General features: G+C 38.8%; 5 protein-coding genes across 6 annotated transcripts in view; 2 read left to right on the forward strand and 3 right to left on the reverse strand.

Moving 5' to 3' along the window:
• The window catches only part of abhd15a (abhydrolase domain containing 15a), an 8724-nt gene extending 8069 nt beyond the window's left edge, over window positions 1–655 (reverse strand). Inside the window, exon 1 of the mRNA XM_053508014.1 lies at window positions 1–655. This exon is cut by the window's left edge and continues 265 nt beyond it. Within this exon, the coding sequence (XP_053363989.1) occupies window positions 1–236 (236 nt within the window). The 5' untranslated portion in view covers window positions 237–655.
• Window positions 656–38114: 37459 nt separating this feature from the next.
• exo5 (exonuclease 5) lies at window positions 38115–44216 on the reverse strand. 2 transcript variants are annotated; one of them, XM_053507103.1, is made up of 6 exons: window positions 43883–44216; window positions 41925–42012; window positions 41438–41676; window positions 41237–41341; window positions 40973–41145; window positions 38115–38970 (listed from the first exon to the last, which is right to left on the reverse strand). In XM_053507103.1, exons 1-6 carry the CDS (start codon window positions 43950–43952, stop codon window positions 38497–38499), a joined length of 1149 nt encoding a protein of 382 aa, XP_053363078.1. In that variant the 5' UTR covers window positions 43953–44216; the 3' UTR covers window positions 38115–38496. The 2 variants fall into 2 exon arrangements, with proteins under 2 accessions (XP_053363078.1, XP_053363079.1); XM_053507104.1 differs by having other exon boundaries at window positions 43870–44215.
• A 5446-nt stretch (window positions 44217–49662) lies between these two features.
• On the forward strand, window positions 49663–62206 carry slc1a5 (solute carrier family 1 member 5). The gene is made up of 8 exons (XM_053507102.1): window positions 49663–50295; window positions 56933–56975; window positions 58319–58375; window positions 58460–58626; window positions 58753–58986; window positions 60395–60589; window positions 60695–60829; window positions 61951–62206. The coding sequence occupies exons 1-8, from the start codon at window positions 49775–49777 to the stop codon at window positions 62174–62176; spliced, it is 1578 nt and encodes a 525-aa protein (XP_053363077.1). The 5' UTR covers window positions 49663–49774; the 3' UTR covers window positions 62177–62206.
• Window positions 62207–68188: 5982 nt separating this feature from the next.
• On the reverse strand, window positions 68189–77071 carry fkrp (fukutin related protein). The gene is made up of 2 exons (XM_053506853.1): window positions 76564–77071; window positions 68189–70508 (listed from the first exon to the last, which is right to left on the reverse strand). The coding sequence occupies exon 2, from the start codon at window positions 70090–70092 to the stop codon at window positions 68524–68526; it is 1569 nt and encodes a 522-aa protein (XP_053362828.1). The 5' UTR covers window positions 70093–70508; window positions 76564–77071; the 3' UTR covers window positions 68189–68523.
• A 455-nt stretch (window positions 77072–77526) lies between these two features.
• On the forward strand, window positions 77527–99405 carry strn4 (striatin, calmodulin binding protein 4). Its single transcript, XM_053508027.1, has 16 exons — window positions 77527–77910; window positions 81256–81359; window positions 82089–82162; window positions 87250–87328; window positions 87412–87597; window positions 87836–88007; window positions 88177–88333; window positions 89277–89389; window positions 89633–89808; window positions 92511–92558; window positions 92680–92801; window positions 93610–93777; window positions 94089–94229; window positions 94505–94603; window positions 96153–96239; window positions 98534–99405. Exons 1-16 carry the CDS (start codon window positions 77644–77646, stop codon window positions 98701–98703), a joined length of 2163 nt encoding a protein of 720 aa, XP_053364002.1. The 5' UTR covers window positions 77527–77643; the 3' UTR covers window positions 98704–99405.
• Window positions 99406–103164: the final 3759 nt, after the last annotated feature.

The raw sequence follows: 103164 nt of genomic DNA on the forward strand, positions 1-103164 counted from the left end.
GTGCAGTGTCTCAGCAGGTATTTGGCGAGCGCCGAGGGCTTGCAGATGAACGCGACGGCGGCTGGGGATTCACCTGCAGGCTTCGCGGGCTCCGTCCCGGTCCCACACTCCGACGCGCTCCTCTCTCCCGGTGCGGGTTCAGGCCCCGGTAAACCCTTTGCCGCTGAATATTTGAGCGCTGGCCAGACCACGGCCACCAAGAGGAGGACACAAAGAGCGCCGATCCATTCCAGCATTTGAACGGCTTCTCAGAACGAAAAAAAATAAAATAATAACAATAATAAATCCAGCGGCAGTGAAAGAACAACAGCAGGGGTTCATTAAACGCGACCCTGATTCACCAGATGCGTAAAAGCCCACGCGGCGAAATAATCCCCCTGACGAACGCGCGCTCCATGCGCACCAAGCCGCGAGCGAGCGAGCGCGCGCTCTCTCTCTCTCTCTCTGATCCTGCAAGTTCAAACAACTTTTACTAACCGATGTCCTTGACTCTCATCCATGTCTCTAAGACTGATTCATTTCCGGAGCCAGAATGACTCTAATCTGGTATCCATGCGCGTTTTAAATCAAACCAGTGTCCACGGTTGGCGCCATCAGGTTTTAAAATGCACTCTGTGTGTGAGTGTGTCTGTGCGTGGTGTGTGGAGCTCAGTGCAGGAGCTCTTCTCACGCTGTCAGCGTTTTTAAAGCCAGCAGCAGGCGCCTTTCTCTCCAACACCACATGCAGTATGTAGGATACATCTGTATCACTCAATACACCCTGCTATTACTCAATCCAGGGTCCTAGTCCTCATTTCTGCCTGTTGCAAAGTGAAGAACTACACAGTCATTTTATCTTTTATATCATAAGTCTTTACAAAATAATAATAATAATAATAATAATAGTAGTAGTAGTGGTAGTAGTAGTGGTAAAATCCAGAATTAGGACATTTGAACACACACACACACCATCTACTGTATACTGCTTTATAGGGTCGCTGGGGCCTGGAGCCTATCCCAGAAGACTTAAGGTATGGGGCGGGGTACACCCTAGACAGGGTGCCAATCCATCACAAGACGCGCACACACACACGCTTATTCACACACTACAGACAATTTTGTAAATACCAATTAACCTAATCTGCAAATCTTTGGACTGTGGGAGAAAGCCAGAGTACCCGGAAGAAACCGACCAAGCATGGAGAGACCTTGCAAACTCCATACACATACCCTGAAGTGGGAATCGAACCCAGACCCTGACGGTGCAAGTCTCAGTGGTTAACGTGTTGGGCTGCTGAACAGGAGATTTCAGTTCGAATCCTGGGGGTGTACCCCCTTCACCCCATGTGCTCAGATACAACCAGCTGGCACTCCGACCCTGTAAATAACTGTCACAGAAGCAACAGATATCCATTATAATTCAATGCCGATGTGCAAGGCAGCACGTAGACAGACCACAACAATATTTCCGATGAATTTTTTATAGTGGTGATTTTTAGTATGGGTTCAAATCCCGCCTTGGGTCTGTGTGCATGGAGTTTGTATGTTCTCCCCGTGCTTGGTGGGTTTCTGCTTCGGTTTCCTACCACAGTCCAAAGACATGCAGCTTAGGCTAATTGGCGTTCCCAAATTGTAGGAATGTATATGTGTGTGCCCTGCAATGGATTGGCACAACCTTTTAAAGTATACATCACCTCATGCACCAAGTCTCCTGGGATAGGCTTCCCATAAACCTTTATACAGGATAAAGTGGTGTAGACAATGAGACAATGACGATTTTTAGTTTGGTGATGGTAAGGTTGATTTATTCAGTGACGTCAAGTGCGTCATGGGAAACGTGAGTCCGGGTCAGGAATGATTAGTGGCTTTGTCTGAAATGAGATACTTGTTTGTGTATCTACTGTACAATGCATCTCTGAGTTAGCAGGGCGAAGTCTCACATTTCTTTCAAAGTAAAAAAAACAAAAACAGCAAAATGCTCACAACGCATGTTACTGGATCATGGAGGAATGGGAGTATGTGGTGGAAACCCATATGATATGGGGGAAACATATAAGCACTGCATATTCAGAGTGGAGGCAAGATTCCAGCCCAAACCCTGGAGACACCAGGCAACAGTACTAATCTGCACTGGTGATGGGTCGTTCATCTTTAACGTGACTCAGAAAAACGAGTAGGCTATATATTATATTATATAAAATTATATAAATTTTATTTATATAGCGATTTTAACAATGGTCATTGTCTCAAAACAGCTTCCCAAAAATGAAAGAAATTCATTCAAAAAAATAATAATAATAAATTCTGTATGTGTGAGAAAAATGTGTCTAGATAATAATGAGATGAATGAATGAAATGTCTCTGATGAGCACGCCAAGGGTGACGGCGACAGTGGCAAGAAAAAACTCCCTGAGATGGCAATAGGAAGAAACCTTGAGAGGAACCAGACTCAACAGGGAACCCATCCTCATTTGGGTGATAACAGATAGAGATGATATAACATCATGTGTGTTATGCAACTGAAAGTACAATATAAAATAAATTCTTTAAATTAACATGAAGTCCAGTTCAGCATAGGGAGTCAGTAGGTGCAGAGGGCAGATGGGGTCTAGATCACTGGGAGCACAGGAGCAGGATGTGTAGCTCCAACCATCATGAAGCAGAATCCAGCTGGAGCTGGTCCTTGTCTGGATGCCTTAGGATCCTCGCAGGGTTGGCCTTTGTCTACTGAAGCTAGTACAATCTCCAGATGCCTCGGGATGGGTAGAAAAGTACAGAACAGATGGAGAGAATTAGCGTAGTTGCCATTCAGGATAGATGCACTGGAGTATGAAGTTATTGGATGAGTTACGCGTATGCCAGATTAAAGAGATGCATCTTGAGTCTACTTTTAAACTGGGGAACTGAGCTCCGAAAACTGTCTGGAAGGCTATTCCAAAGCTTTGGAGCTAAATATGAAAAAGCCCTACCCCCTTTTGTAGATTTTGAAATTCTGGGAATTACAAGAGGTCCAGAGTTTCGTGATCTTAAGGGACGTGGTGGATTATAGCGTGTCATAAGACTGGTTAGGTATGTGGGAGCTAAACCATTTAAAGCCTTGTATGTAAGTAATACTATTTTGTAATTAATTCTAAACTGAACAGGTAGCCAGTGCAGCAATGATAATATTGGGGTTATATGATCATATTTTCTGGATCTAGTGAGAACCCTGGCGGCTGCATTTTGGACTAACTGAAGCTTGTTTATTGAGGATGCAGGACAACCACCTAGTAATGCATTACAATAGTCCAGTCTGGAGGTCATGAATGCATGAACTAGCTTTTCTGCATCAGATACGGATAAGATGCTTAAGTTTGGCAATATTTCTAAGATGGAAAAAGGCTGTTTTTGTGATATTGGAAATATGATTTTCAAAGGACAAGTTACTGTCTAATATCACGCCCAGGTTTTTTACTGTTGAGCTGGTAGTAACAGTACATCCTTCTAAACGCAGGCTGAATTGTGGAAGCTATTGTGTACTGGTTTTTGGGCCGATGTAATATCTCTGTCTTGTCTGAGTTTAGTAAAAGAAAGTTATTGGTCATCCAATCTTTTATGTCCTGGACACACTCGGTTAATCTAGACAACTTGGGTATTTCGTCTGGTTTTGTTGAGATATATAATTGGGTATCATCAGCATAACAATGGAAACTAATCCCATGTCTTCTAATGATGTTACCCAAAGGAAGCATGTATATTGAGAACAGCAGAGGTCCTAAAACCGACCCTTGTGGGACCCCATATTTCACTGGCATTACACCAGACAGTTCTCCATTTAGATCTACGAAATGGTATCGATCAGACAGGTATGATCTAAACCATTTTAATGCCTGTCCCTGAATACCTATGTGATTTTGTAAGCGATCTATGAGAATATTATGATCTATACTGTCGAATGCAGCACTAAGATCAAGCAAGACTAGCATTGAGATGTAGCCTTGGTCCGAAGCTATAAACAAGTCTTAACTAGAGCAGTTTCTGTACTATGATGGGGCCTGAAACCTGACTGAAATTCTTCAAGGATGTTGTTTTCCTGTAAGAATGTGCATATTTGAGCTGATACTACTTTTTTAAAAATATTTTTTTATATAAAGGGAAGGTTTGAAATCAGTCTATAATTTATTTCATTCGCGTCCAAATTATGCAGTGCAATAGGTTCAAAAGAACGAACATCTCAGACTAGAAAATAAGAGAGATGAGCTACTCATTCTGTTTATTATAATATGTCCTTAGCTGCATTATAATATTTTCATTACTGGAACTAAAGCCAAAATTTGTGTTTGTAGACGTGTTAGGGGTCTTTTTTATTGAAAACGCAACATTTTATTTCATTTCTGATCAAAAGAATGAAATGAACTAAATGACTCAAAAACAAGATCTGTTTATTTTGATGAATGAGATTCAAAGAAACAAGTCACTAAAATGAATCAAACTTCCCGTCACTACCGCTGCCCTCCGCTTAACAGCTGGTGCCCGCATGCCAGCGGGGCACTGCCCACCAGACCTGCACGTGCACATGCATCCCTTCCCTTTCTTTCCATCTTCCATCCTTTAACCCTTTCCTTCCCCATTTTTCTAAATAAAAAATTACCCTTTTTACTGTAAACCCCCCGCCTGATGTCCATGGAAAAAGGGTTGAACCCGTTACAAACACCAAATACACAATAATACACCTTGTGCATAAAAAATACATAAAAAGCAAAAGTGTCCTTCAGGAGGCAGGTCCTCAAGACTTCATTACAAAATACAAGACCTGCAGTTATCAACCTTTTATGTAAGACACTCTCATCATTGTCTAGACTGCTTTATCCTGTATACAGGGTGATTCAAAATTCAAGATTCAAATAACTTTATTAATCCCAGAGGGAAATTGCTTAAATTGCTTGATGGAGCCTTTAACCTATCCCAGGAGACTTAGGGTACACCTTGGACAGTGTGCCAAGCCATTGCATGGCACACATACATACTGTACACACACTCACACGCTTATTCACACACTACAGGCAATTTAAGAACATCAATTAGTACAGGAAGAACAGGCAGGAATCAAACCCAGAACCACTCTGCCACCTTTTATATTACCTTTTACCTTTTATTTTGCATGAAAATAAACATTGTAGGATCTCAATGTATATTTTTACAAACATGCATTAAACAGCAATAGTGCCAATGCTGAAAGCCTCGTGTTCTCCTTTGGACAATTCACTGAGAAGGCTTTTTATTTTTTAGTGTTCAGGTATGTACTGAAACAATGTTTTGTCCACGAACCAACCATTTTCTTATCCATGTAAAATTCTGTATCTTAGGAATTATAAATGTGGGTTTTTCCTCTGAAAGAAACTTGGCTGCAATTTTGCCTGAAGTTTTCTGGATCATATACACGGGTCTGCTCTGAACTTCTCTGGCCTGAGCTGTCAGGATGTTGCATGCTCTCTGAATTATAAAATGAGTTACGCAACCCTGATATTACAGTACATGCTGTACAAAATTCTTCTGCTGCCATTTAGCTTGATTTTTTAAATATGATTTGCTGCTGATAAATGTAATGCAAGAAATGCTGCAGGGTTAGTATCACTATGAAGTGCCTTTGGTATCGACCAACAGAATGGGGGAAATTGTCATCTCAGTCATTTTGAGCATGGCATGATTGTTCGTGACAGGCAGGCTGGTTTAACTGTTTCTATAACTTTTGGGATTTCCATGCACGGCAGTCTCTAGAGTTTACTCAGCCTGGTGCACTCACTGTCACTCACTCATTGTCTATACCGCTGTATCCTGTATTCAGGGTCGCGGGGGCCTGGAGCCTATCCCAGGAAGCATAGGGCACGAGGCAGGGTACACCCTGAATAGGGTGCCAATCCATTGCAGGGCACACACATACACACTTACTCCCACACTATGGTCAATTTGGGAAAGCCAATAAGCCTAACCTGCATATCTTTGGATTGTGGGAGGAAACGCACCAAGCACAGGGAGAACATGCAAACTCCATGCACTCAGAGACAGGAATTGAGCCTGGGCGGGAATTGAACCTGGACCCTGGGGGTGCAAGGCGACAGTGCTAACCACTACACCACCATGCCGCCCTATACAGTTGTTTTCATTTAAAAAAAAATGATCACACAAAAACTTAGTCTGATGAATCTTGATTCCTGCTGTGAGGCACACTGAGGGTCAGAATTTTATGGCTTTGAAACAGCAGCTGATGCTGGTGGAAATTGTGTAATGGTGTGAAGAATGTTTTCTTGGAACCCTCTGGTGTTTTAAGACAATCAATCATCACTTGAATGCCCTTAAGTCTTTTTTTCTTGTTGACCATTTGTATACCCTCTTGGGTACAATTTACCCAATTTATACTTCCTGCATGATAATGCATCAGACCACAAAGCAAATGTCATCCTAAAATGTTTTCATGAGTGTAACAATTAGTTCAGTGTTCTTCAGTGGCTTTCACAGTCACCGGATCTAAATTCAGTAGAAAAATTAACAGGAATTGCATGATGCAGTCAGGTCAACATGGAACAGACTCTTCATCTTTTGGCTCCCGTTAAATGCACTATGCCCATGTCCACCCTGTTATGGAAGGATCGATGACAGATTGGACCATGACAGGGGGGACATTTTTTGCTAAAGTGCTAAAGTTAGCATTTACTGAGCACACTGTGGACCTTCAGTTTGCAAAATGTTTCACTCTTGAAGGTGACTGTGTATTGTTTATCATATATTAATGTTGCACTATGACACAGTGGACAGCCAGTTTCTCAAAGGCAAGAGACCCCACATCAATTTCAGGGACAAGTACACAAATGTTTATTATTATTATTATGAAAAAAGAATATGAAAAAAATATTTTTTTGTTAAATAATTAGTTGAAAGCAATGAGAATATTAAAAGTATTTTACTATTTCGTGTCATATAGTCACTTATATCACTCACTAAGAAATATGTGGGACATGACGAAATCTTATACACCCAATCAAAGAAAATGGTATAAAATCAGGAAAACACACTGCAAGACCCTTAAGTAGATGTAGAGGTGTTCTTAATGTCATGATAAGTTAGTGCATGTATAAGTGGCTCACAATATCACAAAATTTATGACATTGTGATACAAAAAGTGCATTTCTAGCGACCGTAAAGTGCCTCTGGCTGGTTTTGGAATGTAACACAAGTAGCCTATAGATGCCATTGGGACATTTGGGCGTATTGCAGTCAGAGAAAGCTGGCAGCCTCACTGCTATTGTTCTCCATGTATTATTATCACTTTGAGAATAGACACCAAAATATCTTTTATTCAATTACAAATACAGGGCGGTCCAGGCAGCAGAGTTAGTGAAAAAAAACACACAATTCACATTTGAACTCTTTTTGTTCAAAGGTCCCCTTACACGTTCAGCATCATCCCGTAAACATAATGGATGCTTTTATGTGGGAAAGAGCGGATATGAACTAGATTTTAGACATGACAATGTGTTTATGGCCTATATAACATTTAAGTGTGTGTGTGTGTGTGAGGTTGTGTGTGCGTGTATGTGTGAGAGACTTTTGTAAAAGGGAGGGAGAGAGCTTTTGAGTTATTGCTGCCATCTTTAACCTTCATGAAATAGTCCCTTAAGGGACTGGCGCAGGAAATCTAAAATCAAACATGACTCACTGCTGTATTTTTGTTTGATTCAGTGACAATTAGCACTGCTATGCTGAACAGGAAGGGATTAAGAATGGTCTTTGAGTGAGGCCGGATCACCAACAAAGTCCTTCAGAAGACAGTGAGAATAAACAAAGACAAAGAAGATTGTTTGTCAAGAGGCTCCAACCCGGAGGGCTCAAATCCAGTTCTTGATTCTCATCTTGTCTGGTGGACTTCCCTCCACATAAAGTGATGACCTTGTATTGTCCCCTTGTTGGTAATGGTGATGTCAACAGGTCATTGTAATCGTGATTTGGTACAAAAGAAGTATCCAGGAATGGGCTAGTTCTGTAGGAGCAAAGATGGGCCAAGAATCGCCAATTTGCAAACAAAAGCATGAGAAAATTATGTTAATTATGTTGAACCTGTTCATTAATGAATTCTGTAAAGACATGATTTGATGAGTTCAGTGGGGAAGAACTTGACTGGCCCAAACACAGAGCCCTGACCTCAACCCCATCGAGCACCATTGGGATGAACTGGAACAAATATTCTGAGCCAGGCCTTTTAGTCCACCATCACTGCCTGACCTCATAAATGCTCTACAGAATGAATGGACACGAATTCCAAAAACGGAAACACTACTACTTGTGGACAGCCTTCCAAGAAGAGTGAGAGCTGCTATAGCTGCAAAAGGGGGAACAACTTCATACTGAAGTATACAGTATGTACTTAAATAATAGGAAGGGGTTTATATATTTTACTTACTATAGTGCATTACATAATTTCATAATACGGTAAGCTAGTGCATGAGGCAGGGTACACCCTCTCCATTGCAGAGAACACACACACTATGAGCAATTTGGAAACGCCAGTTAGCCCAACCTGCATATCTTTGGGTTGTTATCCGGAGGAAACCCACCAAGCAAGGGGAGAACATGCAAACTCCATGCACACAGAGACGGGAATCGAGCCTAGCCAGGAATTGAACCCGGACCCTGGAGGTGCAAGGCGACAGTGCAAACCACTTTACTTTGTTGGCGTGCTCTGGTTATTGCCTATAAAGTCCGTTTTGTTCGAAGTACATTAACATATAAGCATGTTGTAATATACTGTAATATAAAAAAAGAATATATGTATAATTTATATTTAATTCAATTCAATATATTATTAAGTATATTGTTGAATATAAAATTACATACATTAAGATATATATTTGAATAAATATATGAAAAGTGGCAATTCCTTATGTAGTTGGAATATGTATATCTTTTTTTCTGTTAATTATTAGTTAGAATAAGGTATTGTAGCAATGAGGAATATTACCATTATAAAATCTTTTCAATTTACCAGTAGATCAGAACACTAAATCATTTTATATATTTACAGTTATTATACAGTGAAATATAGTTTCTTTGCGTATGGGATTGGTACTACAGTTCAGTCATGTTGCTCTGCTGTCAACCTTCCTGTGAAGGTTTGGCCCGGCTTGAGTGCTGACTCCGAGGAAAATCCTAAAATGAACTTAAGCCTGCATAATTACTTGAATGATAGCATATGTACCATCACATCATGTATTATAAATGAAAGATCTCCGGCTCAGGCACGCTGATGATTTCCTGCACGTACTGCAGCTTTACTGTAATACATCTTGCTTTGCCTTCTTATAATTACAACACTGTTGATGGTGTATGAAGAGATCCGACAGAATATATTAGAATATCATTTTCTCTTTTTAAGGAAAAAGGAAGTGCACAGGGGTTTCAGCTGTGACTTACTGTACTTCAGTCTGCACATTTGGTGTGCTAAATTCCTGAATTTGATAGGTCTCATTGCCGGTTTTTAATGGAAACCAGCTGTGGCTGTGCTGAATGCATTGAGTGAGTTCCTGGTTTTGGATTCGCACTAACTCAATAAGACTCCCGCTCACGCTCTCAGTCTCACTCTCAGCTGAGAAATCATTCTCATTACTATTTACCGAATGCCTAAGACAGAGCATTCTCCTTTCTTTGCCCTGTCTGGGTTAAGCATGATCACTGTAGCAAACATTATCTGATCTTTCAGTCCCATAGTGTCCAGTACAGTCAGGATTTCTCATGCTGTTTAATTCCTGAATGTTTTAGCTCTGTGAACACCATTTAACGAGACTATACAAATACAAAGAGCCTCATAAAGAGGGGGAGGTAAAGAGACAGATCTCTGCTCAGGCAGGCGCTCTGACGTCAAGCACCAGACACACTTCAATTCCACCGAGACATGATCTTGAACCCTGCGCTGTGCACTTCTAAATAAACACTACCGAAAAAAAAAGATGGACTTGTTTTGCCCCAAGGACTTATCGCTGCAGCCTTTATAGAAGGTCTGCTGAAATTGTGCGACATGTAGAATACATACTGTACTGTATGTGTGCACAGATTATCCCAACTGATACAGTATGTCATGCATAGACATGAGCTGGCTTTCATAGTGATTGTGTCTATGTAAATACATGGTGCACATTATTCAGCTTTGTGTAGTAACGCCACAGTGACTCACTATGAAATTTGAAGCAGTAACGCATTCAACCACATCCTTTGTGGCACTCTTCCTGCCCTTCTTACACTTCCTGCCTTGCAATGCAAAATACAGGAGACCTGCAACTGACTCCTGTCACAGTTTAACCTGCTGAGGATTTACACACAAGCATGTAATGACTCTGAGTAAAGGGGTGTAAGTATTTTGTTTTCTAGCCTTATTAGCCTACAGTAATCTGCATGTCTCTGGATTGTGGGAGGAAACCAGAGTACCCAGAGGAAACCCACCAAGAACATTCCAACGTCTATGCACACAAACCCTGATGTGGCAATCGAACCCAGATCCTAGAGGTGCAGGATGACAGTGCTAACCATTAAGCCACCATGCCACCTGGGGCCTGGAGTCTATCCCAGGAGACTTAGGGCACGAAGCGGGGTACACCCTGGAGAGGGTGCCAATCCATTGCAGGAAACTCACATTCATTCACGCGTTACAGGCGTTTTGGGAATGACAATTAGCTTAATCTGCATGTCTTTGGACTGTAGGAGGAAACCGGAGTCCCCGGAGGGAACCCCCCAAGCACAGGGAGAACATGCAACCTCCATGTACACAGACCCCAATGTGGGAATCGACCCCAGACGTGCAAAGCCACCGTGCCACCTTTTTTCCCCAAGTTATTCATTAATAATAGTTTACAGCTCTATTATTGCTTTGTGATTTATTAGCAAATTCGAAGCAGTCATTTAAATTATGATTAATGTTCATATGTTAAACTTTTTTCCCCCAATAAAGATTTTCTCTCAATGCTCCTGATAAGGCGTTTCTTTCCGTATTCTTTATGTCTCAATAAAGAATTGCGCACGAAAGTAGGTCAAGGCTAAAATGAGCTAAAAATGAACGCATAAGTTATCTCTTTAATTTCGACTTTGCGATTTATAGGTCAAGGTAACAATAATCCTCATTAGGTTCCGTAAAGGCTTGTAGATGTCTATGAGAAAGCGCAGTAAAAAGCTCCTTCCTCCCAACTGCCATTCACAGCCAGTAAACCTGTCACTATAACTCTGCTCTGCAGGACAGGTTGCTTTTAAATGCTGCGCTGAATTATCCCTCCTACAGGAGTTCCCCTTAGCTCCACTCACGCTGCACAGTCTGGCTGTCAAGACCAATGTAGCAAAGTAAAAAAGATTAATGACGATATGTTTTTCAACACTTGCTATTCTTTATAGACTATGATGTGGTGCAACAGTATGCTGCAGCTCATTAAGTATGGATTAAGTGTAATCCAGAGCAAGCTTTCTTCCCTCTCTGTAACATTGTCAATGAGAACACTGACCTGTGGTTTTATGGGGCGTACAAATATCTACAATCTTTTTAATGCAGCAACAATTTCGAAAAACAGCACTTGCAGTTGCATAACTCACGGGTCGTTAACTTGCTCTGGATCTGGACCTAGGAAGCCCATATTTACGAGGACCAAACCGAGTACTGACTACTATATCAGATGCGATAAACATATGAAAAAAAAAAGGCAAAGATCAGTGTTTTTTTTTTAAAAGCATCAGCCAGGGCGGCATCTTGCACCTTCAGGGTCTGGGTTTAATACCCGGATTAAGACTGTGTGCATGGAGGGTGCATTAGTGATGGAAAGTTTGAATCATTTTAGTGACTCAATCAGCGATTCTATAAATCTCGTTTATTAAAATAAACAAATCTATTTTTTACTCATTTAGTTCATATTGTTCTTTTTAATCAGAAATAAAATTAAATGTTACATTTTCAATAAAAAGACTCCTAGTACGTCTACATACACAAATTTTGGCTATAGTTCCAGTAATGAAAATATTATAATGCAGCTAAGGACATATTATAATAAACAGAATGAGTAGCTCCCCTCTCATATCTTCCAATCTGAGTCGTTCGTTCTTTTGAATCTATTGCACCGCTTAGAGTCTAAGGGAGTCACGTGACAGAAGAATGAGCGACTAGGACTTAAAGACTTGAGAGGAACTGTTTAATTCTGTTCCCTGTGTACTCCACTCAATAGCGTCCATGGGAGTCACATGACAAAAGAAGGAACGATTGGGACTCGACGACTCTTTAAGAATCGTTTAATTCTGTTTCCTGTGTACTGCACCGCATAGTGCTATGGGAGTCACGTGACAAAAGAACGAACAACTCGGACAAAAAGACTCAAAGGTAACTACTCATTTCTGTTTCCAGTATATGACCTATGGAGGATTTGCGATGCTTTGTTGCTTTGTGCACGTGCACCCAGTGGAAGATGAACGAATCACTCTCTGAGACTACTTGTTCTTCTGAGTCACGTCAAAGACTCTTTCAAAAAGGACGAATCGTTCATGAACGACCCATCACTAGTGTACATGTTCTCTTTGTGCTTACTGGGTTTCCTCCGGGTTCTCTGGTTTTCTCCCACAATCCAAAGACATGCAGATTTGACTAATTGGTGTTCCCAAATTGCCCATAGTGTCTGAGCATGTATATGTTTCTGTGCCCTGCGATGGATTGGCATACTGTCCAAGGTGTACCATGCCTCCATGAGCTGTACAGGAAAAAGCAGTATAGACTTCATGAGAATGTCTTTCATAAAAGGTTGATCGCTGCAGGTCTGGCTCAAAAAATCCAGACTTATTTGTATTTTCTATTCCTTGTGCTTAGTGGGTTTTCCTCTGTGCCCTCTGTACTTTGGTTTACTTCAACTATCTAAAGACATGCAGAATAGTCTAATTGCATTCCCAAATTGCCTGTAGTGTGTGAATGAGTGTCTGTGTGTGATCTTTGTTGGGTTGGCAACCCCTCCAGGAAGTACCCTGCCTCATGTCCTCCTCAAGTCTCCTGAGATAGACTCCAGTCCCCCATGACCCTGTAAACAGGATGAAGAGGTATTGATGATGGGTGAGTGAATGATCCAGCCAGACATTATTTGTTTGGGATATTTATAATGAAAAAATTCACTTGATCACTTTTGGATATTAACATGGGTCTCCAGTGTGAGAACACAGCAATCAGATTTTTCTCTTTTTATGAGATCAAAAAAGGGGAAAAAGGTCATTTGCATAGACACCCCCGCCCTCCCCCCCGGTCCTGCTCGACGCTCAGCTCCAGCCAGGAGAACCTTACAATGTACTTCACTCAGAGCAAGGTACAGTCAGTGCTCTGTCGCTGGCTGTACCAAGGAACATACAAGTCTGTTTTTACTCCCATCCTCTGCGGAAGTGAAGAGACTTTGGTTGTGGTTAATTTATGGCGGACATTATTAGATAGAAATCTCCAAAGACTCGTAAGAGTGCTTTCTCAATGAGGACAGAACGCTGGATTGCTGTAGAGTGGACTGATTCCAGATATCCATGGCTCAACTTCAGATCCTGATTAATGGACTGCTGCGGTAAAATATTTCATTAAAATATCATTTAAAAATAATTATAAAGGGAATTTAAATTTACTGAAACATACTGTAACACAAAGACTAGGAGAGCCCATTATGAAACAAAACATACACTGTAAGTACGTTATCACTCCATTTTTTAAAATATTTTATATACTTATATCATAATTAAATAAAAATTGATAGTATGTCATCTCATCATCTGTGTACAGGGTCATGGGGAGACTGGAGCCTATACCAGGAGACAGAGGTGGAAAGTATTGAATTACATTTACTCCCATTACTGTAATTGAGTAGATACTTTTTACTTTTACTTGAGTAGATCTTATAAGGGTAACTTTACTTGTACTTCAGTAAAAGTTCACTAAAGTAACAGTATTTTTACTTAAGTACAAAATTTTATTACTCTTTCCACCTCTGCCAGGAGACAGGCGGAGTACACCCTGGATGGGGTGCCAATCCATCGCAGTAACACACACATGCACACACTCGCACACTCAATCATATACTACAGGCAATTTGGCGAAAGCATAATCTGCATGTCTTTGGACTGTGGGAGAAAACCAGAGTACCCAGAGGAAACTCGCCAAGCAAGGAGGAAACTCCATGCACGCAGAGATGGGAATGGAACCCCGACCATGGAGGTGCAAGATGACCATGCTGAACACAAAGCCCACATGCTGCTTTATTGCTATTATACGTCGTTTTAATTTTTTTTTCTACTGGTGTGTTTGCTGTTACACCAGTGTTTTGTTGAACCAGTCAGTCTTGCTAGCAACATCCCCAGGTGCCAATAATTGTAGCTGGTACTAAACCCAACAGGAACTCAATTCAATTGAATTCAGTTTTACTTACACTTCTTATCCATGGAACATCTCTACAACTGCACATTCATGCAGTTATCTATTTAGCCAATCATGTGACAGCAGCACAATGCAAGAAATCAGATGTAGATAAGAGCTTTAGTTAATAGTCAAACACATCAAAGACGCAGATGAAACAAAACCTCCTCTCTGTGACTTTGATCAAGACATAGATCAAAGAATTTCATATACTGCTGATCTGGACTTTTTACTCAGAGCTGTCTCCAGAGTTCACACAGAATGGTGCGAAAATGAAAACACAGCGAGTGAGCGACAGTTCTGTTGGTGGAAATGGCTTGTTGATAAGGAAGGTCAGAGGAAAATGGCCAGATTGGTTAAACTGCCAGGAAGGATATAGTAACTCATATAATCACTCTCAGTTAGCAAAAACCATAACTCAGATTGTATAAAACAATGAAACTCGAAAGCTGGAATGGCTGCAACTGCAGAAGCCGACTATAGGATCCACCTGCTTCAGCCAAGAACAGGAATCCGAGGATATCATCCGCATAGACTCGCTAAAACCAGACAGCCTAAGATTAGGAAAAAAATAACCTGGTCATTTTCCAGTCCGGATTGGTCGAGCCTGACGTCTTCGGCTGATTAAGTGGATCCTGATGTGGTCCTCAAGGTTCGATGTGTTCTGTGTCCTGAGATGCTTGCCTGTAGTCACTGTAGTCTTTCTGTCAGCTCGAATTATCCAAGTCATTCTTCTTTGATCTTCCCCATCAGGTTGTTTTAGCCTGCAGACCCTCAGTGGAAAGTTTCTTTTTATTCTTTTTTTTTGTTATATTTCACATCATCCTGTCTATACACATCTGGTACCAATAATCATGCCACAGTTATTGTGAAAAACTAGTATTGTTGAAGCTGCTGCCATAAGAACTGGTACAAAAGAAAAGTTTTATTAGTTTGATCAGAAACTGTACAGGACTGCTTTGTCTTCTTCTTCAGAATAATAGTAATTATAATAATGGCAGCAGTGATTGCACCTTCGGGGTTCCGGGTTCAAATTCTGACGCAGGGTCTGTGTCCATGGAGTTTGCATGTTCTCCCTGTGCTTGGTGGGTTTCCTCCAATGTTGTTGTGTGTGAATGTTGACTGGAGGTCCTACCACGGTTGTAAAATTGGGAATGAGTACAATGGTCAACATTGTCCTCCACAGTCCGTAATTGGACTACAGCGGTTCCTAGATGGAAGGATGGATGGCTGGAATATTCAATTAATGCCAAAAATATTTGAACAGCTAAGACACAGGGTTAGTGTTTGATTTGTTTCTCTAGTTCTGCTCCAATACTAACAAGTAGCAAAGTCAATGTCCCAGGAATTTTTCATAATGATTACATTCTCCATGATCAATAGTTGGACTACAGAGGTTCCTAGATGGATGGATGTATTAATAATAATAATAATAATAATAATAATAATAATAATAATAACAACAATAACAACAATAACAACAACAATACAAACTTTTTTTCATTGGTTTATAAGACTTAAGTTTACAGAAACACTTAGAAGAAAAGTTCATTTAGTTCATCTTCAAGACCATGTCTTTTCACATAGGAATCACTAATCACTTATTTCTAAATGACAGCTGATATGTATAATAATTATTAGGCTAAACTGGTTAAGTTGCCGTATCTAACTTACTGTAATTAAACTAATTTAATCTCAAATTCAATACTGATTACTGTATTCTGTAGCATCATAGCCGAATACACACTACGCAAAGTAAAGCATCAGCTAAAAAAAACAAAAAAACAGGAAGTATGACTCTCTGCTTGGTCTAAAAATAAGGTCAACAGTTTAACCTGCTCACCTGCAGAAATGCACTAATAGTCTATGTAGTGTGACTGTGGTGTTGGTTTCCATAGAGATGTGAGAAGATGTTTCCACACAGGGGCATTGAGGGCACAGTTTGGCTGTAAAACAACCCAGTAAAGTGCATCAGTCACCCATTTTTATGTCTAGGCCCTAAATTCAAGTTAACCTTAATTTAACCTTTGGTAAAAGTGTGAGCTTGTTAGCAGCTGGCCAGCGGAATAAGGTACCATAGAGTCATGCGACGGAGTATATCCCAAAAGCAAGACAGCAGAAAATGTCTGGTGAGCGGGTTGAACCTTTTGCAATAGGTCATCATCTTCATGCATGATTGGCTTTCACACAGGATCCATGAAAAGTGTCTGATGTTCACTTAAGTGGTACACCTTACACCAGCTGTTTGGGGCATTGAGTTAATGTGCACAGAGCAGCGTGAAAGCACAGCTGTTCTTAAGGAGTAGCTTAATCGGAGAAAGGAAGCACGACATGTACAGATGGAGAATGAAAAGGGAACATGTGAGAGAGTGAGTTAGCACAGCCGCTGTAAAGGTCTCCAGCTTGTTACTTTCACTCTGGTGCCTTCATGAAGAAATGGAGTTATTAAGCTGGAGTGCACTGGGTATATCTGTTCCTCTTCTCAGTTCCTTTTTTTTTCTCGTGCTATTAGTGCATAGTAAACAGAACATAGTCTTGAAATACTGTCAATGAACAGCCAAAATGGGGGGTTGTGCTGATAACGAGGGGATAAGGCATCTCAGGGGAACAAAAGCTGCTGAGACAAAGCAGAAACATTGCTGCTAAAACATACCTTTCAATATTCGCAGAATTAATGATTGTGCTTTCAGCAACATACTGTAAATATGCTCAGATTATTAAAATGAGAAAAAAAATCATCAATATTCTCAACATATTTATTTGTGGCCGTAGTTACCAAATAAGCGCATAAAGGTCAGAAATATGAAGGGCTTTTCATAATGAAATGACATTTGAATTGCACATTGGAGCAAAAATCTGCACTTATGCAAGACCTTGACTGGCCCACCAACATTTTATGAGACCACCAATTGAGCATTGTTGCCTTATGTAATGCTGACAGTAATGTGCTGCACCCTATGATGAACCCAAGCCAAACCACACTGACTCGCGCTGCCAGCTCGCTTTCAACAGATGTAATAGGCAGACTGCTGCTATAATGCATTTTTTTTCTCAATTAATCTGCAAATCTGAAGTGCATTAAAAGACTTCAACGAGCTAAACTTTGTTTTTAGACATTGACACACTCTTTGCAATTCAAATCGTACAGTGTTAATGCATGTTTAAATCCATTTACAGTTACAAAAACAAGCAAAGCCAAAACGAGCCAATAATTCACTACAATCCATAAAGCTGCAAGCGTTTTAAAAGTTCAGCGGCATGTCCCTATAGTTTCTGACGTCTCTCCACCGTGCCTTTTACCTCCCATTTTCCTACTTCCACGAAACGTCTGGAAGCTTTTAGAAATGTACTTTTCACAGGTCATGTAAAAGCCCTGCCACATCATCATCTGAATACAAAGACCTTTTTGATTCAAAAGAAAACCTGGCTCAGGATCTGTGTATGTCTAAATCGGCTTAGTCTCATACTGATACTGTATCTTGAATCGCTTTAGATAAACTCAGTTAAACCTAGAGTGGGATTTGTTGTTAAAATAATAAAAATAATAATAATAATGAAGAGGTGTCAAGGGAGAAAAAAATGCCATGAGTCACCCTGCAAAGCTGTCCACTGTTGGAGGGTTGGATTTTCTGGGAATTTTCTAATTAGTTTGTCATATGACTTCTTTACGGAATCCCTAAAGAAACATGAAAAAAAAAAATGTATTTTGTAACTTGGTTTCTGGTGCTCACTAGATAGTTTCTTACACATGTCCTTTTAAGGGCTCTTTATTTTTCAGATCAATCTATTATAATTTCACTTCAGCTTTAATCAATATAGCTATTGTGGCAATACAGTAATGGGGCCACGGCACTGTCGCTTAGTTGGTTAAAGCCACTGTCTAGTAAACTGGTGATCCTGGGGGCAGTTCATTTAAGTTAAGTACTTAATAAGGGACTGTTCAACGGTTGACGCTGTGCTCTGACTCCAGCCTACTAACAACGCTGGGATATGCGAAGAATAAACAATTTCACTGCCCAGTAATGTATTTGTCATGAATAAAGCCTGAACGTAACTAACAGTAGGCAGACTATGTAATTAATAGCAATAAATCTGGGAGAAAGAAAGAGGTAGAGAGACAGTCCAGTCTATCATTGCAATAAAATAAAAAGAAAAGTGAAAAGGTTTAGCTCAATAGTATAATAAAAGCAGATTGAGAATCTGGAACTTGATTTATGACTATTGATCTGGTTAAGCTAATGAGTTGACATACTCCCTAACAGTTATTTTGATGTGGGTTTCTAAAATGTCTAAATAAAAAGCATTTAGGAAAAAGCATAAAATAATATCCATAAACTTGTTTGACGATTAGGTTATAGGATATATCTCTTATAGAGACCGACACTTTTTAAGGCACTATTTAAATCCACTTAGCTACATTAACCTGTGTGTCTTATAGCGTTTTGAAGGGACACAATTCTGACAGACTTCATAATGTTTATAAAGGGTGTAGCCGATTTGGTATTGATTGGTCATTCTTTTGCCCGCTGACATTAAGGGGTCAGCACAGCAGACTATCGGATCTGCACACAACTTGGCACAGGTTGGACACCAGATGCTTGTTTAACTTTTCTAAGCAGGCTTGGGACTGGCACTACCTGCAGCGGCTGGGTAGCATGGGGTATGGCAACCCACCAACAGCAGGGCTCGAACCTGGATCCTCAGATCCCCAAATCAACACCCTAGAACCTTAGCCGCCATTATAGTAAATATGTAACTGATTCATCAAAGCACTTTTTGGAATTTATTTATATTCAACTCAGTTCTGCTTGCTTCATCATGTGTATTTTATTATCTTTGATTTGTATTCCCTGATTTATCTTACATCGCACCTAACAAAGATCAGCTAGTGGCTAACAAGAATGGATGTTTTTGCCCTATTATTATGTTGCTAGGTATATCATGGCAGTGTGTAGTACTGTATATGGCTTATCTTTAATGTGTGTGTGTGTGTGTGTGTGTGTGTGTGTTTCATCCATACTGTATATCTGTCGTTTTATTTTCTCCTATGCTTCAACTCGCATGCTAGCATTTTCCAGCTATGACTCAATGGATCATCTTTTGAGTTTCTCTATAATTTACTGTGACAGGAAGGACAATGTTCATTATTTTGCTCATAGACACAAATATCCATGTAGGGGATGCTGCGAGTGGCTTCACTCTCTTGAGCGGCTTGCTCAATCTTTTATCACTCCCCTAGCTCACTGCAAATATACAAACACTAATTAGACACATCACATCAGATGTGCATTTATTTCCAATCACCTCCTTCAACCATGCCCTCGCCACATTTATCTATTTCAGACTCAGCTGGATAGATAAGATAACAGCATCAGATAGTTACACAGGATGTAATACATTTGCACATATACCTATTGCACATATACCTATTGCACATATAACGGATGCGATATCTTTCCTTTTTTTTCTTACATGTTCGATATCTGTATATAGAATTATAGAATTATGTTCAGTGTGTGACTAAAGGAATATCTGTATATAGAATTATGTTTAGTGTGCAGCTTAGATATTTTTTTTTTACTTCTTTTCCTTTCCTCCTGTAAATGACTCTAAGCAACTATAACTAAATATAAGCAATTTCTCTCTTGGACTAATAAAGTTCTTTAATTCTTGAATCTTGAATACTGTACATCAGGGAGTCATTTTGCATTCAGACTCCAGCCTGAATCGTTAATGAATTCGCCTTATTTGGCACGCGCAGCTTTGAGATAAATCCAAACCATGAAACACACATTAGGAAATGTTCCATCATGAGTAGCGTAGAATGGCATTCGTTTACTAAAGATGTTCTAATCTGACATTTAGCAGATATAAGACTAATTTAATTTACGTCTTGGCTTTCTGACTCAACACAAATACAGTACTACAAGCTACAGTAGAAATGGGACTTGCTTTCATGATTGCCATGTCTGATTATTTAATCATTCTTCATTCCCTCAAGCCCAAGGCACAACTGCTTCATTAAACAGCCAGAGCAGCTTGGGTCATTATTCATTGTTCATCATTTATTCATGCTCTAATCTGCATCTCCTGTCATTTTTTCTTGTTCCTTTGCCTTTATGTCTCTATACCCATGGAGAGAGAAAAAAATCTCCAGATATTATATTATGTATAAAGAATATGGACTCTTGTGGATGTCTCACCACACCTCATGCCCCAAGTCTCCTTTGATAGGCTCCCGGATAAAGTGGTATAGATGATGAGTGAGTGAGTGATAACCTCTGTTGGAAAGATGCCTCTTTCCAAAACAGTGATTGACAAGTAGAACTATTTATTTCTGACACAGTGATTTATATTGAAGTAACACAGTATTGATGGAAAAGCAACGATAATAGGAAAAAAAAATCATAAATTCCATAAATTCTACGTTCTCACACTGACAAAACCCCCATTAAATGTCATCGCTGGATACAATGAGTCCAGAATAGTTTCAATAGTGCTTTATATTGTTAAATTGTTCAAGTCTGTGTAACCTTACTGAGGGATGAACTCTGTTCTTCCAAAACATATTTGATTAATTGGAATTTGGATGACGGTAGTGGAGAGTACTGTTTAACACATCACTCTGCAATCTCCCATGGGCGTTGTGTTGGGTTGAGATCTGGCAACTGCGAACAGCAAAGGATTTACATCATTTTCATACTGATCAAACTGTTCACTGAGATTTTGTTCCCTGTAGATAAAAACATTTTCATCCTGGAAGGAACCCCTCCCATCAGGATAGAAACATGATCAGGCAGAGAAGCCTACAACTGCAGTGACAGTTCCATCTACAGCAGAAGTATTCAAATTGTGCGGCACATACATACGTTATGTGTGTATTTTTCTTTTTAGAAATTTACATACACGAATGCATAGTTAACTTCGGTTAACCTGGGGCAGAAATAATTTGAGTAAATAACAAAATACATCTGCTTTAAAGGTAAAAGTGGATCAAAATGATGGCAGTGACGTTAATATGAGATATAATACATATTATGTACAGAACATTACAGAACATGTGTGTACTTACCCGCTGTAGGAAATTAAAAATGTAATTCCTGTAATTGTGAATTAAAAACATTATTGGCCAAAAGGAAAGCTTTAGTGGTTCCCAATTATAAAGTCAGTACGTTGACAATCAATTAGAAGTTTATCTTTTGTTTAATGCTAGTTAGCTGCATAACATTAGCTACTATAGCATTACCATGTGTGACTTTAATATTAAGTACGGCTGTCAATATTAACACGTTAATGCACGTAATTAATCTAGAAACTTTAACACATTACTTTATTTTTTACCCTGATGGCTTCCCATAATCGCAGTGCAATTACCCTAGCGTGTATGATAATGGCACGTTTAACACAGATAATATCACAAGAAAACTGAACAAGTTTCATAATTAAATGGCTTCCAGATGGAAGTTTGGATAAAAGCAAAGTTGTGTGATCGAGCTACCTTCAAGGGGAACTATTTTTTTTATGAGAATACATTAAATGCAAGTCGTGAGAGTGGTGGCTCAGACGGCTAAGTCTTTACGTTGTTGATTTTTGGATCTGACGATCCGGGTTCGAGTCGGGTTTCAGCATGCAGTGTTGGTCCCATGTGAGATCATTTTATTTTATCGTTTGTTAAATCTTGATGTTTGAGATGTTATAAAACTGTATAATATTTTTTCTCTAATCAGTTGGTCATGCATTTCTTTATTCCAACACTGCACCTTTATTATATATATAGATTAACATTTTTAACTGATTGACAGCACTAATATTAAAAGACACTTTGTTAGTAAAAATAGTTCAATATAACATTGTTGTTAACTGTGTTTGCATAAATTACAGGTAAAATCACTTTTAATGTGCGTAATTGGAATTCTGCCTCCATATTATCTCCATGCTTTTGCTTAACAAGATTTTTAACACAACATTACAGATCCCACATTAATCTATCTGTTTTTTAATAGCTCTTTAACTGAGAAACATTCAGAACGGATTGAGAGAAGCGTCTCTCTGTCTCTCTCTCTCTGTTTGCCTGAAAGCACATATTATCACTATCACGAGAAAACCTTTCATGTGTGAAACAGTGACCTTTAAAAAAACTATTTTTATCTTTTCAATGTACAGTTACATTCATGCACCTAAGCTGTTTAGACATCTGCGTACTATCAATTGTCGCCTTCTGATTAATAAAACTAATGAAAATGCATTACTCTATCAATAATGTATGAACTACTAGGCTTAATTATGTGCTTTTTATGTCTCCTCTCTTCTCTGATTTCGTTTTTACTTGTCTTGAAAATTTTTCTTACGGATTTGTGGCACGTACAGTACAAGACATTACTACAAACATGCGTCAGTGGATTTTCCCCTGTAACTGAGATGTATTCCAGCTGACCCAGTCTCTTCTGAGATGCTGGCTGCGGGCCATGAGCAACACAGCTCTGTGTTCCCCTTGCTCCCTTCTGAAAACTCGCACTCATCCGTTTATGCCAGAAAACACCTGTGCCAGCAGAACATCATGCAAATGAGACAAGTCGACTTCAGTGCTCACGCTGACCATTAGCTGACCTTTACTTCACCGCAGTTCACTGCTGAAGAGTGTATTGTGTACCAGAAACATCGCAAGAAACCTGATTTATTGGCCTTCATTGTGGAAATAGACGCTTTAGGGTATTTGGCTCCATTCCGAACCAGTGTTATTATAGTAAACTCAATCTAGATCCAAACTATTATATTTCTGTCATATCATATGGGCAATTATCCAACTCTACCTTAGAATTCCAAGACTGCCTAGACTCATGCAAATGTGTCCTCTACTTCAGAGTGGACTACTTCACATTTCAAACTAGACCATCATTAAACACTTCTTACACTATATGTGCTAAATGTTAATAGAGCACATAGACCGTATAAGGTCGTTATTAAAAAATACATCAATCAGATTGCAAAATAAAGTATGCTTTTCATCACAAAACACCGCTAATATTAAATGAGGTGGAATAAACATCTAAAGCCAACACTCACAAAATGCCAGCAGGGATTCACGTAGATTAACAGCAAGCATAGACTGACTCACTCACTTATTCACGTCTGCACTACTTGGTCCTAGTATATACAGAGTCATGGGGGACCTGGAGCCTATCCCTGGAGACTTAGACCCCAGGAGACCCCATGCCAATCCATCGCAAGGCACAGACACATACTGTATACACACAATCCCATGCTTTTTCACACACTACGGGCAATTTGGGAACACCAGCTAGTCTAAAGTGCATGTCTTTGGACTGTGGAATGAAACCCGATTCTACCCGTGGAGGAAACCCTCCAAACACGGGTAGAACATGCAAACAGGCCCTGAGGCAGGAATCGAACCCAGACTCTGGAGGTGCAAGGCGACAGTGTTAACCACTATGCCATAGACTTATATTTCGGATAAAAGCGGCAGGGGTGTCTCAGTGGTTAAAGTATTGGGCTGCAGACCAGGAGGTCCCCGGTTCGATCCCTGGAGAGATCGCCAGGTTGTCACTGTTTGATCCCTGAGCAAGGTCCTTCAGCCCTAAGTGCTCATGTACAATTGGTCGTCGAGCTGGCACACAGATCCTGAGGCAGGAATCGAACCCGGACCCTGGAGGTGCAAGGCGACAGTGCTAGTGTTGACCCTTCTTTTCATTGACCATGCTGTCAATCAACTTCTGGGTCCTCAATCCTGACTGATGGCAGCCTGTTCTTGCATAATCAATGCTTGTATTTTGTCAGAATTTGTTTGTTCACTCGCCTCTTCAGAATTGACCAAAAGTTCTCAATGGGATTAAGGCCTGGGGAGTTTTCATGGGCCCAAAAGTTTTAATTTTCATTCCAAAATTTCTATGTTTTGTTTCCCAAACTACTTTCGCCTTATAACAAGGTGCTCCATCATGCTGGAAAAGACATGTTCATCACCAAACTGTTGTTGGATGGTTGGGGGAAGTTGCTCTCAGAGGATGTTTTTGTACCATTTTTTATTCATGGCTGTGTTCTTAGGCAAAATTGTGAGTCAGCCCACTCCCTTGGCTGAGAAGCAACGCTACACATGAATGGTCTCAGGATGCTTTACTGTTAACATGAGACAGAACAGATGGTTTTATGCTGTATTCACGCTGCATTACATTGCTAAATCAATCCAGGGCAAAGAGATCAGTGTAGCTATGGAAAAGTTCACGGCCGCAAATGTGTGAGTCTGTAATGAACACAAGACTCTGTTCATTTGTTCAACACATCCCGGCCCACATCCCTATTCCCACAGTAGAATAAAGAAATTAAAAAACCCTTAGGACACAGCCTGACAACAGGAGATGAATTAAACTAATTGCACATTGCATGTTTAGTACTGTATTGTCTGTGCTGCATTATAAGAGCAGTCCAAAAGAAAATGTGGCAGACAGACTATAAAGCTCCTCAGACAGACTGGAGAAAAGGCTTTCTGTTTATTCGTTTCTGATGTCTGCAACCTGGATGAGACTAGAAAAAGATAAATATCATGAGCTACGTTTCTGTACGAAATTCATTGTTAACCCAGACAGGACCTTTTAACATTTAGATCAGAATGGGAGTTTCCTCCCTACGCGTTCTTCTCCAATAACTCCACAATAGACTCAATTTATCGTGATTCGCTTTAGGTTAATTATGCAAATGTGTTTATTATAGTAACATCACACACACAAGGGATTATTGATGCAGCTGTGTTTTTTCAAATATGGAAAAAAATATATATAAATTCTATAAAAAGTTCATGAAATCTTTCACCAAAATATTGATTAATTACTAGCTATAACTCATATAATTCATCATTTTAATTATTTTTTTTTTGTGGAAAAATTTCTTAGGCGATCAACACAAAAACAAGAATCAAATAAACATAGTAGTGTTTCTAATTTAGTCTGATCGCACATGGATACCAGAAACTCTTGCTTCTGAGCAAAACACAGAGCACAAAAGAAAAAAAAGCAATATTTTGCTCATTTATAGCAATACATTTTATATTATATATATATATATATATATATATATATATATATATATATATATATATATATAAACGAAAAGATAAATATCAAATGCTATATATATATATATATATATATATATATATATATATATATATAAGTATTTAATATACATATATATTATTATTATTATATATATATATATATATATATATATATATATATATATATATATATATACATACATATACTACCGTTCAAAAGTTTGGGTTACTTTTCTTTGTTTTTGTTTAGTGATTTATTTTCCACATTCTACAACAATACTGGGAATTTTAAAACTATAAAATAACACATATGGAATTATGTAATTACGTAACAACAACAAAAACAACAGTTGTTATTTTAGGAATATCCAGTCCACACTACAACTTGGCACAGGTTTTACGCCGGATGCCCTTTCTGACGCAACCCTTCCATTTTACCCGGGCACTGCATCCAGTGGCTGCAGTTTGGGCACTGGCTGGAAATTGAACCCGGGCCTTCCGCATGGAAGGCGAAACACCCATCATTGAGCCATATATATACATATATATAAAATAAAAAATAACATACAATATTATTAATATTATATTGGTGGAATATACATTATGCTATTTTTGTTCCTGAAGTGTGTTGTGGTTTGGTGTTGGACTTTGTCGGGATGCCAACCCTGGCCTTCCACATAGCAGGCAAGAAGTTCACCACTGAGCTTTAAATTGAATTCATGACATACTACCAATATTGCACTTTAATTCTTTTTCATCTATGGACCATTAGCATGCCACACACACACACACATCAGGTGGAAACTAGATCCTGCACCTGGATGGTGTAAAAAGGCTTAACAAGGATTAACATGACATCACTGGTTTAGACCCTGAAGCACATTGTTTTTTTAAGATAGCCTTATGCATGATAAATGAACCATTGTGCCTTAGGCCACTAATCTTCCATCACATACACATATGGTACATGAGCACACAAGCGCATTATGTATTCCCCACCACACACGTTCACCACTTCCTGTTTTGGACTATAAATGTCAACCTGTTGTCTTCACCTGCAGCCCCTGCACACTGCAAAAATACCAAAAACAAACATCTCATAAAGGCCACATCAAACTATCGTGACACACCATGTGCATGCAACAGCTTGAGGAACACCATCATGTATAGAGTGAAGAAAAAAAACGACGGTGCCTTTGTGTTAGAATCTTTATTACAAAAGAACATTGAGTGTATTCAACCACACAAGGCTTTTCCCATAATTCCAGCTGGGTGATGACGCTGCTCCTGACTTGTTTTGTTCACTTCACAGGTACTATCTGACCGAAGGATAACGCACACAATCATGGTAGTAATTGTTCGAGGCCTGCAGTCATTAAAGGAAATAGCTCTTAGAATAGAAAAGCCTGCTTGAGCTCTGTAGGAGTCCTTCATAGCAAATGACCTCTGTTCTATCTAGAGACACTCATGTTTACACGAAGAGGGCGATTCAGGGACACATTCATGAGCGCCGTTATAAATAAGGAAAGACTTCAGACACCGTAGCTCAAACGTCTTGCATGGTTAAAAAAAAAAGGACGGGGCGGCATTTTTATTATTAAACAGTTTCAACATTTAATTCGTATTTAGTATTATTGTTAAGCCTTTCATATGTTTCTGAGAAAACATTACGGGTTGTATTTCTGCCAGTACAAATACGTCAGAAGGAAGGCGTCTTCCGGGAGGGAAGAAGAATAAGACCAAGCAGGATGACTCTCAGGATTGTGTTCTTGCTTTTTTTTTTTTTTTTTTTCATTTGATTACATTTCCTTAATGGCCAGGTTGCCTTTCACGAGGAGAGCAGACTTAACAGTACATTATGCTAAAAATAACTAATGAATCCCTATCTCTGCAGGAGGAAATAGTCTTTCTAAATGTGCATTTGTGTTTCTGTTTGTGTTTGAGAGAGAGAGAGAGAGAGAATGCAATGTTGGTTTTCTTTCTATGTACGTCACACAGCAGCGGTCACATTGTGAGATTATAATCTTCACACCAAAACTGCAGGGTTATTATTTTCAACTGTAATTAGTCGAATCAATGCACTTTCAATGACGCGATTCTTCTCTCTCTTTACTGATCACTTCTGAAGCCGTCAGTGACACACAACAAGCCAGAGACATAGAAATGAAATGGAAGTGTAGCTGTTGCTTTAGTGTATCGTGAGCAGTGCTGCATCCCCTGCTGCATGATTTCCTCTTTAATTACTGTTGCTTTTAATTAGCACTAAATAAGACTTCTTAATATAAGATTTCTTGCAGAAGCGCCATACGGGTCCAATGCTAAAATTAGAAACACAGTTCTCTGCTTTCCAAGACAAAAGGAAATGTCCTTATTTCAGCACGGCGTGTACTGCGAAGCTTTTGGGAACCTGGAACAAACGTCTCAGAAAGCCTGGTATAATCTTTAAATAGTCTCTTTATTGCTTTACCTGTTTTGTTCTATCTCTGTCAATTTCTAAAAAATTAAATAGCGAGAGACAGAGAGAGAGAGAATAATTAACTGCTATATTCATTTGGATATATAAATAAAAGAAAGGTTTTGTCTGATGCGGCACAGTGGTGTCGTGGTTACCTCCAGGGTCCGGGTTCGATTCCCGGCCAGGCTCGATTCCCGCCTCTGTGTGCATGGAGTTTGCATGTTCTCCCCGTGCTTGGTGGGTTTCCTCCGGGTACTCCGGTTTCCTCCCAAAATATATGCAGGTTAGGCTAATTGGCATCCCAAATTGCCTGTAGTGTTTGAATGGGTGTGTGAGTGTGTGTATGTGTGTGTGCCCTGCGATGAATTGACACCCTGCTCCAGGTCCTAGCGACCCTGAATACAGAATAAAGCGGTATAGAAGATGAGTGAATGAGTGAGGTTTTGTCTGTACGTTGGTCAGAACTTGCACTTTCTATAATATCTTTACGTTTTATACATTGGAGAACCCGAAACCAGTCTCTGTATGTAATTTTCTGTATGTCTGTCTGTCTGTCTGTCTGTCTGTATGTCTGTCCAGCCAGATTTTGTCTCAAATTTAAAAAAATCTTCATGGCATCGCCAGTTACTTACTTACTCACTCATCGTCTGTAGCACTTTGTCCTGTATACAGGGTCGCGGGGTGCCTGGACCCTATCCCAGGAGACTTAGGGCATGAGGCAGGGTGCCAATCCATCACAGGGCACACACACAGTCACACTCCATTTTGGGAATGCCAATTATCCTAATCTGCATGTTTTCGGACTGGGGAGGAAGCCGGAGAACCTCGGAAGAAACATGCAACCTCCATGCACACAGACCCAAGGCGGGAATCAAACCTGGAACCTGTACAGTAGGTGCATGCTGACAGTGCTAACCACTAAGCCACTGTGCTGTACAGTATATTTGTATACAACATATATGTCTGAAATTAAAATAAGCCTTTTGTTTTCTCCCGCCACTGACACATCCTCATTTACACAGCCAAATACATTTATGAATCCAGTCTGTCACCTGAGAGATGTGATAAGAGATGTAACCAAATTTTATGGTCACATATTTTCATGGGCTTACTACAGCTTAATCTTAAACCTACTGTCTCCTGCATAAATATTCACCAGTGTGAACTTTTCCACAACTTGCAGTTTTACAACCAAGAACCAATGTATTTAATTGGGAATTAGTTTTTTTACTTGGCTATTTAATCCATTATTTACCTGGATTTCCTGGTCTTCCTTCCATGTTTTAATCATGTATGTAATGGCATTTAGATGGCACGGTGACTTAGTGGTACACAATGTTTCTTTGCTCCTCCAGGATTCGGGTTTGATTCCCGCCTCATGGTCTGTGTGCATGTTCTCCCCGTGCTTGGTGGATTTCTTCGGAGTACTCCGGTTCCCTCCAAGTTTGTGTGTGTGACCTGCGATGGATTGGCACCCTGTCTAGTGTCCCCGACCTCATGCCCTAAGTCTCCTGGAATAGGCTCTAAGCCACCCACGACCCTGTGTGCAGGATAAATCAATACAAATTATGAGTGAGTGAATGAATAATGGAAATCAATAAGATGTTTAATCTTTAGAATTCTGTTTATTACTAAACAATAATTTTGCATACTATTTACATACTATTTAGGCCTGTATTCTATCCCAAGGGACTCGGGACACTAGGCGGGATTCACACCGTGAATGTGGTGTTAGTCTGTTTAAACCATGCACACACTCATACAATTACTCATACATTACAGGAAATTTGGAAACACCATTTACTCAGCTCTGCTTGCCTTTGGACTGTGGGAAGCATGGGGACAACTTATAAAAACTCCACACCCAGACCCGAGCTCACATTGATAACAATTATACCACTGTATTACCCATGCATGCTATAAATATATTTCATGTTTTTTACCATGTATTGGTCAAGGAGGTTGAGGCATGAGTGGTGTAGTGGCTAGCACTGTCGCCTAGCACCTCTAGGACCCAGGTTTGATTCCCGACCAGGTTGGATTCCCATCTCTGAGTTTGCATGTTCTCCCTGTGCTTGGTGGGTTTCCTCCCAGAGTCCAAGGATCTGCAAATTAGGCTAATTGGCATTCCCAAATTGCCCGTAGTGTGTGTATGTGTGTGTGCCCTTCGTTGGCTTGGCACCCTGTACCCCGTCTTGTCCCCTAAGTCTCCTGGGATAGGCTCCAGACCCCCCCTGGCCCTGAATACAGGATAAGCCCATAAAGACGATGAGTAAGTGAGTCAGTGAAATTGAGGCATGGTGGCATTTTAAATGATTTCCAAATTTGACACAAAGTTGTTAATGCTGAAACACTAGCCCTTGCACGGTTACATATAGCAATGTTTGTTGGCATATCAGAAAATATCTTAACATGAGTCCCCTAGATTTCCACCATCACACTGATGCTGGCACTGAAATGATGTTAAGACTATGGCTCCCTGGCAGACCCCCAGTAAGAGTATTTTCAGTTCTTCAGGCTTGGCAGCTTCTTGGACTCAGTTTTCCCATGTCTGGTTGATGTAGGGGTCTCACACATACCAGGGTGAAGGTCTAATATTACCTTATTCATAATCATCCAGCGCTCGGTTAAACAGCTCGGTGACATATCGCTCGTTTCTATTTCCCCTTTAGGTCATGCAGGTTTAAACCCTAGATATTTATTCCATTGCGTTCGTTGCATTTTGCCAAAAGACTAAAGAAAATATTGCTGTTGTGAACCAAGTGAATGATTCACCAACTGGGATTAATATAACAAATAAGTGCTCAAAACGACGTCATCCAAATTCAACAAATCTCCCACGAGGGAGGCAACAGTTCAAATTTCCTCCGATTTTATATACTTCATTCATAATGACATTAAGTATTGTTGTTGCTGTTCCCTCTGCTCATGTTCTTACTTTTGCCACACATTCCTTTTCCCTGTAGATAAATATGAGGGAGACACATTTCCTCGTCTCAGCAGCTTTATGGGGCAGTAAGTGAGCTTAATGGCCTCAGCGAGGAGGACATTGTGGGAATCAGTGGAGGAAATTACAGATGGCCAGGTTCTCCATGTGCCAGGTGAGCAAGTGTTTGTGTAGAGCTTAGTGGTGAGCACGAGAGCTTTTATGGAGCCTGGATGAACGGATCATTAGCCTCCGAGTGACTTCATTAGTAAGCCTGGATTGCATGACCCTGTATTTGCGTAGGCATTTTCTTTAACTTCAAGGAAGGTACAAATTGTGCAGTGCTCTTAACTTATCAAGCAGATTATAACCTAACAACGGCAATGTCCTTCATCCTCTGCTGGAGAGAGAGGGGACACAAGGTCCAGCAGGTCAAGAGGTAGGTAAAAGGATCTACAGTAGCTGTTACTTTTAAATATTGATTATAAAAAAGAAACTTGTACACTGTACTTTTAAATTTGTATTATTTTACATTATTTAGTGGTCACCCTTATCCAGAGTGACTTAAATATAACCTTATTATACATTTGAGCAGGTGAGGGGTTAGGGGCCTCATTCAAGGGCCCCACAGTAGCAACTTGGTGGCGCTGGGGTTAATCTTCACTGACATTCTATTTCTCTTTTTTCACTCCCTCATTCTTGATACTATTTATCCTTTACATAGTCACAGGAGGCCTGAAGCTTTTCCTATCCTGGGTACACCCTGGACAGAGTGCCAACCCCAGGGGGCAGGGATCCAGCATGCACACACTCACACCCTGCAGGCGATTTAAACACACCAAAGGGCCTACTCTGCATATCTTTGGATTGTAAGAGGAAACCAGAGCACCCGGGGAAACCCAGAAAGCATGGGGAGAACATGCAAACTCCACAAGCACAGACCCGTGGTGAGAATCAAACGCTGGAGGTGCAAGGCCACAAGGCTAACCACTCCACCACCATGCTGCCTTGTTGACATTCTATAGTTATGCTAATTGGGAGTCGTTAAGACCTAAAGACTTAAAATAGTTAACTGTATACCAGTAAGATTTAGTTTAATTAAACTAATAAGCAATTTGTTGTAGAGTAAGTAGAGTAAGTAGAGTAAGTTTCCAACATACTGTACATACAATTTCCATTTCAAGAGCTTGTTCATAAGTCCAATTTGTTTATAAGTCCAACAAACATTGTCAAGGTACTAGGATACTAACACAACTGACTATACACAGTATAAAACCAACATGTTCGATGATCTTATCCTTGTTCTTTAGAATCGTGGTGATGGTTGAACGATTCTGGTTAAAACAACATGCAATGTCTGCCAATTTTATACCTCGCTGTTGTTCCATGTCATTCCGTTTTCTCAATAGTTTTCACTTTTGTCTTCGTCGTTATTGCTTGCCACTTCTTCGTAGTACTAGCTTAACTGTCGCTGTTTTTACGCTTGCTGGATGCACATGAGAATGTACAGACATGTGATCTACAGTAACTTCTGCGACTGAACATGTGCTATTGCATTTTCATGTATTCGGAAGTTCATAACTCGAATGTTTGTATGTAGGGGACTTACAGTGTTCGAGTTAAGAGTTGATTTGATCTGAAAACGAGGACACGATCTCATGAGGTCATAAAAGGAAAATGCTGTCTCTTCACCCAGCAGGATAAACAAAGAAATGTCATCATTAAAACAAAAAGACAATACCTAAATATGATATAATAAGACTCAAAAAGTGACTAAAGTCCTGAAAAAAAAGTCATTAAAGATGACTGGAATGCAAGTCCACATTAATTATATTTAGGAATTCTTGCTCTTCTTGGTTTCATTATTTCTAAGAAAAGGTTATGCAAACACTGCATGTAACTGGACAGCTAAGAAGTAAAAATATTCATACAGTATAATTCTTTTTTATTAAAAGCAATCTATGTTTTTAGTTCGCAGCCCTGACTGATTTGGCTGAGGGGCATGTGGATGGGAGCTGAACCTTTCTATCACATGACAGAATCTCTGAGGCTCTTAAAACAACAAAGCAGCACCTGGCTACTATCACTGAGGAACACACCAGTTCAAACACACACACACACACACACACACACACATACACACACCTCATGATTTATTTTGACCTATTTCTACTTATTCAGAGAGTACATCATGAGTTTTTATGTGAGTGTGTGTGTGTCCATGTGTCTGTGCATGTACAGTATGTATACGTGTGTAAGTGTGTGTGTGTGTGTGTGTGTGTGTGTGTGTGTGTGATACGTGTCCTACAGGGAGTCTATTAGGCCTATTGCCAGCTTTCTGATGTGTTCAGCTCCTCTGTGTCCTGGTAATAATGAGGATAAGACCTGCAATATAAAACATCCCTGCCCTGACTGCAGACTCAGTGACAAGTGCGAATAAACACACACAGCTTTTTCATGCCCACATTGACAACAGTCAGTGTCACAGATGAATTTAACGTCAGCACTAAATGTCACACCGAATTTAATACAGACGAGCTCTTTAAAAAGCACAGACAGAATTATTTGTCCTTATTTGGTTATTACACAACGCAGGAACGGCCTTTGTCTTACCACGTTATCTTAATTGTGTTTTCTTTGTTTAGTTTATATTGTAAAAGACCAATACCCCCACCTAATGGATGACATTTTCCACAAAATTTCAAAGTTACATTATACTGATTTATTGTGAAATTAGTTCATTAGAAAAGATAAAGCAACTGATATAGGGACTGTGCAAAAAAAAAGTTAAATTAAAATAAAAAATACAATAGTGGAAAATATCAGAATTTCTAACTAATCTCCTAGTAAGTCTTATAGGAACGGTAGTGTCAAAAGTATTCCCATTCATTACTTAAGTAGAAGTATAGATACTAGGGGTTAAAAAGACTTCTTTAGAAGTTGAAGTATGAACTTAAGCTTTTAACTCAAGTAAAAGTGTAAAAGTACTGGTTTCAAAACTACTTAAAGTATAAAAGTAAAAGTAACGAGAGGGGGAAAAAAGCGTTAAGGATAAAAGCTTAGGCTGTACCGCGGGCCTATATACTGCACTAACACCTCATCATCAGGATAATGGGAATGGTTGGGGATATTAACTTTTCAAGATGGGTGGTGACCATGGTGGCCGGTTTTTAAAGTCGGCCATTTTGGATCCAACTTTTGTTTTTTCAATAGGAAGAGGATCATGTGACACATCAAACTTATTGGAAATTTCACAAGAAAAACAATGGTGTGCTTTGTTTTAACATTTGCATGTTTTCCCCATGCTTGGTGGGTTTCCTCCATGTACTCCGGTTTCCTCCCACAGTCCAAAGACATGCAGATTAGGCTGATTGCCTGTCCAGGGTGTACCCTGTTTCATGCCTTGGTTAGACGTGACCCCGTACAGAATGAAGCGCTATAGATCATGTGTGAGCGTCCTTTAGTAAACTCTTTGCCTAACATGTTTCAAGCAGATAGAGATACCTGTGGAGGATTTTGCTATGGTTCTGGCAGTTGCTAAAAGATTTTAGGTCTTGGCTCTGATCTTTAATAGACGTACACTCAAAGTGGGAGAAGTGCTCAGTGGTGCTTGGTTTCTTCCATTTGATCAAATATCTTACTAACTCTAGAACGAACAAGTCCTTAAAAAAAACTTGTACAGTAATCCCCCCCAGGTTCTTTAGAATGCTGTCTGAAATATCTTTGAATCAGGATAAGCTGGAGAGGGTCCAAATATAATTTTGCTACCAGTGGTAATATTTAAATAACTTATTTAAAGCCACAGTGTGTAATGTGTGAAAAAACATAAATAAGTTAGAGGAGAAAAAAACCTAATATAATGTTTATGATCATATATAAGAACATAAACTATGACAGACAAAAAAAGCCAATTGGGGAGAGAGAATGAACAGCAAAGTGAATGCGATGATAATCAAATTGGATTATGAGCATAATTCGTTGCAGAAGTGGGCTCGTATTTCAAAACACATTAATCAAAGCAAATTTTCCCATAAGAAATAATGGAAACTCAAATTATTTGTTCCATTTGTTTATTTTTTTATTTAAAGTAAAAATAAAACAAATTAACCTGTACTTTACCTTAAAAATAACAAAAAAAAGTCTCACCTGGGTGAAAAAGTAAATTTTCAGATAGGATCATATAACATTTTTCATAATACTTAATGCTTCTTATCTCCCGATTCATGCTTAGTTTTTCTTGTAAATAAGTATACACATTTACATTTTTATCAGATACAAAGAAACACATTTGCTAAATACAATTTCATGCCTTTTTATGAAGTGTCAGTAACTTTTTTTTATTTAAATCTTTCAATTAACAATTTTCATGAACAAAATTCAGATCAAACTTGGCCAATTTAGATTTTACATGAAAGACATAAACCTGAAAAAGTGTATTATTCTATAATGCAAAATTGAAAAAAATATTGCAAGATGAAATTGATATGGTTAAGGCACTACAGATTTTTTTGCTTTTTAAGCTTTTACCAAAAAACTATTTAATCAACAATTTTTATGGGTCATATAAGTTTACACCAATTTTAGTATCAATACTCATAAAGAAATTTTTTTTTTTTTTTTTCATTTTTAATTATTATAGTTTGAAGCAAGACAGTATAACCCTGAATGGCTATATATTTTGGGGGCAAATAGTCCTAGAGTTAACCTAGTTCTGAATTACATTTATATTTATGCATTTGGCAGACAGGTTTATCTAGAGCAACTTACTGTACATAAGCGCTTTGAAGTTTCCATCAATAAATATATCCCATTCCATATTCACTGGTTCAGTACGTTACCAACTAACAAACCTTACAAGTTAGTTTTAGTTTTTTCTTTTAAACTTAAATTCCTAAAGTAACATTAGAGCTACTCTAGCCTAGGCTTAAATTGATGTTTAAAGTAACTCTTTCAGCAGGCAGGTTTAAGTCCAATGTTATTTGTCAAAGCAGAAACATGGATTACCTTGACAAGTTCAACCAGCTCGATAAGTTCCTGCTGACAGAAGTGATCTATCATAACATTTTGATGTCATTAGTCGTAGAGATCCTTTTTCTAACGCATAAAGTGAATGCTGTGGATATTCTTTTACTTTTGGAGCCCAGGCTTTCATCTGTGACCCAGAGAGAACGACCTGTACTAGTTTGTCTCCAGGTGCTCATAACTGTAAGGTTTTTGGCATGCGTTACCTTTCACAGAGAAACTCAATCCCTCAAACCTCACAAATAAAATAGGGGATTGGGGTGTTAGTTATTCAGCCATGTGTTGATGGCTAATAAGCCTGGTAGGTGTAAAAAAAAAAAAAAACATTGGTTCAGAGCAACTGTTGGAAGCAATTACAAGGGAGACAATGTGTTAGTAAGGTGACAGGGGATCGGATTTCTTGCAAAAAGTGCTTTCTTGAATGCTGCTATTTTCAGTACTGACAGTTAGGGAATTATTATTAGAACACCTGTGATGCAGAGTGATACATATTCAGTGGAACCTGGACATAAGAACTGAAATTTTGCAATTAATTTGCCTCGGCATGCAAAGCCTCTTTGGCAAACGAGTGACCGAACCGAGCCGAATGGTGGCTAAGTCGTGCGTACCCGGGAGCCGTTCAAAACTTGTTTGTGCCAGTGGAAAGATAAGCTGGTTTCTTTGTATCTGTTGTATTTTGTGCAAGATATAGTAAAGACAAACAGTAGCACCATCCCATGAATGTTAGCAAGGATGGTAGCAAGAAGAAAACGATGTCACTTTCAGTTTAGTTTTTTTTTTTAAAGCAGCCAGTGCCAAAAGGAATTATAAATTAAGGTTAAGTGAGGTTTAATGTTTACTTATTTAATATTTAACTTTTTTCCATGTCTTTTCTAAATGTTTTGATTGTTTTTATATGCAAAAATATGACTATAATGTAGAAAATTGGTAATATTAGTAATATTCCTGTGTGGCTGGAACGGATGCATTTCCCAATACAAAATTTCAACTCGTATAAATACGGATGCCGAGGTACCACTTAGTTAAATCTCCCAGTGGTGTTCCTGTCTATTATTACCACTCATGGGACGCATCTCGTTCAATCAGATTGCTCGGTTGGATCTGTTGTACGGTATGATCAGAATTAGCGCCTACTCCTGGCTAGGTTTAAGCCCTGTCCAGGACCCACACCCTAGCGATGTCTAGATGATTTGAGTTATGTGACGATTCCAAAGATTGAGTACTTACTGGTAAAGAAAGCTTTTGTTGTCACTAGAAGTTTTGTTATTTTACCCAGATATGAGTTACACTACACTATTTTGGTAGTGGTACTTTTATATTGTAGTACCACCACACTACAATAATCCCATCATTAGACATGGTAAAGCATAGTGACAGCATCACGCCCTGGGGGTGCTTCTCTTCAGCTGGGACTGTGGCTCTAGTCAAGATAAAGGGAATAATGGATCGCTCAAAATATCAATCTATTTTTGCTCAAAACCTGCAAGCCTCTATCAGACGTGGGGAAGATAAATAAAAAATTTTCCTCGCAGCACAATAACGATCAAAAGCACGAATCCATGTCAACAGAAGAACGGCTTCAGAAGATGACTTTCATGGTTCTGAAGTGAGCCAGACAGAGTCAAGATCTAAATCCTATCAAAACCCAGTGAGATGACTTGAAGAAGGCTGTGCACAGGAGATCATCCTTGCAATGTAATAAACCTTGGGAGTGGAACAAATCAGGATGTGTTACAGGTAAAGAGACTTACCAAAAAGACGAAGTGATGTATTACAGGGAAAAAAAGTGCAAAAATAGGTGTTAAGAGGTGCACACACATACACAACCATGTTATTACTTTTTATTTTCCCTTATGTATTGACACAGATACAATGCATTGTATAAACGTTGAAACAATTGAACACAGAAAAGGCTGATCCTATGTACACGCCCATCTTTGCCAGATGCTAATGAATATTAATAGGTATGCAAATGAAACAGTCACATGAAACATGTGAGGAGTCTGTAAAAAGCTTGCGTTTCTTTTCTTTTTGTGCATTGGCTGTTTCTGACATGATGGTTATTTTGAAGAAAATCATAATGAGGTCTCAGGTCACATGATCTTAGTGCCATGGAAGGGAGGTTGGGCCTAATTAGCAGACTAAAAGTACAGGCTGCACAAAACCATTTTTCATAAATAGATGTGCAAGGCCAAGACAATAACGACATCACTCAATTTTTGTAAAAATTCTTCTTATTTATTCTGAAATTTTGTTTTTCACTTGAAATTACATCCGAGGGATGTTGTGTCACAAAATAGATGTGATTTATCTCAGTTTCACATTAATACATTAATTAAACAGTAATTAACATTATTATCCATTAATTAAAACATTTAAATAGACTTTTTTTCTCTTATTAATCTTTTTAAAAAATCTTTGTAAAAAATCTTTAGTATGTGATCAATTTAACATTAAAACAATCATTAAAATGTTTACATATGTAAAATTAATAGTGTATCCTTACTAAAAAAAAATCTGAAATTCATAATTAAAGTCAAAAAGAGGTAGTTACAGTATAATGATTTAGTCACAGACAGAGGTTAATGCCATTAGCATAGCTGGTTGAAACAAATAACTGCAAGTCAGTTCATGTTGTCTCTCTTCGTGGTGTGAAGACTCTCAGGGATGTGAGATCTATTTTTTTTCCAGTCACAGATCTCCTCAAAGGAACATGATGTGCATTTCCAAACCTCTTCTATATCCACCCCCTTCGGCTCTCTCTGTCCTCTCCAGTATTCCACGTACCCTCGGAGCTCCGCCCTCAGCTGGGACTCGTCAAACTGCACCACCTCTGTGCCGATCAAGCTGCCCGAGCCCTGGTGACAATACTCCAGCTGGAGCACGTCGACACATGGCAGGTCGGAACAGCTCAAAGTGAGGAGGAAAGCTTCCAGGAGTTCACCAAAGGTGACTACGTTTATTCCGACATAAGAGGCATGAGTTATGATCTCGGTTCCAAGAACCGAGCAGGCTTTGACTTTGAGGTGCTCCAAAATGTGTGCTTTCTTCATTTCCCCCCTGACCAATGCATCAAACAGAAGCTTGTACAAGCCCACCTAACACACATAGAGGGAAAAGATGGTCAGTAAAGCAAACACGGGAAGGAAGGACAAGCTTGAAAAAGATAGCAGATATCTGTAATGGTTCTCAATAATCCAACCTATAAATGTATCCTATATCCTTATCCTTCATGCTACAAGGGGGGTTCAGGTCAAACTGGCACTTATGATGACATTTTGAAAACCGGCAAAAGACTTCATGCACTGGGCGGTGATGAGACTCTTACCAGCAGTAAAATACTTGAATGGCGCAAACATTTTAAATAAATCCGTATGTCTGTAAATGACGATCCTGGCTGAGGTGGCTCGAAGCCCACTGCTGTCTTTCCCATAAATCTGATTTTTAAAAATTGACGGAAAACCTGTCACCAAGTTATATATGAGACGCATATGTCTGTGGGAACTGACTCCCTTCGTACAGTCCTGACCTCACAACAAGCTATTTTCACATGTTTGGGCCATTAAAGGAGTCTTTGGGAGGTCAGCGTTTCAGACATAAAGAACTGGCTCTAAATAAAGGGGGGGTTAAGTCTCATAACTGTGTCCTGTTATTCTGTACAATCAAAAGTCCCAGTTTGACTGTGCATGTGGAGGTCCTGCTATGAATCAGACAACAGGATTTTAAAAGGGATTGAAATCTCAACATTGGTTTTGTGTCCTTGTCTTTACTGATTTAGAAATACGATGGTTATCATTATACCGCTAAAATATCCATCTATACCCACGTCTAAAGCTCCTGCCAGGGACAATAACCAAGGCCACTGGCTAAACTATCTTTGTATATAAAAGAAATTATGATCATGAATCAGTTCTTAACAACAACCACTCAACCACAACCCAGATAATAAAGCCTCAAACCTTCAGATCACCATCAGATCGGTTTATATTTTTGTGGTGCTTTTTCTTGTGTATAGTCTTCTTTATTAAAAGAAAACAAGCCGATGGTGGGCTAGTTTTAATTTTGGTCTCACCCGACCACAACACATGATTCTAGCCATAGAAAATCAGGCTGCTCTCCATGAATGGCTTCTTTCATGCAACACTTCCAAACAGCATATTCTAAAAAAAGGCATTGTGTAAAAACAGTTTTTTTCATAATTCAGAAACTGTAATGTGTGGATTTTTTTTTTTGGCAACCTACTTTTTCATGTTAGTATTGGGACATTTACCAATATGCATCACTCCGCATCACAGGTGATCTACAGTCGCTAATTACACTAACTGTTGCTCGCAGCCTGGGTGAAAAATACACTATAAGGACACAAGTATTTGGCCAAACCAGCTAATTATTGAGTTCAGTCTCAATCAATCAATCAGGTCCCTTAGCCCCAGTGAAGAGCACTGAATAATGCTATACTTCCAACTTTGTGGCAACAGTTTGTGGAAGGGCCTTTTTCTGTTCCAACATGCCTGCGCCCCAGTGCACAAAGCCAGGACTATAAACAGATGGTTTGATGAGTTTAGTGTAGAAAAACTTGATCGGCCCAAACATAGAGCCCTGACCTCAACTCCATCGAGCGCCTTTGGGATGAACTGGAATGGAGATTGCGAGCCAGGCCTTTTAGTCCAACACCAGCCTCATAAATGCTTTACAGAACAAATGGGCACGAATTCCAAAAACAGAAACACTCGAAAGTAGAAGCTGTTAAACCTGCAAAAGGGGGACCAACTCTATATTGAATTTTACGTATTTGGATACAATGTCATTGCAGGTTTGGCCAAATACTTTTGTCCATATAGGGTAGATTGGTACAGTCCGCCATATATTTTCTCTACTTAATGATTGCTTAAGGCCTAAGGCAAGCTACAAAGCCAACTAGCTTCTAACACGACTTCTAACTCATTCCCAAATTCTTCTGTGACCTCTAATCAAGGGCACTACTTAGCGGGTTGAATAAGTGCTTCTACACCCTACAAATGATCACACGGCATCATACGATATTGCTTACTTAATCAGAGAAACAAAGAAATTTTATGGGAAAGAAAGTGTTTTTCACACCTGAAAGCGATGGCCGTGAGCCTGGGCAGCACCAGGCAGGGAGTCGTGCTTGCGGGTCTTCAGCTCCTTCAACACCAGCTCCCCCTTCTGGTTATAACTCAGCTCATCGATGATGCCCTTAAGATACACACCCTCAACTATACCAAACACTGGAAATTCGCGCACACACTGTCCTAAAGACACAAAAAAACCAGATGTGAGAACATAGAAGATAATAACGCAAACTACATTCCATGTTTAATACCATCTCATCTTTTCACGTACCCGTCTCTAAACTCGGAATCATGTGTAACATGTTGATCAGACTAAGAGCCGCTGAATCCTCACGCGATTTAATATTAATGGGAACTACATCGTGGACCTCCAACTCTGTGTGCAGAAATATAAACATTAAGGAACATGAGAATAAAAAAAAAAAAAAAAAAACAGTAATTATCCACGGAACTTCACACTGCAAATTCTCACCTCTTGCTAGATGAATGCTTGTTCCAGCCTGCACCTCGGGTCGCTGTTTGTCTTTCTTTCTGATTTGGGGTTTCAGGAAGCCATACACAAGTTTCTTCTCACACCACGTCTGCTCGGACAGCAAGCTGACATTCAGGTGAAGCTTCCCGAAACGCAGAGGGAGGACAGAGCTGTCCTCAGCATCTCGCTTCCTCTTCACACCCATCTGCTCGCTTCCTTTAACAGGACTCTCTGCAGTGCTGTGTGTCATCACATCAGGTTTGTTTATTAGCTCACTGCATTTAAATACTTGAATGTGCATTTGCAATTAGGGTTAGATTACAACCTTTACAACCATAAAGATGTTCAATTTGAAATCAATTTAAAAAGTGTTTTTTTAAATAAATACATTTTATATGAACTAAATATGAAAATGTTTGGGAGACATTGTGCTAAAAGTGTTCATGTCCCCTATGCACAGAAACTGTTGTAAATGCTGAAGACTTACGAGTGAGATGATGCTGTGGAAGTGATGGTTATGTCATTTCGGACGTCTCCACTTGTTGCACTAGAACTGCCTGGCTGAGAGGATTCTTCTGAAATTTTGCAAACATAATCACATGAACAGAACTGAAGCAGGTTAACTGTATTAGTAATAACAAGATCAATGTATTAAGATTTGCATTTGATATGATTTAAAACACTGGAATACTGTGTACCACTTATTAAGGTATGTGAGAATGAGTATGTTGTGCAGATAGTATGTCGTGGCCATGACTTACTAAGGCGTCGGAATGAGTTACTACTGTATATTGTTTCCAGGAGTTACTAAGGTGTGGGAATGAGATACTATATTGTGGCCATGACTTACTAAGGTGTGGGAATGAGATACTATGTTGTGGCCATGACTTACTAAGGTGTGGGAATGAGATACTATGTTGTGGCCATGACTTACTAAGGTGTGGGAATGAGATACTATGTTGTGGCCATGACTTACTAAGGTGTGGGAATGAGATACTATGTTGTGGCCATGACTTACTAAGGTGTGGGAATGAGATACTATGTTGTGGCCATGACTTACTAAGATGTGGGAATGAGATACTATGTTGTGGCCATGACTTACTAAGATGTGGGAATGAGATACTATGTTGTGGCCATGACTTACTAAGGTGTGGGAATGAGATACTATGTAGTGGCCATGACTTACTAAGGTGTGGGAATGAGATACTATGTTGTGGCCATGACTTACTAAGGTGTGGGAATGAGATACTATATTGTGGCCATGACTTACTAAGATGTGGGAATGAGATACTATGTTGTGGCCATGACTTACTAAGGTGTGGGAATGAGATACTATGTAGTGGCCATGACTTACTAAGGTGTGGGAATGAGATACTATGTTGTGGCCATGACTTACTAAGGTGTGGGAATGAGATACTATATTGTGGCCATGACTTACTAAGGTGTGGGAATGAGATACTATGTAGTGGCCATGACTTACTAAGGTGTGGGAATGAGATAGTATGTTGTGGCCATGACTTACTAAGGCGTCGGAATGAGTTACTACTGTATATTGTTTCCAGGAGTTACTAAGGTGTGGGAATGAGATAGTATGAGATGGCCATGACTTACTAACCCGTTGGAATGAGATACTGTACTATGCTTTGGCCATGACTTACTAAAGTGTGGGTACTAGATAGTATGTCGTGCCCATGACTTACTAAAGCGTGGAAATTAAATAATGTAACGCGCGGTTGCAAGATACTTGTTTCGGCCATGAGATAAGAACATGTGGTAATGAGATCATTTATATCCCAGATGTGACAGGATGATTGTTGTTTTGGAGTTATGTTGTGTGTCAGCAAGGAAATACTCATCCATTTATACTAACAGTTAGAAAACAAAATCAATTCCAATTTGTTTGTAGTTTACATGTTAAGTGTAATGAGATTATTAAGTTGTGGCCACAGCATAGTATCTTGTGACTTTTTTAAGTAGTTTGTTTTTACACCTTAGTAAATTGTGGCCACAGATTCTTTTTTCCTTCCAATGTCAATAGAGGGGCTCCATAGAACACAACTTTTTCAGTTTTATATCATGATAATAAATATTTTTATACAAATATAATATTTATATAATATTTCTGAAGTAAAATAACAAAAAATTTGATTCACTGTCATATTTAAAAAAGATGTTTCATGTGATCAGTCTTACAAAAATGGTAAACCAGCGCCATCTTGCGTTTAAACATATGAATTACACTTTACTCATGACGCAGCTCAATAATATCCTCAGAAATTGTGCGTCTTGTTTGCGATCAGTAAAAACAAAGACAGAATGGCAGATATGTACATTATTATTGATAATAATGATAATAATAATAAGCACTTGTATCCATGTTAACGAAGGCTTTAAACAGGCTGTAAACAATTTGTAACTCATGGCGCGCGCACAGCTATTGTTTACCGCTGCAGAAATGCTCGGACTGAATCTCCAGGAGCTCCGAGTCGCTGATGGAGTCCCACTCTCCGTCCATCAGCGCGGTCACGTGACACAACAACGCAGGAACACGGAAACAAACGATGCACCGCTTCTGTGTCTTCGGCGTTGAAACGAGGTCCTAATCCGACATCACGGTGATGTTGGAAATGAAACGTTTAGTTATAATCGCTATTAAATCTCTCCCAACTCGTCATTCAGTGTTTTTACTCGACTGTCCGCGCGGGTCATGTCCGGACGTATCCGTGTTTTAAGACACGCCCACATAGTATAAAACACGCCCATATACTACACGATACGCCCATATACTATATGACACGCCCATGTGGTTTTTCAGCAGCGCTTACAGTAGCGTGTGGGTTTTAATCATGATATAAAGCATTTTTTTGTTTTATTTTACTAGAGTATACTAGAATAAACCTCTCAGTTTGACATAACAGTTGATGATATCGTTAAAGACACACCCGTGACTGAACTACCCGCGCAAACAGAATTTCTGAGTTAGATAGATAGATAGATAGATAGATAGATAGATAGATTAAATGAGCTATTTAGTTGATGTAGCATATAGTGTAGTACATCCATCCATTCATCCATCTAGAAACCTCTAAAGACCATGAAGGCTAATGATGATCATTGTATTTATTCCCATTTTTATAACCGTGGTAGGACCTCCGGGCAACATTCACATGCACATTCACACACTACAGCCAATTTAGGAACGGCGATAAGCCTAATCTGCATGTCTTTGGACTGTGGGACTGGATCAAATCCAGGCCATGGAGGTATGAGGTGACAGTGCTAACCACTAAGCCACCATAAAGCCTATTACCTCACAGAATGGCATAAAAGTTGATGATGATGATGTAAAAGACGAATCTGTGACACATCTGCCTGCGAATACTGTTGGGCTGGTGTTTGCACAGGTAGTTCAGTCACAGGCGTGTCTTTTACATCAGACTTTCTGTAATGTTGCTGTAAAATAGCGAGGTCTGCTTGAAAGGTCATAGACAGTGTTTGTGTGTTAAAATGAGACCAGGGCTGGATAGTTTTGTTCTGCAGAAAAGATGTCTGAAGTCACAGAGAGATCCTGCTCTGTAGAAGCTGCCTCAGCCTATTTGTGCAATTACTCCATTCTGCCCTTGTGAGTAATAGTATAGTAATGATGTCACTGTTGATTATCTGCTCTTGTGCTTGAAAAATAATTGTTTTTTCTATGAACATTTAGTAGGATGTTGTTTATTGCATATATATATATATATATATATATATATATATATATATATATATATATATATATATATATATATATATACACACACACACATACATACATACATATGGTTTTTTTTTTTTTTTTTTAATAGACCAGTACATCAAAGTAATTTAACTGTTTAATAGACATGGGTATTTTTTTTTTTTACAGATTCACTGTAAAACATTAAAATAATAATACATATTTGTGAGGTAGGATTAACCCAATATTCCAGTTAAAATGAACCAACATCTGGGTAAAACATTTGACCACTTTATGTGGTAGAATTAACCCAGCATTATAGTTAAATATGGCGTAGCATTTGGGTTGAATATTTAACCCATCTTGCTGGGTTAAACAAATAACCCATTTTGCTGGGCTAAATTAACCCAGCATGTAGTTAGTCCAATATTTACCCAGCAGCTGGGTTAAAAAAACAACCCAAACTGGGTTGTTTTTAACCCAGTATTTTTGGATATTTGGATTGTAGCTTATTTAATGTCAGTTTAATAAAAAAAAAAAAAAGAGAGGCTTAGTAAATAAACTGTTACTACATCTGCTAATCTTCATAGCTGAAATTATATCAAGGTGTTTAAATTCACTACATCCAGAGCACCGCAGTGAAGTTGGTTTTAATATTGGACATTTGCTACACATTTAAGAACCCCTCTTCTGCTTTTTAAGAAATAAACAGAAAAAATTGCAGCACATGTATTTTCTTAGTCTGGAGTATACAGAGATTCTGTGTAATTTACTTGTCTGAAAGCTTCAAGTGTTATTTTTTTTCTGCATTGCTTGGTTGAACATGATTAGTTACAGTGCATGTGGGAAGTATTCACAGCGCTTCCACATTTTGTTATTTTACAGTCTCATTCCACAATGGATTAAATTCATTATGTTCCTTAAAATTCTACAAACAATGACAAGGTGAAAGATGTTTGTTTGAAACAAAAACGAAAAGGCAAAACACACGTTCATACAGTAACTATTCACAGCCGTTGCCATGACGCACAAAATTGAGCTCAGGTGCATCCTGTTTCCACTGTTCATCCTTGAGACGTTTCTGCAACTTGGTCCAACTGTGGTATAAATTTAGTTGATTTGACATAATTTGGAAAAGTACACACCTGTCTATATAAGGTCTTACAGTTAACAGTGCATGTCAAACCAAGCCATGAAGTTCAAGGAATTGTTTGTAGACCTCCGAAACAGGATTGTATCAAGGCACAGATCTGGGGAGGGGTACAAAAAAATGTCTGCATTGAAGGTCCAGATGAGCACAGTGGCCTCCATCATCTATAAATGGGAGAAGTTTGGAACCCTAGAGGATATATAAATAAATTAATAAATTAATCTCATTAATTGTAATCTCATTAATTCCTTCTCACAAAGGAGATTAATCGCATTAATCTCCTTTGAACAGTTAATAGTGAGATGTGTCTGCCAATACTGTTCTTGTAAGAACTATTACAGAAAGGCTGACCTCTGTGTCTTAAAATAACAAATAACTGTTGTTTTTGTTGTTGTTACGTGATTACCTAATTCCATATGTGTTATTTTATAGTTTTGAAATCCCCAGTATTGTTGTAGAATGTAGAAAATAAATCACTAAACAAAAACAAAGAAATTTGCAAGTGACCCCAAACTTACCTAATACACTACCGTTCAAAAGTTTTAGAACACTTGCAAAAATTTTTTTTTTGTTTAGTGATTTATTTTCTACATTCTACAACAATACTGGGTTAGTTAGTTATTTTAAGACACAGAGGTCAGCCTTTCTGTAATAGGTTTTGCGAGAACAGTATTGTCAAGTGCATTTGCAAAATCCGTCAAGCACCATAATGAAACTGGCTCTCATAAAGACCATCCCAGGAAAGCGAGACCAAGACCTACCTCTGCCGCAGACGAGAAGTTCATTTAGAGTTATCAGCCTGAAAAAATGACCAATTAACAGCACCTGAGATAAGAGGCGTTATGAAGTCTTTACAGAGCATAAGTAGCAGAAAAATCTCACCATTAACTGTTCAAAGGAGATTAATGCATTTTTGGACGCCTTCAGCATTCCTTTACAATGTAGAAAGAAATAAAAATCAGGAACCATCATAAGGTTAGAAAGTGTTCTAAAGCTTTCGAACAGTAGTGTATGTATACACAGTAAGGTCAATAAGTGAGGTCAATAAGTGAGGTCAATAAGTATTTGATCACTTGCTTATCAGTCAGATTTTTGACCCTCAAAAACCAGTTATTTTGCTTTTAAATAGTCCATATGCTTCTTACGGAGCCACTCCTTGGTTTTCCTGGCTGTGTGCTTTGGGTCATTGTCATGTTGGAAGATCCAGCCAAGACCCATCTTAAATGAGGTTTTTGCCCAATATGTCACAATACATGGCCCCGTTCATCCTCTCTTTAATACAGTGCAGTCATCCTGTCCCCTGTGCAGAAAACGCCCCAGAGCATAATGCTTCCAGCCCCATGCTTCACTGTAGGTATTATTGGGATGATACTCATCATTCTTCTTCCTCTAAACACGGCGAATGGAGTTGAGACTAAAAAGTTCTACTTTGGTCTCATCTGACCACAGGACTTTCTCCCACGACTCCTCTGGATCATCCAGATGGTCCCTGGCAAACTTCAGACGGGCCTGGACATGGGCTGAGTTAAGCAGGGGAACCTTCCGTGCAATGCAAGATTTTAAACCATGACGTCTTAGTGTATTACTGATGGTAGCCTTGGAAACGATGGTCCCAGCTCTCTTCACGGCATTGACCAGCTCCTCCCGTGTAGTTCTGGGCTGATTCTTCACCATTCTTAGCATCATTGACACCCCATGTATCTACTTAGACTTTGGCTGATTGTGGGGTGCACAGGTGTCTTTATGAGAGCTAACGACCTCAAACAGGTGCTACTAATTTAGAATCATGAGCGGAGTGTAGCTGGACTATTTAAAAGCAAAATAACAGGTCTTTAAAGGTCAGAAATCTGACTGATAAGGAAGTAATCAAATACTTATTTGACACAGTAATTCACAAATAAATTGTTAAAAAAATCATACAATTTCATACAAGAGTTCAAGTGCTCAATTTCCTCCTTATTGTGCTTATCAACACAATTCTTTTCCAGAGCGGCATGATTTTTCTTTGCATCCCGAAGTGGGATGAAATCAGCAGTGGGTGAAATATTTTGTAATCTACCTTGCTGTGGTGAAGTATCTACAGAACAGGTTATTTTCCACCTCTTTATCAGAGTTTGAACAGCACTGACTGGTATTCACTGACCCCTCCCATTTCAGCAACCACTTTATTATCTGTTCTCAAGGGACAATATTATAGAAATGAAAATTGGATATACTTTAGAGTAGTCTATGTGCAGCTTGTATATCAGTACAGATTTACTGTCCTCTAACAATAACTTAACATGCAGACTTGATGGTCTAAATAACCAGCAACGAAAATGAGTACACCCTAAGTAAGCACGTCAAAACTATATCCAAAGTTTTTGTGTGAGCATCATTGTTATCTAGCACGGCCTTAATCCTCATGGGCATGGAATTCACTAGAGCTGTAGATATTGTTGCTGGGATCCTCTTCCACTTCTCCATAATGATGTCACGAAATTGCTGAATTTTAGACACATGGTGCTTCGCCACCTTCCGCTTGAGGTGGACGTCTCACAGGTGCTCAATAGGATTTTGGTCTGGAGACATGCAGTATTTGGCCACTGACACACACATGAACATGATGAATAGGACATGTGACTTTGCAGGGTTAAAGATGTACAGATGTTATCACTTAGGGTGTACTCACATTTGTTGCCAGCTATTTTGACAAGAATGGCTGAATGTTAAATTATTGTTAGAGCACAGTAAATCTTACTGATATACAAGCTGCACATTGACTACGTTAAAGTCTGTCTCGCTATCAAGTGTCATTTCTATGGTATTGTCCTAAGAGAGGCAGCACGGTGGTGTAGTGGTTAGCACTGTCGCCTTGCACCTCCAGGGTCCGGGTTCGATTCCCGGCCAGGCTCGATTCCCGCATGAGTGTGCATGTTCTCCCTGTGCTAGGTGGGTTTTCCCTGTGCTAGGTGGGTTTCCTCCGGTTTCCTCCCACAGTCCCAAGATATGCAGATTAGCCCCAAATTTCCTGTAGTGTGTGTGTGTGCGCCCTATGATGAATTGGCACCCTGTCCAGGGTGTACCCTGTCTCGTACGAAAGGCTCCAGGTCCCTGTGACCCTGAATACAGGATAAAGCGGTATAGAAGGTGAGTGAGAGGGAGAGTCCTTAGAGAAGAATGTTTGCTGAAATTATAGGGGTACACACATACATAAAAAAACCACTAGATGGCGTCAGTTCCGGGTTTCTCATCTCTAGTCAGGTGGTCCTTCTCATTCTTAGCGGAGTAGTCGCGCGCAAGAGTGCTGATTGGTTGGGTAATGGGTGATGTCAGAGAACGTCACAGCCCCCACCCCCACGAGGGTACATTTCACAATCCTTGGCTTCATACATTACGTGTACTGAGCTGTAGCGATAAAGAGCGGGAAGGTCGCGCCTGAAAAGCTCGTGTCTTGTTCGAAGTTCGGTCATCGACACTTGTTAAACTAATAATGGCAGACGAAAAGTTAACTATAGAAAGACACATCTCTAACGGCGAACCTTCCCGTTCTGACCCGGAGGTGAGTAACGCCGGACCAGAAACATGCCTGAAGAAGTTTAAACGGTTTGCCATGGCGAATTTACTTGTGATCCTGACTGTGGCTGCTGTCATCATCGGCGTTTTTATTGGACTCGGAGTGCGCCAGGCTAACCTCACCCAAACGCAGGTGATGCATTTCGGCTTTCCCGGAGAACTCCTGATTCGCCTGCTGAAAATGATCATCATTCCCCTGGTGGTGTGTAGCCTCGTGTCCGGGGCTGCTAGCTTGGACCCTAAAGCTTTGGGGAAGCTCGGTGGCTGGGCCATGCTGTTCTTTCTAGTGACCACACTCATCTCATCGGCAATCGGCGTTATCATGGCGTTCATCATCCACCCTGGGACATCACAGGGAGGCAACATAAAGATGAGTTACACTGACGAGGGAGTACCTGAAAGCAAGGAGGTGGTGGACTCGTTTTTAGATTTAATAAGGTAAGTCAACTACAGTCATGTGAGTGATGTTCCCCCCCCCCCCCGTCCAGCTGTATCCGAGTTTTTACACGTGTTAGGAACAGTGTGACGTCAACGGAACTGCGAGGATCAAAGCCAACGCGGGTAACTTTTTGTCTCCCCAAGATCAAAACGGAAATGTATCAACACGAGAGCGAATCTTAATTTAAAGATTAAAAAAAATAACCGTCGCCACAAACCTCATTTCGGTATGTTTCGTCAGTTATAGGAAAATCTGTGAGCTGGTAACACGTGTCTGTCTGGGCGTACAGGAAGTTCCTGTCACTAAGTCAAGACTTGGCCTTGGTGAATGACGTGTGGGAATGTTCAGTATCTACACGTGTACAGCAATCTTCAGTTCTAAATATATCAAGCAAAGCTAATGTAGCAATTAGTGAAATAAAATAAAAAGCTATATATATATATATATATAATGTGTGTATATTAAAAAGGTGTCTTATTGGTGCCCCAGGACTGGGCTGTTGGACTCTTTCATGATCTCATGCTCCTTCCTTCTGAATTAACTTATTTTGTTCCAGGTGACTTGGTGGCCTAGTGGTTAGCACTGTCGCCTTGCACCTCCAGGGTTCTGGTTTGAGTCCCGCCTCGGGTCTGGTGCATGTTTGAGTTTGCGTGTTCTCCCCATGGGTTTCCTCAGAGTACTTAGTTTTCCTCCCGCAATCCAAAAACATACAGGTTAGGTTAATTGGTGTTCCCAAGTTAGTGTGTGTGCGTGTGCCCTGTGATGGTTTTTCCCCCATGCCCAAAGTCCTCTGCGATAGACTCCAGGCCCCCCTGCGACCCTGTATACACGATAAAGCGGTATGAGTGAGTTTTTCTCTCCCTACAGTTCAGAATTTTGCTTCAAATGGCTGAATAGCTTTGTGCAGTCCACTTCGCAGGGAACTTACCAGGTGATCGGACTGCAGCTCTAGAAACTGCTTTGACCCGTCTCTGGGATTTGTCAACGTGTCCACCATATTAGTCCAGGGCAGACTGGACTGTAAACAAATACGGATAAGTAGGATAGCTGCAGGTTTCCTGGATAAGATCACTATAACATTTGCATTTCTTATCTGACTTCAAATATGAAGTACAAATATGATGAAGTGGAAAGAGAAAGAAAATGAACTTTACCCGGAAAAATATTAAATAGTAAAGATAACACTGATCTATATAACCCGGCAGACTGGATTACAAACCATGACACACTATAAATTATCTAGGTGACTATTTTGGTTCGATTATTAAACAAAACAAAAAATAAAGTTTAAATATTTTCAGCAATATGTCTATTTTATTGAGTAAACTTAACTTGGTTTTGATGAGTTAAATTAAACTTGGAAACAAGGGGTCGCCACAGCGGACCATCCAATCCGCACATAACTTGGCACAGGTTTTACGCCCAAAGCAACAACCTGTAACTCATCAGTAATCAAAAGTCTGTAAGCTGTTACACGTGTCTAAGCTCACAGAAACTTCCTGTTAAAGTCCTCGCGTGTGTGTGTTTGTGGGTCAATTAAAATGCACGCTGCTGTAACACTCAGCGTGGTTGCATCAGCTACCTGCCATGTGATAAGGACAAGCCTAAAAGTCTGCGTGGCACTGTAATGCCAGTGTAAATGCCAACCTTAAAAAAAAAAAGAACACCAAATAAATCTCTAGATAAAGAACAAAACATTTTTTTTCACCAAAAATATAATACAGCAAGCATCAGATGGAATTGATGGAATTTATAATTTTTTAATTTACATATAAATAAATAGTTCAGTATTTATACACCGTCGGTGGGTGTACCGTCCACAGCGGACCATCCCCAAAACAACTCGGCACAGGTTTTACGTCAGATGGCCTTCCTGACACAACCCTCCCATGGCATACGAGAAACCTCCCACTGAGCCGCCAATATCTGGGCTTGGGACCAGATGCAGCATGGGTGTGGCAAACCAACGAAGGTGGGGCTCAAACCCGGATTCTCACTGAAGCAGGTTTTTTTTTTTTTTTTGGGTTCAGAATGCTTTATTATAGCGAGTGTTATTACAGAACATTCGGGGCCTATTTCAAATGAATCACCCTGTACTGTATATCCATTGCTGATCATAAAATTTGGTGTACAGAAAAATAACAATGTAACCTAGATAAAAAAAAAAAATTATGTGCAATTTAGTTATGATTCCTTGTAAGGTTGCAGCTTTCACAGCTATGCATTACTGCTAGCTATAAATACTAGGAATGGGACTTGGCAAAGATTAGTCGCAACATAAACACATTAGGTGTGTTGGCAACCATTTTAGTCGCAGCCTGGAGCATTGCTCTGGTTGCCAGCTAGCTCACAAGTACTGTAGCGTGATGATGGCCAAATACCACCGGAGGAGAAGTAAGCTGAATCCATGCTACACAAGGGTTCTTAGAATTCTTTTACCAGAATATTGCAATACCATATCACAATGCCTCATTGAAATCTGTTAAATTGTAAACAAAGCGGGAATTTTGTTGTTTCCAGGAAAAAAAAAGCTCCTCCAGTTACTTGATTTGTTTACAGACCAACCTGCCCTGGACCAAATGGCAGATTTGTTGATATACGAAGCAGCTGCCAATAAGCTGTCAAACCGTGTCACACAGGGGCACAGGTGTCAGGAAGATGGGGACGGGGACGTTGGTGGGGAGCAGTTTATGGCCATGTCCACATGTAGCCTGGTATTTTTAAAAACAGATTTTTTCTTCTTCTTTAAAAATATAATTCTGTCCATACGACCTAGAGTTTAAAAATAACTAGATAAATAACGCCCTGTTAAGTGCTGTTAGGAGCCTCCCTAATCAACAGGGAGCCAATCACAAGCCTAGACAAAACGCTTTGTAGAAGTCCAACGGGTCTCGTCTGAAACCGCCGTCTATGTCTGCGGGGTCTGTGTGTAGTCGGAGTTTTGTACTGTATGTAGCAGCAGTCAGGAGACGAGCACACAGACAATTACATCATCTGCACAAGGTGACGTTACAAAAAGCCAGAATCTCCGTTTCGAGTTTTGAAAAATCTTCACTTTGGATGGAGTTTTCCAAAAGCTTAAGAAGCAGTCGGCTTCCTTTCCCCACTTTTGAAGAAAAAAAATAGCTAGCATTACATCTACATCATGTCTTGGCAAGAACATCAACTACGACATGGTTTTGCCAAGAAATGGTCATTCTGGGTGTACACAGATTTGAGGAGAGTGTTAAGAACAAGGAGTTCATGACGAGTCTACAAAAAGCTTATGGCATGAGCGAGGTACGAGAGAACCATGCTAGCCCTGCATGTGCCCGGACAACCAGAACCAGAAGTCCCAGTTTCTTTATTATGTTGATCATTCAAACACAAAGAAAATGCTTTCTTGAAAATGCATTCAAAGAAAATATGAGTATTTTTTTCACATGCTTACTTACATACACAGCAACAAGTCCCCTACATCTAAACATTCTGAAGATACGAGCATGACGTTGTGGTGTAGTGTAAAGTACTACCCAGGAAGCCCGGAGGCAAGCGTAAAAGCAGCGAATTAAGCTAAGAAACATCAAGCATTAACGATGGAGAAGAACGTGAAAATAGTTCAGAGGAGGGAGCGTTTTTGTAATTGTTCAACCATTGACACAATTCTAAAGAACAAGGACAAGATCGTGAAACGTGAAGTCTGCCGAGCAACTGATGTCGACAATAATATCAAAGAAGCGATTTTTGATAGCCAATTGTGTTAGTATCTAAGTACCTAACCAATGTTTGTTGGACTTGCGAACAAATTCAACTTACGAACGAGCTCTCGGAACAGACCTTGATCATATATAGACAACTTGAAGATTTAAGAATTCAATCACACAGTTTTGCATGAAGTAATACTCTATGAGCTACTGTAGGCAGTAGTTACCTCCCACCAACTTATGTGTATTTGGCAGCGGTAAAGAGGCATCATGCAGGTGGGGGTAATTACATACCTGTTGCAGTGTACGAATTTCATGCCCCAAGATGCATTGTGATAATTACCTTGAATGTCCTGTAGCAGGGGCACCAAGGCGTTTTTAAAGTTGTCATTATGAGGAAATAACGAATGTTATTTACAGCACCTGTCAGACCTTTTAGTGTTATTGCTGATGTGTGTGTGATGGTGTGACACACTCAAAACAAACACGGAAAACTGTTGGAAGAATTCTAGAGTTGCTTTATCTTCAGGAAAACCAGACCAGGCTTGCCCCAACACTGACCTTTTGTACACTGTTAAAAGGAAGCTTTTCGTCTCTTCAGAACACACTAACGCTGCAGAAAGTTGTTGTTAGTCTTCCGGCTGTTCCCGTCGAGGGGTCGCCATAGCGGACCAACCGATCCACACACAACTTGGCACAGGTTTTACCCCGGATGCCCTTACTGACGCAACCCTCCCATTTTATCCGGACTTGGGACCGGGACGGCATCCAGTGGCTGGGGTTTGGGCATTGATTGATTGGCTGGGAATCAAACCCGAGCCTTCTGCATGGCAGGCGAAACACCTACCACTGAGCCACCAATACCCAAATCATTGTTCAGCAGCACATTCCCATCTCCACTAAGGGTGAGGCACATGGCAGCCGTTTCAGAGCTCCACAGCCGTTGACTTTATATTGTGAATACAAACGTGTGTATACACCTGCAGCTAAACACCTTGTAACCACTTTTTTTTTTGGTTTTGTTTTGTTGGGTTCAGATTCTTCGTGTTCTAAACTTCGTGTGTTACCCAAAATAATAAATACAACATGGAGACTATTTAAAAAAAAAAACTTGCGTGCATCTTATTATGATGATTAGAAACTCCACAAACAGGAAGAGTTGTCAAGAAATGAAGACTGTTAATTAAGAAAAGGAATGTTGTTATACTCTGGCAATAACAAGTTTGTCAGGTTTCGGGGTACTTTGGACACCGCCGGATAATGGTTAGACCAGAAATGAATGAAAACATTAACCTGAAAGTTAAAGAACATGCTGAATCCCAGACCCGAGGGTTAATCTGGTGTTACGTGATATCACATTGTTATTGTACACCACTTTTCTGCTTAAATTGCATTTTCGAGTTATTGTGTCCTATTATACATCATTATAGAGAACAAGTCCCTATAAACAGTATACCCCTACATTGAACGAGTATTAGCGAGACGAGGTGAATGTTGAGTAAATGCAGCCTGGAAGGGAGTTTTAAACCAGATCATTATGATATTTGCACTTTTGTATGTCGTTATGAGCTTATAGAAGTGAGAAAAAGTTCCATGCAAAAAAGGCAAAATGCCCCAGAATGAGAGATTAAATTTTTTGCAAATTTGTAAACAATATGTAACATAAAATACCCACCCCCAACAATGAACAACAATGGCTGTTCAATACTCAGCCACCCCGACACTGGACTGTTCTCTTTGTTGCGATGAGGAAAGCGCTTCTGCTCCCTGAAGGCCAACACGGAGAGACTGAGGAGGAGCTTCTTCCCACAGGCGATACGGCCTCTCAACCAGATTAACATACAGGACTAATCATCTTTGTGTTGTTGTTTTTTTTTTTTTTGCAAAATTGCACAGAAATGGACACTCATGGACATTATTAATCTGTGCACACACCCCAATACACTGTAGACCGGACAATCATGGACATAGCACACTTGCACACACATTGCAACCTTTGCACGAATATTGCACATTTGCATACACGATGCTCATTTGCACACTTCTGGACTTTTTTCAATAATTTTTTCATTCATTCCACTTTTTATTTGCATTTAAATTAATTTTTGTCTTGTACAGATATGCTTTATATTTTTGTTTTTTTGAAAATTTTAATATTTTGGTCTATCTTCTTTTATTTATTTTTTCTTCTTTTCTATTTTTCTCTTATTTCTTGTTAATGGTTTAAAAAATATTAAGGACACAGGCAGTCAAGACAAGGAAACATTTCGCTACGTAATGTACTGTGTATGACTGTGTATGTGACATAAAATTTGAATTTAAAAAAAGAAAAAATGCAGCATATGTATAATAAAAAAAGAAGAAAATTAATAAAAAAATATGCCATAAGCAGTTTATATTTGGTTTTAAAAACCACCAAAACAAAAGAGATGTGATGAAATGCACCAGTGCATACTCCTCTCCGCTAAAGCATGGTATTGGTGCTAAAAAGTGAATTTTCAGAAAAGATCATATAATGCCATTTAATTTCCCATAATCCACAATGCTGCTTTTTATTTTTATTTCTTGTGCATACACATTTCTATTTTTATCAGATAAAAAGAAACACATTTTCTTAATACAATTTCATGCACTTTATCTAGTGTCCCTAACGTTTTAAAATTCAAATCTTTCTGTGATCTAAATTGTCATTCAGATGAAACTTGGCCAATTTAGATTTCAAATGAAAAGACAGAAACCTGAAAAAATGTATTATTCTAAAATGCAAAATTGTTAAGATATCGCAATTTTAGCTTTTTAAGGTTTTTTTACCAAAAAACTATTTAAGCAACTCGGATGAGCTGCAGTTAAATAAATATGTGAGAAATCCTTTTAATTAGTTTAATCTTCTTTAGTCCCATTTGCTTTATTCGCACAGTTCCTAAAATTAATTCAAATATTGTTTTCCTTTTAGAAACATTTTCCCCTCCAACCTGGTGTCTGCTGCTTTTCAGTCGGTAAGTCCCGCTCTCTCTCTCTCACACACTCACACACACCTGTGTTGTGCAGTATTAAAAAGTAGTGCACTATTAAAGCTTTAAAAATAGTACTATTTTTGCTGAGTGCGCAGACGTCCCCAGAGTGGCACGACATCTAACATCTGACATATAAAGATCATGAGTTCGAATTCCGCTTCAGCTATCTGTAGCCAGGAGCTCTCGGGGGAGGGGTGGTGGTGGTAGCCAATCATGTGCGTTTGTTTTATTTCCACCCTAATGGTGAGGGGTAAATCAGTTCGGGAAGCTTGTGTCTGGGCAAGAAGTCTGTGATGGCCTTCGGCCTTTCCGTTAAATTCTGATTATCAGTTGGATTTTATTAGATTTGTTTATTATTTGTCCAAAAGGCTCTGAGCGGAACCTGAAAAAAGTTTTGTAACCTTGAAGAAAATGTTATTTAACTGTTCCTTAATGCGTATGATCACCTGCTTATTATTGAGTAGGTCTTGCTGTTGCTTTACTGTTGGTGTGACTGATGGTAGTGCCCCCTTCCCTTCCCTGGACAAGCTTTTTTTTTCAGATACCCCAAACAATCAGATTCATCAAAGAAAGTGACCTCGGCAATACCTTGTCCTGTACCTCGTGCAGAATATCAGTCTGTCCCTGATGTTTTTCCTAGAGAGAAGTGGCTTCTTTGCTGCCCTTCTTGAAATGTATGAAGGTGAGGGCCACCATCAGACCTGTGTCATGCCAACAGTGAAGCACCCTGAGACCATTCATGTGTGAGGTTGCTAATCAGGCCAAGGGAGTAGGCCTACTCACAATTTTGCCTAAGAACACAGCCATGAATAAAGAATTGTGCAAAAATATCTTCCAAGAACAATTTCTCCCAACTGACCAAAACAGTTTGGTGATGAACAGTGCCTGTTCCAGCATGATGGAGCACTTTGATATAAGACGAAAGTGATCACTAAGTGGCTCAGGGAACAAAACATTGAAATTTGATGTCCTGAGTCCTTAATTCCATGGAGCCCTCTTGGTCATTTCTCAAGAGGCAGTTAAACAAATAAAAACACCCAAATTCTGCCATTAGTCAGGATGTGGACCAGTAGTTGATTGACCGCATGCCAGGGCGAATCACACAGGGCTTGAAAAAGAAGGGTTATAATTATACTTGAGTACACCATAGTAACATCTGGCAAAAAGATCTAAAAACAATAAAGCAGGAGACCAATTTATATATTTGTATCATTTCACGGTTGTGGACGCATTCACATCAGCGTGCACTCATTTAAACTAATTAGGACTGAAAACTAATCTTTTTATCAGTTAAATATTCCGTGTGTGTTCTCCGTTTCCCGCAGTATGCTACTGGTTACAAGTTTGTGAAGTTGAACAATACCAACATGACTTTGGAAAAGGTAGGCTCTTGTTTTTTTTTTAAAGCTAAACCGTTATAAACTGTTTGTGCAGGTATACACTCATGTGTGTGTACTCATGTTCAGGTTCCAGTGGGTACAGATGTGGATGGTATGAACATTCTGGGCCTCATCGTGTTTGCTATGGCTTTTGGCGTGGCCTTGAGGAAATTGGGAGCGGAAGGGGAGATTCTGATTAAGTTCTTTAACTCCTTCAACGAGGCTACCATGGTGCTCGTGTCCTGGATCATGTGGTAAATAACCCAAGCTACATGAAAATGCATTCCTATACTAATATTTATTAGCTTATATCAGTTGTTAAGTAATGTTCATAATATTAAGTAGGTATTTGTATCCTGAGTTTTTGTGATGTTCTGTAGGTACGCCCCTCTGGGTATCATGTTCTTGGTGGCTGCCAAGATCGTCGAGATGGAGGATGTAGGCTCACTGTTTGCCAGCTTGGGAAAGTATATCGCCTGCTGCGTGATTGGTCATGCGGTGCATGGCCTGGTCGTCTTGCCACTAATTTACTTTGTGATCACTCGGAAGAACCCCTACACTTTTCTCATGGGCCTGATCACCGCTTTGGCGACCGCTTTCGGAACCTCGTCCAGGTAAGGAATCAAGGAGCATTCAGCCTGAAACAACGGACCTTCTTCAATGATATGTCAGTTAGATACCCTCATGCAGGTGCAGCTTCTGTGTTTTGACACTAAACAACCTGAATCAACTGTAGTTCTTACTAAAATATGGTCCAAACATCATGGTCAATTTCACAGGCCTATATTTTATTTATTAAAACGTTATTTTATTTTTTGCTAATACAATACAGCGGCACGGTGGTTTAGCGGTTAGCACTGTCGCTTTGCACCTGCAGGGTCTGGGTTCGATTCCCGGTCTCTGTGTGCATGGAGTTTGCATGTTCTCCCCCTGCTCGCTGGGTTTCCTCTGGGTACTTCTGTTTCCTCCTACAGTCCAAAGATCTGCAGATCAGGCTAATTGGCGTTCCCCTTACTAAAATTGCCATTGTAAGTAAATGTGTGCATGCCTTGTGATGGATTTGCACCCCGTCTAGGATGTACCCCACCTCATGCCCCAAGTCTCTTGGGATAGGCTCCAGGCCCCCCGTGGCCCTGTATACAGGATAAAGCGGTGTATATGATGATTGAGTGTGTAAGAGTAAATGGAGAGATAGTATAAGACCCAGCATACAGATTCATTTGGGTTTTTAATGCATATAATAAAATTAGATTATCATGAAGTTTTTTTTCTTTGTTCCCCAAAACTTAATACAAAAAGTGAAACCGTCATATGTTCTAGCATTCATTGCACATTACAGTAACCGGACTCGTCCCCATCCTTAGTGAGGGCTGGGATGGTCGTATCATCTGTATATTTAGTGGAATTACAGTGTTGTCCTAGGTGATGATGTAATGTTCTGCTGTAGTCCAGGTGTTGAATTGTATGTAAGGGCCATAGCTACCACGTTCCATTGGGAAACTGAAACGGATTGATGGTTTCTGGGACAACCAGCTTGGCAAACTTGAATAAATACAGAATGACTGCTTGTATGAGAGACAAGTTGAAGATGTTTGTATACAGATGTTTGTATGCCAGCTGCTCAGCTCAGACTTTTACTACTTTTGTATTGTATATAAATGGTTATCCAACCTCGCCTGACCCTCCCATAGAGAGTCTATTAATAAGTATTGTCCAGAGGAACACGATCCAACAATACAGATGGGCTGAGGGCCGCTATCAAAGCAACCAGGTCTTCAATAATGCAACAGCAGTTCTACAAGCCTCCGTGCCATGCCGCATTAACTTTGGGGTACTTTGTACTAAAGAAGCCACGACCAATGATTAAGATTTAAGGCGAAATCAAAGAAAGAAAATAATTGCAAGCCTTTTTTTTTTATTTATGCGCAGTGAATTCTGAATGAGTTCCATTAAAAAAATAAAATAAAAGTTCCAGTGTTCTATTTTTTTAAATATGCGCTGTGTATTTGTGTGTGTGTTTAGTTCTGCAACACTACCTTTGATGATGAAGTGTGTCGAGGAGAACAACGGCGTATCCAAGCAAATCAGTCGCTTCATCCTACCGATCGGCGCCACCGTCAACATGGACGGAGCCGCTTGCTTCCAGTGTGTGGCTGCTGTCTTTATCGCACAGTTAAATAACGTCTCGCTCAACTTTGTCCAAGTTATCACCATACTGTAAGTGCAGCCATCCAATCACTTTAAGTATAAATGTGTGATGCAACAAGCTATGAATCAGCCTAATCGTTTTTTCCTCTTCATATCGTTCCTTTCCTCTTGTAGGGTGACTGCTACGGCATCAAGTGTGGGTGCTGCGGGGATCCCTGCTGGAGGTGTGCTGACGCTCGCCATCATCCTGGAGGCAGTGGGATTGCCAACTAATGACCTCTCTCTCATCCTGGCTGTCGACTGGCTTGTGTGAGTAAAACATGCATACGGACGAAACACAGTGTTGGGGCTGATTTAATTAGTTTTTATCTTATACATTTACTACAAAAAATTGGAGTCAAAGAAGTTACTTCTGAAGTTTGTGCAACATGGAAGTGAACAACCCTGAGTCCCTAAAAATTTCAAGTTGCGAACTTTGTCTTTTTATATAGATGATTTATATACATCTGAATTTTTTTTTTTTTGATTATTCTTTTTTTTTTTAGCTTTTTTTTAATTTATTTATAGATTATAAATTCTGACTTTTTATATAGATTTATATAAAAAGCAACCAGGTCTTTAATAATGCAACAGCAGTTCTATTTCATTTTTTATTCTTTTCATTTTGGTTTATTTAAAAAAAAATCTTTTAATAATTTTTTTTAAATGATTTATACAGATTTGACTTTTTATCTGACTTTTTTATATTTAAAAAATCAGTCATTTTGGAGAGATGATTTTATATGTGCCTCAAAAATTGCCATTTTTCAGCATTACACTGTCTCGCTTTAACAATAAATTAAAATGCTAATTATTCATATTTTTCTTGACAATTTCAAGCTTCTAGAAGCATATGACCTGTAAAAATAGTTGTTTAAATTTTTTTTTTTTTTTTTGGTAAAAGCTAAAAAAAAATCTGTAGTGTCCGTAACCATGCCAAATTCTTGTTGCAATATCTGAACAATTTAGCATTTTAGAATAATACACTTTTTCAGGTTTGTCTTTTGCCTTCAAAATGGTTACAGACACTACATAAAAGGGCATGAAATTGTAATTAGCAAATGTGTCTCTTTTTATTTAATAAAAAATATAAATGTGTATGCATATTTACAAAAAAACAAAGCTTGGATCAGGAGATTTTAATTTTCATCTGGATGAGACCAATACCATGTTTTGGCTAATAAACGATCAGTGTTTCTGAAATGTAAGCGAGCTTATGATAACAAGAAAGGATGGGGTTTTATAAAAAAGTTGGGTGAAATAATATATTTTATATTATTTAATACTATATTATATAATATATTATTATTATAATAATATTTAAATAATATAATATAAAATGTTTTTTGCTTTTTACATGGAATAATATTCCCCTGATGTTTCCGCTTCAGAGATCGCACCTGCACGGTCATTAATGTGGAAGGCGACGCCTTTGGAGCCGGGTTGCTGCAGTACTTTACCGATCGTACCAGCAAGAAGGAGGTGATGGAGCTGAGCGAGGTACACGCGACAGATCCCCAGGATCCACCGAGACCAGAGCAATCTCCTCTACTCAAGAAACGTGCCGAATTGGAAAACCCTAGTTCTCATGGCTCGGAAAAAGAGTCTGAAATGTAGACGAACACATGGTTCGATTCATTCATGCATCTAATTCATAGTGAAGCAAACTCTCTTTTTTTTGTAGGGTAGAGGTGTGCAACCTTATCAACAATGAGCACGTATATGGCGGTAGATTTCTATTCCAAACCCAGTCGGACCTATGACTTTGGTCACCATCGAAACTACCTACAATTTTGCTGAAATTGAAGCCTCTGCGTCCGTTATCACCTGTTTGTGAATAAGGTTCTCTTTCAAGGGAAAAATGTAGGATTTGACTATGAAATTGAAATGAAATTTAACTATGCACCCCTGAGTCCTTTATGGCCTTTAGGAAAAATAGCTTTAAATGTACTGTATAGGAAACGAAGCCAAAAACAGAACGTTGTTTTTCAGAAGGATTGTTTCATCGGTTGTTCTGTAGTCCAAGTTATTTATTTTTTCTCATTGGTAAGGGAGCTTTAATTAATTATATATTTTTTTTCCTTCCAAGTTTTATTCATTAACTGAGGTTAAAGGCTGGTCCTAGGTTTTAATCCCCAAATGGTTTATACAGCTAAACTACCAAAAGATTGCATTCTTTTAAATTCTTCAAAGCGTGAAGAATTACGCGCGTCCTCGAAAGCCATGGCAAATATTTTCATTATCATTTTTACATTTTTTTAAACACAAGTCTCAGAATTTTGGTGTGAAATCTTCGAGAAATGTGATCTGCCTGACAAGTAGTTTATAAACTGTAACATTTTTATTTATCCATCATCACTCCGGAGTCACTCCTTGAACCGTCGTAAGACAATCTTCTACTTAATCAGGTATTTTCACGTCTCAGGTCTCGCGTACGGATTTGCTTTCAGTATTGCGTTAGAATGTGATTTTTTTTTTTTTACAGATGATGACGCTGCTGTGATTGTACTCTTTTTAAAAAATAAATAAGGGTAAAAAAAAATAATAACAAAAAAGAACCACAGTCTATAAGAACATAACATGCAGTTACTGAGTTTTATAATTATTTTTAATTAGGATGAAATGTCAATTTTTATTTGGGTTTCTTATTTATTCATCCCATATCTCCTTATTTGTATGCTGTTTCCCCTAGGTACTGATTTAAAAAAAAAGAGAGAAATTTAAATTTAGCATTTGTTTGGTGCTAGGTATACAACACGATTAATAAAAAAGAAAAAGAAACACCAGGGTTACATTTTGTTATTTTAGTGTCATGACAGTTAAGTAAATCAGTATCTACTGTATGTGAGCAGTTAAAGACTTTATCATTCCAGCTGGAGGTAACTCAGTACAGTACAGTTGTGGTGGGGGGAAAAAAGAATGTGTTGAATATCCAGACTGTACTCCCACCATTCCTTTTAATAAAGTCTTTTTGTAATGATATTCTGGTTTACATTTGTGTTTTATTCAACAATATGATTTTTCAAGATATAGACTTTTATATGCTGACTATTAGGTCAATGATTAATAATAATATGTTCAAAAATCCACTTTACTGTGATAATGCAGTATTGGTATTTGTGTGTGTGTGAACATAAATTTGCAGGGTATGAATCTTGTTTCCTAAGGGGCACTGCAGTAAGTACCTTCAATGTCCTGTGAACTGCAGAAAAGGGCAGGAAGACATTTATTACATCGTACACAGTAGATCATTACATGACAAAAAGTATGTGATTTAAATATTTATAATTTTGGAAATATGAATATAGCCTATTCCGGGAGACTTGGGGCATGGCAGGGTGCCAATCCATCGCAGGGCACACTACGGGCAATTTGGAAACACAAAAATTTAACCTGCATATCTTTGGACTGTGGGAGGAAAACCAGAGTTCCCTGTGGAAACCCACCAAGCATGGAGCGAACATACACACAGACTTCAAGCCTGACCGGGAATCGAACTCAGACCCTGGAGGTGCAAGGCGACAGTGCTAACCACTACACCACCGTGCCACCTATTAAGATTCTAAGTAACTTTAAACTTTTTCTACTAGACTTCGATTATAAACACCTTAAAAAGCTGGAAATCTGTTAAGAAAATGCAAACGTGTTTATTCTTTTTATTTAAAAAAAAAAAGTTGTCTCAGTTTGGAGGAGGGGTCATGGCTGACGTCTCCATCAGAGATACACAGACTGGCCTGTAAGCAAATACAAGTAAACGGGAACGACATTTCTTTTTCCCCACACGTGCATGCGTTCAGAGTTGAGACGAATGCAAACAGGTTTGTTGTTAGTGCAAATGATATCTGCAATTTTTGCTGGTGTGTCTTTTACTTGCCATAATCTGAATATATGTTTATAATTTTGATTACTTTAAGAAAAATCTAAACAATCCCACCACCATAAAAAGATTTTGAGAATGACACAAATATTAATTTTTACAAAGTCTGCTGCTTCAGTGTTTTTAGATCTTTTTTATCTTAGATCTAAAAACACTGAAGATCTTTTAGATCTTTTTTATCTTGCAGATTACAATCATTTCATAAGTGTCAAAGGCCTTTATCGACAATTACATTAGGTTTATGCAATTCCTCTGCAAATCACCCTGGCATGTCGTCAATCAAATCTGGGCCACAACCCGACTGATAGCAGCCCATTCTTGCATAATCAATACTTGGAGTTTGACAGAATTTGTGGGTTTTTGTTTGTCTACCTGCCGCTTGAGGATCGACCACGAGTTCTCAGTTGGATTAAGGTCTGGGGAGTTTTAATGTTTTGTTCCCAAAATTGTGAGTAAGCCTACTCCCTTGGCCTGATTAGCAACCTTGCACATGAATGTGTCTCAGGATGCTTTACTGTTGTCATGACCCAGGACTGATGGTACTGTAGCATGAGTGTGTGGATACTGTAGATACCCGAAGGAATCATGCTATAATTGTAGTCTCAGTTGAATCAGTTTACCTATGGGTCACAGTGCATATCCTTAGCATTCGCTGTGCACAATTACTTAGTCTTAGTCACGCTGGAGGTCCAACTTTTTCTTGTGTCTTTGTGGCACTGGTAAATGCCGACTGACATCACAAGCCAGGTCAGCCAAAAACAAGTCCGAAGGTTGTCTCTGAAACTGATTAACAGATATCAGGTGGATGCTAATCTACAGTTATTTGACGGTTTTTGGGATTTATAATCTGGTGCATATACTGTACTGCATATTTGTACTAAAAATGATTCAAACAAACTCTTTAATCAGACATTAGGGGGACAGTGTGGATTTTTCTCCCAAGGTCAGATGAGAATTAAAAAAAAAAAAAAAACATGCCATGTTATAATTAAATTATTATTATTATTAATTTTCAGTACCTTAGATTTGACATTGAAACAGCAATTAAAACTCATTAGATATTAAAACATTTTTTGTTTTGGTTGCAGATGGTCATCTCACACGAAAAGCTGTAAAATGTAACATTAATTACACCTGAAATAAAAACATTGACAAAACACATTCCAGAAGTTAGGTCAATGAGGTTGAGGACACACGTAAGTGTTAACACACCTCAGTCTCTGCTACACGAAAAACAGGAAATATTATGTAAGTGTTTGTGTGCACTGTTTTATTAAGTTCACCTTGAACCCACTGAAATTATTTTCTCTGCGAGTGCACGTTATTAGTGGTGAACACTAGCTCCTTTCATGGAATCACACACAGACATGCAGAGATAAAAAAAAGGAAGAATTTGCTATTTCATGCACTGGTGTTAAGCTATCTTTAAATAATGCACAGAATGGTTGCTTTATAAGTTTGGATCCTGGTTAATGGATATTTTTTTTGGGGGGGGGGTATAGGGGCAGGTGGGTTTCGCTTTTTTACACGTTGGGGTCGAGAGGATATGAAAAAGTAATTGACCTAATTAGATCTGATTAAAAAATATTAAAATAATAGTTACAAAAAGAATTAAAGAGGTGGATCTGTCTTCCAATGCTGTTGATTGATTGTTGTTTAAAGGACTGTTGTATGTGTCAAAAAGGATTAAACAAAATAAAATAATTAAACAAATATTTTTAAAAAGGATTAAACAAAATAAAATAATTAAACAAATATTTTTTAATTATGTATGTAGTTGTACCTCGGCATATAAATTTAATCCATCCTGGAGGCGAGTTCTTAAGGTGAGAATTCGTATTGCAAAGCGCATTTTCCCATAGGAAATAATGTAATTGCAGATAATTCGTTCTAGCCTTCAAAAATATAAGAAATATTACCAAAAACGCTCATTTATTGGAAACTGCACTCATTCACTCCGGGCGAGTTAAACAGAAGACTCTTCTAATTTCTTACAGTTGAAAAGGAGATAACCGCCATGGTTATAGGGACAGACAGGGCTCACAATATGATAACTGCTGCAATTAATCTACAAATTGAGATGTTTTTATTTAAAATTTGTTAAATGTTAACATATGAGATCATATAAAACTGCATAATCAGTTTTCTAAGCAGTCTTCTAGAAAACTTCCAGTCTAACCAACTAACCAGTCTTCTTCAATCTTCTAACCAGTTTGTCATGCATCTCTTTATTCTAACATTGCACATTTATAACACCAGTAAATCTGAGTATTTTCTTCAATTAAATGGATTCACAGTTTGTTGCTTTTCCTCCAGCTGTATTTACTCAGGGCATTTTTTAACATCCAAGTTAAAAAAAAAAAATGTATAATACACACATAGCAGAAACAAACAAACAAACAAACAAAAAAAACAGAATTACTGAGTTCGAAAAGGATCATCCCCTGCTAAAAATGGCTTGTAAACTCAATCCGGTGACGCTGGTCACCTTCTCAATTACAGATGTGTACAACACAGACCCTCCTTGGATCAGGACGTCACTCCAATCTGGATATAAGAGCCAGGAGGACAACGATCTGAGAGGCTACCAAGAGGCCTACAGCAACTGTAAAGCAGTTGCAGGAACTTAGAACAGATAAGAGTGCTCATTGTGTGCATGTGACAATAATATAACAAATTATATCCCAATAATTGCATGGAAGGGTTGCAAGAAATGCATGTCACAACTGAGTTTTAAAAAAAGGCACATTAAATATTCTGAGGCCAGACGGAAAAAATTATGGCTAGATGAGACTAAAATGTAATTATTTGGGCACAACACCATACAATACAGTATGTCTGGCAGAAATCCAGTACAGCTTGCCATCCAAATGACATCATTCCTTGAGTAAAGTATGGAGGTAGCAAGGACTGAAGCACTTGTCAGAATAGAAAGACGGGGTCAAAAATACAATTAAATTGTTGAGGAAAAGTTGCTGCTCTCTGCCAGAAAGTTGTCAACATGACAATGATCCAAAGCACACAGCAAAACTGACCACACAGAGGTTGTAGTTACAGTGGGTGAATGTCCTTGCATGGCCTAGTCAGAGCCCAGACTTAAACCCCATTAAAAAATCATTCCAATGTGGAATGATTTGAAGTCCACAGTTACCATCAAGTGTAACAACTAGAACAGAAGAGTGGGCAAATATTGTAGGAGTATATATATATATATATATATATATATATATATATATCCCAACAGACTGGGATTAGAGCTGTAATTAAAGCAAAAGGTGGTTCAACAAAATATAGGAACAACTGGATGATCCTTTACCAACTCAGTGATTCTGTTTTTTTCTGACATGTTGGTGCTATATCTATCGTTCACAAGGATGTTAAAAGTTACACCAAGTAAATACAGTGTCTGTGTTTATTTCAGGCTGCAAAGCAACAAAATGTGGTCATTTTAAAGAGGGTGATTCTTTTCTATACCTACTGTGTATAAACACACACAGGCGCATAACACTAATACGTTGACATCAGATAGCCATTACTGGGACAAAAATCCCACAAAATGTGACAAATGCATCCTCATCTGCAACTTGACATTGTAAACAGGAAATTGCAGTTTTTATTTCTGCTTTTTTAATTACTTGCACGTAATTATTATTAATGGTAAAATGTTAAAAGGTAATTAAAGCAATGTGTTGTAGAGCCGAACTTTCTTCTTTGAGTAGTAGCCTGAAAAAAATTATTAAGTTCGAAAAGAGTTTGAAAGTTTGAAATAATTTATTAGTGATTATTTAATTTAAATATGACACTAATACAGTATATTGTGGTAGACAGCTACACAATACTTATTTAAACAATACTGGCATTTTTTTTTTTGCCATACACTGAAGACATTTGGTTTCAAGATCAAACTTTGCATATGAGGCTCAGATAATTTTGAATATTTGAGTTTTATTCTTGTTTTGACAGAAATCTGTATTCTTGCATCACTTTTTTGATCTCATACCCAAATGTCTACAGTGTATGCCACAACAAAAGAACGGGAGCTTTAAAGCAGTCAGCAGGGACAATACATAACCTTCCAATCAACACATTACGTTTTTAGACGTTTTTTGTTAGGATTAGGATACTGTGGGTTCTCGATCACTCCTTCCCCAAACTTGAGCTCCAGGAAGGCACGGTGGTTGTTGGGTCCATAAGCAGTGGTACCAGCAAATGGCATGGGGACCAGTGGCTGCAGGAAGTGCTCAGGAAATTCTACGTCCTGTTTGTGGTCAGTCCATGTGTCCTTGGTCATAATTCCATTTCGAGAGTAGAAAGGCCATAGATCAACATGCAGATGATTGGACTCGCTGTACTGAATACGGTAGAAGTCTCCCTCAACTGCCCGCTCCCAAACATACCCATTGGCATCCACCAGGGAGCCTGAGTCAAGGTTCCTAAGATATTCACAGTTAGTCACATCCTCCTGGTAGATCCCCAAATCAACATCATAGTCCCAAGGTATAATATCTTGATGTCTGGCTGCTCCTAACAAACTACCCCCTTCCAACCAGTAGCGCACACCGGAACTCTCCAGAATATTAATGACATGTTTTGTAGTTTCCCGGAGAGCACGCAAGCAGCAAGGTGGAGTCCATCGGTCTAAATAGAGGTACTCCGGTGTGTCATCGTGCACTGTGCCGAAGCATCGTGATGTCTCCTTGCTGCAGCCAAACCACTGGTCCCTTCCATCAGGCCATACCAAGTGCTTAATACCAAAGTTTCTCATTAGTTTACTAGTAGCCTCTTTGAGGTGGTAGTCTGCCTTCCACTGGTTGTGTGCAGAGCTAAAGAGAGGCCTGTGTTTGGAAGGAAAGAAAGGTCCCTCCATAAGTTTAACCTTCCAGCCTCTAAGTGCAGCCTGAATAAACAGTGCAGACAGCAGCGGGCGTGCAAGTGGGACTGATAGGTTGAAAAGGTCCTTAGTCCGAATAAGAATGACAGCATCACCAAGCAAAGCAGCACACAAACGTTCACCATTCCCAGATGCCTCAAGCAAGTATTTAGCTGTCCATTCCTTGAGGTTCACTTGTAACTGCAAGCACTGGACAGAAGCACGGGTTAGCACTGGAGCTGCAACTAGGCGCACTGGGCCATCTCCCTCAACCTTCAAAATTTGAACGAGCCTCTCAAGGTCCTGCAGGTGCTCTAATTCAACACCATCAGGCACAAGCAGCACAAACTCAGATTGCACATGGGTTTCTGGTCGATGCGTTTGGGGAGGATTTTCAGGGCTAGGGGACAGTACCAGTAAATGAACATTCTCAGGCAGTGTAAGAGGAGGGTAAGGCAGGGTATCCGCTACTATCAGGAAATGTAGCTCTGGCATGTGGTGCAGGAAGGACTGGGCCACATCTCCTACATAATTCTCAAAGTCTTCAAATTCACGGAGGATAACTGTTATATGAGAATGTTGCATACTCCCCTCTAGGCCTCCTGCTTTGTTGTCCCTGGTCATGGCCCCCGGGCCTGGCACTGATTGGAAGGTTTTTTTTATGCCTTTCCCCTGTACACGTCGTTTTTCCATCATCTGTTGCTGGGCCTGGGATACATAATACAGGATCACCAAGTTTAGCAAAATGGCTCCTGTTAACAGGGCCTGGCAGAAACTGATTCGCATAATGACTACAAAGGCTCGATGAATGTATGTAACGGGATAACTTATTGTTTTTTTGGGTGAAATCGTTCCACTTCTCTAATGACACCATGTGCACTGTAATGAAGGCAGACCACATTAGAGCCTTATAGGCAACAAAGCTGGGCAAAATCCAAATAGGTCAAATATAATGCTCGCCAATGTGTGTGCAGCTGGGGTAATGCTCCCAGCCAGGATCATCAGGATACCATCTGGTATCTTACAAATTATCCAGTATGGATGCCATTGCTTTCAGGCAGAAGTTGAAAGAGCTATTGAGCCTGCAAAGCTGTACCCATGGAAATATCTACAGTGAGCACAGTGAGGCATCTCTGGCTCTTCTTAAGAGGTGATTTGGGGCTCTTAAGCCACAGCTCATCCCGAGATGTCTTATGCAATCACTGAAAAACATATAAAAAAAAACCACATTATCACTTTAAAAGACACTCATTTTAATGCAGGAGTTATATCATATTCAACCCCAATAATTTCAATAAAACCAAGAGCCAAGAGCTGTTAGATTCTAAAGATTATATTAGAAGATCATAGATTTAAACAATAATATAGAGTAGTATGTGGACACCTGACCGTCACACCCATACACTGATCAGTCAATAAATCATTATAAAATAAAAATACCTATCTAGTCAAGTCAAATGTTGTGTAGTCTAATATTGGATCAAATATTTACAATCACTGACATTAGACATTACATATTCGTTAATATATAACATACTAATAACTGTGTATACCAACTATGGTGGTTAACTGAGACTATATGCTGCATTTACAGCATTATTCATATGTTTCATAAACGTATTACCTTAACAAATTATGGAAAACTACCTCAGCTCTCAATCAGTTCATTATTTGTGCAATGCTGAAGTAAATATGTGTAAAGTTTACTGTACCAGTGGGAGAGCAAATACGACGGGTGAAAGAAGGGCAGTGTAACCTTCAAGTTGAGATTAAAATTCTATGTCGCACACACAGATCAGCCATTACATTATGACCACCTGCCTTATGTTACGTAGGTCCCCCTCTATGGCCAACAAAACTGTGATGCTCCGTGCCCCAAGTCAAATTACCCTTTGTTTCCTGAAGCTGATGTGTTGGAAGGAGTAAAAAAAAAAATGGGCAAATACGTTGGAGAGAAGGCTGACACGTGTAGTCCTATGCTGAAAAGGTTACTGCTGGTTCTGATAGAAGGGTGTCATTTGTACACACAGTGCAAAATCTTAATATTAGACCGTTTCTTCCTAATGTTATGTTTGATCGGTGGATGTATGTATGTACAGGTCCTACAAGAACAGTATTGCAGAAAAAAGTGCATTGGTAAAACCCATCAAGCACCATTATGAAACTGGCTCACATAAAGATCTTCTCTGGAAAGCAAGATTAAAACTTAGTCTGCTGCAGAGGAGAAGATCATTTAGAGTCACCAGCTTTTTATAGCAAAAATAACCAATTAAGAAACAGCACCTCGGATTAGAGCCGTTATGAAGGCTTTACAGAGCACAAGTCATCTCAATAGCAACTGCTCAGAGAAGATGATTGTCCATTTTGATGCCTTCAGCATTGTTTAACAATGTTTTTCGACAAACTTTTTGCTTTGCCGACAGCTTTGCACACTCTTGGCATTCTCACAGTCAGCCTTATGCGGCCGTCACCTGGAACGGGTTTGGAATATGCTGAAGAAGTTTTTCCGAAACTGGTCATTCTAATGAACTTATCCTCTGCAGCAGAGGTAGCCCTTTGCCTTCCTTTACATCATAGCGTTTGACGGTTTTGGTTTAAAGTTTATGAGTCTTTCGACTGACTGACCTTCATTTCTTAAAGTAACGATGGACTGTTTTTTCTCTTTACTTACCTGAGTGCTTCTTGCCCTAATATAGATTTGTACGGTAGACGTAGTAGCACTTATAGGTAATAACTTTGTACCCACCTATCCTTTGCACAAGACAACAGATGGTGTGAGGCACCTGTGTATTTGCTCTCCCACTGGTACGGAAAACTTGAGACATCAACAGCACAACTGAAAACCACTGCAGGTGACTACCTCATAAATCTGATGAGAAAATGCCATGAGTGTGCCAAGCTGGCCTCAGAGCTAAATCTAGGTTTTTTTTCACAATCTAAAATGTTTTTTTTTTCCTTCGTTTTTTTATAGTTTGGATGTTTTCAGTATTAATGTACAATGTCGAAAATAATAAAAATTAAAGAAAAAACACTAATGGAGAAAGTGTGTCCAAACTTTTGACTGGTAGTGTGCGTGCATATATTTACAATTCTTAACATACTTTGCACCTTAACACCTACTGCTGTCTGCCAACGCTCCCCAAAATGCAGTGCACCATGATGTCTTGTGGTCGTTCCAAAATCAAAACCATTGCCATTTTGTCTGGTGATCATGCCAGACATGTCACAGACATTTCCAAGACAAATAACGATCAATCGCTGCCTAAACTCATCACTCATCTTACTGACCACATGACAAGAGACCCAATAATGGTGTATGTTAATAAGCTTCAGGACTTGGATACAAATTCCTTACAACCCTTTTAAGGACGATCTCCGGCAAATTTACAATATGGTTATATTTACTGGCATCTCATCATGGAAGATTTAATATTAAACTTATATTTAGTGATATCAAAACATTTGGGCAGAACATCAGCATAGTTTACATTTTGCTATTACATACTATAGGGTGATTCCATCTCAAATGAACCAGTGGAAGAGAAATTTTTCACCATCACCTCTCAGATTTTGCTGATTTTTTCACCAATTGTTGATCTTGCCATGAAAATAAAAAACCCTAATTTTTTTGTCCCAACTCCCACTCGTTAAAAAATGGCAGCCATCTTAATTTTTGGCCTCAAAGTGCTTTAAGACATGCCACGCCCCTTTTTGAAATCCTCTTTTCCTAGATAACTCACTTGCTGTATGTCATATGGAGATGAAACTGGGTATATTTATGTATATTATAAAGCTTTAATGCACATACAAACAGCTGCTAGTTAATAGAAAATAAGTTGATGGGTTTTTTTTGCACTAATAAAGTTTTGGAATTGTAAAGTATTTTGTCTCGTGTCAATCATATCGTCAATTATATCGTTATCGCAAATGTTCAAATATATATCGTGATATTGCCCTTACCTAATTAAGATAATAGTTTTGATTGGGGGCCACTGCTCACGCCTGTGCAACATATAGCACCGAGAATCCAAAGAACAGACAAGTTTTGCCATTAAGTCTTTGTAATCAGATTGTGATTAAGACAACAAACTACATTGGAAAGATTCAGTAAAAGAATTAACATAAATGAAACACACTCAATTAGTACGAAGAAAAAGATGATGCAATCATCCTCAAGTTCCTTGAGTGCGAGGTCACTCATGGAGTTGGTTGGAGATAATTCAACTTTCTGATCAGTATGAACCTGAATGGTTCAGTTACAGGATACTGTTTGACAGTGATACATGTATTTTACATGTACCCCCATAAAATAACACATTTACTGGTAGATAAGGCCTATTGTGTAGATCCATGTACATTCTCTGTATATAAAATGTGTATCAAATCGTAAAACATTTGCAAAACCTGGACAATTCATTTTTGATGATTTCTATAAAACAGGGCATAACACACCCCTGGTTTTTATTTATTTTCAAGATAAGGTGATGTGAAGTAACCCCTATTTTTTTGAGTGACATATATACATGCAGACCTTGGGTTCTGGGGGGTCGAAAAGGGGTACCCCCAAAAAATGGTTTTTCAGAAATATCTCCATAACCACAAGAGATAGCCAAATTCTGATCGCAGAATCTGAATCTACATGAAAAATTACATAAATATACCCAGTTTCATCTCCATATGACATACAGCAAGTGAGTTATCTAGAAAAAGAGGATTTCAAAAAGGGGCGTGGCACGTCTCGAAGCGCGTCGAGGCCAAAAATCAAGATGGCTGCCATTTTTTAACGCGCGGGAGTTGGGACAAAAAAATTGGGGGGTTTTATTTTCATGCCAATACCAACAATTGGTGAAAAAATCAGCAAAATCTGTGATCATGTGGTGGAACCCACTGGTTGATTTGAGATGGAATCACCCTATACTATATTATTATACCAGTTTCTGACCTACAGTATTTTTCTTCCTGCCTTGCTGTCAACTTGTGACTGTTATCTGTGCTGTCTGTGTGTGACTGTGCTGTACATGCGCTCACACCAGTGTGTTTGGCCCTTTAGCATGTATGATTAAACCGGTGTGATAAGAAAACTAGATTAAATTTAAGCTTTGTCTAGTGATGTTGTACCTGATATCAAAGCACATTAAAGGGTTAGGGCTAGCCCTACATGAAAGCCCTGCCCAAATTTAACCCTGCATGTACTCTAAATTAGTAAACACAACACAAGTACATTGTGTATAATGTATATTTATTTCGAACATTTATTTTATGATTATGCCACCAGATAAGTAAGACATGGTCACTACACAATCACCAGTGATCTGCTCATCTTTGACCAGGACTATCCTTGTCTCCCATCTGGATGGCTGATAACCACAAACCTATTTTATTTTGTCAGTGGGAAACTAATAGGGCTGTCTTCCAGGTTTTTGGCCTCATACTGTATGTTGTCTGTCCTTGTTAAAAACGCAGATAGAATGTGAGAAAAAAATTATGGCCTAGTTTTTACATCGGGTCTGACGTCACAAACAAGAGCTCTATTTCTCTGGAGTGTTTGCGGTAACATGCCATTCTGCCACACTGGCAGTCCAGTAATGTTCAGTGGCCAGGATTCTTGCAATAGCACAAGCGATAAAACATCTTTCTGCTAAAATTCTGCTTAAAAACTGAGATATGAATCCAAACTCTCCAGATTTAACTCTCCAGACTGATACAGTGTGCCAGAAGTGGTATATATATATATAAATGAGACTTATATTTAACTCCTATTTATTATTCAGATAATATTTACCTAAAACATTTGGCTAGTAGAATTTATAGTGATTGAGCACAGAAATTACAACAATGATATATGTTTTTTTATTTTTTTGTTTTGTTGGGATAAACAGATTTTAATGATTGTGAAAAACATAAGGAGCACTGGGGACCATTTCAGTTGCCATCTGGAACCCTGTTTGGTGAAGAAAAGAACGTCAGACGAGAAATCAGACCACCCGAAGTGAATCGAGGCCAAGCTGTGACGTCGTCATCTTCTTTGCTGTTTAACGGCGGTTGGCTTTGAGTAGGTCTCAATCTCCCTCACCTTCCCGGCCTCTTAAAGACAATTTTCCAGAACAGCCTTCCTTAAAACATCTAACGCATCCGTTCCCTGATCTTGTCTTGACTTGTTCTGTGTCTTGAACTCTTCATCTGCTTTATCCAGTATTTTCTCTCCCACTTTCTTCTCAAAATGTTTCCCCTTCAGCACCACTCAGCATGTAGTTGGAGATCTGTAGGTTGCATCACCACTACTTATAGAGCTCACTCTTCTCACCTCTCCTGACCTTTAAAGCCAGTCCAGTCATCCTTAAAAACAACATTAAATACTTCCTTCCGTGATTAATGGCTGCCACTCAAAAAGTCTTTTAACATTGCTTTCTACTCTTCATAGTTCTTGGTGCTGTGCCACCATATCTAGCCTCCCCTGCATGAGAGCAATGCATGCTCGACAGTCTCATTTTCCTGGCATTAAGCTGTGACGTCAACAGCAAAGACTAGATATACAATAAGGGATCTATGGGCTCACATTTCATAACAGACCTTCTTTAATCAACTATTCAGCTCTCCACAAATCCCAATGCTGTCAGAGACTCTCAATTTACTTAAAATATATTGCCTAGACCGCTGAACCTCTTTTTATTTATACATCTTAGTCTAGTTAATTCTGCTGAATGTATATTTTTTCACTCACTCACTCATCATCTATACCACTTTACCCTGTATACAGGATCGCACGGATCTGGAGACTTGGGGCACGAGGCAGGGTACACCCTGGACGATCCATTGCAGAGCGCGCACACACACACACACACACACACGCTCATTCACACACAACGGGCCATTTGGGAATGCTAGGTAGCCTAATCTGCATGTCTTTGGACTGTGGGAGGAAACCGGATTACCTGGAGGAAACCCACGAAGCATGGGAAGAACATGCATACACATAGACCACGAGGTGGGAATCGAACTTGGACCCTGGACGTGCAAGGCGACAGTGCTAGCCAGTGTATTTTTTTTCCCATTTTTTTTTTTAGTTATTTGAATAAATGAATAAAAGACTTATGAGCTTACCAAAGGGGGTGTGATTGTCACGTGACCAAATACAAAAGCCAGGTGGCTGAACAGGTGTTGATTAAAAGGAAATAACACAAGAAAGAAAGAAAAAAAAACAAAAGAACAAAACCCCAGTATTGTAAACCCCAAGTAATAAAGAAGACAATGACTTACCAGCTGGGAGGGACCAGCTTGGGGTTTAAACACCTGCTCACACCAAGCTGTGGATTTCCTTAAACGGGATCTAACACGTCACGACTGCCATCTAAAGATCACCAACGCGAGGTGTGATGAAGTCAAAGGAAAAGCCACATAAATCAAGTGACTAAGGGGCGTCTGACCTCAGTCCAAAATAAGAGCAATGACGATATCGAGATGTTCTACAGAGGCACCGCCTATCAGATTCCTCTCGAGATTCCGTGTGAGGATGTTGACAAACACGTTGTAATGTACTTTAACGATATTCACGCAAGAATACACAAACGCACGCGTGAGCCCCTAAACACATGTATATGTATATTATTATACTTATTATAATATAAGGCATGCGCGGATGAATAGATGTTGGATAAACCGCTAATCGCTCCGAATTAGTATTTCAAACGTGATAACACAAACATTATAAAAGCATTCTATGCCTTTATCGTTAAACTGTACCGGATTATATCCGTTTGTGGATCAGCAGCGGAATCTCAGCGGGGATCTCAATTTGGCAGGAAGCGTCCTGATATGCTAGGCTGTCATGGCTGCAGTCCGTTCTGACGCGATGTTTACAGTGTTTATGGGAATATTTGTGCCTGTTAAAGCGTTATTTCACAAACCAACACCAATAAGACAAGACAAGATAATAGTATTAATCAGTACGATATTATTCTGATTATGATTATTACAACATTAATAAGTAGTTAGGCTACATTAATTGTTATTTTTAATAAAAGAACGTTTGAAGCTGAAGATGTATTTTGAAACATATATATTTTTAGTTTTTAACAAAAAAAAAAAAAAAATCAAACAAACAACTAAACAACCCGCTTTTGTCCCAGTTTAACCGTTTATACAGACAGCACACACTTCCCGATATACAGTAGGAACATGCCGAGGATCACTATTTCGCAAAGCCTCCAAGAAAGAATGGAGACGTGTTTGGATGAGCGTTAGTGACGGGGTGCCTCTGCACTTTGTTTTCCTTTTGATCTTTTATTATTATTATTATTATTATTTTAAACCTATTTGATCGTTATTTTGAACGCTATAATGGACGCGGATTTATCAGGTGGACCTGGCGGCGGAACAAATCCGAGCCATGTGGGCAGCGGCACCGGGAGAAATGCGAACGGGCCGACCGTGTCTGTATCCGCGCTCGCAGCCGGGGCGATGCCTGCATCATTCCATCCGCGGGAACAGCAGGAGGGAAACGCAGTGGGCCTGTCGCTACCGGGGATCTTACATTTTATCCAGTTCGAATGGGGTCGTTTCCAGGCGGAGAAATTTCGATGGGAAGCCGAGAGAGATGAACTTAGGGTAACGAAAGTTTACACGCTTACAAATCTTCCGTTTGTGTCTGTTAGTTTACGGTTTTTTGTTGTTGTTTGTTTTGTTTTGTGTTTTTCTTTCTGCCTGACAACGGTGCTATGTTTTCACGCTTTAAGTTTGATCGTCGGTCCGATTACAAAGCTGAGATATTTATTTGAACCTTTTTGACCACTGTGCACCTACATACACTGATCAGTAACATTATGACCATCTGCCTTATATTGAATAGATCACTCATTTGCACCCATAACAGTTTGTGTTCTGACACATCTACACCAGATATAGTGTATTGGAGCTGACTACACAAGCCTTGGTTACCCTGGACCCTGCTTCTAGTTCACCGGTTTTCCTTCTTTGGATCACTTTTGGTACGTCCTGTCCACTGCAGCTCAGGAACATCCCACAAGAGCTGCAGTTTCGAGGCTTGACCCTGACCCAGTGCTCTAGAAATCACAATTTGGCCTTTATCACAGTCACTCCTAATCCTTATGCTTGCCCATTTTTTCTGCTTCCAACACATCAACGGTTCACCTGCTGCCTAATATATCTCACCCACCTCCAGCCACCATTGTCGTGTGAGATATTGACGAAATCTTGTGGGATGTTCCCAGGCTGCAGTGGTCAGGACCTACCAAAAGTCATCCAATGATGCAAAACTAGTGAACTGGAAGCAGGGTCATTGGTGGCCAAGGCTCACTGATGCACACGGGGAGCAAAGGCAGGTCCATCTAGTCCGATCCAGTAGAAGCGTTAGTGTAGAGCAAATTGATGAAAAGTTTAATAAAAAAAGGGAGACCTAGTCAATATTAGGCTGGTGGTCATAATGTTATGGCTGATCGGTGGTTTCTTCTTATGAGCTATGGAAATGAACCGTGTTACTGCTATTCACATCATTATGTGGTTTATTGTAGGTACATAACATTTTTAACACTGTGTTATTATGACTGTCTGTCGATCCAGACCTGATACTGGGAACACTGGGCGTGACGTACAGTAGGAGACCCTGGACTGGACACTAGCCTGTAGCCTATTTATTCCAAAACGATAAATTGAATTTAGCAGAGATTACTAAATTATTTGAATTTTATCTTGGGTTTTTTTACACAATCTTATTTTTTTTCCCCCAGACCATTATCATTTTTAATAACACAATAAATGCCATTAACTAAATCCTGAATGGCAGAATTGGTTAGTTAATTAAATGTTTCATTAAATATGTAACATTTTTAAATAATAATGAATATATAAAAAATATTTTGAAAATTCTATTTAAATATCTGTTTAATGATTTGTTTCTTTCATAATTTATTTCATCTCAAGATTCTTTTTCATGCTCACTAGTTGACATGCGCCATGAACTACACAATGAATATAGTAACAAGCTTTCACCGGATTGTTTGAGAAAGGAGGCTGTAAAAATTGGTGGGTGTCAAGTTTCATGTTTGTATTACTGAAAACTTTATTTATTTATACATTTTTTTAATTATCCAAAGTGTAAAATAAATGGATTCCTATGACAAAATATTTGTTTTGTCAGAACCCAAACATTGCTTCATTTCTCCCGAATATTTTGAGTAATCGTCTCCATTTCATGTTTAAACAAGAAAAGAGACCTGGCTATCTGTTTTGATACAAGGTATGTGGGCGATGTACAAAACTAAATGTGCATTAAGGAGAGAGACAGAAGTAGGTTTTGCTGAATCATGTGTCTCCGGTGTAGAATCCCGCTATAGTCTATGGAGTGATATTTTTGTTTGCTGTGAATTCAGGACCATTTTTGAAGGAGTTTTAAGTGCATTATTTTTGATTGAAATTGAAAAAACCATTGGTCGAACATTAATACCATAAGTCACATACTGTAGGTGGAAGGAGGGTTTTTTGGCTTCCGTAGGCATCTGCAAATTCCACTTTTAAGAACGAGACACATTTAAACCTGCTTGTTACACAGCCTGTGCACATCAGTGTCTGACCTCATAAATGCTCTACATAATGAATGGGCACGAATTCCCTTAGAAACACTCCAAAATTTTATGGACAGCCTTCCAAGAAGAGTGGAAGCTGTTATGGCTGCAAAAGCTGGACCGACTCCATATTAAAGTATATGTATTCATATACGATGTCATTGCAGGTTCGGCCACATACTTTTGTTCCTTATGCTGCACAGAAGTTTATTAGAATGACCAGCCTCAGACATCTAAAAAAAAAAAAAAATCTAATTGCTGATCTGATTTACAGTAGTAAGGTTATCCCCTCCATCATTATTCTTTAAATTGTCTGGATTGTTTTGCCTAATATATGTATATTTTCTAACTTTTAAGAATCTCAGACACTTCACTACAACAGTACATGCTATTGTTGCGAACGTGTCTTTGGTGACCTTATTCCTATTTTTTCCCCCTTCAGTCTTAAATAAGAATTTGAATAAGAAAGGTTGTATTTCGCCCTTTTCCTTATCTCCTAGCATGTCACTGAAACACATGATGCATAGTTCTTCCTTCCCATACATTCTCCCTTATCACATGCCTATTCACAAACCCAGCAGCCAATAGGAGATCACTGACCAAGTGCCTGGGTTAGTAAGTTAGACAGAGCAAAAATCGAGGAGGGTGAATTCATAACAGTGCATGGGTATCCCTGTGCCGACTTTAACAAGACCGACTGGAGCTTAAATTACTCCACTGTAAAGCATTTAAGGAACAATAATAAACACTGTATTTTTCTGCCCACAGTCATATGTGGAGTTGCACTATTTTTAACAAGCTTGAGAACGTAGTAAATTGAGACTTTGAGGCTTGTGCACTCTGAATATACACTGGTGTTGCCTTTGTGCATGCAGCGTTTTTAGGCTGATTAGTTGTATTTCCACTGTAATATAAATATTATTATTATTATTTTAATTTTTTTATCGGAATATATCTGGTGGCTGTGTGGCACGATATCTGGTGTATCTGGTGTCGCCTTGCACCTCCAGGGTCCGGGTTTGGTTTCCATGTCGGGTGCATGGAATTTGCATGTTCCTCCCATGCTAGGTGGGTTTCTTTCAGGTACTCCGGTTTCCTCCCACAGTCCAAAGACATGCAGATTAGACTAATTGGCCTCCCCAAATTGCCCGTAGTGTGTGAATGAGCCTGTTAGTGTGAGCCCAGTGATGGATTGGCACTCCATCCAGGGTGTACCCCGCCTAAGTCTCCAAGGATAGGCTCCAAGCCTCCATAACCCTGAATACAGGATAAAGCGGTAGAGTGAGAATATTTGGTGGACTATGTATCTGAGACCGAATGGATCTGATACCTAGACTTATCTAATTTTTTTTTTTACATTTTCTGATTTCAGGCGCAGGTGGCATTTCTGCAGGGAGAGAGAAAAGGGCAAGAGAGCATGAAGCAAGATCTTGTGAGGCGGATCAAAATGCTAGAGTATGCCCTTAAACAAGAAAGGTAAGCTCAGCTAAAATCACTTAGACACTTGCAGAACAGATTTGGGAACAGAGCTCCTGAATTGTTGGGATAATACATAAACGTTAGCATATCCTATAATTTTGTATAAATATTTCACTATACTGAATGTATTGCTATATGTTATATACAAATGGTGTATTAATTCATTAGTTACAAGATAATTTGGTCAGTCCTATTTCTCACCCATGAGCTAGATCTTAATGTTGAGCGTTGTGCACTGGGCATCCAAGGACACTAGAAGGATGGTAAATGCCCTTGTTTATAAATGAGCTATTAGGCTGTTGGATTCATGGGGCTTTTACATTCAGGTAGCAAAAGAGCCTTTCAGCAGCTAGTGAAAAGAATTCTGATGGAGCATTCAGTGTAAGTAATGTGAAATGATGTTTATCTGACGACCGTTCTGTAATATGTTTTCAAGAAAGTACAGTTTTCTGTTTTTACGAGAATTATTATTTTTTTCCGTTAAAAAAAGTATTTTCAGCACTTGACCGAGCATATAATGTTTCCTTACATGAATCTCAGCAGCAACACAGCAGTGATGTTAATCATGATTAGCCTCAAGCTACAGAGCTGTGTGATGATCTGATGTCTGAATACGTAGACTGAAATACACACTATGTGCTGTGGTTAAATTTGTAATAAAAGTAGTATTTGTGATGTTGTGGTTAGAACTGGATTCCATTTCAATATTGTTTTTTTCTTACATAGGGCAAAATATCAGAAATTGAAGACTGGTACTGATCAGAGCCCCGAGAAGAAGCCTGACACTAAGAGTGAACCAAGTAAAAATTTTTCCCTATGAAAACATACACATATCTTTTATGTTATACATATTATACATAAAAATGTGTGTGCCAAAGTAGCCACTTCTGAAGTTTATGCAACATGGAAGTGACCAATTCTGCTTCACTAAAAATTTCAACTTTTTAGTTGAATGTGACCCAAAATTGGTAATTTTTGTATCGTTATACTGTCTCACTTCAAACACTACGGACAATAATCATTTAAAATGCAAATTATTCATATTTCTTTGAGTATTATTTATATATCTTTGCGATACTAAAATTGGTGGCAAGAAGCATTTGAAATGTGAAAATGTTTTTTGGTAAAAGCTTAACAATAACAATTTTAACAATTTAGCATTTTAGAATAATACATTTTTTCAGGTTTATGTCTTTTCATGTGAAAATCTTAATTGGCAGAGTTTCATTTGAATGAAAGTTAAGATCATTAAGATAAAAAAAAAAACACATCATGGACACTACATAAAAGGGCATGAAATAGTTTTTAGCAAATGTGTTTCTTTTTATCTGATAAAAATATAAATGTGTATGCATATTTACAAAAAATGAAACATGGACCGGGAGAAGCATTAAATATTAAGAAAAATGAAATTGTGTTATATGATCCTATCTGAAAATGTACTTTTTCACCCAGGTAGGACACTTTTTAGCACCAATACCATATTTTTAAGGTATTTTTCTTAAATAAGAAAAGTGAAACTTCGATATTCTCGATACATTGCATGTTAAGTGAAATATTTTAAAACTCTTTATTTGTTTTAATTTCTATGATTACAGCTCATGTAAAAAAAAATAATAATCCAGTCTCTCAAAATACAAGAACTAGCCTAAGATCAGTTGAAAAAGGATCTACAATACAGGACCATCCATCTTCTTAAAAATGTTATTTTACATCGCTCAATACTCTAATGCGCAAATCTACTGTATCTGTGCCTGTTGCCTTATGGAAGACCAGCTCTGACGTCTGTATGTGATGGCTCTTGATGCACTGACTCCACCCTCACTCTGCTCCTCCTGAAAGTTATTCAGTCATTCTTAGTGCAATCACATTAGACCCTTTTCCACAAATTATTACAAATCTGTATAGCCTTAACGAGATGTCAGAGACTAGCTTTAGGTTTACTCACCACAGCCTCTTTCTCACCCTTTCTAAATAGCTCCTTTCAGAATGCCAGGAATTTTGTGTCTGTTGCTTTAAATATAGATAGATCCAGTACTTTATTAATCCCAAAGTCTCATTTTTCTGACAATTTTTTAAATAGAATTTATTTCTTGACAAACGTTTATATGCATAGCGGTGGCTTATAGTCATGGAAGCACTTTCAGCAAGAAAACTCATCCGATATCATTATGTCATCTTAAACAACACTTTCTTTTTAGTAATTACGTTTGAATTGCTGTCGAACCAAAAGTGAGCTACAAATCCAACTGAATTCTAACTACTTTGGTGTGTGGAACAAGTGATGACACACCCTACATAGTGCACTAGACTTACATTTCATGCTATTCGGGATTCAACCCCAGATCCCGGAAGTTAGCTGATATTCTAAAACAGAATAAGTGGAAATATACCATAAATCTTTCAGCTTTCTCAGGGCTGTCGACCACCTCCATGTTTTATTCCCCTTATCTTTTGGCTACATAGTCATTTTAAAAATGAAGGATACTGCATCATAACTCTACTGTTTTTACAGTTTTGATATTGTATGCTTTTCAGCTTTTAAGTTACTCTCTGCTCAGTCATTTTCATGTTTTGTGGTGGTAACGTTATTTCCTCATGACTGTAGTGCTTCAGCCAAAAACAAAATGGTGGATCTTTGGTAAAGCCTGGGCCTGTTTGCCCAACCCATGGGTGTGGAAAATACACCGGTAGAAGCCGAGTAATTTAAATAAGAGCCAGGTCATGTGTATAAGGCGGATCAAAATCTTTTGGGCCTGTTTGGCACACCAGATACCCAAATATACCTGCACACGCACTGAGAGTGAGTTTTTCATAACAAGTCTTCTTTATGGCTGCATTCATTGCTGTTCCTAGTGCACCTTTTTACCACCACGCATTACCCTTCCAGTCAACCTTTCATGAATATGTTTCGATACAGCACTCTGGGAACAGCCATGCCTTTCAGCAATGACCTTAAAAGTGTCTTACCCTTATTGTGGAAGGTGGCAATGATCATTATCTGAACAGCTGCTTAGTCATCATGATTGTGGTTGCGAGTACGGGACTAGATAGAGAGATTCCACTTATTAATACTTAACTTACTTAGTAACTTACTCAATCTCTAAATGGAATATTCTAATATTTTGAAATGGGATTTTTAAGCCTAAAAACAAAAGAGACTTGAAATATTTTCCTTTACATGTAAAGAATCTAGAACATATTTGTCTTTTGAATTAAATTATGAAACCATAATATTAATATTTTTTGAGATGCACTATATATGTATAAAATGTGACGGCTGAACCAAAAGTTGTGCTAAAAATGGCATTTAAAGTTTTTTTTTATTATTAATCGACTTTCTATGTTACTATGTAGGAAGAGTGTGAACAATACCTGTCAAAAATTTGGACTCATCTCTTTCTTCAGTGGTTTTTCTTTGTTCTTATTGTTTTCAACATCGCAAATTAGTACCGAAGACACTGAAATTACGGCAGAACAAATATTAAGTGTAGACAGGAAAATTTGCGTTAAATAATCCAGAATACGATTTATATTTTAGATTCCTTAAAGTAGCCGTATTTTGCTTTGATGACAGCCTTGCACACGCTTGGTATCCTCTCACCCAGACTCAAGAGTTAGTCACCTGGAATGGTTTTCTTGAAGGACTTTCCAAGGTGTTGGATACTCATTGGCTGCTTTTCTTTCACTCTGAAGTTCATCCCAAACTTTCTCAAATAGATTTAGATCATGTGATTGTGGAGGCCAGGTCATCTGAGTCAGCACTCCATCACTCTTCATCTTGGACAAGTACCTTTTGCATGAGCTAGAGGTGTGTTTGGGGTCGTTGTCCTGTTGGAAAACAAATGATGGTACTACTAAGTGCAAACCAGATGGGATCTCATGTCACTACAGAATGTTGTAGTCAAAACAGAGGGACAGCATGGCTACCGCATCACTATCAAAACACCACTATATCACACACTCCATCACACCTCCTTCTCCATGCTTCACAGTGAGAACCACACATTTAGGAACCGTCTGTTCACCCTCTCTACATCTGACAAAGACAACAATTGGAACTGAAAATCTCACATTTGGACTCATCAGACCAAAGGACATTTTTCCACTGATCTAATTCCTTGTCTTTTCTGGCCCAAGCATGGGTTTTTCTGCTTGATGTTCTTCTAAAGTAATGGTTTCTTTGCTGCAATTCGACCATGAAGGCCTGATTCACACGGTAACCTTTAAACAGTGGATATTGAAAAATGTCTGCCACTCCGATAAGCATTTAGTAATAAACCTATCCTCTGCAGCAGAGGTATCTCCTGGTCTTCATTTTTTGTCCTCATAAAAGCCAGTTTCATCGTAGCATTTGACAGTTTTGGCGACTGCACTTGGGGATACATTCAAAGTCCTTGAGATCTTTCGGGACTGACCTTCCCAACTTAAAGTAATGATGCACTGTCTTATCTCTTTAACTGAATATGGATTTGTACAATAGATGTAATGAGACTGGATTGTTTTTTTTTTTATGTACAGTAAGTGTGAATTTTGTGTAATTTTTCAAAAAGCTACAACGTCATTCCCCACAGTTATGAAGGATAAACCAGCTTGCAGCATTAGTATTTAGAAAGGTCTGTGTGTCTTAGTGTAATAAAAAAATAAAATAAAAGTGCATCCTACAGTAAATGCACCAAACACAAGCAGGAAAAAATAAATGCATAATTTGCAAGTGAAAGGTTACCACAGTGATTATGGCTTTGTTAATTATACAGTGTGGTGTTTGCACAACACAGTGACATAATCAAATAATGTCTTATCTGTACGAGTACTGCCGGGTTCGACTGCAATGGCACTAACAGAGTCTAAATGTCCTTTTTCTTGGCTTTAATTTTTCCCCAAAATCCGCTTTTAATTCACTTAGGGCTGCCTTGCCCAGTCCATATTTTATATAAATGTATATTGTACAAGGGTGAGTCAACAATTATACACACTCTGACTGCAGAAAAATTTTTAAGTAACTTTCAAAAAAGAAAAATACATAATTTTTCGACATAATCTGTCAACAAGATTTTTCCCTCATTTAAAAAAAAAAGCGGTCACAAATCCATTAGAAACCTTTAGGGAACCAAACAGGTAAAAGTCCAGTGGTGGAGTATAGGGAGAATGCTTTAATACCTTAAGTGTGTGCTAATGTGCTTTGAGATCACGACACCCTTGGACATCAGTCCTCTGCTTTTAATACAAAGTTTAGGCTTCAGCTCTTCAATAAGCGTCTCACAGTAGCAAGCACTTTTGATTGTTGATGGTATTTTTCCTGATAATATTCCAATACTGGCCAGCTGGAATGGTCAGCTATAAACTATAAGCATTGATGAATTTTCCAGCTGATGGTCCACTCTAAAACTTTTCTTCTTGGTCGCGATTGCACAATCATTGAAACGAAACTACCTGTTGTACAAAATACGTAGAGACCGCCATGAGTGAGAAGGACGTAAATGCGTTTAGTGGATTTTTGGAAAATGTTGAAGCCAAGCACAAGAAAGCACAGGTACATTACAGTATAAAGACTTAATTTTGGATGTTGTTCAAACACCATACTGTATACTTAGGAAAGCTATCTGGGATACTGCAGTGTAACCTTCTGTTTTACTTCCAAATTGATGCATCTCTCATTTGAAGCACTTACGAATATGCATGACCAGACTCATGATATTCAACAATATTTGAAATGAAAAATTCTTTGTTTGCAACGAACTCATCACTTTTTCCTGGATTTAATTTTCTGCCAGCGACTCACTACAAAATCACAAACAGAGTGAGATTTTTTTTATCACCATGCATTTTAAAGTGTAGCACTCGACTTTTGTTTGCCTGCCGGATTGACAGTATCCTTGTTGTGCAGTTCCCAATGGACAAGAAGAAATTGACAGCGAGACAGCGAACCAAATGGCGTGGAAGGACGGCCGCCAATTGTTGCGCAAGTCTGTAATCTCTTTTACAATGTCAATAAGAAGCAATGATGCCTATTTTCCTGAACACCTAAGCATTTGATTGTAATATGCAGGTACCTGGAGGAGGTGGGTTATTCTGACACTATACTGAACATGCGCTCTAAACGAGTGAAGTCTCTCTTGGGTAGCTGTAACCCGGAGGTAAATGGGCCTCTGCCACAAGGTCCTTCCCCAGAACCCAAACCCTGTGGAGGAAGAGACTCTCTACTTGTACGCCAGATAGAGGAGCAGATCAAAAGGTGAGAGAAAGATGAAAGATTACATCATAAAATCTGCATGAAGGTCTCTAATGGCGAGTTCCTACGGTAGATCTAATTTAAGCCAAGCCTCTAAAGGCTTTCATAATCTTTTCTACAGATAATCTAAGGAAATTTAATACAAAAATAGCTAATTAAGTTTAATATAAAAATATATATTTTGCTTTATGGTTTATGACAGTTGAGCGCTTTTTTTTTTTTTTTTCTGTGTGTATTGCAGAAATGCTGGAAGAGAAGGTTCTACTGAGCACACTGGTAGGTCACTACTGGATAAAATTCCTTTCCTGCGTAGCTGTGATGGTGAGGATGACAGTGATGAAGATGACGATTTCCAGGGAATAGCCACAGATTGCATCGATGGACCACATAAAAACAAAAAACCCAGAGGCAAGGTTAGGCGTGACATGAACACACACACACACACACACAGACACACACACACTGAGATCATGCATATAAAATAGCACCTTATTTTAACACTTTATAATAGACAAAAGCACCCAAAGCAAACTTGTTTTAAAAGTTTTTAACAATAATTAGATCTTATACATTTTTGTTCAGCCTTTCGGAGAACCCATGGCCCCAGGCCTAGACCCTGAGGATGAAGAAGATGAGGATGACTCAGAAGATGCCCTCAGCGAATTTGATTTCCTAGGTTCAGGAGAAGAGGGCGAGGGGGCTGGCGAGGCGTGCATTTCAGGAGATGGCCGTGAGCTAGGTATGGAAACCATGATACAAGGCTCCTGTGCTAAATCTTTCAGAAATCTGAATCAAGAGACAAGTTGTAGAAGGATTGAAAATGTATGAAGTGCACACAAAAAGTGAAATAAACAAGAAAAAGTAATATGCAGTGATGGTCTGACCATTGAAGGTTTCAGTGTTTGCTGTCATGTATGATGTCATCAAGGTCATCAAGTCTGGTTTCACTTTTCTCTAAAATGTAAGGACCAACTGTGAGATTAAGAAGGACAATTGAAGACCCTGCCTCGCCCCAAAAGTCACCACCTGGATTTAACTAAGAAAATTAGAGCTAATAATAATAATAATAATAATAATAATAAGAGTCTTCCATTAGATAATTACTGCAGTGATTAATGTGTTTCAGCTGGTAACAATTTGACCCTAACTGATCCTCTGGTCATGGCCAAGATTTTCCACTTTATCAGAAAGGTAAAATTATTGTTGGGTTAAGCGCCGTCCATACTGTAGCATTATTAAAATCTGAAAAAAACGTTCGGAAGAAATGCATTCGGAAAAATTGTGTCTATGTTTGGACACAATTTTGGTCGTGTGCCAAACTCGCTATAGTATCCTAGTACCTAAACAATGTTTAATGTTTGTTGGACTTATGGACTAATTGGACCTACGAACGAGCTCTTGGAACTCATTCGTATGTTTGGGACGTACTGTACTAGGAAATGAATGTTCTTTGATGATCCAGTGCTTTTAGAGTGGTCTGTCAGTATGTGTGTGTTTTTATACTTTTGCAAAAAAAAAAAAAAAAAAAACGTGGAATGTGACCCCAATTACTGGTTTGGAATGTGACTCCAATTACTGGTACTCGCATTCCTGCAGTATGATGCATATCCCTTTGGCAGCAGTAGTTATTTCTGTTCTGGTTTTCATAAATTTGTATTTTCAATGTTTGTTTCGCACTGTAGGTTGCACTCTCGGCTTCTCATCTGATGTCTTCATACTGGATACGGTTGGAGGAGGGGACATAAATCTTGGCGAGTTGGCAGACCTTACTGTTGCTAATGACTTCAACATTGATGTGAGTCTTTTTTATTTTATTTCATTATTATTATTATTTTTGTTATTTATTTTATATAGATAGAACTTTTACCAACAGTCATTGTCACAAATCATGCTTTACAGAATTAAAAGAAAATTCTGACATGATTGTTTAATTTTATTATTATTTATTTATTTATTTATTTATTTATTTATTTATTTATTTTTAAATTATGATGTTTGAAAGCCTGTAAGAATTTTTTTTTCTATTAACTCTTAATAGCAACAGGACAGCCAGGAGGAGTTTAAGAAGATCTGGAATCCACGCTTTACCCTCCGAAGTCACTTTGACGCAATCCGATCACTGAAATTTCACCCTTCTCAGCCTGTGCTATTGACGGCTTCCGAGGATGGAACACTAAAGCTCTGGAACCTGAACAAAACAATGCATTCAAAGAAGTAAGCTCCCACGCCTAACCTCTAATGTCTTTCTATTAACTGAGTGAGACTGTGTTGTTGCCGCCTTAGGACTTGTCAGTGAGCAGAATTTCCACACGATCACTGCAACTGTTCATGAGCTTCTATAAATTTAAAATTTAAAGGCATGCAATGTTTATGCATGGGGTCTAAAAAGTGAGATCATTACATAGGTAGTGCGTCTTATTCTGAAAATCCAGTCTTGGGCTACCGTATCTTATAGGGCTGTTGTTACAGTATTTATCGGTGCAGTAGTACCTCTGCATATGAATTCTTAAATTCTTAAGTACAAAGGAAATTTCATATTGTAAAACACATTTTCCCATTGGAACTTATGTAAACGCAGATAATCCGTTCCAGCCACCCAAAAATATTACCAATATCACCAATTTTCAACACTATAACCATATTTTTGTGTATTAACACAATCAAAACATAAAAAACAAACAAACATGTAAATGAAGTTAAATATGAAAAAATAGACATTAAAGCCCAACCTTAATTTCTGATTCCTCTTGGCATCGGTTGCTTTAAAAACCAAACTGAAAGCTGCTCCGTTTCTTTTTGCTACCGTCATTGATAGCATTCTTAGGACCCATGGTGCTATGTCTTCATTAAATCTTGCACAAAATGCAAAAAAATATATAAAAAATATGTAAACTCACGCCGTTTGGCTTTCCACTGACGCAAATGAGTTTTAAACGGCTCCAGGACGTACACGCAACTTAAGTCGGCGTTCGGTTTAGCTAGATTTGTTCTCGTATGATGCCGAAAATACCTTGTGTGCCGAGGCAAAAATTTCAGTTAAAAATTTCAGGCGTAAATTTGTGAGGCGGGTAGATAGAAATCACACCCACTTTCATCATCTACACTCCTTTATCATGTATTCAGGGTCACGGGGGGCCTGGAGCCTATCCCAGGAGGTTACACCCTGGACAGGGTGCCAATCCATCACTGGGCAAGCATCAGAATTCAGGGAGAGTGTCAGAGCTCAGTCATGTTTAATTTCATATTCAAGCGCACTGTGTGAGTATGGGTGTGTGTATGCGTGCGTGCGTGTGTGTGTTCTGAGCAAACTCAAGTTCTGTCTCTACCTCAGGGCACCTTCTAAAAGCAAAAGCAGCACACAGAGGCTCTGGTTAATGACACACTGAGACCCATTATGTGTTCCAGCCCCGTCGCTCCATCTACAGCCAGTGCTTAACCACGTCCCCTTCGGCACAGTCTACATTTTATTGTCTTGTTTTTTTCACCAGATAAATGCAAATCGTAGACTTTACATGACAAACGGCGGGCCTCAGCAGGACAAGCTACACCTTCACACATTTAACGTTGCTATATGTTTCTGTGGGAAAGCATGTGCTGTACTTTTATTTTCATGAGAGGTTATTTTAGACTGAAATTTTAGACATCAGATAAATGCTTGAGGAACTTTCTGCAAGGTTCAAACAACGCTTTACTGGAATTTCTACTCGATCCTTCTGACCTACTCCTAAAGTGGAGTAAATCTGTCAAACTCGTTGGCCTTTTGGCTCAGACATGCTCAGACGTTTCAGGTCAGGGCTTTGTTATGACTGCTCTAGCACACTTTGTACAACTTTGAACTATGCTTAGGATTACTATCTGTAACTATCTGGCTAATCCTCACTATTTCTGCATAAACCTCATTCCTCTTGATGATCTTCTGTTTTGTGCACTAATCCGTCTTCCAGCAAAACATCCAGGACGAGCTGCTGGTGCTTCATCCGTCACAGTTGGGATGGTTTTCTTTGTGTTGAAACCTCGTTTCCATACATACTGCAGTAAAAACAGTAACGACCTGAAAACACAGTATTGTTGCTGATTTTATATATATATATATATAATATAATATAATATAATATAATACAGAAAGTATGTGCCAAAGAAGGTTTTTCAAGTTGCCAACCTTAGTCGTGTTGGAGAGATGATTTTCTATGTGTCGTTATACTACCTTGCTTCAAGCAATAATAATTTAAAATGCCAGTTATTCATATTTCTTTATGGATATTAAAATTAGTATAAGCTTTTAGAAGAAGCATATGACCTGTAAAATTCTTGCTTAAATTAAAGCAATCCACACAAAATTATTTTTTTCTCCAAATACCCAACAGTGGTTTTGTTTAAATGATACAAATTAGAAACACAGCTTATTTTATAAACTATAGTTTAGCCATTTATTCAATTAAAATAGCTTTTTGCCCAATAATTAGTTTTTTTTTTTTTTTTTTTTTTTAAACAGGTATACCATTAAAATTCCAGGTGTACCCCAGTACTTTGCATTAAAGATGGGTTTTGGTAAAAGCAAAAAATCTGTAGTGTCCGTAACCCTGTTTAATTTATGTTGCAATATCTTAACAATTCTTAGAAAATCTTAGAATAATACACTTTTTTAGGTTGTCGTCTTTTCATGTGACATCTAAATTGGCCAAGTTTTATCTGAATAACAGTTAAGATCATTGAAATATTTTAATTCAGCAATGTTACAGACACTACATAAAAGGACATGAAGTTGGATTTTGTGCACAAAAAAGCTAAATTCATTCCAGATATGGAACAATTTAGTGCCAAACAAAGTGTAACAATAAAAATGATTCAAGAAAAACCTTGTCAGATTGTTAATGAGTAAGAGTATTCTTATTTTCTCTTTTTTCTGTCGTTGTCAGGGGTGCAGCACTGGATGTTGAACCTATTTACACTTTCCGAGGACATAGGTAAGTGCTCGATTCGGCTGTGGGCGTCAGGTCAAATGTGTTTAGTGTTAAGACGTATATTGTATTACACTGAATTTGTGGTAATCAGATTTTAAGCAATGAAAATTGTGTGTGTCTGTAGTGGAGCAGTCCTCTCTCTAGCCATGGGCGAGGAAGGGAAGTACTGCTACAGCGGAGGTCTGGATGGAAGCATACGTTGTTGGAAAAGTCCAGATCTTAATGTGGATCCTTATGACAACTATGGCAAGTCTACACCATGGTTACAAGTGTCTAGATCCGCTTATTTTCGACACATCATCTCGTTATGGATTTTACTTTCTTCCAAAAGTTTATGGAAGGCAAACGTGTACTGGGGTGATGGCTGGGTATCCACATACTTTATTTCTATTACCTCCAACAGTTTTTCATTCATTAGACATAAGTCACAATATCATGTGCTGTAAATGGCCATTGGTGCAATTCTAACCTTTTTTTTGGGCTTAAAATCCCTTTTCTTTAGATTTTGATGAATTGATGTGACCACCCATCACATGCTATCCTCAGTAATGGCAAATTAACAATAGATCATGTAGTGTCTTGTGGCTGAAATATTCCCCCTCGCTTTTTGGCATGCAAAGCATTTTTGGTATACAAGTGACTTCTGGTTGCACTTACATGCGTTGGTCAATCAAAACTTGTTTGTGTCAGTGCAAAGCCAAGTGAAATGAGTTTACATATTTCTTTTTGTTTTTTCTTTTTTTTATTCATTTATTTTTATGCGTATAAACAACAATGGAGCGTTGGCCTCTCGCCATATTCACGGTATTCACACATGGTCAGCTAACCTCCCTGCGTCACCTAACGCTTCTTGAATTGGAAAGAAACTCTCACAACAGTAAAAAAAAAAAAAATGGAACCACAATACAACAATTGATATGTCAACTATATAAAGCATAATTTAATCATGTAAAAAATGCTTTTAATTAGCGTTTGCTCATTAAATATCAGGATTTTAAACTTTGATTTGTGTTTGTATTTTTTTTTCCCCTCTTCATATAATAATAATACCCAGACCAAGGGGTGGAGAGTGCTGTGTTATTAGGACATGAGGATTCCGTCTGGGATCTGGCATATTCATCCACCCTGAAACGTCTGGCCTCCTGCTCAGCAGATGGCACTGTGCGTATCTGGGACGCCCAGAACTCCACACCCTGCGTAGCCGTTTTCAACAAAGGGAAAGGTGGGTGTGTTATTTCTGCCACCTAGCTGTCTAGCGTACACCCATGTGTCTGAGTAGAAGATAAATTTTTAATAAAATTGGGAAAATTATGTATTTTTTACTCTCATATGCCTGGTCACTCTAATGTCTTTGCAAATATTCCATAAGTAACTATTTTTCCTTTGAATGAGAATCCATAATAAATATATAACCAACATCCCACAACCAGCTGAATATACTATATATACTCCATATGTGCCGTCCAAATTCTTGGGTAAACACTGCACATTTTTCTTCTTTAGTGCTGAAAAATAAAGCTTTCTGTACCACAGAACATGAAACTCCTACTTCCATCGCCTTTGGGAATGTGGACACGTCCCAGGCTGTTGTGTCCTTTGATAGTGGTGAGACAGTCCTCTATGACCTCAACACGGAGCAAAGCATCATGGTCCTAGAGACCCAGACAAAGGATGGTGAGTAGGATGAATTAAACAGTTTCAATTAAACAGAATTAAATACTAAAACAAGTATAAATTAGAGTTTGCAGGGACCCCTATGTCCTGTTACTGGTACCAGTGTTTAGTGAAATGTACAGTTGGTTGGTGCAGTGTGTTTAAATTACAATATATGATTATAATAGACCATCATCGTATCCCATCCCTTCTCTTGAATAATCTTCTGTTACATGTTACAGCATTACAGACCTGAACATTAGCCATACATACTCTGTGTCTAATGCACTCCGCAGGCAATCAGCTGATTAACAGCGTGGTCAGCCATCCGTCCCAGCCCATCTCAATCACCGCTCATGAGAACCGAACCATCCGCTTCATGGATAACAAGACAGGTGGGTTTATGTGAGAAAAAAATGATCTTCGTTGCTAATTGCAGCAACCAGTACAAGCACTCCTCATATTCTCTTTATATTTAAGTTTTGTCTTAAAATACCACTTCGGTGCTGTTAGTTCAGGGGTGAAATTATGAACTAATCCCAGTGAAAATATTCAGTTTAGCTCTTCTAATTAATATCTATTGGTGCAGGTGTTTGTTTACATTGAGCAAGAAGCATATTGGTAGCTTATTTTAAAGTAGAATATTAAATCCAGCACATAAGTGTTCATAACATCGCTATTACTCGACATTTTGATTTCACTTATGGTGCAGGTTAAACTTTAGTGCTGAAAACATTTCATGAAATTCTGTCCAGACAGTTTTGCGTGATGTCGTGACAATCTAAATGGACAGACAGACATATAGACAGGCAGACAGACATATAGACAGGCAGACAGACATATAGACAGGCAGACAGACATCTAGACAGGCAGGCAGACATCTAGACAGGCAGACAGACATCTAGACAGGCAGACAGACATCTAAACAGGCAGGCAGACATCTAGACAGTCAGACAGACATCTAGGCAGGCAGACATCTAGACAGGCAGGCAGACATCTAGACAGGCAGGCAGACATCTAGACAGGCAGGCAGACATCTAGACAGGCAGACAGACATTTAGACAGGCAGACAGACATCTAGACAGGCAGACAGACATCTAGACAGGCAGACAGACATCTAGACAGGCGGACGGACAGACATCTAGACAGGCGGACGGACAGACATCTAGACAGGCGGACGGACAGACATCTAGACAGGCGGACGGACAGACATCTAGACAGGCGGACGGACAGACATCTAGACAGGCGGACGGACAGACATCTAGACAGGCGGACGGACAGACATCTAGACAGGCGGACGGACAGACATCTAGACAGGCGGACGGACAGACATCTAGACAGGCGGACGGACAGACATCTAGACAGGCGGACGGACAGACATCTAGACAGGCGGACGGACAGACATCTAGACAGGCGGACGGACAGACATCTAGACAGGCGGACGGACAGACATCTAGACAGGCGGACGGACAGACATCTAGACAGGCGGACGGACAGACATCTAGACAGGCGGACGGACAGACATCTAGACAGGCGGACGGACAGACATCTAGACAGGCAGACGGACAGACATCTAGACAGGCAGACAGACGGACAGACACACATAGGCAGACATATAGACAGGCAGACAGACAGTTTTCTGAAGCTGGTTTCAGATCCCCCAATGTATAAAAAGTAAAGGTATGAGTTCTGACCAATGTACAGACTCAACCTTTTGTTTATACCCATTTTTCCAACATGGAAAGCTTTTAAAATCTTAAATAATTGCTGTTAAATGTAATTAAATCAAGTTAAATGTGGATTAATAGAATAACTTAAACACGGTTAAATGTTTAAGATAAAAGTGTTAAAGTGATGATCTACATACAAAATATTTCTCTCTGATGTCCTCTTTATGTAATTGAATTTTCTCATCTCCTTCTCTACTTACTGTAACCTGTACAGGGAAAGTGATTCACTCCATGGTGGCTCATCTAGACGCCGTCACCTGCCTTACTACTGACCCTAAAGGCAGTTATCTCATCTCGGGCAGTGAGTATTATAAAAAAAAAAAAAAAAATATATATATATATATATATATATATATATATATATATATACTTCCCTAATTTACCTGTGTTTAAATATTCAGTGTTTGTTACAAGAGATTTTAAACGTCCAGTATAACACACTGCTCGAATGATTAATCAGCATCGAGCAAAGAAAACAAACTTTCAGCTCAGGTTAGAACGATGAGTTGGCATTGGTTCCAGGAATTTTTAATATGTATAGTGGGAGCACAGGGTGACATGAAGTTAGAGGATTTGCTCTAAACAGCCGTGTGGCCATGAGGTGTAACCACCTGTTCGTGAGGTTTGGCAGTGGCTACGGTATGATGGCAGCATGTCAAATGCATTTAGCTTCAAACTGATGTGAAACAATGTGGTGCCAAGCTTGTCTGGCAAGTACTTTGCTCTCCGGCTAAAGCACGCCTTCAAACCATCAATGCCGTAAATTATTGCATGTTGTAAAAGACCTTGTCCTATAAATCTAAGTGTCGATTAGAGATGTGCTTTATGCAGACGAGCTATAAATTTAAAGAAAACTCTGGCAACTCTTATAGCTCGCGGCTTAATCACTGAGATCTCCGAGCTTGAAGCTGTAAACCACTTTATTATTGTAAATATTTATCATTTAAGTATGAAATATGTGTAAAATAATTATTTATTTCAATAAAAAAAAAAATCCAATTTCTGTTAAAAAAAAAAAAAAAAAAAGAATTGAAAAATGTCGATGCCGCCACTTTGTTTGTGGTCAGCGCTCGGTGGTCTCGAGCTGCAGCATGTCCCACCCACAGCACTACCTCATCTCATCTCATCTCATCTCATCTCATCTCATCTCATCTCATCTGTTAGACATCACCCGTAACCGCATATCAACCCTAAAGCATGTACAGACGTACAGAGTGTAACATTTTTTTGCAGACCAAAGCAACATCTGAAACGTGTCGACGGCATGCATGCGTGTGTGTGTATCTATTTAATCAATTAATTAACAAATCTGTTAGCTTATATTAGAAATGCTGCTAAGATAATGTTAAAAAGTTCCTTAAAGATTATACAAAATATATAAAGCCATGTGTGAGTGTTACATAGCGTAAACATTCTGTGTAGATTTATTATGAAGTAAAATATGTTAATTATAAAAGTTAGAATGCAAGTATGCATAAAAAAACAAACACTGAATTGCACATGCATGCACTTTAAAAAAAAAATCTTTATTTTTTATTTTAAATCAGTCAGATCGTACTAATGTTTGGGACATTTCATGGAAAAAATTTTTTTTCTAGTGTAGTCCAGAATAGACCATAAATGCTGTCCTCAGAAGTGTTCTCTGTTCTCTTAGATGTGTATCTGTAAGTGTGTAAATCACGAACAAGCTATAATACATCTACATATGGGTCAAAAAGAACTACATAGTCATGTTCTTACATAATGGTTTTCTTTTTTTCTGCGATGAAATAAGATATAATTCTCATTTCATTATAACCGTGCAGGACCTGCAGGTGCTGCAACTCGGGATCTGAGATCATGGTGTGATATCTGGGTTTGGGGGTCATTTCTAGGGATGTGATAACCTACAGTATAGCGTGAGTGTGGTAGAAGGTTTGGTTTGAGCCGAAAGTTACTATATTAGGATTTTGTCAAGATTTTGGACGGGCCCTCCGAGTGGCGCAGTGCTAAAGTGCTCGCCCTATCACCCGGAGATCGCGAGTTCGATTCCCGGGTGATGCTGTTACCTCCCACATTAATCACAGCTCTACAGCTCTACCCTAGGGGAGGAATTGGACGCGACTAAATTAGGGAGAAAATCTGGAAGCAAAAAAAAAAAAATGCATGTCGATTTAAAAGATTCGTTTTCAGTCTCCTTAAACTTTCTCCCATTAAGGAGTCGCCACAGCGAACCATCTGATCTGCACACAGCTTGTTTACGCTTTACGCACGTTTTACGCTGATGTCCTTCCTGATGCAACCTGAAGTGGGCTTCAGACCGGCACTGCATGCAGTGGCTCGGTGGTATGGGGCAGCCCACTGATGCTCGAACCCGGATCCTCAGATCCTCATCAACCCAATGGCTTTCAGTCTCCTTCATTAATAATAATCGTTGTTGGCTTTAGCCTTAAAAAATAATCATTTTATATTTTAAACTGTCACCTTACCTGTTTGCAGCTGTTTAAATGTTTTAAAAGCTAAGTAAAGAAAGGATCTGTCCTGTATCTTCTAAATTTCTCTCCAATTAAAATACAGCATTATTTGTAACAAAGTATTTACCTCGTCTTCACGCAGGTCACGACTGCTCCGTCCGCTTGTGGATGCTGGATAGTCACACATGCGTGCAGGAGATCACAGCTCACAGGAAGAAGCACGACGAGGCGATCCACGACGTGGCTTTCCACCCTTCACAGCCCCTCATTGCCAGCGCGGGAGCCGATTCCCTCGCCAAGATCTTCATTTGACCTTCAACTGCTGATTCTCAGCCAACGTGGGTTAGTGTAAAAAGGGCTTTCTCCCGAACCGAAATATTTAACACCGAGGTTGGTATATAAGCCTGGAAAGCAGAACACTAGTTGCACACTACAAACGTTCTTCCTGTAATTCTAGCAACAGTGATGGTGCACCAGTATAAACATCGCAGGACGATACTGGTAGCGTAAAGATGAACTTATCCTGACATGTCCTCACCTGGCTGAAAATGAAAGATATGACTGTAAAGGGAAAAATGTCAAATGTTTAGGTGAATGGGTTATTACAGTACTCCAAAATTCTTAAATTCAGTATTCCTAAAATAATTATAATAATAATAGTAGTAGATAAATAAAAAAAGTGAAAAGCAGCCATTTATAAACAATTGGCAGTTGAAATACACAATGTTCATTTAAAATCAGAAGTTTACGTTCACTTAGGCTGAAGACTTTTTTTCACATCATCTTTACCCAGGACATAAGCAATTTTTCCAACAATTGTTTATCCATAAATTATTTTACTACATCACAATTCCAGTGGGTCAAAAGTTTACATAGACTCAGTTGATCGTGTCTGTAGCTACCCGTTAAAGCTCAGAGCATCTATAGGGCATATAAACGTTTTAATAATTTTTTTTTTTATATTATTTTAACCAACTATACAAATAAACACGACTGAGCAAAAAAAAAAAAAAAGGGTCACATCTAAAAATCCAAATATATATATATAAATATATATATATATTATATATATATATATATATATATATATATATATATATAAATCTAAAAAGATTTTTAAATATGTCAGCCAGAAGGAAAGTTATCCAAAAAAAAAAAAAAACAACCAGAAAAAACCCTGATCATGTGTATCTTGCCAATGTGACCTATTTTCTATATATGGGGTAAATGTGGACAGAAAAGCAGATGTGAGCCAGGTGGCCTACAAACCTACAGACGCAGTTACACCAGTTCTGTCAGGAGGAATGGGCTAAAACTCCAGCAACTCATTGTGAGAAACTTGTGGAAGGCAACCTGAAAGAAATTAAAGGCAATATTACCAAATAAATGTATGAAAACTTCTGACACACTGGGAATTTGATAAAAGAAATAAAAGCTGAAAAAACCCTTCTCCCCAGCATCCTGAGATCCTAAGACCTTAAATTAGATAAGACTTAAAGAAACTTTTTTAAACCTTTCTAATTTAAGGTCTTAAAATCGCTACTTTATGAACGTGAAATGTCAGAATAATAGAAGATTTTCTTTAATCCTAGTAAACATTGGGTCAGATCTCTAAAGAATTAAAGTCCTGACTTAAGACATGGAATGTTTACTGGGACTTAATGTCAGGAATCGTGAAAAACTGGGTTTAAATGTGTTTGGCTAAGGTGAATGTAAACTTCTAGTTTTAACTGTTCAACTGTGTGTTTGTGTGTTTGTGTGTGTGGAGGGGGGGGGTCGACATCTCCTCCTGTTTAGTCCAATTTCTGTGTATTTCATGTCTATACTGCCACCTAGTGTATGGTTAAGTGACATCCATTTTTCATTTCACACCCAAAGACTACAAGAACCTACACACACCTACTGTATGGATATCCTCCTAACTATAACATGCCATGACTGATACCTGTTATATAAAAAAGGGATATAATAACACTATCAATATCCTAATGTAAGCTAGATCCAGATTTAAAATGCATTGTTTACTGATATATGACTGAGTGGGATACGTTGGTTGTTGCATCATTATCAGGTGTCTGTTTTTCCTTCCTTACCTTCACGTCTGGTCCAGCAATGTGACATTTGAAATCCACACTTGCATTACGTGTACACAGGATTAAAAAAAAGAAAGAAATGGTCTGATGAGTAGATACTGGACTCCATATTGCAGTGGTGGCCGAATGTATTCGGACAGCATGCCATGTGTTTGTTCTCCCGGCCACCACTGTACACAATGCTGACATTCTGTCCAGGAGTCCATTTCTGTCCATTTCAGTGTCTCTAAATAAACACACTTGGCTGACTTCCGTAGATGCATAACGCCCGTAACATCGGAACTACAGTACTGTATATGTGCATCCCTGTGATTGTTTTGTGCATTCACTACCATAATTCCATATCTATTACACAGTATAATCAAATGTCCAGTAATAATCCTAAAGACTTTCCTAAAGATGTTCTCTTCTATAGCTGAGCAGATCTGCTGAGTGAGTTGCCTGAGCAGCTAGAAGAAGTAATGAATATAGTGTGCAATGATCGATTTTCTTGGTATTTCCTGTTAACAGTCAGCTGTCTCACAAACTTTGGTGCTAAATACTGCGGTATCAGGGAAATGTTGAAAATATAATTTCCCCTCGGTTACATCTGGTATAGCCCTGCCATTTCTTAGTTGTAAAAAAAAAAAAAAAAAGGGAATAAGAAGCTTAACCCAGTGAATAAAAAACAAAAACAAAAAAAAACAGGTGCTCTTTTTATGCACTGGGTGGGGTATGTTGGAATAAATAGAAGTAAAATAAAGAATAAAATAAAATAAAGAAGTTAAATGAACAAGTACAAGTTGGATTTTCCCTTCCCTGTTGTTTTAAAGCTACTATTTTATTAACGTTACTCAATAATTGTTAAGAATCCTGCTTTTCTGTTGTGGTTAAAATATCATACAGATTTTTAAAAACTAATAATGAAAACACTACCATTAGAAACGGAGCTATTCATCGGCCACGGTGGCGGATAGGAACTTTGTTTTTCTGTAGAAGCATTTTTTGTGTTTAACTCTGCCCTATAATTTGGGGAAACACTGAGTAAGACCTCTGGCTAGGTCACGATGCTCATCTGCTTTGCATTAGTTTAGAAAAACAGCAAAAAGATCTCGGATGGTAACGGGAACAGAACAGAGTCTTCTGAGGAAAGCGAAGTGCAGCACATGTTTTTCGCTTCTCTTCATAGCCAATGGCATGCTGGAGAAAAGCGTATGATGGAAGGGACTGAATATTCAATATAACCTGTTTTAGGGGCGTTCTTTATTTCTTTAGAATAGGTGTGCACAGGAGAGGTCAAGGGTCATTTCAAATTTACTGGTAAAAGGGAACTGTCTGGAGCGTAGTTGGCAGTAATAGTAGACCAACTCTGACAAAAAAACAAAAAACAAAAAAAAACACTGCATTTATTTCAATATCTGAATATTTAATCCTAGAATTCAGACATTTTCTCTTCCAAGTTTAAGTCTTTGATGACCTCATTGGGTTGGTTATGAAGTATGATGATGATGATCCCTTTAGCGTCTGTAGTGCAAGATAATTGTCTAGTCATTGCTTAACTAAGCACACAACTTTATATAAACAAGCTTTACAAATTAATTATTAAGGGGTAACATATCTACACACTAACTAATCCTTAGGCCACATCACATTTATAACTGACCATGGTCTCCACGAAATACTTTGTCACACTTTTTATCCTATAGACTGTTTGATTGCATATAAAGTTTTCCTAAACCCTTATTTCTGTGGGTTTGAAACGGTGATTTTGTTATAATTGAGTAGGTTTATTAGGGTATATTAATCACACACAAAAAAAAAGAATATATATATATTCTTGAAAAAAAAAAAAAACAGCTGCCATTGCACAAACCTCTGCTTTTGCCAACATTTAAAAACGTTACATTTCTTTATATAAATTACCGTCCTTAATATAATGGATTAGGGGACAGTAATGTCATAGGTGGGCAAATCTTTTTTTTTTTTTTTTTTGGCATGAGTCCAATTCCAGGATCAAAGGACTTTATCTAATGTATATTAGGTTTGTGTTTTGTTTTGTTTTTTGGGCAATTTATCACTGTGTGATATTTTGTACATCATATTAGGCTGCATTCAAAAATTATCCTTTTACACCAAGTGATCAAGGCCTGCATTTTATTTATTTTTATTATAAATATTTTAAACTGCATTATAGCTTTTATTAAATAAAGTTTTACATATTTCCTGTTGTTCCAATTTTGCTTTATTTTGCTGTTTTTGTTTATTTCCAAAGTAGAAAAAAAATAAATAAACATGATTTTGTACATAGAGTGCAATACAAAAATATTGTGTCTTGTGTTTCTTATACTTCTCATGAGCATGTAAAAAAGTAATGAAAGGTAACTGACATAAGTAACTTTTATCTGTGCACATTTTTTTTTTAAAATGATGTCGTCTCTGTAAACCAGGAATTTTTTACCTCCAGTCCAGACAGGCCAGTGTCCAGCACAGATTTGTGTTTCTTCTCCTTAAACACAGCAAATTAGTAGTGTGTGTGTGTGCCTGTGTGTGTGTTTTGGGATTAGGTGTAGGTGAATAATAAACCTTGCTGGATACTGGCCCTACACGATTGGAGATGAAGATCAGACGCCTGCACCCTTCCTTTGTCATAAACTAATGACAGAAGACAGAAGAACAGGAAGAAGAGTTACTATAGAGGAAG

Source organism: Clarias gariepinus, chromosome 11 (genome assembly GCF_024256425.1).
Source record: "Clarias gariepinus isolate MV-2021 ecotype Netherlands chromosome 11, CGAR_prim_01v2, whole genome shotgun sequence".
Taxonomy (NCBI): domain Eukaryota; kingdom Metazoa; phylum Chordata; class Actinopteri; order Siluriformes; family Clariidae; genus Clarias; species Clarias gariepinus.

Coding starts and splice junctions, on each gene's coding strand:
- slc1a5 (XM_053507102.1), top strand. CDS start 49,775: ATGGCAGACGAAAAGTTAACTATAGAAAGACACATCTCTAACGGCGAA. Junction 56,976..58,318: donor TGTCTGCTGCTTTTCAGTCG/GTAAGTCCCGCT, acceptor CGTTTCCCGCAG/TATGCTACTGGTTACAAGTT. Junction 58,987..60,394: donor GCTTTCGGAACCTCGTCCAG/GTAAGGAATCAA, acceptor GTGTGTGTTTAG/TTCTGCAACACTACCTTTGA.
- strn4 (XM_053508027.1), top strand. CDS start 77,644: ATGGACGCGGATTTATCAGGTGGACCTGGCGGCGGAACAAATCCGAGC. Junction 87,598..87,835: donor ATAGAGGAGCAGATCAAAAG/GTGAGAGAAAGA, acceptor TGTGTATTGCAG/AAATGCTGGAAGAGAAGGTT. Junction 96,240..98,533: donor CAGTTATCTCATCTCGGGCA/GTGAGTATTATA, acceptor GTCTTCACGCAG/GTCACGACTGCTCCGTCCGC.
- exo5 (XM_053507103.1), bottom strand. CDS start 43,952: ATGGACGGAGAGTGGGACTCCATCAGCGACTCGGAGCTCCTGGAGATT. Junction 41,342..41,437: donor AAGCATTCATCTAGCAAGAG/GTGAGAATTTGC, acceptor TTCTGCACACAG/AGTTGGAGGTCCACGATGTA. Junction 38,971..40,972: donor CTCACGGCCATCGCTTTCAG/GTGTGAAAAACA, acceptor TATGTGTGTTAG/GTGGGCTTGTACAAGCTTCT.
- fkrp (XM_053506853.1), bottom strand. CDS start 70,092: ATGCGAATCAGTTTCTGCCAGGCCCTGTTAACAGGAGCCATTTTGCTA.